A 144,179-nucleotide genomic window follows, 5' to 3' on the forward strand; every position below is an offset into this window, starting at 1 on the left:
CTTAACTAAAGAGTAAAACATGCACACCTTTGCATAGACTTTTTCTTTTTTAATATGATTTCAAAATAATTATAGTAAGAGATTTGTTGTTTGATTGATTTTTAAAATCAAACGTGGAACAATTAGTGAGTGAATTTTGATTGAGAAATAATAATGTGTAAATTTAGTATGAGAAAAATAACGCATACACTGACCGTGTATGAATTTTACACATTGTTATTATATTATTCATCAGTCATGTTTTATCATCATTGAGTTATTCAAAAAAAAATATTTAAATAAATAATGATTGATATACTAACTGTGTAAATCTTTACACTAGAGTACATATATTATACTTTTAATATATATATATATATATATATTATAGAATTAAACCTGTATTGAACACTATTAAGTATGAACACAAAATAAAATGAGAAATCACGTCCGTCTTATATGCGGCAAAATTTTCTCAAATATCTTAGTTTTGCGTCCCTAATCGAAACTCAAATATAAACAAGCAACAAGTTATGGGGACAATATTTTTTTCCATATGTCAAATCATTTCAAATTATTGAAGCTCTAAAGATTCACGAGAAACAAACTTTGTCATCCACTTAAAACGTTTGATCAGTCCTGAGTCATATATTGTCTACGACACCAAAAATATGTCGACAACTTCTAGATGCTAAATGTAGTTTATGCCTCAATACTTTTTTAATATTATCAAAGTATCAAATATTATCTATGCATTAATTATTATTATTATTAAATAGAAATATTATACACCAATGATACATGTTTACTGACGGTGAAAAATCCTACGCCAACAATATATAGGATTATTTAACATAAGTCCACCATATTTCATGAAGAATCATATTTGTAATGTATACCGTGATATTGTATCAAATATATTTTTACTCACTCAATTAAAAATAAGTATTCTCTCATATTGTTTTAGTAAACAATTTTTATTAAAATTAAAAATTAATAAAATCTTTATTCCTCACCTCAAACCCTTCAAACACATCTCATTCACCAAGTTTTCACCCTACATTAGACAAAGAAGTCATCCTCTACACACTCCAAAGACCGAGTCTAACCAAGATATGTATGTTGTCGCCGTAGTAGCCACTATCGACATGTTTTTCATCACTATCGCAATATAAAGTGTCAATGACTCTATAAAACTCTCAGACCGAGCCGCCACCACCTATAGAATGTTAACTGAGTCGACACTAACGGCTTCAAATACAACTGTCGTCACCTCTAAAAAACACTGTCGTTTATAAAACCTTTAGATCTGTTGGATGTAACATTTTTTTAATTCTCCATAACTCACATACTCACTTCAAAAACAACTCCAAGTTGTAGTCATTTTTGTCTTTCACCATCTAGTCGCCTTCAACTGGGAAATCATTTTTATTAGTGACTTTAAGAATTGAGTTGTTGAAAGTATATTTTAGTTGGTTATTTTGCTTCTTGTATCATATGTGTACCTCTGGTAATTTTTGTTAATGAAATTCCTATTTTAGATAAAATATCGCTTGTTAAAGAATGTTGGCGATGTTTGGTGATATATATACAGTAGTTATATTACCTGAAATTGACATGAAATCAGAAAAAATAAATATATGATTCATTAAGTGTACTCCATGAAATTGCAGAAACGAAAAACATGGACAAATTTTACAAAATGAAACTCAACAATACATAATTTTATGACTCTGTTTTAATATCATATTAAGTTGGAATGTGCCAACACATTATGTCAAAGATGGTTTTCAAACACAAAAAAATACATGACATTTCCTTCATTACTGCAACTAGAATTATAAAAAAAACTTTTTACACATATACAATGTAACACCAACATCTCAATTATGCCATATGACCTCCTAGGTCCATAAATGGGTGGCACGCTCAGTATATACAAACTCATATACTTATCTAATCATTTCACAAATTGAAGGAACATTCCAATTAGAAGTTCTATAGGTCAACCATCACTTTCTTTTAATGTCATGATATTCTAAAAATATAACTCAGAACCATAACAATAGCTACAACTTGGCGGTGATGGAGTATGAAGAATTGCCTCAAAAATCCGATTGAGAATGACATAACGTGGGTGTGAAGGAGTATGAAGATTGATAGGGTTTTAGAAAGGCTTCAAAAATGAGGGTTTTTTAAAGTGAGTATGTGAGTTATGGAGAATAAAATAATATGACAATATGAAGTAAGGTGACAACTTTGTGAATAGGATGTGTTTGAGGGTTTGGGGTAGGGGTGAGCATGGGCCGGGTTGAGATGGGTTAAGGTTTGTCCTTATCCGGTCCTAAATATTGGTCGGGTCATTTTGTTGAACTCGAACCCGACCTTAGACTCGAAGCTAACCCGACCCTAAATAGTGATCGGGTCAACCTTTAAACCCGACCCTAGCTCGATTAAATATAGCGCATACTCATCTTAGACAAAGACTTCTAAATATTATTTATCATTATGAATATGTAGTTTGATATATAAAATGATATACATATATATATATATATATTATTAATCATGTATATATTATGAAAAAATTAAAGAATAAATGATAGTTTCGACTAAAAAAGTATCATTACTCATATACATTTGATTAGAAATACATATAAACATGATGAGTGAGTGACCCTGGGACGAGCCGGGTCATGTCTGGTCCCTACTCGATCCTAAATATTGTATGGGTCTATTTTTTGAACCCGAACCCAGCCCTAGACCCGATCAGACTCAATCATGGTCGGACCGTGCCGAGTGAGCAGTTAGGGTCGAGTCCTGCTCACCCCTAGTCTGGGGTGAGAAGATAAGGATTTTGTGAATTTTTAATTTTAATAAAGATTATTTACTAAAATAACCTTGAGAAAGTACTTATTTTTAATTAAGTGAGTAAGGATATTTTTATCACAATATTAGAGTACACATTATTAACATGATCCTTCAAATAGGGTGAGCTCATGTTAACAAACCCTTTATATATATACAATTGAACTCATAATAATTTAAACTAAAATAGGTGGCTTTAATTTTGATAGGTGTGGAAAAGAAGCTCTAACTTCTCTTTTATACCACCATCTCCTAGTTTGCTGTTGTACACGAATAGTTCTTGTTTTGCAAACCATAGGCCCAATAACTCATGACAGCTATAGGTCCACTAATTAAATTTTCAGTAAATTAGCAGGCCAGTTAATATATTTGGGTCTAGGTAGGCCACAATACAAGCATTTAAACTACGCCTTTTTGGTAAAATAATCACCTAATTAGAATAGTTTAATATCTATAACATTAAAAATGTAACAGTTTTTAAACAAACAATATATCATCAAACACCAATATGTTAATTATCATTAATTCTTAAATAAAAATAATGTATGAATAATAAGTGTTTACTGTATAAAAACTCTTACACTTATATATTAAACTAAAATTATAAACTGCCCATCACTTCCCAACATAGCGGGTGGCCACCACCTCGATTTTTTATTTTAGAACCTTTTTCATTGAAAATTGGGTGAGAAAAGATACCTGTTCCCTTATAAGTGTTATGCCAAGTTTTTATACAAATATAAAAATCAATATTCAAATTTTATTTTTAATAAAATTGTTATTATTTTTCCTATTGTGCCATTATATACTCATCTCCCTACTTTATTCCTTTCCATATATATACTATATATAAAGCCAAAATATGATGCAACTTCTACGATGATGTAATTTTCATTTCCTATTTTATCCTTCACATTATTTAATTTTTTACAAAAAACCGTAGAATCATAATTAACCACCACCAACATATTAATTAACCACATTTCTCACCATAAACTAAATATTATCATAAACACATAAAAATTATAATATAAAATACACTGGATACAACAAAAATATTCTAATTATAAAAAATGAAATATATAAAAATTAAATATGTAATATCATACAATATTAATCGGCATACACGAAATATATGTACATAGGAATAAAGGTAAAAGTATAATTAATACAAAAGGAATTAATTCTCGATGAGACATAAGGAACATAGAGTATTTATTAGGAGTAAGGATTATTTTCAGTATTGCAAAGATGAGTTATTATTTTTACTTTTGTTTCCAATAATAAAAACTGTTATTTCATTATATATATATATATATATATATATATATATATATATATATTATTATACTCTTTTTTCCTTTATTTTTCTAGTATGTTCCCTCTTGGGAGATCTTTACTCCCAAATACATATTTGACAAGTTCTATAGATTACTAGTCCCAATGTTTATATTAATTCTCTTCTATTTTAGCAACTTTTTGTATGGACTTTAATTCCTATGTTACCCTTCTAAAGCTATTATTACAATGTTTTTATGCACAATAAAAAATATTAATAGGAGTTAAAGAAAGTTACATACATAAAAATATTATATTATCGATGTAGTTTTTTAAAAGAACCATAATTCATTTTCATATTTTTTTTATCACAAAAAATATAATATCATGTACATTGAATATAAAAAATATGATACAATTTTCTTAAATAAAATACATAAAAATTAAATATTTAATACTAGGAAATAAGAACGCAGATGGGTAAGTGGCTAGTATCAATAATGTCAATTGCTATAGCATATAACTATACACATAAATACGTACATAAATACCATATTTACAAATTACAACAGGTCATTTTTAGAAGATTTTTAAGTGCTTGGTACCACTGTATTTTTTGTGTGAAAAAACAGCGCCTTTTAACCTTGAGCTTTTTGACAATCAATTTTGGATTTAATATGTGTACACTAATAGTGTAAATGATTTTTACACTGTCAGCAAATTTCCACCATTCATTTGTTTGCTAGTATTGACTTTCAAACAAAAGTATTCAAATTAATGGAAGATGATGTACTGACAGTGTAATCAATTTTACATAAACTTTCATTTGGATGTAATCATATTTTACCCGATTGTTTTTCACTATTTTTTCTTCCCATTATACTCCCTTCAGACTAAATACCAATCAAATATTACTCATATAACTCATTTTCATGAATAAATTCAACTTATAAGCAAATAAGTATAATTATAATCTAATTTTCACCATTAGATGGCCGTAACATGTTCCCTTTTCTGTAGAATTTCCTTATGTTTGGGCAGGCTAGTAATGGTAGATACTAGGGAGACTTTCAGTGACTAAGGTTATTATCTAAGATGATCCATAAACCCAAAAAAGGCATTATTTGGAACGAAACAGGTGGTGTTGGCCTTTATTTCTCTAGTGGGTGCAAAATTAAACTTTCCCCAAAGAAGTGCAAAAGGTCAATTTTATGGCGGGGGGCAAGGAAATGTAGATTGTAGAGTACCCGAAACAAGGACAATATAAAAACCAATATATTAAGAAATCATGTCATCAGTACTTTATTCAGCACATCAAAATTTACTTAAAATATTTGAAATTCCAATAAAGTACCCCTAGTAAGGGCTGCAAACAACAAACAGCAAACAGCACAGGTTGGCTACTCATAAGATTATTAACACTCTTTTCAAATGTCGACAAGCAGAAGAAACGACTTGCTGAAGCTTCAGATATAACCGTCTTTTAGTAGTGTTCATTTATGTAATGACTGTTGGGGCAGATCGACCAGTGAATTCCTGCATCTTCGAAAGTTTCAATGCAACCTCCACCTGTAATTCAATAAATTTCCGCCAGTCAGAGATTGAAAGCTGGGCAATGAAATCTAATATTTGAATATATAAACATCTTACAAGAGGAGCAAGTGCATCTTGTGAAAGTCTCCCAATCTTTGCTGGATCCTTCTCATATTGCTCAATGTATAGTCTAATAGTTGCACCTTCTGATCCAGTTCCAGAAAGGCGGAAAATCTTGCGCAGGATTTTGAAGGTAAAGAAATCAAAATAATTAGCTTGAATGCGAAAATGGGATATATCGAGCCAAAAAAATAAAACTCAAAACTTAAAACTCCTGGAAAAGGGAATACATGAATTCAAATTAGTAATTCATTGATAGACAAAATGAATTTTCAAAGCTGCCTTTCATGATTAATTCTGAAAGTCCACCTCAACTTGCTCCTTTTCCCATTACACTAGTAACATATGTTTCCCAAGCAGTAAACTTACCAATCGTGATCCGTCTTCAAACAAATATCGGATGCCCTGATGTGATGAAATGGAACCGTCCACAGAATCTTTGTATTCAAACTCATCAGCGTGGGCGACATTTGAAACATCTGACCTTATTCCCTTGATAATCCTAAAAATATAGTCAATGAAATTCATTAGATTTATGCTTCAATTCACAAAATCGACTATTCGATAAATAATCTCTGGATATATATATACCCATGAAGTATACAGGTAACTGTTACAGACTCATCATTACAAGACCATTAACTACTTAATTTTAGACTTAATTCTCAAAAGTAACATACTGATTGACTTCTGAAAGCGTGGACTGCAGTTTGACCAAATATGCCATCAGTTCCTTTGCTGCACCAGCATCTACATTCTTTAAGAAACAAATGCGAACTGGTTAAGAGATCTTCGAAGGATATTATACAAAAGTAGAACAAAATGCAATAGAATCATACTTCATAGTCATATCGAGTATAATAGTGGCGCCCATAAGTAGCCCAATGCTGGCGAACTATGTCTTCAACTGTTACAAGCTTGTCTTCAGTCTTATCTTTATTTTTATATGCAAGTATAGATAGCCAGGCCAAAACCGCCCAGATTCCATCTTTCTCACGAATATGGTCAGAACCTATCCACAAACACAAGCAAAATAATTCACAAGATGAAGGTCTGGCAATTGTTAAAAGTGGTTGTTTGCTCTTCTTAATGCAATAGCAAACACATACCAGTTCCAAAACTTTCTTCACCACAGACTGAACATAATCCAGCATCCATTAAATTACCGAAGAACTTCCAACCTGTTGGGACCTGGTGTTGAATAATAAAGTAAACAATTATATGGGAACTGAGTGAGCATTTTTAAACTTCGGGATGTTAACAAATAATATACCTCAAAGAATTTCAAGTTCAGGCTTTTCGCTACAACATCCAGGGCAGCAGAGGTTGGCATGCTCCTACAATACATTTTACAGTTTAAAATTGGTATATTGGTAAAACTAGTTGTTAAAGATGAAGAGCATATCCTTTCTATAGCAGCAGTCCAACTGAAAACAAATTTATTTGATTCTTTTGGGGCAACTAGCAAGATAATTACAAAGCAGTTGATTATTGACAGACATACACAAGTAAAAAGTCTGCCATTACTGCATTGCATATTTGCACATGTGCCTTTTTGCATGCAACACAAGCACACTGATGAGAGAAAATAAAAGTCAGGGAAGCTTAAAAGTATAGTAAAACCTGGCAACTCCCTTTAAGCCAGCAGAAAAGTATGGTATAGCTTCAACAGCATTTGCAGCAATGATAGCCACAGAATCTGAAGGAGTGACGAAAAACCTAACACACGAGGTATACATATAAATTGTAAACTAAAAGTTAGACATGATTCAGATTTTACACAAATTAAGGGCTCCATTACCTTTTTCCGAGTATCATGTTACGATCTGCATCACCATCAGCAGCAGCACCAAACTCGGGGGGCTCACCTTGAGATTCTGATTTGCCCAAACCCATGCGAGCAACCAACTCTTTGGCATATGTCAAATTGGGATCTGGGTGTCCTCCTCCAAAGTCTTCCTGTATCCAAGAAAGCCGTCCACAAATCAAAAGCAAATCATCACTATATTATTCAGAATAACTTGAGTTGTTTCATGGCATTAGTCAGAAAGAGAATAAGACCTTTGGTGTACAGTTCAATAAAGAACTTTCTTGTGCCCCAAGCTCATCCACAAAAATACGCTTTGCATAAGCTCCACCAACTCCATGTAGTGCATCATAACTTCAACAAGATTACAGAGGCTTACCGAAATGTTTTGGGGTGAAGAAAAGAACAAAGAAGTATATTCTATATAAAGGTTTAAAACAACAGCATCCACAACATATACCAGAATGTAAATTTAGGAGATGACAGCAGTTTCCTGAGAGATTCAAAATCAAAAATTGACCTGCCAAAAAGTTTAAAAAAGGACTGAATCAGCAAAAGCACACTTTAAGACAAACATTTGATTAACTAAAGAAAATCAAAATTACAAATTGTATGTAGAGCTGGGTCACAAATGACTCCAATTAACTGGATATTCAAAAGCCAGAGAGAGCAAGAAAGCTATTAAAACCTAATTTTGCAGCATGTTTAAAAATATTTGAAATTCGTCATGCTGCAAAAACTGGAGAGCGAGAAAGTTATTAAAACTGGACATGACATGGCATAAGAAATCCATTTCCACAAAGCTCCTTTGTAAAAATGCAAAATACAAGAAAATACTAATCTTGTAAAAAACCTTACTTCATCAATTTTACATAATCACTTGCCGAATCAAAAACCTCAACATCAAACGGTCCTTCAGGGCCTGTAAAGTTTGTAACACCTGTTGTGGAAATATCCACCTGGGAAAACAAAATGATAAGTGGGAACAAGGTTTAGGTAGATGAAACACATTGCGGTCTTTATTAAAAAATAGTGGGGGTAAATAAACAAAGGGGAACATTTATAGATAGATTGAGTAGTACATCTGGCAGATCTTCAGAAATAAAGTATTCCTTAATTGTCGTTGTGTAGTCATATATCTTATTAGTAAGTCCTTCTGGTGCTGGTCCACCATTTTCCATGTTATATTTAATCCCAAAATCCTGCATTATGGAAACCAAATGACAATAACAATCATTCAAAGTTAATTTCATATGCAACAAGGCATCATCATAATCATATTACAATACAAGCAACTTGCATTTGAATCAACTAATTTCCCTACACCAACCCTGCTACTGAAAACTTCCCTCAGTTTTTTATGTTTTCCGACTTTTCTTGTTCTTTGGTTTTCAAGATTGTAATCCGAACCGAACATATCCTAAGCTAAACTATAATATGAGGCCCACTATCTATATAAACTATATAAAAAGTTCAAAGTCAATGCATAATTTAAGTTACCAGGTTACAGGATAAACGTAATAGCATTCTCAGCTCAGATAGCAGAAATAGAATGGGAGAGAGCTCTTTACACCATACCTTAAACATTTAAATCCTAACACCTTATATTGTCATACTCATTAACCAAATGCAATTGCTAAAAAATCACTGAAAGTAAAGATGCCAGTACTAACCTCATTAGGGCCGCCAGGATTGTGGCTTGCCGTCAGTATAAATCCACCAGTTGCCTTTGATCCCTGGTATGCACAACAGTTTTTATCCATTAGTTTGCTATAGCTTATGAGAAGCAATTGTTACCTTGCAACTCCATCATATAAAGCATGGACTATCTTGTTGAAACAAAGCACTTTCTGGACAAAGAGAGCAAAGTTATAGAGATGCAGATTACAGAAAACAATGACTTACATCAGGCCCTACTCTTTCACGTATAACACCAGATACAGCGGGAGTGGAAAGCAATCCATTTTGACCAATCCAAACACGTCTTACTCCATTTGCTGCTGACATTTTAGTTATGATCTGCAGATTAATTACAATCATTAATGATGTACCACATGATATTGTCATTCTGAGGACAGGCATAATAATATGCACAGCAAGAAACATATATCCTCTCTTATGAGAAAACCATAAGCGAAGACTAATCAATGAGGCAAAAGAAACAAGTATCAGTTCAGGAATATAAAACTCTGGTGCTGGTAAATAGTATTCTGGTTTCCATTTTCTTGTATTAATTAAAAGAACAAGACAGTTTCAAGACCCAAAAAATGAGTTATATCAAGAAGGCCACAAGTGGTGAGATCTGGTTGATGTAAATGCCCACTTGGGTTTGATGGAACTTGACAGTCCTAATCAAAATTAAACTATAGATGCTCAACTTCAGAGATTCAACATCAAAGAAATATATTAAGACATTGCAGCAATGTAAAATGGTTCTCCGAAGAAATGATATCAATTATTCAGCAGTTAATAACATGATTGATAAATCCAATACTCTAGACTCCATGAAGTCTACATTTAAAACAAAAATGTAGTAAGGAAAAAGTACCTGGATAGCTTCCTTTGAATAGTAACGACCATCACCAGATACAACTAGTGTTGCACCTACAAGTACAGAAAGAATCGTCATCATGATCCCACACACTGACACACAGCTTAAGTGAAGCATAAAAAGGAAACATGTGAAACGAAAGCAGTATCCAATAAAACATAAGCTCCAAAATCCATCTTTAAAATCAGGAAATGTTCAATGTGCGTCTTTTCTTTAAGGAGATGGAGCTTAACCACTATCAAGGTTTTAAATTGCTACACAACTGCAATTTTGGCCACAATATTGCAGTTTTAGTAGACTCTGCAATTGGATCACCTTGTGGCTGCATGGGCCACATTTTTTCACAGTTGAAGCAATTAAAATATACTAGGTACGGAAACTACAACTGCAATTTAAAATCAGGATCACAGGAAACAGTTTGCTTACCACTTTAGTAAGAGACAAAAATGCATATATTATTTAAACATTCTGTGCATTGATGTGATGCCGATATATGTTACTAAGATGGTCAGTGGTAGTTAAGTCCTTAACCAAAATAAGATGAAGCCACAATATTGTACTTTAAAAGTACTTGACAAATTAATTGATTGTAATCTTATACTTAAAAGAAACAAAATATGTAGCTGTCATTAGTTAGTAGAAATAAAACAAAATAAGACGCGAAAAGAACTAACTACCTCTAACTTTTTCTGCAGTTAGGGCATTGAATGAAGCCTGAACAAAATTTTCCAGGTAATTAGGTTGGATGAATACTTTCACCTGAAAAGATCAATCCAATCCAGTCCACCATTAGATATTACAAGAAACATACAAATAAAGGACATGCAACAATCCATGTGAAACAGATCTCGCAACACAAAATTTGATTCACGCTAAATTTCACTTCCAGATAACTAAACAAGTTGATTAATCATAAATTGATATGAAAAAATGAATACATATTTCGATGCAGACAAGTAAACACTTCAGCTAGTTCTGATCCAATAACAATTCATAACAAAGCACAAAGCAAGAACATAAGATGAATAAAAAAATAGATCAGAAGCAGATCCGAGTCAGAATCGGAAGATCTGGTTTCAAATTTCGAGAAACGATCAAGTGATTTAACTCTCATAAAAATTAAAATAAAAAACAGAGAAATGTAGAACAATCTAATTGAAATGAGAAATGGAAGGAACGAACCTTCTTGCGGAGACCAGAGGTTCCAGGTTTCTGGCCATCGAAGGGAGTGGTGTCTTTGCGAGAAACGTTGAAGAGAACCATGGCAATTACCTGATGAGAGAAAAAACGAAATCTAGAAATGAGAGAGAAAGTGTGTAAGAGAAAGAAGAAGAGAGAAAGGTAGCAGTGGCAATGGCATAAGTACGTATTTATAGGGGAATAGAGAGAGGAGAGGAAAAAACGAAGTACCTTACGAGTGTTGAGTTGATGAAATGAATGAATGGACGATGGAATGCTTTGCTTATTTGGAACGGAATAGATGGATCACGTTTGTGCGACGAGAATTTTAATGAATTTTATATATAATTCAAAATGAATCATAGAGTGAGTGTGTATAAATTTTACACTCATTATCTATGTGTTTGTCTTTCATTTATATTTTTTTTGGGAACAGTTTTTTCCCATTGTATTATTTATTTTTAATTATAAATAATATATTAATTATATATAAATCTTTATAATATTAATATATAAATATTACATTATATTCTTGGTTACATCACTCCTCCACACTTAAAGCTCTATATATATAATGTTTTATCTCTCAGCTGGTTAGGAATACAAGAGCTTATCTTTCTGAAGAGTACATTTAAAGTTGTAGGACAGATATATTTGACAACTCACTTCTATTATTTTACATTACATCACTCATCACAAATTGCCTCTTTTTATGATGATAAATGTTATAAAAACATTTATGTTATATATGCTAAATGCTTTTTTTTATATTTCTAAATGTGAATCATATAAATATAATAATGAAAAGTGGACAATGTTCCAACAATATATAAACACCAAGTTATTAGAATTTTTAATATTATTATTTTTTATTGATGAGAAACAACACATGTCCATATATCTTTCTCTGCATAGTATACCAAGTTATTGATTATTATTTATTAATGAGATGTATGTATTACAGCAATGTGATTTTTATGGCTGAAAGATTAGTTAGTTACCTTTTAATACAAATAATAACTTCCAGAAAGTAAAACATAACCCAACTTGTTAAGTGCAACCTAACACATATTTAATACAAACAGTACTTCTTTACTTCATAATATTGATCCTTGTATTTAATTGGCTATAGGGGTGAACTCAAATTTAAAAATTAAACTCAAATAATATTTAACAATATATTAGAGATAAATATTATTCGATTCAACTTATCTCTGGTTCATCTATGATTTCTAATTATACGTGCATGTTGAATTATGCACAGAGTAATATTATTTCTTCTACCTAAGTATATAACATTATAATGCATTTGATTGCATCCAACTTATATATTGATATAACATTTGTATTTTAAGTATGTTTTTTTAATTGTTTTGTTAGTTATCAATAACACTCTTGTGCAAATGATTTTATTATCACATGATATGTATATAAATATATTATTATTATTATTATATATATATATATAATTGATTATCTAATATTTTCATCACACATATATATATATAAATGGTTCAGAAAATATATGCATATATATATCATTCATATGCCAAATCACATATTATAAGTATATTTCATGATTCCAAAATCTCTTTATTCCCTTCAATTTTATATAATGTATATATGATTTGACATATGAATGATATATATACATATATTTTCTTAATCATTTACAAATATGTATTTCTAATGAAAATATTAGATAATTAATGATATATATATTGTGACAATAAAACTATTTGTACAAAAATGTCCATTATGCAAGATATCGTAATAAACAGCGGTCATTCAACAGTGCAATTTTGAATGACGTTGTTGAAAAATGAGGTGCAAGAAACATCAACAACATATAATAAAGCAGACGTTATCAATTTGTGTAACTTCAACAACACATTCTTAACAATGGGAAATGTAATTTCTTTTGTTTGGCTTGATGGCATACATCACGTATGTAGTCTTTATTGAATTCAACAAAATGAAACATTATTTAAACATTCTGTGCATTGATGTGATGCCGATATATGTTACTAAGATGGTCAGTGGTAGTTAAGTCCTTAACCAAAATAAGATGAAGCCACAATATTGTACTTTAAAAGTACTTGACAAATTAATTGATTGTAATCTTATACTTAAAAGAAACAAAATATGTAGCTGTCATTAGTTAGTAGAAATAAAACAAAATAAGACGCGAAAAGAACTAACTACCTCTAACTTTTTCTGCAGTTAGGGCATTGAATGAAGCCTGAACAAAATTTTCCAGGTAATTAGGTTGGATGAATACTTTCACCTGAAAAGATCAATCCAATCCAGTCCACCATTAGATATTACAAGAAACATACAAATAAAGGACATGCAACAATCCATGTGAAACAGATCTCGCAACACAAAATTTGATTCACGCTAAATTTCACTTCCAGATAACTAAACAAGTTGATTAATCATAAATTGATATGAAAAAATGAATACATATTTCGATGCAGACAAGTAAACACTTCAGCTAGTTCTGATCCAATAACAATTCATAACAAAGCACAAAGCAAGAACATAAGATGAATAAAAAAATAGATCAGAAGCAGATCCGAGTCAGAATCGGAAGATCTGGTTTCAAATTTCGAGAAACGATCAAGTGATTTAACTCTCATAAAAATTAAAATAAAAAACAGAGAAATGTAGAACAATCTAATTGAAATGAGAAATGGAAGGAACGAACCTTCTTGCGGAGACCAGAGGTTCCAGGTTTCTGGCCATCGAAGGGAGTGGTGTCTTTGCGAGAAACGTTGAAGAGAACCATGGCAATTACCTGATGAGAGAAAAAACGAAATCTAGAAATGAGAGAGAAAGTGTGTAAGAGAAAGAAGAAGAGAGAAAGGTAGCAGTGGCAATGGCATAAGTACGTATTTATAGGGGAATAGAGAGAGGAGAGGAAAAAACGAAGTACCTTACGAGTGTTGAGTTGATGAAATGAATGAATGGACGATGGAATGCTTTGCTTATTTGGAACGGAATAGATGGATCACGTTTGTGCGACGAGAATTTTAATGAATTTTATATATAATTCAAAATGAATCATAGAGTGAGTGTGTATAAATTTTACACTCATTATCTATGTGTTTGTCTTTCATTTATATTTTTTTTGGGAACAGTTTTTTCCCATTGTATTATTTATTTTTAATTATAAATAATATATTAATTATATATAAATCTTTATAATATTAATATATAAATATTACATTATATTCTTGGTTACATCACTCCTCCACACTTAAAGCTCTATATATATAATGTTTTATCTCTCAGCTGGTTAGGAATACAAGAGCTTATCTTTCTGAAGAGTACATTTAAAGTTGTAGGACAGATATATTTGACAACTCACTTCTATTATTTTACATTACATCACTCATCACAAATTGCCTCTTTTTATGATGATAAATGTTATAAAAACATTTATGTTATATATGCTAAATGCTTTTTTTTATATTTCTAAATGTGAATCATATAAATATAATAATGAAAAGTGGACAATGTTCCAACAATATATAAACACCAAGTTATTAGAATTTTTAATATTATTATTTTTTATTGATGAGAAACAACACATGTCCATATATCTTTCTCTGCATAGTATACCAAGTTATTGATTATTATTTATTAATGAGATGTATGTATTACAGCAATGTGATTTTTATGGCTGAAAGATTAGTTAGTTACCTTTTAATACAAATAATAACTTCCAGAAAGTAAAACATAACCCAACTTGTTAAGTGCAACCTAACACATATTTAATACAAACAGTACTTCTTTACTTCATAATATTGATCCTTGTATTTAATTGGCTATAGGGGTGAACTCAAATTTAAAAATTAAACTCAAATAATATTTAACAATATATTAGAGATAAATATTATTCGATTCAACTTATCTCTGGTTCATCTATGATTTCTAATTATACGTGCATGTTGAATTATGCACAGAGTAATATTATTTCTTCTACCTAAGTATATAACATTATAATGCATTTGATTGCATCCAACTTATATATTGATATAACATTTGTATTTTAAGTATGTTTTTTTAATTGTTTTGTTAGTTATCAATAACACTCTTGTGCAAATGATTTTATTATCACATGATATGTATATAAATATATTATTATTATTATTATATATATATATATAATTGATTATCTAATATTTTCATCACACATATATATATATAAATGGTTCAGAAAATATATGCATATATATATCATTCATATGCCAAATCACATATTATAAGTATATTTCATGATTCCAAAATCTCTTTATTCCCTTCAATTTTATATAATGTATATATGATTTGACATATGAATGATATATATACATATATTTTCTTAATCATTTACAAATATGTATTTCTAATGAAAATATTAGATAATTAATGATATATATATTGTGACAATAAAACTATTTGTACAAAAATGTCCATTATGCAAGATATCGTAATAAACAGCGGTCATTCAACAGTGCAATTTTGAATGACGTTGTTGAAAAATGAGGTGCAAGAAACATCAACAACATATAATAAAGCAGACGTTATCAATTTGTGTAACTTCAACAACACATTCTTAACAATGGGAAATGTAATTTCTTTTGTTTGGCTTGATGGCATACATCACGTATGTAGTCTTTATTGAATTCAACAAAATGAAACATATTCTTTACTTTATTCATACAATTGTGTGATGCATGTCCTAGTCTAAAGTGTCATACATTTGAATCAGATATAGAAGCAGGAAGATTTATGAGATGTGAGTGTTTAGGAACTTCCAAGACATACAGGCCATTGGTAGATTTAGTTGAACCAATCATCTTCTAAGACTTATTCTCCTGGATTTTACAATGGTTAGCATCAAAAGATAACATACATTTGCAGTTTGAGGCAAGTTTAGATATAGTTATCAAGTTATATGCAAAATTGGGTAGATATAAAACATTGTGAATGACTAATTCAGGGAGAAGTGAAATTGTCCTAGCAAAATTTGTTATTACCTCATTCCCATTAGGCAATCTTACCCTAATAGGCTTTATTTCTCTATATGTAGAGAAATTGTTCATGCTGGAACTTATGTGGTATGTGGCATCACTGTCCAGTATCCAATCGACAAAAGAATTAATGGTTTTAGAATTACCTGCTACTTGGTTATTGAGGCTAGTGGATGTGGTTGATAACACACTACTGGTGATATTATTTGAATCATTCTGATTTAGTTTGCCAAATTCTTCACTAGGCTGCTTAAACATGCTTATCAATCTTTGGTATTGTTCCTTGCTTAATCCATACACGGGTCCATTTTGATCTGTCTGCTGTCCTAGGGTGTGTGTCTGATCCTCCACTCTTGAACTTGCAACTGAGAATACTCGATCACTATTTCCAAAATTAGCTAGAAACTCATGCAACTTATAGCATGTTTCCACTGTGTGTCCACTCCTCTTACAATGAGTGCAATATTTGTTGTTGTTAGAGTTCTTGTTCCACGAGCCTCTTCCTGAACCACTTGAATTGCCTCTTCAGAACCAGTTGACACAAATGGTTTTCCTGAACCTTGGCCTCTTCCAGAATAGCTTCCCTTTCTCCAATTGTTTGACACAACCATGGCCTTAGATTCCAATTATTGTCCATACATTTGCCTTTCTTAGATAAGGGGTCCATGATCATGATTTGTGACCTGACCCCTGCATAGGAATCATTAAGCCCTCTAAGAAAAACTATCACTCTATCCTCCATTCTATGATTCCTCACATCATAAAAAACATCACCACAACATTGCACTTCACATCTACATTTTGGCATAGGCCTAAAGTTATCAAGTTCATCCCAGAGTGTCTTTAACTCTGTAAAATAGTTGGACACATCAAGATCTCCTTGTGTGAAGTTAGTGATGGTTCTTTGAAACTCTGTAATTTTGTAAAGATTTCCTTGAGAGAATCTTTCACTTAGCTCATCCCAAATCTCATAGGCCTTATCAATCCATATGACACTTTGTGCTATTGAAGGTGTTATTGACCTAGTTATCCATGATGTTACAATATTGTTAGTCCTCTCCCATGCTCTATAAATCGGGTCTATTTTTGCAGGCATTTTGATTGATCCATCAACGAAGGGGAGCTTCTGTTTGGATATGAGACTCATACTAATTGCCCTTTCCTATTGATGATAATTCTCACCATTCAGAAGAGGTGAGACAATGGCACTTGTAGAATTTTCTGAGGGGTGCACATGGTAAGGAGAGTCTGGATCTTGGGTAGGATTGGTGTGAGTGTCATTGGCATAAGATGATGTCTCGAAGGACATGATGAATGTAGCAGACCTCTTAATAGAGCTCTGTTACCATCAAAGAAAAGAATCAAGAAGGAACAGAGTTCTTCTTGTTGAAGAAGAATAATGCGAGAAATAAGATGAATATATGTGGCAAATAGAATAAGAAAAGAATAATACTTGATATTTTTATTAGAGATTGAATTAGCAAATTATACAAACTTGATTCTTCTTATTTATAGGAAGAAGAATCCTTTAACAACTCTCAGTAACAAACCAACTAACTTAATTAGCATATTTAGCACATGTTAAATATGATAAAACACATGAATAACACAATGACTTGGACTGCAAGCAACAAAAAGCCCATTGGTCTCATATCCAAAATTATGGTTAGATTGCTTGATTGATCCTTGGCCTTGCTTGATTAATGCTTGGCCTGGACTGTGACTGAATGGGTGGCCTGATGCAGGTGCCTAAGCTTGGCCCGAGAGGAAGTGCCTTGAATGGCCTAAGTCGTGCATGGGGCAACTCTAGCCTGGTGCAACTGATGCAGCTAGTGCATCTAATGTTGTCTTATGACTCTAGCCTGATGCATGTGAAGTTGTCTCAAGACCCTGGCCTGGCGCAGTTGATGCATGGCAATGTCTTAGTCTACCCAATTTGTTTTGATCAAGAACATGACATTGGCCAGATTTGGGACATCAACTATGTTGCTGATTTTGATCATGCCCAATCTGCACATATTGATTTCAGGCCTGGCTGCCATTGGCATAAGCATGGCTGATGTTGGCGTGAGCTTGAGGTTAGTCACAACACCATTAGTCTTGAGCATATTAGTTCTAGGCCAGGAACTTATAACATTATCAATAACAAGATTCAAGTTACCACTTTGATCATCTTTTAATTTTGATAGAGGGTTATGTTTTTCTTTACTTTGTAATATATGTTGATTTTCTCAATCAAGTTGGGTTTGATGATTCTAAAGTGATAGACAGTTTGGTAATGCATCATGATACATTGAAGGTGCAGATTAAGTTGCATTAGCTAAAATGTTTCAATCCGGTAAAGTATGGAACAAGATCCTCTATGGTACAGGAGAGAAAAATTCTTTTTTTTTTCTTTATATTTTCTTTGTTTTTTCACACAATTCTCATCTCCAATATTTCATTGGAGTCCTAGTCATAAGGTATTGTATTGATACCATTCTCTCACATATAGACTCATAAGAATATCCATAAATATATTTCTTTTGAGCAAATTTCCAATGCTATCTTCATAAGAAAACTTCGTTTGAGAATAATTATCTAGTAAGTGCTGAAATTTAAAAGCTGAGCATGGCTCTTAACCCAAACCAAAACGAAAATGTGAAAACATTATAACCCAAAAAGAAGATCAGCCACATTAGTCACGTCATCATCGTCTTGATGAATCAAGCTGTTTTATTGATCGCGGAAATTAGAGTAACATAGCAACACGGGCCCAGTAAAGGCATGTTTCATTTTTCAGGGCTCCCGGGCCTGATGCTCACTAAACCTAACCAGAGAAGAGAAAAAAGTGAACCCAAACTTAAGCCCAATAAGTAAGTTTATGGAATGGGCCAAACACCACACTAAGACTAATCGATTCTTCACGTGGTAACTTGTATATACAGCTTAAAGTCAAGGCTCTAGTGCACCTAATGGCTAATGCCACCTTGGGTTCCCATTAAATACAGAACCTGGGCCTGGGGTTATAGCATCCTCTGAGTGTGTCTCTGAGAAGTTGAAAGCCATGCCTAATTGATTCACCGATGGTGTTGTGGCAAATGTTGTATTCACTGGCCACTCATAGTTGTCAACCTCCATAGTTGATTTTTCACCAAAATAGTCGTTCTGATCATATGCTACTACTTGTGCTTGATGATTGTTTGGTAATTGCTCCACAGTTTCACCTATTGATTTAGAATCATTAGATTCTTGTGATTTATCATTCAAAACTAATGTCAAAGTGGTGAATGAAATTAATTTAATTATCAATCGACAGGATTTGTCATTGTAACAACTTTGCATAGACACATAAAGACACATAAAAAAACAATGATAATAATGGAACATACGTTGGTTTAATAAAGCAACATTATCATTCAAAACCCCATCAAGTTCCTCCAAGTTATTCCATGTAGCATATGCCTCTCTGACCAATTTCTGAATATAGCTCTGCAAGTGAAATTATTGTGATGAATTAAAAGATGAAAATCAAACATAGTAAAATCTAGAAATTGAAGACATAAAAGTGAGATTAAGCATGAGGGTACCTTATTAGTAATATTGTTCAGCTCTCTCCCAGGAAAGACTTGGCCATTGATTTCAGCTCTAATCATTTGGCATATGGGATTAAGAACAATTGTAAAATGAGGACCACGGAAGATGTAGTATTTGTTGCCCATGATGCAAGTCTTGGCATGCTTGACTGTCACTTCCCACATTTTCTCTGACATCCCAATGCCTAAAATCTGATTTCAAAACCATACAAGTCATTAATTACAAATGTATATTAAATAGATTTTCAACGTTTTTTCATTATTAATGAATCACGTATTGTTTTTCCTAATAATTCAGTGTCTTTGTTTACTTACCCATTTATAAACATAACGTAATATTTTTTTAAACATTATTTATCACTTTTAAATTTAATGCATTTTTTTGTTTTTTACTAAGATAATGGGAGGGAAGGAGTATCATTTAACAATTAGAAAAATGATTTGTCTTGAGTTTATTTCCATATTTTGATTTATTCCTTCTTTTGTGGCTCAATATAGGGAATGGGGTAAGTTGGAAATATACCTTTCTGAGCTTATTTGGGTCAACCACGCTTAACTTAAGAAAGTCTTGGACCGTGTTAATCCCATGTAAGGACAATTTTTTGTGGAAAGCACCATCTTTTCCAATCTTCTCTAGGCGCCACACTTCGTCTTTCAGCATTGGTGGGTGGTGTTTCTTGTACACTTCAAATGTAAGAAAAATAAAATAATTTAGCAAACAATATAGGTATTGTCACTATTGTGTATATACACATAATATGATAAATAGTAGACTCTTTTTAAAGCCACCAAATTTTAGATGCGAGGAGAAATACTATAAAGTTCGATGTTGATAACTTTAAGCCACATCATGCTAATGCTATGGTAAAGTTTATATTCTTCCAGTTTTTTTCATACAACTCTTCACTCGATATACTTAATTTCCTTTTTTCATTGACCTAGACTTTCCTTTCGGATCAATATACTCATCAACAAACCACAAATAAATTAAACAAAAGGACATTGACACACTAACTAATTTAAGTAGTTATCAACAACATCAATACATGAATAAATTGAATAAACAATTGAAAGCTTTAGCTATCAAACATATATTTGGTAGTTAAGTTAACTTCAACGTGATATGAGAAGAATGTATGTAACCCTTCACGAAGAAACCTTAGAAAATTACTTAGAACACGTGTCTCTATCTATTCTAAAGGAAGAGTGTAAGTCAAAAAAATATACACAAGAAAACAAGCGCAAGCTATAGTATATATACTAATTAAAATAATAACTTTTGTGATGTATTTTGAGATAGGTATACTATGCATATAGTATTAAATATGATGTTGAAATAACTTACATTCACCACGATGATCTTTGACAACAAATGCTTCAGTCATTCCTTCACGAATTCGAACACCTTGATTACTTTCTGAAGCAACTCTCACTGCAACTCTAAACTTTCGACTACGTATCCAGCTAGAATTATCTGTGAACTCTAAGTCTTCAATTGGTGCAATACCATCCCTCATGGTAAGATTCAATTCTCCTGTAAGCAATGGTCGTTTCCCTGTTCTCTCCTTCACTATGTGATTATTGAATTCTTCACTCATCCAAGACTCATTGTCACTATGAGGGAAATCTCCATCAAGAACCACAAGTTCTAGCTTGATTGCTTGGGGTAGACTTGTGGGAACCATTTGCTGATTACTAGTTTTATCGACGAGAACCACGTGGATGGGATTCCCGTCGATGTCTAGTATTCGGCTACCGGTGAATATTGGGAGCGAAAGCTTTTTGTTGAATATGAGTTGAAAGCTTGATGGGTGCTCTGATGCTTGGATTCTCAATGAAGGAGACCTAGTCATCGAGGGTAGATAACAACGCCTCATCGCTTGCTCCACCTCTTCATTTACCTAATAAATACAAACTTTTCTATAAGAAAAATAATTCAAATACAATACAAGTTAATGTTGATTTTCTTCTCACAATATTAAATCAAGGTCTACTTCATATATATGTATTTACGTAATAAAGTTTCATAGCTTACCACTCTTCTAAGCAAAGGTTCCAAGCCTGAGAAAAGGCCTTGCAAGTTTTTCACCATAACCACTTCTCCAATCACCCTGCCAAGAAAAAATTGGTATGATTCATGAGAAGTGAAACATGTTTGAAGCAAAGTGGAGTATATATGTTATATATAATATTGAAGCTTTATAGAATTGGATCAAATAAACTTTGTGAAGGATAGAGAAGATAATATCATGTAATTGAATGAATTTTGATAGATATAATAACACGAAGTATAAACATACGATGCAAAAGAAGGCCTAGTAGGTCTCATCCGTTTATCGTTTGGCTTATTAGGGTCTTGGTTAGAATCATCAAAAAACCGTTTAGCTGCCATTTTTGTGAAGAATTTGAGAGAAAGGATCAAGAGAGAGTGAAAGACGTTGGTGTAAGATTGCACTAATTAATGAACTATATATATATAATCTAAAATAACATAAAAAGCAAGAGAGAAGGTTCTTGGAATGTATGAGGAAATAGCGAAGGTATTAAACTCTTTGTTTTTGTATGGCCTAGAATGCGTATCATATGATGTAAAGACTTTGACGCAATATATATAAGAAAGATACAAGTAAAAAGGCATGTAGGAGTAGGACCCCACTTCCTTTATGGATTGAGCAAATATCTAGTATATTAAACCAACTCATTCATGTGATATTGCTATCAAAGTGTGAATAATGACTCTGATAGCAGGAGTACGAGTGGCTTAAGATTGGGCTCAATTTTGATATATCTCAATATTCAATCAATGACAATTTGTTGGAAAGGAAATTCATTACTTATAAAATAAGTGGATATTGTCGTATCATGAAGAAGAGAATCTCCCACTCATTATTAAGTAAGTCATGGAACTCCTTGTTTGAGATTATATTTCAACAAAAATCATTTTTTTATGAGCGAAAAAATATATGCACTATTATTGTAAGAATTTTATACAATGTTACTATCTAATCTATTATATATATTTAATTATTATTAACTCCTAAAAAATAATATAAAGAATGATGGATATTATATAGATCATAGAGTATAAATTTTTAACATTGCACCAATTTTATAATCCTTTTAATAAAAAGCATCTATAAGATGATGGGATATGTTTGATTGAAATATTTTCAATTAAAATCTCAGAATATTTGTTTCATTTCAATTATGAGGTGATATTACGTCTAATTTTAATATGAATATTTGACTTATTTCACGGGTATATTTTTTTCTTAAGTAAAACAAAAAAAGTAACCCGTTTTTTGCTTGGTGAAAACAAAGTAGATCATAGGACAGGACTGCAACCTTGAGATTTATCAGATCATTGTTTATTACATTCTATAATCTTGTAAGTTTCCTATAATTTGCTTTGTTGTTATGGTTTATCACTTATCAATTTGGTCAAATTCTACATGCATGTTTCTAGGAAGGATCGAATGCGTGTTGGGTGTTCTCAACTACTGACTAGTACGGTAATTCATTGTTGCACGAAAGGATACTTACATGATTTAGAGTGATAATCACATTTTTTTGTTAAAATATACATATTACATGTGCATTCACGTGATTAAAAACATTTGTATTGTTACAAACAAGCATGTGACCCGTATATTTTAATGGTTAAAATACATATATTACTCATACATTCACATCGCTAAGAATACACACATTACTCGCATATTCGTATAGTTAAAACACGTATGTTACCTGCATATTCACATTATTAAGAACACATGTGTTACCCGTATTACCAATGTAAGTCCAATTTTATAAAACGATTACATTTTTATTATTAAAATTACTCAACTCCAATGAACGATATTAATTATATTTCTTAGACAAAATAAAAAATAACATTTTGAAACAGACTCAAATAAGAAAAAAAGTATATAAGTCTAAATAACAGTGTCAACCTTCATTATGATATATTTTGGTGAAATTTTTCAATATATTATTTTGAATGAAATTGAACACAATTCATTATCAAAAAATATATATATGATGAGTCTTGTCTCAAATTTATATCCATAATGAGTATGACGTGAAATGATCGAAAATAAATATAAAATAAATCAATTTATTATCATAATCAAATCAAATATATTATTTTTAAGCCATAAATACACGTAGAAGAATAATATCATTGTGAAATAAAAATAACACTAGTAGGTGTATGCTGCTAATTTTATTCTTTTAGACAAATGTAACTCTTTTATTATCACAATAAAATTAATTCTCAAAGATGTTACTCATTTAGACAACTCCCTCTTTTCTTTGTGATTTGAACAAATTCATAAAAATATATATTAATATACATAGTTGCAATAATAATAAAAAATTATCATATAATGGATATAATATTATTATTTTTAGCTCTATTCAGTAACTTTATTTTTAAGTCAGACAGAATATCAACATACTTTTTTACGAATTATAACATCATAGCTCATTTATTAGTAATATGATTGAATTCTTACTATTTAAGTTTTAAAAATAATTAAATAATATTAATTGAGAACATTTTAAGATCTATTTAAATAATTATATATATTAAAAATGACTATTTTGAAATAAATTTATTATCTATCATTTTTCAAGCGATGTAGAATATCAACATAATTCATTATTAATTGTGATATCATAGCTCATTCTATTAATGATAACAATGAATTCATACTACTTAAGTTTTAAAAAATGATTAAATGATATTAATTCAGAACATTTTAAGATCAACTAATTAAATGCATTCTATTTAGCATTATAAAATTTAAAAAATGATAAACGATATTAATTAAGAATCATTTAATAAGATTAAATTCCTACTATTTAAGTTTTAAAAATAATTATATAATATTAATTGAGAAAACTTTAAGATCTATTTAAATATTTACTATTAAAAAAATTATTTTGAAATAAATTCGTTGTATATTATTTTTTAAGCGAAATAGAATATCAACAAATTTCTTTATTAATTGTAATATCATAGCTCATTCTATAATAATTACAATGGATTCTCACTATTTAAGTTTTAAAAATTATTAAATACTATTAATTGAGAAAGTTTTAATATCTACTATTTAAATGCGTAATTCCTACATACTTCATGTAGTATTTTAAAATTTTAAAATGATTAGATGATACTTAGTGAGAATGTTTTAAGAAGATTGAATTCCTACTAGTTAAGTTGTAAAAATAATTAAATAATATTAATTGAGAACATTTTAAGATTTATTTAAATAATTAGTATTAAAAATGAGCATTTTGAAATAAATTTATTGTCTAATATTTTTTAAGCGAGGTAGAATATCAACAGATTTCCTTATTAATTGTAATATTATAGCTCATTCTATTAATAGTAACATTGGATTCCTCCTATTTAAGTTTTAAAAAATGATAAAATGATATTAATTCATAATGTTTTAAGATCTACTATTTAAATGTGCAATTATTATATATCATATGTAGCGTTTTAAAATTTAAGAAATGATTAGATGATATTAATCGAGAATGTTTTAATAAGATTGAATTTCTACTATTTTAGTTTTAAAAATAATTAAATAATATTAATTGAAAACTTTTTAAGATATTTTTAAATAATTAATATTAAAAATGATTATTTTGAAGTAAATTCATTGTCTATTATTTTTTAAGTGAAATAGAATATCAACAAATTTCATTATTAATTATAATATCATAACTCATTTTATTGATAGTAACAATATATTCCTCATATTTAAGTTTTAAAAATGATTAAATAATATTAATTGAGAACGTTTTAAGATCTACTATTTAAATATGCAATTACTACATATCTTATTTAGCGTTTCAAAGTTTAAAAAATGATTAGATTATATTAACTAAGAATTTTTTAATAATATTGAATTCCTACTATTTTAGTTTTAAAAATAATTAAATAATATTAATTGAAAATGTTTTAAGATCTATTTAAATAATTAGTATTATAAATGATTATTTTGAACTAAATTCATTGTCTATTATTTTTTAAGCAAGATAGAATATCAACTACTATTTCTTTATTAATTGTAATATCATAACTCTTTATATTAATAGTAACAATTTATTCATCCTATTTAAGTATTAAAAATTATTAAATAATATTAATTGAGAATGTTTTAAGATCTACTATTTAAATGTGTAATTACTACATATCATATTTAGTGTTTTAAATTTTAAAAAATGATTACATGATAGTAAGTAAGAATGTTATAATAAGATTGAATTCCTACTATTTCAATTTTAAAATAATTAAATAATATTAATTGAAAATGTTTTAAGATGTTTTTTAATAATTAGTATTAAAAATGATTATTCTGAAATAAATTCATTGTTTATTATTTTTTAAGCAATGTAGAATATCAATAGATTTCCTTATTAATTGTAATATTATAACCCATTCTATGACTAATTAAAAAGAGGAAGACAATTTCGACCATATATTATTTGTAACATCATTATTAAGTTTTGCAAATAAACAAAATATTTATTGCTTCATTATTCACGTACCCTTCCGAGAAAAGAAAAGTAAAATTTAAAAGTAGAAACAAATCAACCATAAAAAATATCAAACCCAAGAAGTGAAGGATGCATTGCAGCCAAAGATCATAAATTGATAAAGTTCTTTCACACATTGAAAAGAAGATCACAACTTCAACCATATATTTGTAACATCATTATTAATCGTTACAAATAAACAAATTAGACAAAATTAATAACGAAATAAGAGCATTGAAGTTTTCCATTAGACAAAATCGAATATACATAATATGAAAATTAAACAATTTGAAACTTCCAAATAATATAGAAGAAAGTCATAACAAAAAATGACAAAATGGTTTATGAGGATACGTGGTAATGAAAATGGATTCAACACTGAAACCCTCATCTATTTGAAAAATACATGTTTTAGATCAGATCTAGAATTTTAGTATGTATGGATTAGGGGTGGCAATATGGGCTTGGCCCGACGGGCCAGCCCGTTCGGATGGCTATTTTTAGCGGGTCGGATTGAGGATTTTAGCCCAAAAACCCATATTCAGCCTGTTTTAGTACCCCGTTTTTTAGACGGGCCAGGTCGGGCTGGCCCGACGGGCCATTGTTAAAAAATAAAAAAACTAAAGTGTGTGACACTATGCTGTGCGAGGGGCGTGGCAACTGGTTTCTTCTTTAGAATTTACAAGTTTTAAGCTAATATGTTATGTTGTTAATGTAATATTGTAGACTTATGTTTGTGATTTTTGTTTTAAAAGACATCTATCAAGTTTGCTGATTATTTTTTGTCTAAAAGTTTTAATTATGTACATTTTGGAGGGGAAACGGGCCAGCCCGTCAGCCTGCCAGCCCTGCAAAATATGGGACGGGCTGGCATTTTGAGCCATTTTAACAATACGGGCTGGGTCGGGCCAGACCTTATTTTGGCGGGCCAATGGCGGGCTGGGCCGGCCCGGCCCACATTGCCACCCCTAGTATGGATAAACCCTGATGACAATTGTGAGAATTGAAATATGTTCAAAATTATATCAGTTTTTTTTCTTTGAAGGCTTTTATCTCTTTGATTGGTGAAAAATGAAATAAAATTATATCTACCGATGAACATCTCGTTGGATCGATTCATGAATGATGAAGTAATGAAAAATGAAATGACTATAAAATCATATCTCGTTTGATGATGAAAGAGATTAGATCTGTCTAATAAAAATGAAAAAATGTAGGAGAAGTAGTGAGTTTCAAAAGAAGAGAAGATTAAGAAGTAAATTGAAACAAGAATAGAGAAGAAAACTAAGAAGTAAATTTAAATGAAATAAGACTAGATAGATGAAATATTAATTTGATAAAAATAGACTATTCTTTGGACAATCTATTCTCACATGTATTTATATTAAGATAGTAGAAGAAGAATATAGTGTGTGCGAGTTCACTATTAGAATATATAGGTATTTTAGAGGGGGAAAAAGTTAAGGAGATGGTAACATGTGTCAATGATGACATGTCAATAAGATTTTTTTGTTATATAGATAATAGATGAAAATATACTATTCTTTGGACAATATATTCTCACCTATATTTATATTAAGATAGTAGAAAAAGAATATAGTATATGAAAGTTCACTATAAGAATATGTGGATGTTTTGGAGGGAAAAAGTTAAGGAAATGGTGACATGTGTCAATGATGACATGACAATGAGCTTAAACTAAGAAGATGGTGGCACTTGTCAATAATGACATGACAATGAGCTTTTTTTGTTCTACAGATAATGTATTTGATAAAGGATTTGAAATTTTTTAGTTGAATGTGACACCTTGTTTACGGACCTCTTAAATCATGACAAGTCTTTTATCTGCGTTAAATTTGTGAACTTGTTCATTAGTAGTAGAGATTTGTTAGTTGGTCCAAATTCTAATATATGGCGTTAAAAAATTTAAGAGTAAAATTTTCTTTATTTCAATTAAATAAATTTAAAGAGAAAAAATGTATATACTGACAGTGCATGAGTTTTATATATTATAATACATCATTTATGTTTAATCATCATTACATCTTCAAAAAAACAAAAAAAAAAAGGTAATACAAATGTAGGGGTAAGCAAGATCCGACTCGACCCGTAAACTCGTCTCAACTTGATGACTTAGGGACATGTCTGACTCATCCAAATAAATAAAAAAGGATAGAACCGGTTAAAAGGGACAAACACGTCGTCAAAAAAAGACGAGTTCATGTCTATGTTCGGGTCAACCGGCCCGTCCCTTATTGTCATATACCAAAAATAATTGAACAAGTATCTATCAATACCCATTATGTTCAGCTCACATAACTCAAATACCTACAAGCCCATACAACATATCCACGTCGCTCACTTATCATATAATCATTACTCCTTACTTTTTTCATGGTTAATTCTCCTGAATAGTGAAGGTATGTTGCAACGAGACTGAAGGACATTGTAGTGCTTAAGAGTTAGTTATTTTTTCTTCTTCATTATTTGTTTTTCTTCATTTCAGTTCTCATGTATTTTTTTATCATTTACAAGAACGTTTCAGCTTATGTTGACACTTACCAGTTTAAATTGTTCTGAAATTTTCATTATCTTTTATAATTTTCAATCACGTGATTGTGATAGTTTTAGTTTGAAAGACGTAATTTATGGTTTGTAGTTTATATACCAGTGTATGTGGGATGCAGTTTTTAATTGAGTTTGTATATAGACTGTGATAATTTTGATTGTGCATGCTTAAATATTTGAGGAAAAAAATGTATGTTTATCATTTTGTCTGTTTCCAACTCGGACTCATTCCTATCTTGACCTGTCTTATTTTAGACATGTCTCTCACGTATCTTAATTAGGAACAGGTTCGGGTTCAAAAGTTGACCCGATCAATATTTAGGGACGATTGAGGGACATGCTTAACCCATTCCAACTCGTCTCATGCTTGCCCCTATACAAATATATAATGAATGATGTAACGAGTGCGTATAAATCTTTTCACTGAAGTATATAGATATTACAATCAAAACAAAATATATAATTTTATTCTCATATCATCATTCCACTCCTTGAGGTTTTAGTACTAGAGAGTATCTCATCTCCAAAATATGGTATGTGAAGAAACATCTAATTTCATTTCTTTTAATGACATGAGTTCATTTTTTACTATAATATTAATGTATTGTTAGTATAAATATTTATATATAGATAATATATTATTCATCGTTTATTATTAATAGTTTTTAAAGAATAAAAAATAATTAAACTTAAATTGTTGATAATGTATATTAATACAACTACTCTATTTTTAAATAGGTATGCTAAACTTTTTAAGAGGTTTATCTAATGTTAACTATTAAGTCACATTGTTTTATATTTTTTATATTCACATTTTGGATATAATAATTTTGGTTATATCAAAATAATATAATTAATTTAGTCTTTTAAACTCAATACTCTTTAAAATTGTTTGAAATCTAAGTTGTGAAGCTAAAAAAAATTAAAAAGTCTTAGTGTGACTTAATTATTAAAAAGATTTGGTGTGACAAGGTAATACACCAATGATAAGCAATTTATATTATTTCTACCCCAAATTTATGAGTTACTTTCGATATTTAGAAAAATTCATATTCTTTCAAAATCAGATATTGAATAATATAAGTGACAATCAAGCATTAGATTATTGAAATTAGTTTTGTATAATATAGATCAATTTCCTAAGATTATGATTAACATACTAGTTAGGTACTAATCATATTTCATGATGAGCCTTATGGAAAAATTGGAAAATTTACTTGTCTAAAAAATGCAATTATTTCTCTCTATCTTGTATCCTCTTATGCTTTATTTAGTTGCACTAGAGAAAATAAGAAAATAGAAAGATAGAAAATAAAGTAGATTTTTTTAATTTTTGTTATAAGAGAAGAATAAGAGAAAATGAATAAAAATATGTATTTTCATGTCATGCTTTTTTGTTTATTGGATAAAAAAATGAAAAGAAAAATATGATGTTGTGGTTAAAATGACAAAAAATGTCCCTGAAATAAAGAAAAGAGATAGTGAAAATATAGTTTTATTATTAATTAAAATAAATATTATAATTTGAAAGTATATATTTTATTATAATTTTAATTGATATTTTTATATCTAAAAGATAATATTAGTATTATTTAAAATTAAAAGATAGATAAAATAAAATAAATTGAATGACATTTTTGACATTCATCACAAATTTTATCCTCTCCTCACTTTCTCACCAAAGTAGGAGAGGGAGATTTTATGGAGAGTCTCACATGTTTTTTACTTTCTCTTCATAAACAAAGAGGAGAATATCAGCAAACATGAACAACCCAAAGGAAACCCAAATAGAAGAGAAGAGAAGCCTATAAGATTCAGAAAACTCTTTAAAATTGACTTAGTCTTTTTAGCGGGAAAATCAGTTTTGTTTGTTAATGTCGTTTTGGCAGTTTGTTATGTTTTTAGTTCAGTTAAACCTCTGTATATATTTTCCCTTTCCTACTCTTAGTTAATCATGAATTCAGTTTCACAAGCTTTATCAATAAAAGTATACATAAGAAATATTAATTCTATCATCTCTTTTGTTCACTTCTCTTCACTATTGTTCATCATCTTCTCACTTTGGGCTGATTCATCATTTCGTTAAGCTTGATTTCGTTTCTGTGGCATTGGAGATTCTGAGTTTCCATAGAGAATTTTTTTTCTCTTCAATCACTCTCAATATTTTCTCTTCACTTTAACTATCATATACCAAAGAGAGGCTTATGCACTTCTTCATCTTTCACTCTCTCTCCCTATCCCTTCTGGTCGTACCACTAAGCAAAGAAATTGATTCCCTATTCACCATCGAATTTACACTTCACTTTTAGCTTCCTAGTTCATAATCATCATGCATGATCCTCCCTATCTCTCAAACTTTTGCTACAGTACAAGTCATCAACATCCCCTTCTACAACCACCATTCTCTACATGTCATCTTTCTTTTTTATCTCGTAAACTTGAGCCAATTTTGGATTGAGAGAAAAAAATCAAGGTTTCAGATTTGTTAAGTTGAGATTGGAAAGTGAGAAAATGTCATGTTTCAAATTGGAAATTTGTCCTCACACTTGTTATGCACAATATTTTTTAGGGAGAGATCTACTTACTATACATCTTAGCTATTTATTTTATGAAAATTTAGTGGTTGAAATTAGTGAGCCAATATGAATCATTAGATTTTCATAGAATGGATGAAATGTGAAGTGGCGTTTTTTCACTTACTCTTGGAATAAGTGGATCTCTTCCTTATTTTTTGTCCATTTTGTTTCTTTTTTATTATTTTTGCTTGCTTTTATTTTTTAACAAATACAAAAACTCTGGAATTCATCAATTCCTTTTTATGTCTTACTATGATGAAATTAAAGGATTTGTTTGAGAATATGATTTTAGAGAAAAATAAATGACTTTGGAAAGCTTCTCCTTGCTTCTGAGTTGAATGAAAGAGATGTGAAAATGACTTGAAGAGTTTCTATAGCCCTCTAAAATACTTCATATGCATATTTCATAGTTCTCCAAATTTGGGTTTACTAAAAGCAAAATATTAAAATACCTAAATAATTTTAGTAAAATTATACAATTACATTATTATCTATTTTTCATTGTTAATACATTTATAAAAATAAAAATAAAATCTTATTACATCCTCATCTCTGCCCCTTTGATCCCCTTTGATCTTTCTCTCATTTTCCTAATTTTAATATCTTCTATTCTTTAACCTACTCCAAAAACTACACAGTCCAACTCATTACACATCTCTATATACGTTACTATCCACTTATTCAAGTAGGCACATATTTTATCAGTCAATTGTTCGTACACATTTATTTTCCTAAATTCTCATAAATGTGTGGCCCAAATTATGGGAATAACAGCATCTAATGTTGCCATTGAGTTGAGAACGAAAAGTGAAAAGGCAAAATCATTTTCTTGGTCCGATTATGTGATGTGTGGCAGATATAGGAAGTTTGGTAGCTACTTCCTGTTTCCTGTCCCACACCTCAAATTTTGTTGAGTTTCAACATCTGAAGTTATATATTAGTTGCGGTTGGTTGAAACATATTTAATTGTTAAATTTTTAGCTTAAATATATTATTTAATTAATCAAATAAATGGAACATACATTTTTTTTGTATCACCTACGTGTTCCAGAAGTTTTGCCTAGAAGCAATTGTTCCCTCTGAAGTCCAAACAGAAACTAGAATGTAAGTGTATTAATTTATATTTTTGTATATGATACATCATTGATCATTGTCCAAACTCATGCCCTTTTTTGCCTTTTACAGCAGTCACGTTGTTGTTGATTATGACTCAAAAATCAAACCCAATTTCAAATTTTACAATTAATATTAAAGAGCAAATGTTAGGAGATGATAGACACGTTTTGTTTTATTTAACTTTAGGGTCAGATAAACACCTTTTAGGCACAGCAGAGAACAATTTCCCCGAAAAAGAGTAGAAGACATAAGCAATGGTGAGATAGTATTGTATTAATTTTGTTATATAAATGGAAGGTGGAGTGAAACTATCAAGAGGTTTCTATGTAACTTAGGACTTCCGAAATTCTAGATTTTCTTTTCCTGTGTTTAGTAATGATAATGTTGTGAAATTCGAACAGACGTTAACCCAGAAGAAGTCTTATATTAGGTTTAATCGGTTTAACTGTTTAAACTATTTAGTCTAATCGGGTGATTTTATACACAATTAATATTTTTTATCTATAGATATATAATTATATAAAAATGTAAATTTTATATAATTAATAATTATGTATAATTACATTAAAGTAACGTCTCTTTATATTTTTTGGACCGAAGTGAAACAAAAATTACATAAAAATGTTCCATTTTTTTAATTTTTATGTGAACCGCCCGGTTTACTTCCCGAGTTAATCTGGTTTAACCAGATTTAATACGATCGGACCGGAATTTCTACGGTTCAAAGCGGTCTAACCCTCACTCGATTAAGATGGTAAACCAAAATTATTTTCAAGTCCGATCAGCGGTCAAGTTAGTCGGACTATCCAGTACGTTCCGGTTTTCTAAACACACCGACTAATAGGACTAAATTGAATGTTATAGTACATGCTAGTTCCCTTCAAAAACTCCTTGGGAAAAGTTGACTAAGAATTAAACCAATTAATAGTATGGCTTAGATTCACATTATTAATATTGATATTAAAAAATAAAGCAATTATAATTATAAAGCAGTTACATGTACACTTCAGTTTACTTATCTACATTCCTTGTTTATTAGTCAGAAATTTTCAACAAAAAAAATCAAATCTGATTTATTGAAGTAGCAAACTTGTTCAAGCCAATTCCATCATCCATTAATGCACCAAACATATTGATATGATTGTGGTTAGACAAGAATTACGTTTAAATATTTCACTTGTAGTACTCCATCTAAACCCTGCTATGTAATTAATGTATAATACATAAATGAAATGATAATAAAAAAGAAAGTATGAGCAAACACAAATAAATATTGTACCAAAAAATACACAAATCAATTGAATTGCATTATCTGTGGAGCAAATCTCAGCAACCTATCTAAAGCATGAGGCATGAACTTTCTTGCAAACAAATGACAAATATTAGTGGTTTCTCCATTGTATTGACACATACTTCCATGCCTTAGCTTCTTCAAAAAACCAATAGTCACATTCATTCTCATATACCTTGATGGATGAGCTCCACCCTTTGACCAATCAACCCATGTCAAAGTTCTATTTGAATTCCTCTCCCAAAATTTGATACTAACCAATGTTGGCAAATAATGTTCATCACCATAACATCCATTTCTACAATACTTCTTGAACACTGGGTAGTATCTTTGATCAGAAACTATTTCAATGGCAAGGGCACGATCAATTTGGAACCATTGAGAACCTTTTCTCCATTGAGAAAGCTTAATATATGGTTTCATTCTTGGGTTGTATCTACCACGACCCACTTGGCCAGGAAAATCATAGGCTTCAATAAAAGTTTGGGTTGAGTTCATAAGATATTTGTAGATGGTTGAGAAATTGAACAAGGGAATGCATGCTTCTGAGAGTAGAACAAATCTTTGATTTGATGAATCAAGTAGTGCATTTGCTAGTAGACGTCTTTCTGCTCCTATCAGATTGAAGTCACCCCACCTTACCTCCTACATCATGTTAATGGAAAATTCATAGTTATAAACTTTCAATAGTAATATAGTTAGGACTTACAGGAATTAAATAATTTAAGCAAATCCCATTTAATTATGTAGTGTACAATTTTTTATTTAATATTCAATTTATTTATACATATTAATTTTTAATATATACTTTTAGTATTATTAAAAATATCTCTCATCTTATGGACAAAGAAGTAATTTCTTCGAAATGTGTGGTTGTCTCTTGTAGCTTGCAGTTTTTAATATATAATAGATATTGTTTATGTAATAATTTATTCTGAAAATAAAAGCTCTGATTGGGCTAATGGGTGCTTGTCCAAATCCAACAACCTATAAAAATCTGGCATTGCAGGCCCGTCTAAAGTTGGGTCACTTGGGAAGTTCGGATGCATGGTAGATCAATTAACTATCTTCTAATACTTAATAGGATTTGGAAAATTTAAATTGATTCATAAATGCTACTATGCTAGAGTAATATTGAGATTTGTACTTGTATGAAAATTAAAATAATAAAGCAAGAATACATTTTAATTTTTAAGTGTTGCTTGTCCAGATTAACTGTTGCACGTGAGAGACAAAGTATGAACTATGAAGAAAGGAATTGTGAAAAGTCTGATGTGGATGCATAGAAATAAAAGTTTGGAGATGAAGTATAGAATTTTCTGGAAGCTGCAAAATGAGTAGAATTAAAGAAAAGAATAGAACACTTCACTTTAATAGCTGAAGTCTGGAGGCAATCAAGAAAAGAATGTACCTAATCTATTCGTATATAGATTTTATACGATGTCATTGCATTATTCATCATTTATATTTAATTATCATTGACTTTTTTAAAAGAGTAATTCAAATAAATGGTAGAAATATGTGGATATGTCATATACATTTATTGAATATTGTTGATAAAATCTATTATTTTTTTAGGAGCAAATAAGAGTGTTAATGATATAAGGTCTCGTTAGATCACCAGAACGATCAAATGGTTAATAATTCAATTCTTGGAAATAAGAGGAACAACAAATTCACTAAGTATTTTTAGTTGTAAAAAAGTTAGAGGCTATTTCTTTTGCTGTTGTCCAAATGGCACTATCATCTGAAACTCAATCATGGTGAGGTAGTTTTACAAAGAATTGATGCCAGTAATAGTCACAATATATTTTGTTAAATATCTTATACAACTAATAAAATACTTCAAAACAGGTATGTTATTGAAGGGGGAAAATAGAATCATCCCCTCCTTAATTGAACTCTCGTTCTCATTTCACAATCAATTTTAATTTCAAAGTGTTGACCATGAATACGATACCCAAAATTAAGGTCGCTAAGGTGCCACGTTCTAGACAATTCACTATAATGTGTTTCGCTCTAATTGGATGAAACATTCCCATATACAAAAATGTATGTTCAGGTTCATGCAGACAGGCATTGCCTAAGTTTTCTTATTAAAGAATATTATAATAGGAATGAAAAAGATATAATAATTGAAGAACATGCTACGATTTTTTTTTAAATCTACCAAGTTGTTGTATATCAGTATCACCTAGATGATAAATAAAGAGAAGAATATGAAAATTCAAGTTGATAGGTATTAACGAATGTCAAAACTTATTATTGGGTCTTTAGATCATGAACAATCGAACATGAAAACATGTTTCTGAAAATAAACAAGTTTTAAAAAAATTGTACTCATGTAGTGGGGGTCCTGGAAGCACAGGCATAAACCTTGGCCATGGATATGACATATGTAGATACAACAACATTGTAAAAAATAATCAAGAATGTAAAGTCAAAATGTATGTAATACCTATTGTTATTTAATAATAGAGATTTTTATACAGCTAAAATTTAATTAACAAATTAAAAAAAATCAGGGATAATAAAAGCTTTTCCACACTAGTAATAATATATCCCTTACCCACAAAAAATTGTTATGATAATTTGTAAATCAATCATTAATAAAACAAAGTATCATTTTGTGATATATATCAATTTCATATAGGTATAAGGATTTCTATGATAATTTAGTAGAAGAATATATCATTTTAGCACTAAAATTCATTACTCATAAATATAAGAGTCAATTACACTGGCACTTCTTGAGTTTTAGTGATATTACATAAATCACTCCTCATTTTTCTACACCTACACAAACCTCCCATAGTTTTTATACTTTCATTACATTGATCACCCCCGCATGATAAATAAGTGTAATATTTTAAAAAAAATGTGATAAATGCAATTAACTTAAACAAAACATGGTATATTGTGAGGAAAATCCATATAATATACAAATAAATGTATCTTTATTAGTTTTGGTTATAAAATGCATCAACAATTCTAAAGAAATATTGTTTAAATTGATCTTATATTACATCATAACGAACCAAAAATAATAAAGATGTATCGACTCATATATTATTTGGACTTGTCTCTACATTATACCATGTTTTGTTTAACTTAATTGCATTTATCACATTTTTTGTTTAAAAAATTATACTTATTTTTCATGCAGAGATGGTCAATGTAATGAAAGTATAAAAATTAGGAAGGTCTGTATAGATGTAGAAAAGTGACGAGCAGTTTGTATAATTTCGCTAAAACTCAGGGGTGTCGGTATAATTTCCTCTAAATATAAAGTGAAACTGTGAGGATCAATGTCATGTGCCCTTAAACCTGGAGCAGCAAGCAAACAAACCTATGTAACAAGTTCTTAACAACTATTAACTTGATTTGTTGGGAAGATACAGAATTAGAATTATTTTCTTCTGGGTTTGCAAACCATTTTCAAAAAACAATACATGCTTTAAATAAAGGCATTCATTTGGTGAACCTCATGTTTGACTCGTAAATGATAATCAAAATCATTTTCAAACTTTCTATGCACGATTTCATAAAAGCCACCACCAATCTAAAAGGTGAACGGGTAGGAAAAATAATGGCACGTACTAATCCCATCAGAATCACTTGGTTTGGAGTCAAAGTCATTCATAATTTTTGACCTTTGTCTTTTTTGGGTACTATCAATCCTTACTATTCTTTGATAAGTAACTGCTATTTTTTGGGTATGGGGTTAATTCTAATAAGTGTTGTTTACCATAATCAAATTCTTGACCTTTTGTTTACTCTGAGATCTAATATAATCTTACGTTACTATATGTATGTTATGTAGATGAACTACTAGAGATTGATAAATTGAGTCAAATGAATACATAAATAAATAAATGCATGTCATTGCTAATTACAAGATATTTGATGGAGGACCTAGTAGTATATACTGACCTTACTTGGGATTCTGCGGCCATGAAACACAGAACTTTGAGGCACTGTTCCATTGAAATAAGGACTAGAATGGACATAGATAGAAAACAACCCTTCATTTCCTTTGAAGAATTTCTCCCAGAGAGGAGCCAAAAGCACAGGCCCTTTTGTCAAGAACATAAATGCAACCTTTGGTGTGTGATGTTTGGATGGGATTTCCTTAATCTTAGGAACCATAGAAGCTTTCCACAATAACTCTTCATCACTCATATTATGCATAGCCTTGTCTGGTTTCAAAAAACCTCTCAATCTATCTCTTGTTAAGGTAACAACTTTTGTGTCATTATTTGATGTTGTGATATTGGATGTTGAGATGGGAGAAGAGAGAGAGAAAGATGGAGTGAAAACTTGTTGGATTTGGAAGTTGAGAGAAAAGTTTTTGAGAAATAAAGTGAGAGTGATTCCAATGAGTAAACCAAAACCAAAGATTAGAACATGAGAGAACAAGTTAAATAGATGGTATTGTGGAGCAGTAAAGAACCTGAGATATGAGGGTGGTGATGATGAAGCTGGTGAAGGATCTTTCTGCTTATTATTCTTCATGTACATGGTCATGATGACCAACAAGAATATGTGTTTCAGAGAAAATTGGGAATTAGCAAGAGGAAAAGAACATTATGAATGTTGTTTGGTTGGTTAGCATCCATACAACACAAACTAAAGGAAAAAATAAAGTACTTTAAATAAGTAAACAACATTTGTTTACCAATATTTTTCTGTATTTGACTTAGCTGGTTAATTCAGTGAGTTATATTGCATGTGAAACTTAGTTTGGACAAAAACATATAAAATAAGTCTCTATATTTTGTATTATCAGTATAAAAATTTATACATAATAACTATATTATTCAACCTTACTTTTTTGAAGAGTTAATAATAATTAAAATAAATTGTAGCTGATGAATTGTAGTATATAAAACTCTTATATTGTTACTTATATATTTTTAACTTATAAAATTATCTTTATATTATATCTCATTTTATTTTATAAGCATATAAAGAACTGTTATAGAAATCAAAGGGTCACTTTGGTTGTACACATAACATATTTGTATATGATTTTGAGGCTATGGTATGTTCATTTTTTATTAATACTTATTTTATTTATTTAATATTATAATATTTATTAAGAGAATATATTAGTGGTATAACAAAACTCTTAATTAAAATAATATTTAAAAAGAATCTTCAAGCTATAATACATTCTATTCAACATTTCAACCTTGACCCAATAGCAAATACTTTGAATCCAATAACGTATTTGGGCTCTAATCATTGTTAACTCTCTCAAGCTATATGGGGAGATGTTGTTTGGTAAGCCTCCCACCAAATTTGAACTGTTATGGGCTGACTTCAATTTAAGGTGCCATAATGAGCCATGTGGGAAAATTGTTGAAAATGAATTTTGAATTGTTTGGTTTATTATAGATATAATATTATTAAATTTGAATGATAACAAATATTACCGAAGGGAAGATGGAAACTTTGCATTTAAATGAAGTTTTACTATTATGAAAAGCGTTAAAACTTAAACTTGCATTTTAAATGTTTTTTTCTTTTCTACAAATTAAACAATATTCTTAAAATTAAAAGTTTTTTCACATACACTTGAATTTTAAATGTTTTTTTTATTTTCTACAAATTAAACAATATTCTTAAAATTAAAAGTTTTTTCACATACAATTTTTCTCAAAATATAAAGATTTATATATAGTTAGTATATACCATATATCATTTAGTTGTATTTTTTTAAAGAATCAATAATAATTAAAATAAATGATATATAATAATCAGATAGTATATAAAATTATTTTAGTACATACATTTTTTTCACTTAAAGTTTACATCTTTTTTATAATCTTTACATTTGTTTAACAAAGCTAATTTATTTTTAGATGATGTTAGTAGTATTTCAGTATAGGTTCATGTTTCCACTGCCGGTACCTACATGCACCAAGTGTGCAACACAGAACTTACTAGCCCCAAATATTTTTTATCCATATAATTAATTTTAACATGCTATTATTTTTATTCTTTCGTGGCGTTGACAATTATTATTACACTATGTTTAGTTTTATTTAATAGTTTGAAGGTCGGTTATAATGATTATTATTTTATATTATTATATATTAATATAATAAGTGAGGTTCCACTTATTTAAAAAGTAACTTTTTTAAATTTATTCTCCGTCATAATCATTAATTCTATGAACATCTTATGATTTAGATATAGTCACTAATTCAAATCAATGAATTTCTCTAGAATTGAGGGGTAGGATGGGGAGTAAGTATAAAAAAGTTATTCTCGGAGTAAGTTGATCTCTCCCTAAATATAATTGAAATAAGAGTTTGACCTAGAGTGAGAAAAGTAAAAGATCATCACCTACTCATTAAAAAGATGACTCCAAGAAATTTAATAGATTCAAGTCCTCAATTAGTAATAATAATCAAGTCCAAAAAATGTATATTACATACTCACAATTTTTATGAGAAATCACTTATTTAAAATTTATTGTAAAAAATTTTGGTAATTAGATTCTTCTTTATATATAAATAGCTTGTTGGCAGTCAATGATGTGTTTGTCAACTCGTTTTTCTATTGTTTATAACATATAGTTTGTATGTTATAAATGACAAATATAGTATTTTGTAATTGAATTTATTCGATTGGTGTAATGTTCAATTTTTTAAATAAACTTTTAAAATAAGAAGATAATGAAGGTAGAATAAGAAGATAATGTTATATGATTTTTTTTGTAAAAAAAATAATATAAGCAAAATAGAGAATCACAAATTACACAATAATAACATGATTATTTTATATTTTCCATTTATTAAGTAGTATAAGCTCATTTTTATTCCATCCTTACAACTTTTTTCAAGTCAATTTTATATGATCTTTAAGATACTAATTTCTTAAATTAATGTGGCCCAATTTTGTTTCTCACATCACGTATAAAATATTAGGACCTAGATTACATACTTCTACCTTCATTTAATTTTGGGTTTAAAATCTATATACTGACAGTCAATACATCATCCACCATTGATTTGTATTATTTTTGTTTAAGAGTAAATAACAATTAACAAATCTATGATCTGTTGACAACATAAAAAACATTTATATTGTCAGTATATACATATTAAATCCTTTAATTTTATAATGTTTTCCAAATTTGTCCATTTTCGAATCGACTCGTTTTCCAAAATAGGATACATCACTTTTGTTAAGGCTTATTTCCTTGAGGTACGCTCAACCAGGAGGCATGACAAAATGGAGAGAGGCATGCAATGAGAAGATATTTTGAACAAAAAAACCATAATTCATCATTTGTTTGATTCCTTTGTGTCCGCATAAGTGATTTTCTAGTTGAACTTAGGGTTATTAGTATGTCCAGATTAACCATGATAGTAAGATAGTTCAATCAGTGATTATATTTAATTCAGTTCTCATATAAAAATTATAAAACTAATAAAATTTGGGTCTGACAATTGTCATAGATGATTATAATTAAAAGTTAGTTATTAATTATATGATTAATTAAAAAGTTATGTACATCTATATTTTAATCTTGATCGTTCAAACAAGACATGATGGTTCATATTAACTGTTATCATTTATAATAAATAGCACATTATTTTCACATGAATTATATATATATATACACGTGTGATCATCTATAAGATATTTTGATAGAAATTAAGTCAATTTCATAAAAAAAATATATAATTTTAAATGAAAATTGGTAAATATGTCTCATAGTGTTTAAAATACTTTAAATAAAAAACCAACTAGAATGACTAGTACAATTTAAATGAAAATTCATATGATATAACATATTTTGACAATTACAATTGAATAATAGAAAGGGGAGCACATCTGTTGTTCCACAAATTGTGTCACTATATGTGCCACTAGTATGTTATTGGTCGAAAAAATATATTTAAGTTAAAAAATTAATAGTTAATTATTTTTCTAACCAATCAGAGTTGATGCCACATGCAGTGACACAACTTATGGGACAACAGATGTGTACCATTTTTATAACCATGGGTTGAACATTTTAAATTTTGACCCTCAACTTTCATTACTCCCTCTTAAACTTTGTCTAGGGCCGACCTTAGACATGTGTTGCAAGTAGGGGTGTCAATATGGGCATTGCCTGCGGGCCAGTCTGCATTGCCCGCAAAAAAATGTGGGTAGGGCATGGTATTTTTGCCTGTCAGCCCATATTGCTCGGTCCGTTTACCCGCTTTATTAGCAGACAATTTAAACGGGCTTCGCGGGCTGTCCGCGGGCATTACATTATACACTTTAAAATTTTAGTTTTGGCCCAATAGGTAGTGGCCCAAACTCCTTTAATTATTGCATATTTGTTAGAGATAATTATTATCTAATATGGTTAAGAGACATGTTTTGAATTATTATTATAGAGACTTTTAATTATTATGTAATGTGGTTATGTAAAATCTATTGATTTACTGCCTACTGCATAGGAAATTTGAATTGACATTTGATAACTTAGCATTCACCATTGTTGTTTTTTAATGTAAACAGGAAATGCCCGCAGGCTGGCCGTTAGCCAGTTTTAAAACGGGCAGGGCATGACTTTTTGTCCGTTAACCAATTGCAGGCATGCCCGGCCCGCTTAAATTATGCGGGCATTTGCGGGCGCGGGCTAAACGGGGCCGGATGGACCGTTTTGACACCCCTAATTGCAAGTGCAACTACCTAGATTCCACGACAATAAGGGGTCCATTAAAAAAATGAAATATAAATATCTACTGATTCTGGATGGCCTAAATATATAGGTAAATGCAATTCACATAATTACCGTGAATCATTTATTTTGAGCCTTTCTTTACCATTAACTTTTCGACATTACGATTCATTAGAGGTTTCAAGCTGTTTTTGGCAAACACCCCCTTCACTTTTTTTTCTAAGCAAAAGAAATAAATTAAAAAGCACAAGCTACACACACTATGTCAGAATAGCACAACAACCTTGCTTAAAAATATCATTTAACAACACTTTTGTGACGTTTTCTATGTGAGCGTAGTAGTACATAAGGTTATATTCAACAACTTTTTTTGTAGTGCTGTAAAAAGTATTAACAGCGCACACTGAAGCAAACGATGTTAAATGTATACTTTCTAAATAAGACAATATATATCCCCGTCATTCTATCAAATACATGACAATCATATCCAACTCCACCACATTTACAATAGATTTATTAAATCACCAACGGCTTCAGTTACATTCAACCTTAACATATTCCAATATTATAAAATAACATATGAGTAATGAGATCTTACTAGAACAATATAGTTGTATAACTTCACAACAAATAAAGATCACACTATTAGTGAAGAGAGAAATAAATGAGCTAAAAATAAGATAACGATTTACCTTATGCCTGAAGAGAAAAACCAAAAATCGATAATTTCACAATAGCTGCATAACTTCACAACAAATAAAGATCACACTATTAGTGAAGAGAAAAATAAATGAATTAAAATAAAATAACGATTTACCTTATGCTTGAAATAGAGAACAACAAAAAATCGATAACTTGCTTGAAGAGAGAAAAAATGTAACTTATGAAGAAGAAGAAGAAAGGTAAGAGAAATATTAAACTGAGTGATATGTATTATTTGTGAAGTTTTGTGTTTGAATTTGAAAGATTCTCGCTCACTAAAACAAACGTTTATGAAGCTTATTGAAGAAGTGTTGTTAAATATATGAAGCTTTAACAACGTTTGCTTCAATGAGCGTGGTTAAAGATAACAACTTTTAACAACGCTGGTTGAAGAAGTGTTGTTAAATATATGAAGTATGACTTTTAATAACGTTTTCTTCAATAAGCATTGTTAAAGATAACAATTTTAACATTGTTTTCTTCTTCACTAAACACGGTTAAAGATAACATATTTAACTGCGCTTATTGAAGAAGTATTGTTAAATATATGAAGTATGGTTTTTAACATTTCTTCAATAAGCGTTGTTATAGATAACACTTTTAACAACGTTTACTTAAATAAGTGTTGTTAATTCTCTCCCATCTTATATTTAACAGCGTTCACATAAACGTTGTTGAAGGAGCATTGATAAATACCAATTTTGGCATAGTAATAACCAATACAAATAATGGAATAAAGCCACAAGAAAGAGAATCAATAAAGATTAACACAAAATATCCAAAGTCGTAGTAGTATGAGGAACCATTGTGGCATTAAACCATCCTCATAATTTGACTTGGGTAAAGTCCATTATATTAAAATGGGATTAATATTTATCTTGGATGATGAGTATCACAAATTTTCATTTGCACCACTTTGCTCTTTGCTAGTATCTTGTGAAATGAAATACGCGTCTGGCTCCCAATGTTAATGGATCTCAGATAATTATCAGTTTTAGTAAGTTTGTGCTTTTTCAAACGACCACCTTATATTATTACGGTTTATTAGTCTTGTTCTTTCCTAGAACACAAAGGTACGGAACAATAGTTGAGGATTGTTGAGGATGGAGAAGAGAGAGGACGTCGAGGTGGCAAGTTGAAGTAGAAGAGCTGGACCCGCCGGTGGATGTACCTGAAAAGGTTCTCCGACGATCAAGTCAATAAATGAACTTGGTAATAAGTGTATGAGAATATGAGGATATGAGGGAAGATAGTAATAGTGAGTAATGCTAGAGAATAGAGAGATTGAGATACTTCCTGTTGATAGAGACTCCTATTTATGGAGGGCAGAGCTGACTTTGGGCTTTTGGCAGGTAGTGCAGCACGTAGCCGACCAAGGGTATTGTCGGGGGTTGCTTTTTCCGTGTCAGCAGTCTGCCAGGACCGTACTCTGTGTTACTCTTGTCTTTTAGCCTGTGGCTGGTTTGGTAGCCGTTCTGCAATCTGTCTGTCGTGCTGGCAGGTGGGTTGGTGAGGTACAGATGGCATGCTAGGGGATGTCTCCAAGGTCAACTCTGATGGGCCAAGCACGCGAGACCTACCTCAGTGACCAAGCATGCGAGTCTTTGGCTCGCCGGTAGGAACAGTTGCCCCGAGTCTGCCAGGATGCTGGGCGAGCATGTTGGAAGACTCTACACGAGCCTCACACGACTTGGATTTCTTGTGGTGGAATAGTTCTGCAATCTGTCTGTCGTGCTGGCAGGTGGGTTGGTGAGGTACAGATGGCATGCCAGGGGATGTCTCCAAGATCAACTCTGGTGGGCCAAGCACGCGAGACCTACCTCGGCGACCAAGCATGCGGGCATATGGAGGACAAAATATTACATTTTAAAACACATAGAGCAAATTGACTTTAAAATAACCCAGGTAAGGTAAACTGTAATTTAGACGAACTCAATTATGTAGATTACTTCTTAAAATTAATCTGAGACATATTTAACTACTCTATCATATGTTACGGGTTTCTCGAGGAAAAGAGCCATTTCTTTGTGGAATAAATATGAGTTGTCTCCAACAGTGTCTCATTTCGTGTTTCATTTCATATCTCGGATTAATCACATATTCTTACATAAATAAAAGAAAAATTAAAAAAAGTAACATTTTAATTAGACAAGACATCATTTAAAACATATTATCTATGTAAAAACCATGATTCCAAGGTCTACGTGAAGTAAAATCTTCAAGCTGATAATAATATCTAATGGGCTTCTAATCATTTTTCCATCCAACTTTCAATGCACACCACCGAATAGAGTAGCTTTGTTTTCTTGTTTTTTCCCCCCCTTTATTATGTAAAGTGAAATAGTGAAATAACATATTCAAGACTCTGATTTGACCACAATTACTTGATAGATATGATTGCTTGTTTTTTCTCACTTTGTAACCTTTTTCACCATCAAAGATGTGTCGATGCCAAAATAAAATCCATGATTGCATATTAAAGCACCTTTCGAAGGGTGGTTCTGACAGACATTTTAGTCCTATCTAAGTCAATTTCACTTAATTTACTTACGGAAGCATAAAGGTTACTTCACCTCTTTCAAATAAGTGCGTAAATCATTTGGGTGAGAGTTGTTTTAGCATGTATTTGATAGCAAGAGTTTTACCGTACATAATGGTTCATACATGGGTTTAAGAAAGAAGAAAAAAATTAGAGTTCTACTTCTTTTTAACGAAGATTCTTTAGGTGCAAGATACAAAACTATTTTTTTATTGCATGCTTAAATAATTAGTTATAAAGTTATTATTAGGTGCTTTAATTAGTACAATACTGATAAATAAATACGAAAAAACCAAATTGCCTAATGCCTGACAAACAAACTTTGCAAATTGCTTAATGGATAATAAACAAACTGATTTATCACTATCAACTTCAAGAAAATTCACAGGGAAACCAAAACTCTTATAACCACGAAACCCACCACTACCTATCTCCATAACAGTTATACAATGATAATAATATCCATACACTACGAGTACAAAGATTTATACACAATATATTATTTATTATTCATTTGTATTAAGGAGTTAATAATAATTAAAAATAAATTGTAGATGATATAATAATATTGTATCAAACTCATACACTTTCATATGTTTATATTTTTTTCCTCTTATATAATATGTTTTAAAATTCTTAATAAGTGCTATTCCACTTCTAAACAACATAACTTCTAATAAGTTTTGGATATCTCCATTATCATATATAGTTTATGAAAAGAACAATTCTAATTGATCTTCCCTACATATCCATTCAAATTTAACTCCCCATCATTTAAAATATCTATGCGCAAAGATTTATACACAATTAATTCATCATCCCCATTCATTTGTATTATTTTATCTAAGAGTCAATAATGATCATAAATAAATTATAGATGATACAATTGTAAAAAACTCCTACACTATGCATACATATTTTTCTCTTAAAACTTTTCTTTCTTGCTATATTTAGTGAAGCTTCTTCTCTCTAATTTTCCACAAAGGTTTGTCACTCATTTTGAATACATGAAATGCAATGTTGGATTTTTGAGTGGAATGACCATTTAAACTTAGTTATTGCTACATGTAATAAGTGGGGGTCTAATTAACTCCAAAGTTATATTTGATATCAACAAAGAAAAGAAGATAGTGAGATAGTGGGGGAAAGTAAGGAATTAAAATGACCTAAACAATATATGTATCATAGTAAAGTTACACTTGGGTTTTATTATTGAAGGAATGGATAAGGAATCTCCAACTAAAGTTGGATTAAAACGAGAAAAGGGTGGAGATGTAACCTTAGTGGATTCATTAGAAAAAGGACGTGTCGATATTTTAATGGAAAATGTGTGCCATAGCTGTGTCTGACACACGCGCAATAGAGGAAAATGATAAAGATGATGGTTACATACCCTTCCTTGATTTATTTTTTATTTGATACATATTCTTAAGCTTTTTGGGCCTTGGCACATTCAACGTCCATAACCCTGTATAATTCATTAGAAGTAAAATAAATGTAATCTTTTGGTGGAATTGAATCCAATTTCTAATTCTCTATCTATAAGTCATCCAGAAATTGGATACTATAACTATATCAACTAATTCGAATCAGAGCTATTTAATAAAAAGGAGTTTTGCTATTTTTAAGCTATCAATTATTAAATAAGGTATGTTATTTTAAACTATGTCCAAATTTTGTCTTATACTAATAATAATAAAGTAAAAAATATAAATATTTAATTTTTTAATTGATATAACATGTTTTATTGTGTGAAATAATATTTCAGACAACATTTGAAACAATAAATTTTTGTTTTCTTATACTTTTAGTTTGAATTGGAGGATATGTAGTACAAGTATGGAATACATTAATTTTATTTTACCTTTCCAACTTTATCCTATCTCTTGATTTCTTCATAAAATAAAAGAAAAAAGAAAATCAACATGTTGATATTAATTTATTGAAATGTAATTAAATCATCTGCCCCTTTATAATTGTCGTTTTTTTATTAATGCTCTTATGTTTATGGAAATCAATAATCATGTGTCACTTTTTAAGAGTTAGATTAATGAGGTTCAACCCTTGGGAAGTTGAGAGGGCAATCTCTTATGCTGCTTTTGATTGGATAGAATAAACTCATGAAAGTAAGAATAAAAACAATAAATGACAATAGTTTTACTCCCTTAATTTTTGTGTGTTTGATGACTTTTTATTGTGATAGCTGAAAATTAAATTATTTTGAGGTATAGAGAATATTAAAGTGACTTTTATCTCTACTAACAAAGTTTTTTATATACACACGGTAATGATCTAATCTTAATATCATACTTAGACATATCTTCCTAACACAACTAAAGTTAATGGATCTAATACAACTTTATTATAAATATCAATGTTCACCAAACTAAAATCCTTGTGAAAGGTCTAAAACATGGTTTATAATTAAGAAATGAAAGTTATATCGCCATTCGGAGTTTTATAAATTTCATTAAATAAAAAAAATATAAAATCGAAGTGCATGCATTGGTGTGTTAACAAATAGTAGTTTAACGTTGGTAATGTTCATGTATACACAGACGCTAACAGGTTTTCATCACTTTTTCTTGTGTGAATTTGAATAGAAATATAATATTTATGCATTATTAGTGTAAAGATTTATACACAATTAATATATTATCTATTGTTTATTTATATTACATTTTTTGAATAGTCAATAATGATTAAAAATAAATGGTAAATGATGCAGTAATAATGTATCATTTTTCACTCTATTTGAATAATAAGTATATCTTCTATCACAATCATATTCTAAAATAATATGGAAAGCCAAACCACTCACTTGTGGAATTAATCACTTGTGGAATTAAGTCTTGTTGTTGTATTATGAATAATAATTTTATTATTTAATGCACTTATATTCTCTACCACTGGACTGAACTACACATGCAATATTAACTATACTAAATTATAGTTTACGAACTCCAAGTATAGATTTTTTTCTTCCAATATTGAATATAGTTTTTTTGAAAATGTCACCTTTAAAAAACTAACCTTCTCTATTGGAAAATAGTGGTGTTTAATATTTTAAGAAGTGGCAGACTGATTTTTAAGAATGATTTAGTTTATATTTCTTAAATAGTGTCACTAAAGCATCTCAATTAATGAATATTAGTTTCATTATTCTTTAGGTTTCATATATGATCTTAAAATTTATTACATTTTTTTAGGGCCGGAAATAAGTCGAACCAGAGTTCCACTCAGTTCCGCTTGATAAGGATTTATTTAGCTCAAAACTCGACTCGAGTTCGATATGATTTATTTTTAGCTCGAGTTCGACTCAATTAAAGTTCGTGAATTGTTCGGTTCAGTTCAAATTGGTTCATTTAAGCAACTCCAATAAATAATTCATTTTTAAAATACTACAAAATGTTATTTATATATAAGTATAACTTTGTTTATATATAATAACAATAAACATAAAAAAATAATGCATAAATCATGATATAATAGCAATAGACATAAAAAAAATTAGTTTATATTTTATATGTATATATAAATTTTGAGCCAACTCATGAACATAACGAGTCGAACTATATCCAGCTCAAGTTCGGCTCGTTTATTTAACGAGTTTAAATTACAACTCAAGTTAGACTCATTTGGTTCATGAACTAAGTTTACCGTGCTAAATAACGAGTCAAGTTTTGAACGAATATCGAGTTGATTCGATTCATTATCAGTCTGCGTCTTTCCATAAAATAAAATTAACATATATTTTTCTTAAATGATAAATATTATTATATTTTTATTTTGTTTCCACAATCTATATATCCTACAACACACACTATACAATTTTTCTTTTATATTTTTTTTCCTTTGAGATATACATTTTCTAATAAAAGTAACTGTGAAAATATTGTTGTGAAGGTGGTATTCTTAATAAATAATAATTTTACGACAACAAACTGAGGGAAAATATTATCATTTGAATAAGAATAAGTTAAAATGTACCATTAGTTAGAAATGCTCTTACCACACTTGTTAATCAAACTCGTTATTTTTCTACCATTTTTCAACCTTACACGTAGTCTATCAAGAACAAAAGTGTCAATATCCATGGGAAAGGAAGGATTAGTCAAACACAGTTTAGTTCCTATTTAGATATGTATTTCCTATAATTAGAAGAACATTCACATAAAGGAGGAGCTTAACTTTTTCCACCCTGAGTCCCCACTCCAAGGTGATATTGATCATGAGTATGTTGGATGTCAATTAATGGAGTCTCGCGGGAAAATGACTAAAGCAATTAGTGACCGGACATTATTACCTTTTGGGTTAACCATTCTCCTAACTAATTGGGTCGGCTGTTTTCAATTTTTTGTGCTGATCATTCTGATGACAACCTCTAGGGGACTGCCTTTTAATTAAGGATCGTTTTAGCTTGAACTTAGGTTTGAGAATGTGTGAATTCGGTTTGGTATTAAATTTGGGATTTTGGGTAGGTCTTAGGTTAGGTTAGAGGTTTAAGTAGGCTAGGGTTTGTGTATGGATTATGGGATTTATGGTTTCGGTTTAGGAAAGGTGTTCAGGGTTGATTTGTTGTAGAGTTTGTGGATGTTTGGCTTAGGTATGTGTATGAGGTTGATGATTTCGGTTAGGTATGAGTTCAATGATGGTGATCTCGGTTTTTAAGTGTTGGGAAGTATTTTGGGCAGATTTGTTGCTGCATTTGAGTTTGGCCGAAATTATGTGGAGATTTGAGAAGATAATGTGTAGATTAGGTTGTTGTGGCTGATTTGAAAAGATTATATTTGTTGGCAGCAACAAATCTATCTTTTCTCAAATTCAAATTCAAATCTAGCTTCTTTCAAATTCCAATTCAAATCTATCTTCTTTCAAATTCAAATTCAAATTTCTAAAACAAACCTCTCTTTTTTTAAATTCGTTTTCCCTCCATGCTTTATCTCCTTACGTGCCTCCTTCCTTGAAATGATCATGCCTTGACTTCCATTTGCCCTAGCCACATGAAAGGCTTACCCTTGAACCTAAGTAAACTACTTGGTCATGAATATGGACCAATGTTACAAATAATTCCCAACCCATATTACATGAATTAAATACTAAAAATACTTGAATGAAAATAAACCTAAGACTATATGAGAATGCAATCTCATTTATTTGAATCAATGAAAATAAAATAAACTAAATAGAAAGTGACCTAAGGACATAAATGTCCTCCTCACATACCCTCTCCTAGGTCAATTGTATCCTTTGAGACTTTAAGGACCCTTGGCTTTGGCCCTAGTTGTAGGACCATCATGACTTCTCTTGCCCTTGGGATCAAAGGCTACCCTAGGAGGGTTTACATCAATATGTTACTAGCATAACACATAATATAAAGCATAATGTGTAGATTCTTAATAACCTAATTCATTAATTTTGGATTCTTCTCAACTTTTTACACCTGAGTTCTCACTCCAAGGTGATATTGATCTCTTGAATGTAAGATTGATCAATTTGTAGAATTTAATATTTAGGTATGATTTATTTTTTTATTGGACAATTAAGTTCGGTCAATTGAATGTAAGCTTAGTCAACACTGGTTAAAGAATTCAAATACTTAAAAGACTCCAACTAGAAAGTTAAATGTGATTTTACACTGTCTTAAATTTTGATAAGTGTCAATGAAAAAACATGTTTCTTGATGAATCAAAAAGTATATGAAAAAAACTTAAAAAAGCTTAAAGAAAGAAGAATAGAAAACAAAGAGTGTCAAAACTGAATAACACTTCTCATTATAAAATTAATTTATTATTACAGAATTGAAATGAATTGAATTTCAATGAATAAAGAAATTACCATTTATATACAATATTGCCTAACTAACAACTAATATGTTAGTCGATTAACTACATTATTAATTGATGAACGAATACAATATTACAACTAATAAATTGAAAATAACTAACAGTACTTAATCGATTAACTACATTGTTAATTGATTAACTCTACACAGTGAATCAATTAACTCTACACAGCAGTGTTGTTAAAACCGTACCGGTTATCAAACCGGTCAGGATACTGGTATAGTGGTACAGTGGTTCTACAAGTGGTTCAGTAATTAAACCGCATGCCGGTTAAACCAGACATACCTACTTTTATATATATATATATAAATATATATATATATATATAAACCTATAACCAAAAAAATCCAAATAGGTAGATACTCAAATTTATAATCCATATTTATAATCTACTCAAAATTCACATAAATAAACAACTTTAAGTCTTTAACAAATTCAAAGTCTAAATTAAAAAACATATATCAATCCAAAAGTATCACTTAACAACTGCAAAATATAAATAAATGACATAAGTTCACAACTCACTATACAAAACAAATAAATTTAGAGTTTTAACATTTAACACGAAGGAGTCAAAGTTGTCTCATATGAATATTATACTTTTCTACCAAATTCTATCTTAAGACAGTACTCCAAGATTACACAAATGTCACTGAGATTACATACGAATGTTAGAGAACCAAAAGGTGTAATCTAAGTATGTCTTGGAAGTATGTGCCTTGAAGATGGTTGAAGTGGAAAGATGGGTCACCTTGTAATGGATTTTTAAGTTGTTAAGTTTTTTTTTTAAAAAAAAATATGTGTATAAACCGACCGGTTTAGTAAAATACCGGCCGGTTCACCAATTTTGACCGAGTTTTGACCATTTTTGACCGGTTTTTGACCGGTTTTGATACTTGGCCGGTTCAACACTTGTACTGTACCGGTTAGGGGCCTGGTTCACCGGTTTTCCGGTTGAACCGGCCGGTACGATTTTTATAACTATGCTACACAGTTAATCAATTAACTCTTACACAATTAATCAATTAACTCCCTTACATAGTCATAACAACTTTAACACATTGAGAATTAGGAATGACAAAAAACTCCGACCCGTGGGTACCCGCAATGAGTACTCGCAATAATAGCTTATGGGCGGAAGCGAGTTTTGTGATATCCGTCCCGCGAATACTTGCAAATTTATATATTTAGTTTTTAATTAAATTTATATATATATTTATTGTTATTTTAAGATTATATATCATATAATTTATTATTATTTCATTATAAATTACACAATTTTGACCATAACCATAAATTTATTATATAAATATCATATTATTCATGTAACAATCATCTTTATATATTGATTATTACAAATTATATAAATATATAATTAAAATTAAAAATTCATTGGGTATCCACAAATACCCCTATCCGTATAAATATCATATTATTCACCTGCATTGTTGATAAAAACCTCACTATATAAAAACCTCCTATACCGAGTCTCTTTTAAAAAAAATACTAAAATGAGTCTAGTGGAACAAGCTTGAGGAAACTTCTAGGAAATATCACATATTATTTTTATAAATATATTTTCAGAAGTCACTCTCATAAGTCAATATTATTTTATTCTAGAGCATATGTATAGTTATCCCAACAAGCAAATTGTTATCTACAATTCTCAAATGTAAAACTTTAATTTGCTTAACAAAAATCAAATATATATTACTTGAAATAACCATTGTTTTCTCAAGAATTCTTTTTCACCAAACAAGTTTATTATTAACTGTTCCAAATCCCTTATAAATCTTTTAAAAGTGATATTAACTCACTAAAATAACTTTAGAACAACTTTTTGCAATATGGATATAGAAAATATTATAGATATATATATTTTTTTAACGAATTTTTATTTGATTGAATTTTATATAAAATCATGGAATCATATGAGTTATATCAACAACTTATGAGTTCAGGTGGTAGTGCATATATACTTATCTTAAGTAAACGATATGAAATCGAATTTAGTATGTATAACTTTTTATTGGGAAGCAAATATTCCACCGTCTCTTGCAAATGATACAAAATGCTAGATCTAAAAATCACGATTTCATTTTCTATTTGGGATGTCACATCTAAATTTACTCCATGATAAAATAATTAAAACGTGATGTGTTAAACGGGATATGTTACTAGCATATTCTTCTCCTTACATAATATATTTAAGTTTGAAATTGATATCTATATAGAGACGTGAATTAGTATTATTAAACGTGAACCAGTCAATAATTCAGGGTATTGGATTAATGAATCATTGGTTCGACCAGTGAGTCATTGACTGGATCAGTTAACTCGGTTTGCATTAAATTTTTTAAAAAATTCATAATATTATATAACAATATTTAATAATCGTATACTCAAAATTTAAAAACATTATCATGCCTAATCAAACAACAAAAAAGAAGATTTTACTAATATAAAATGACACAAGTAAGTTGATATCATCATCAAATAACATATGAACTATATTTTAACTACAACAAAAACGTACAATAAGTTTAAAATTTAATTAAACAACAAAGATTTTGTTATAATGTAAACTAACAAATGACAAACATAACTACAAATAAGTTAAAAGTACTTGTTTTCACTGAAAAACGACAACGATTTGGTAGTTTTTTTTAAAAAGATATTTTTTAGTTGACTCGGCCGGTCTGACCACCTGAGTCACTAATTTTATGCTTAAACTAAGTGAGTCATCCTGATTTGATGCAAACCCGGTTAGATGAGATGCTCAAACCAGTTACATGTCCGATTCACGATTGAACTGGTCGGACCGACCAGTTCGAGCCGAATTTTAATTCACGATTGAACTGGTCGGACCAACCGGTTCGAGTCGAATTTTATAACACTGACGTGAATAAATATATAATATGACTACTAATTTAAATGTTGAAATCATGTAACTTCCAAAACAAAAAATAAATAAAAGTAACTCTAAGAGGAATGTGTTATCAAAGGAAGACATGGATAAGTTTAGAGTAGCATGCCTATTTCAATTGCCAACTAACCCAAACCACACTCTTCTCTCGTGCCCCCTTGTGCCTTTCTCATCATATTATTAATTATAAAGTAAAGTATTTATGCACACAGTTTTTCACATTTCATTTTCCACCTTTCATCTCAAATCTAAATCTAGCTACACACCTTGATTGTGACTTCCCACCTATAAAGAAATAGGGGACATTAATATATGTTTATGGCAACTATTTCTTTTCATTTTTTTCTTAGTTATTTTGGTAGTTAATATTGCCTAAAGTAATATTTTCCACTTTAAAAAAAGTAGAGCCAAATGCTGGGTGTGGTGATTAGGTTTTATTTAAAAGTCTTAGTATTATACCAAATCAACTAAAGTTGCACATAGTTTAATTGAACAAAAACACAAAATATACATATACACATATATATATATATATATATATATATATATATATATATATATATATATATATATATATATATATATATATATATATATATATATATATATATATATATATATATATATATATATATATATATATATATATATATATATATATATATATATTATATTTCAATTATAAAATGTAATGACACATGTGGTCAAATTAAATTCCACAATGAATGTCAAGAAGATCATCTCAAAATTCAAATCAAACGGGATTAATAAAAAAAATTATAAAATAATTCCATTAACTTGATTTCTAAACTACTCTAACTTACATTTCATCAATTTCAATTATTTCAATAGATCTCTAAGATGACTAAAATATCAATAGTTTAATTCTTATAAGCAACACTTATTGAAAATAAGTTACAAATTTCAAAATGTATTAATTCATTATCTAAGAGAATAAGAAATGTTCTAGTGGTACAAAAAATGATAGAATTATCATGAAAATGGGTTCAGCTAATTTAATGTATGTAGATCAATTTTGACCATTAGTTCATGAGTTTTTTTAGAGGATACTTGAAAGAGATTAATTCATTTTTATATAAGCAAATTACAAAGATGTGTGAATTGATGACCTGGCTTTAGTGGATGATTATCTAATTTTTTTTTACACTAACATTAAATATATATTAAACTTTATATTTTTAATGTTATGAATTTATGTGTAGGTTGCACCCTTAACTTAAATGAGATAAAAAAATGTATATACTTCACTATATCATTAACCATTTATATTTAATAATCATTAACTTTTACAAAAAAAAATTAAATAAATGGTAAGTAATGGCGATCTATATCTATTTGAATATAAATTCATATCAATTTCCTTTTTTCTTTCTTTTTCTGTTCTCCTATCTCCCTTGTCAACATCTTACGTAAGCCTTTCATGAAAAAGTGATTAATTTTAAATTTTTATATTTAAATGATGGATTGTATGGCCAAGTTACGTAATGGTACTCTCTCTGGTATATTCGTTGTCTTCTGTCTTCCAACTTCATGTTTTCGACAATGACGCAAACAGATTTTGACATATCTTAACCCTTCTATTTTGTAATTAACACCATTCATCTCATCAAAATCCATTTTTTATACGACCAAATTCCAATCTTTCAAACCTATCGATAAACAAATTAACAAAGACCATACAAATCATTTTCTTGTATATTTTTTCTCTAAAAGGTTACGTGATCAGCATTAGCTTGACCCCTACTAATGTATGGTCACTAATTTATACAATTGTCACGGATATATTTTTTATTTCTTACAAAATGACTCTAAAAAGGAAGGACAATATATAGAAGAATATAATGTGTAGACGACATATTTCAAATGGACTAATTCATTATCCATACAAATGAACGACAATAGATCGACGAATGAGTAAGGAATAATCTCTCACTTCCATCCTTACATCAAATTTTACTCATCATCTTGTCTTATTTTCGAGCAGGGAGAAATTCATCTCCATCTCGCCAGGGCCCACATGTTTTAAAAAAGAAAAATAAATATAGTTTAAAACTAAAAAATATAAATAATATTGTAAAAATAAATGATTTTTTTATGAAGCTCAAACGTTCTTCAATAAGCTCAACTTTATCAAGATGAAAACAAAACAATTGATTTTATTTCATTTGATTTTGTCAATATAAAATTTAAAAATAGATAAAATAAATTGTAAAAAGTAATATAAGAGTTTTATATTATTATAATATCATCGAGAATTTATATACTATTATCAATGTGTCTATTAAATAAACGTAATATACATAGGTAATGAACGATTATCATCATGCAATAAATTTTACAATAACAATACACATATATTAGAATCTTAAAAATAAACTTACCTATGTAGTTTAGATGTATGTATAAATATAAAGTTTTTATATATTATTTTTAGGAACACGAACCCTACGAATTCTGGGTATGACCAAAAGTGTAAATATATTACTTTATCTATCAAGGATTTGGTACATGACATATGACAAGATAAATTATACATTTTTAATAAACATATTAAATTCAGGACAAACTTATTAGCTTATTTAAAAACTCACTACTCTATTTAAATATCTTATATTATATTAGATTTCCTCTTAGGCTAGAGGTCAATTCATACTTTTAAATAGGTGGAAACTAAGTCTAAAAAAATCATAAATATTCAATAAGACAATTTTAGAATATAATACGTTAAAGAGACTAATTTGAGTTAGACCTGACTCCATCCTTATCCTGAATTATTTTCTAGAAGGTTTTCTTTCGTTCTCATCCCAATCAGAGAAATCTCCACCCACAATTCTAAATAGAGCGATCATTGATACAAATAGTTGTCCTGATGGTGTATCTTTGCTTAAAATTGACATTAAAGTATTGATATATTTCCTCTTATGTTTTATAAACAAAATTGACACATATTGTGACATTTAGTTAAACGATAATTAGTTATTTTAATTTAAAAAATTATAAAAATAATTATAATTATTATCCAAAACATATGATATATGAGAAAATGTTTCAATTAAAAATGTTTGGAAAATTGGAAATAATTAAATTTGCTTATATCTTAAACAAAAAAATATAATGTTTTTATAATCAAGATAATATAGTACATTAGTAGCGAGTGCATTTATTTTAGCCCCCACAAAATCACAAGGATGTCATTATTGTCCTCTTCTTCACATTACAAGAATCCAAATCATTTTTTAAACTAAAAAATATATTATTTCATCTTGTTTCCTTTTTTATTTAAAGAATGGTTTAATTTTTATTTATTCAAAAACAACTATTAGCTATGAGATTAAAACCTATTATTTTGCCAGGCGAAAGGTCATGTTACTACTTGAATTATTGAACAGATATATAAATGAGTATTTTGCTCTTCTCCTAATCCTCATTTAAATATATGTTGAATTACTTGTATGATTGTCAAATAATTTTTTCTCTGATTCTAATAGACCAAAATATATTCTTTAAACATTGGTCAAATGTAATAATTTGTGTGATTCAACAAATATATATGGAAGAGACATGTTAAGAAGTAAGCTCTACGTAGATGATAATGAGTCAATTGGATGTGAGGAATGTTTTCTTGTGTCTATACCTTACTATTGTATCTGTATGTGTAGTAGGTATGATCAGGGTACCCAACAAGCTTTTAAGTTTATGTATATGTTTATATATTTTAGAATAACATAATAAAAAATAATTATTACATTGTAGTAAAATTTGTGTACATGTTAAAATTTTCATTTATTTCATTCACTAAAATTGATTATAAAATATATAATATATAATTAAAATAATACAAAAATATAATATATGTATATATATTATTTAATTACAAAATTATTTATAAATAACAGTAACTCACGGGGCGAGTATCATGATACATGCTCACATTTATAATTTATTATAAATGCATATTAAATTACTTCCTTCATTGTCAATTTATCTTGAGATAAAACTTAAACATTAACATCACTCCTTTTTACATCTTATTTCAAACAAAAGAAAATCAAAAACCAAAATTGAAAATGAGAATGTTAATTTGTCTCTTTTTATTGTTTACGATTCTTATTAAGGTATTAAAAATACTAGTTTTATATTGGATAATGCTGAATGTAATATATTGAAAAGTACTAAACTTAGATTTTCAATGAAATGCCCCTTTATTATTTGGAGATAAGGAGTATATGGGAAATGCAAAAAGAAATGTCGTAAGAGCATTAATTAGCAAGACCACAAAATAAAGTAAGTTTGAAACTGAAAATATCATCAGAAAAACAATATTTAAAAAATTATATATAATTCATAATGTATCAAGTGAGTTAAAGCAGACGAGCACATATATTAATTAATAAAAGAAGCTTATTCAAATTAATAAACAAATTATCTTGAATAAATGATAATAGAGACACATTAAATAAAACCTCAGCCACTCAATTGAAAGGGCTTGATTTGTATGGTCTCACATAACTTTAGTTTAGATTAGTCATAGTCAACATAGTTGTAGTATAAAGGATAACTAATGATAAAATAAGATATAAGGTGAGTTGAGTCAAAATAAAAAAATAAATCTCTTACTTTATAGGACATTCAACTTTAGGTAAAAGATAATGCGCATATCCTTGTTTGTAATAAAAGAGAGTAGAAAAGAATATCAATAACGAAATGATTACATCGTCATCCAGCGTGGCAAATACAACCACGTGGCATGGACCCCAGTTATATAAACCTTGGTCCTCCCAGTCTCTCTTATCGGTGTATCCAAAATTCACCTTCTTCCTTCATCTCCGCTTCACACAAAAAATTTAAATAAAAAATTTAAAATAAAAAATCTAGATAGAGAAACTCTCTTTCTCTCTCTAATAACCGTTTTTCTCTGTGCTGAGAAAGAAACACAAATCTCACTTCTTCGTAGAGAAGATAGCGAAGTGCGTAGAAAGAGAAAGTGTAAGAAAATCGAGGAAGGAGAAGCCGCATGGCGACGCCGTTCACCGGACACTTGGACGGAGGAGGAGGACTGGCGGTGCTATCGAACGCCGTCAATAAGGTTGATTCTTCATCCTCCGTGCTCAATGGCGGCGCCGACTTGAAGAAGTGCGCTCAATTAGATTCGCCGATTTTGATTTTCTTGTTCTTCCACAAAGCGGTTCGGAATGAGCTCGACGCGCTTCACCGATTGGCTATGGCTTTTGCCACCGGTAACCGCTCTGACATTGATGCGCTCCGTGAGCGGTACCATTTCCTCAGCTCGATTTATAGGCATCACTCCAATGCGGAAGATGAGGTGTTGAATTTTGCTCAGAATTTGTGTTTTGTGTTATCGAATTTCCGTTGGTACTCTACAGGAAGAGGGATCCCAAGAAAAACCATAGGCAAAATGATTATGAAAGATCTAAATATCATGTTTTATCAATGAACATTATAACTTAGATCCTCACCTAGTGGGATTATGGCTTGGTTGTTGTTCTTGAATTTTGTTGGTGATTGAAATTGAAGATTCATAGCTGCTTGAGTTTCATTGAAATGAGACTATTGTGTTTGTGTGTTTTAGGCCATTGAAACTCTTTAAGGATCATTTTAGGTTAAATTATGATATGCTCTAACTTTTGAAACCGTTGGAGGATTAGACTATCTTTTTTATAAAAAAATTTATTCGGTTTACAGCTATGTTTCTTTTCTATAATTTTCTGTTACTATTCCTAGAAAGTGTGTTATTTAACTTACTTAAGTTTAGGTTCAAAATTTGAAATATTGGAGATGATTTGATAAAACACACTGATTTTGCAGTCCTAGTAGATAACTTTTGGTTATTCTCATTACCTTTTCACAGCTTGCCTTTAGCGAGATGAATTGGATATAAATCCAGATATGTTTCATTTCTCATTACTTTTGTATTTTTTAGTAAGGCTATATCCTTTGTCTGTAATCCTTCATACTTTCCCAGAAGCATTATTTTATTAACTTGGCTTTACCACTCTTCTTTTTCTGCTGTGAGAACATTATAATAGAAATATGTTATGCATTGCAGGTGATTTTTCCAGCTCTAGATATACGTGTGAAGAATGTAGCACAGACATATTCTCTTGAACACAAGGGTGAAAGCAATCTTTTTGATCATCTATTTGAGCTGTTAAATTCTTCCACCGATATTGGTGATAGTTTCCCGAGAGAGTTAGCATCATGCACGGGAGCTTTGCAGACGTCAGTTAGTCAACACATGGCGAAGGAAGAGGAGCAGGTATAATTTTATTTAATAGCCTTTTAGCCTCTTACATTTGGTTAAATACAAAGGCAATAGTAAGATGGGCTTTCTTTTTTTGGTAATATTTTTTAGTTTGCCTCACTAAAAAGAATTGCTATGATTTACTATTGAAACTTGGTAGGGTGCTAAATTGACCTGTGGTATAACAAGAGAAATTATGTTTTTTTGTATGCTATTTGATTTATGCTTTGCTTACTTGATGGGTGAAATGTTATTGTATTGACTAATGCTTTCAATGCAACTGTATGTACTTCATATAGTGATTCAACAACAGTAAGTAATAGCAAAACCTGCAACAAGCTATTAAGTTGGTTCAAATTTTATGTTAGAAACAATCAGTTTAACTAAATTGTAAATTGTTGTATTAAGTACCCCAAAGATATTTTTGTATGTCTATGTGATGAATACCTGCCACAAAGAACTTTTGAATCGCATGCTTCTTGCTTTCTCCCCTCTAGTTATTTCTCCCAGAAAGAAAAAACTACAACCTCGAACGTTATGAATATTGGAGATACTATCTAAAATGAAAGAAGGCATCTTGAAAATCCGACGTTTGGAATCATAAGATTGCACCAGTTGTTGAGGATTTAATGAATGAATAGTTAGGTGTTTACTAAAAGTTGTTAATATTTTGATTGAACTATAAGGGTAAACCCTCGTTTTTATTTCTAATCTACCAAAGAAGAGAGTTATTAGGAAATAAGATGGAAGAGTGTAGGTATAGAACCGTGATATGACATTCCTAGAACCAGTGCTTCAATACGTACTTTTTTGTGGATGATATAGTTGATGAGTCAAGAGATAGAATAAATTATAAACATGATTTATGGAGAGAGGCTAATTGTAGAGTTTTTCTAGGTAATGTAGGAGTGGGACAGAGTATATTGTACGTATGTTCAATAACACAGGAGTTAGCAATTCAATGGAGTTTGTAATTGAAATTAGGACCTCATCATACAAGAAATACACAATTTAGGTATCTCTGGTCCTTCCTACACATATATCAATCCAAAAGTATCACTTAACAACCGCAAAATATAAATAAATGACATAAGTTCACAACTCACTATACAAAACAAATAAATTTAGAGTTTTAACATTTAACACGAAGGAGTCAAAGTTGTCTCATATGAATATTATACTTTTCTACCAAATTCTATCTTAAGACAGTACTCCAAGATTACACAAATGTCACTGAGATTACATACGAATGTTAGAGAACCAAAAGGTGTAATCTAAGTATGTCTTGGAAGTATGTGCCTTGAAGATGGTTGAAGTGGAAAGATGGGTCACCTTGTAATGGATTTTTAAGTTGTTAAGTTTTTTTTTTAAAAAAAAATATGTGTATAAACCGACCGGTTTAGTAAAATACCGGCCGGTTCACCAATTTTGACCGAGTTTTGACCATTTTTGACCGGTTTTTGACCGGTTTTGATACTTGGCCGGTTCAACACTTGTACTGTACCGGTTAGGGGCCTGGTTCACCGGTTTTCCGGTTGAACCGGCCGGTACGATTTTTATAACTATGCTACACAGTTAATCAATTAACTCTTACACAATTAATCAATTAACTCCCTTACATAGTCATAACAACTTTAACACATTGAGAATTAGGAATGACAAAAAACTCCGACCCGTGGGTACCCGCAATGAGTACTCGCAATAATAGCTTATGGGCGGAAGCGAGTTTTGTGATATCCGTCCCGCGAATACTTGCAAATTTATATATTTAGTTTTTAATTAAATTTATATATATATTTATTGTTATTTTAAGATTATATATCATATAATTTATTATTATTTCATTATAAATTACACAATTTTGACCATAACCATAAATTTATTATATAAATATCATATTATTCATGTAACAATCATCTTTATATATTGATTATTACAAATTATATAAATATATAATTAAAATTAAAAATTCATTGGGTATCCACAAATACCCCTATCCGTATAAATATCATATTATTCACCTGCATTGTTGATAAAAACCTCACTATATAAAAACCTCCTATACCGAGTCTCTTTTAAAAAAAATACTAAAATGAGTCTAGTGGAACAAGCTTGAGGAAACTTCTAGGAAATATCACATATTATTTTTATAAATATATTTTCAGAAGTCACTCTCATAAGTCAATATTATTTTATTCTAGAGCATATGTATAGTTATCCCAACAAGCAAATTGTTATCTACAATTCTCAAATGTAAAACTTTAATTTGCTTAACAAAAATCAAATATATATTACTTGAAATAACCATTGTTTTCTCAAGAATTCTTTTTCACCAAACAAGTTTATTATTAACTGTTCCAAATCCCTTATAAATCTTTTAAAAGTGATATTAACTCACTAAAATAACTTTAGAACAACTTTTTGCAATATGGATATAGAAAATATTATAGATATATATATTTTTTTAACGAATTTTTATTTGATTGAATTTTATATAAAATCATGGAATCATATGAGTTATATCAACAACTTATGAGTTCAGGTGGTAGTGCATATATACTTATCTTAAGTAAACGATATGAAATCGAATTTAGTATGTATAACTTTTTATTGGGAAGCAAATATTCCACCGTCTCTTGCAAATGATACAAAATGCTAGATCTAAAAATCACGATTTCATTTTCTATTTGGGATGTCACATCTAAATTTACTCCATGATAAAATAATTAAAACGTGATGTGTTAAACGGGATATGTTACTAGCATATTCTTCTCCTTACATAATATATTTAAGTTTGAAATTGATATCTATATAGAGACGTGAATTAGTATTATTAAACGTGAACCAGTCAATAATTCAGGGTATTGGATTAATGAATCATTGGTTCGACCAGTGAGTCATTGACTGGATCAGTTAACTCGGTTTGCATTAAATTTTTTAAAAAATTCATAATATTATATAACAATATTTAATAATCGTATACTCAAAATTTAAAAACATTATCATGCCTAATCAAACAACAAAAAAGAAGATTTTACTAATATAAAATGACACAAGTAAGTTGATATCATCATCAAATAACATATGAACTATATTTTAACTACAACAAAAACGTACAATAAGTTTAAAATTTAATTAAACAACAAAGATTTTGTTATAATGTAAACTAACAAATGACAAACATAACTACAAATAAGTTAAAAGTACTTGTTTTCACTGAAAAACGACAACGATTTGGTAGTTTTTTTTAAAAAGATATTTTTTAGTTGACTCGGCCGGTCTGACCACCTGAGTCACTAATTTTATGCTTAAACTAAGTGAGTCATCCTGATTTGATGCAAACCCGGTTAGATGAGATGCTCAAACCAGTTACATGTCCGATTCACGATTGAACTGGTCGGACCGACCAGTTCGAGCCGAATTTTAATTCACGATTGAACTGGTCGGACCAACCGGTTCGAGTCGAATTTTATAACACTGACGTGAATAAATATATAATATGACTACTAATTTAAATGTTGAAATCATGTAACTTCCAAAACAAAAAATAAATAAAAGTAACTCTAAGAGGAATGTGTTATCAAAGGAAGACATGGATAAGTTTAGAGTAGCATGCCTATTTCAATTGCCAACTAACCCAAACCACACTCTTCTCTCGTGCCCCCTTGTGCCTTTCTCATCATATTATTAATTATAAAGTAAAGTATTTATGCACACAGTTTTTCACATTTCATTTTCCACCTTTCATCTCAAATCTAAATCTAGCTACACACCTTGATTGTGACTTCCCACCTATAAAGAAATAGGGGACATTAATATATGTTTATGGCAACTATTTCTTTTCATTTTTTTCTTAGTTATTTTGGTAGTTAATATTGCCTAAAGTAATATTTTCCACTTTAAAAAAAGTAGAGCCAAATGCTGGGTGTGGTGATTAGGTTTTATTTAAAAGTCTTAGTATTATACCAAATCAACTAAAGTTGCACATAGTTTAATTGAACAAAAACACAAAATATACATATACACATATATATATATATATATATATATATATATATTATATTTCAATTATAAAATGTAATGACACATGTGGTCAAATTAAATTCCACAATGAATGTCAAGAAGATCATCTCAAAATTCAAATCAAACGGGATTAATAAAAAAAATTATAAAATAATTCCATTAACTTGATTTCTAAACTACTCTAACTTACATTTCATCAATTTCAATTATTTCAATAGATCTCTAAGATGACTAAAATATCAATAGTTTAATTCTTATAAGCAACACTTATTGAAAATAAGTTACAAATTTCAAAATGTATTAATTCATTATCTAAGAGAATAAGAAATGTTCTAGTGGTACAAAAAATGATAGAATTATCATGAAAATGGGTTCAGCTAATTTAATGTATGTAGATCAATTTTGACCATTAGTTCATGAGTTTTTTTAGAGGATACTTGAAAGAGATTAATTCATTTTTATATAAGCAAATTACAAAGATGTGTGAATTGATGACCTGGCTTTAGTGGATGATTATCTAATTTTTTTTTACACTAACATTAAATATATATTAAACTTTATATTTTTAATGTTATGAATTTATGTGTAGGTTGCACCCTTAACTTAAATGAGATAAAAAAATGTATATACTTCACTATATCATTAACCATTTATATTTAATAATCATTAACTTTTACAAAAAAAAATTAAATAAATGGTAAGTAATGGCGATCTATATCTATTTGAATATAAATTCATATCAATTTCCTTTTTTCTTTCTTTTTCTGTTCTCCTATCTCCCTTGTCAACATCTTACGTAAGCCTTTCATGAAAAAGTGATTAATTTTAAATTTTTATATTTAAATGATGGATTGTATGGCCAAGTTACGTAATGGTACTCTCTCTGGTATATTCGTTGTCTTCTGTCTTCCAACTTCATGTTTTCGACAATGACGCAAACAGATTTTGACATATCTTAACCCTTCTATTTTGTAATTAACACCATTCATCTCATCAAAATCCATTTTTTATACGACCAAATTCCAATCTTTCAAACCTATCGATAAACAAATTAACAAAGACCATACAAATCATTTTCTTGTATATTTTTTCTCTAAAAGGTTACGTGATCAGCATTAGCTTGACCCCTACTAATGTATGGTCACTAATTTATACAATTGTCACGGATATATTTTTTATTTCTTACAAAATGACTCTAAAAAGGAAGGACAATATATAGAAGAATATAATGTGTAGACGACATATTTCAAATGGACTAATTCATTATCCATACAAATGAACGACAATAGATCGACGAATGAGTAAGGAATAATCTCTCACTTCCATCCTTACATCAAATTTTACTCATCATCTTGTCTTATTTTCGAGCAGGGAGAAATTCATCTCCATCTCGCCAGGGCCCACATGTTTTAAAAAAGAAAAATAAATATAGTTTAAAACTAAAAAATATAAATAATATTGTAAAAATAAATGATTTTTTTATGAAGCTCAAACGTTCTTCAATAAGCTCAACTTTATCAAGATGAAAACAAAACAATTGATTTTATTTCATTTGATTTTGTCAATATAAAATTTAAAAATAGATAAAATAAATTGTAAAAAGTAATATAAGAGTTTTATATTATTATAATATCATCGAGAATTTATATACTATTATCAATGTGTCTATTAAATAAACGTAATATACATAGGTAATGAACGATTATCATCATGCAATAAATTTTACAATAACAATACACATATATTAGAATCTTAAAAATAAACTTACCTATGTAGTTTAGATGTATGTATAAATATAAAGTTTTTATATATTATTTTTAGGAACACGAACCCTACGAATTCTGGGTATGACCAAAAGTGTAAATATATTACTTTATCTATCAAGGATTTGGTACATGACATATGACAAGATAAATTATACATTTTTAATAAACATATTAAATTCAGGACAAACTTATTAGCTTATTTAAAAACTCACTACTCTATTTAAATATCTTATATTATATTAGATTTCCTCTTAGGCTAGAGGTCAATTCATACTTTTAAATAGGTGGAAACTAAGTCTAAAAAAATCATAAATATTCAATAAGACAATTTTAGAATATAATACGTTAAAGAGACTAATTTGAGTTAGACCTGACTCCATCCTTATCCTGAATTATTTTCTAGAAGGTTTTCTTTCGTTCTCATCCCAATCAGAGAAATCTCCACCCACAATTCTAAATAGAGCGATCATTGATACAAATAGTTGTCCTGATGGTGTATCTTTGCTTAAAATTGACATTAAAGTATTGATATATTTCCTCTTATGTTTTATAAACAAAATTGACACATATTGTGACATTTAGTTAAACGATAATTAGTTATTTTAATTTAAAAAATTATAAAAATAATTATAATTATTATCCAAAACATATGATATATGAGAAAATGTTTCAATTAAAAATGTTTGGAAAATTGGAAATAATTAAATTTGCTTATATCTTAAACAAAAAAATATAATGTTTTTATAATCAAGATAATATAGTACATTAGTAGCGAGTGCATTTATTTTAGCCCCCACAAAATCACAAGGATGTCATTATTGTCCTCTTCTTCACATTACAAGAATCCAAATCATTTTTTAAACTAAAAAATATATTATTTCATCTTGTTTCCTTTTTTATTTAAAGAATGGTTTAATTTTTATTTATTCAAAAACAACTATTAGCTATGAGATTAAAACCTATTATTTTGCCAGGCGAAAGGTCATGTTACTACTTGAATTATTGAACAGATATATAAATGAGTATTTTGCTCTTCTCCTAATCCTCATTTAAATATATGTTGAATTACTTGTATGATTGTCAAATAATTTTTTCTCTGATTCTAATAGACCAAAATATATTCTTTAAACATTGGTCAAATGTAATAATTTGTGTGATTCAACAAATATATATGGAAGAGACATGTTAAGAAGTAAGCTCTACGTAGATGATAATGAGTCAATTGGATGTGAGGAATGTTTTCTTGTGTCTATACCTTACTATTGTATCTGTATGTGTAGTAGGTATGATCAGGGTACCCAACAAGCTTTTAAGTTTATGTATATGTTTATATATTTTAGAATAACATAATAAAAAATAATTATTACATTGTAGTAAAATTTGTGTACATGTTAAAATTTTCATTTATTTCATTCACTAAAATTGATTATAAAATATATAATATATAATTAAAATAATACAAAAATATAATATATGTATATATATTATTTAATTACAAAATTATTTATAAATAACAGTAACTCACGGGGCGAGTATCATGATACATGCTCACATTTATAATTTATTATAAATGCATATTAAATTACTTCCTTCATTGTCAATTTATCTTGAGATAAAACTTAAACATTAACATCACTCCTTTTTACATCTTATTTCAAACAAAAGAAAATCAAAAACCAAAATTGAAAATGAGAATGTTAATTTGTCTCTTTTTATTGTTTACGATTCTTATTAAGGTATTAAAAATACTAGTTTTATATTGGATAATGCTGAATGTAATATATTGAAAAGTACTAAACTTAGATTTTCAATGAAATGCCCCTTTATTATTTGGAGATAAGGAGTATATGGGAAATGCAAAAAGAAATGTCGTAAGAGCATTAATTAGCAAGACCACAAAATAAAGTAAGTTTGAAACTGAAAATATCATCAGAAAAACAATATTTAAAAAATTATATATAATTCATAATGTATCAAGTGAGTTAAAGCAGACGAGCACATATATTAATTAATAAAAGAAGCTTATTCAAATTAATAAACAAATTATCTTGAATAAATGATAATAGAGACACATTAAATAAAACCTCAGCCACTCAATTGAAAGGGCTTGATTTGTATGGTCTCACATAACTTTAGTTTAGATTAGTCATAGTCAACATAGTTGTAGTATAAAGGATAACTAATGATAAAATAAGATATAAGGTGAGTTGAGTCAAAATAAAAAAATAAATCTCTTACTTTATAGGACATTCAACTTTAGGTAAAAGATAATGCGCATATCCTTGTTTGTAATAAAAGAGAGTAGAAAAGAATATCAATAACGAAATGATTACATCGTCATCCAGCGTGGCAAATACAACCACGTGGCATGGACCCCAGTTATATAAACCTTGGTCCTCCCAGTCTCTCTTATCGGTGTATCCAAAATTCACCTTCTTCCTTCATCTCCGCTTCACACAAAAAATTTAAATAAAAAATTTAAAATAAAAAATCTAGATAGAGAAACTCTCTTTCTCTCTCTAATAACCGTTTTTCTCTGTGCTGAGAAAGAAACACAAATCTCACTTCTTCGTAGAGAAGATAGCGAAGTGCGTAGAAAGAGAAAGTGTAAGAAAATCGAGGAAGGAGAAGCCGCATGGCGACGCCGTTCACCGGACACTTGGACGGAGGAGGAGGACTGGCGGTGCTATCGAACGCCGTCAATAAGGTTGATTCTTCATCCTCCGTGCTCAATGGCGGCGCCGACTTGAAGAAGTGCGCTCAATTAGATTCGCCGATTTTGATTTTCTTGTTCTTCCACAAAGCGGTTCGGAATGAGCTCGACGCGCTTCACCGATTGGCTATGGCTTTTGCCACCGGTAACCGCTCTGACATTGATGCGCTCCGTGAGCGGTACCATTTCCTCAGCTCGATTTATAGGCATCACTCCAATGCGGAAGATGAGGTGTTGAATTTTGCTCAGAATTTGTGTTTTGTGTTATCGAATTTCCGTTGGTACTCTACAGGAAGAGGGATCCCAAGAAAAACCATAGGCAAAATGATTATGAAAGATCTAAATATCATGTTTTATCAATGAACATTATAACTTAGATCCTCACCTAGTGGGATTATGGCTTGGTTGTTGTTCTTGAATTTTGTTGGTGATTGAAATTGAAGATTCATAGCTGCTTGAGTTTCATTGAAATGAGACTATTGTGTTTGTGTGTTTTAGGCCATTGAAACTCTTTAAGGATCATTTTAGGTTAAATTATGATATGCTCTAACTTTTGAAACCGTTGGAGGATTAGACTATCTTTTTTATAAAAAAATTTATTCGGTTTACAGCTATGTTTCTTTTCTATAATTTTCTGTTACTATTCCTAGAAAGTGTGTTATTTAACTTACTTAAGTTTAGGTTCAAAATTTGAAATATTGGAGATGATTTGATAAAACACACTGATTTTGCAGTCCTAGTAGATAACTTTTGGTTATTCTCATTACCTTTTCACAGCTTGCCTTTAGCGAGATGAATTGGATATAAATCCAGATATGTTTCATTTCTCATTACTTTTGTATTTTTTAGTAAGGCTATATCCTTTGTCTGTAATCCTTCATACTTTCCCAGAAGCATTATTTTATTAACTTGGCTTTACCACTCTTCTTTTTCTGCTGTGAGAACATTATAATAGAAATATGTTATGCATTGCAGGTGATTTTTCCAGCTCTAGATATACGTGTGAAGAATGTAGCACAGACATATTCTCTTGAACACAAGGGTGAAAGCAATCTTTTTGATCATCTATTTGAGCTGTTAAATTCTTCCACCGATATTGGTGATAGTTTCCCGAGAGAGTTAGCATCATGCACGGGAGCTTTGCAGACGTCAGTTAGTCAACACATGGCGAAGGAAGAGGAGCAGGTATAATTTTATTTAATAGCCTTTTAGCCTCTTACATTTGGTTAAATACAAAGGCAATAGTAAGATGGGCTTTCTTTTTTTGGTAATATTTTTTAGTTTGCCTCACTAAAAAGAATTGCTATGATTTACTATTGAAACTTGGTAGGGTGCTAAATTGACCTGTGGTATAACAAGAGAAATTATGTTTTTTTGTATGCTATTTGATTTATGCTTTGCTTACTTGATGGGTGAAATGTTATTGTATTGACTAATGCTTTCAATGCAACTGTATGTACTTCATATAGTGATTCAACAACAGTAAGTAATAGCAAAACCTGCAACAAGCTATTAAGTTGGTTCAAATTTTATGTTAGAAACAATCAGTTTAACTAAATTGTAAATTGTTGTATTAAGTACCCCAAAGATATTTTTGTATGTCTATGTGATGAATACCTGCCACAAAGAACTTTTGAATCGCATGCTTCTTGCTTTCTCCCCTCTAGTTATTTCTCCCAGAAAGAAAAAACTACAACCTCGAACGTTATGAATATTGGAGATACTATCTAAAATGAAAGAAGGCATCTTGAAAATCCGACGTTTGGAATCATAAGATTGCACCAGTTGTTGAGGATTTAATGAATGAATAGTTAGGTGTTTACTAAAAGTTGTTAATATTTTGATTGAACTATAAGGGTAAACCCTCGTTTTTATTTCTAATCTACCAAAGAAGAGAGTTATTAGGAAATAAGATGGAAGAGTGTAGGTATAGAACCGTGATATGACATTCCTAGAACCAGTGCTTCAATACGTACTTTTTTGTGGATGATATAGTTGATGAGTCAAGAGATAGAATAAATTATAAACATGATTTATGGAGAGAGGCTAATTGTAGAGTTTTTCTAGGTAATGTAGGAGTGGGACAGAGTATATTGTACGTATGTTCAATAACACAGGAGTTAGCAATTCAATGGAGTTTGTAATTGAAATTAGGACCTCATCATACAAGAAATACACAATTTAGGTATCTCTGGTCCTTCCTACTAAGAGATGGGGATATTCTTAGGAATTATTGTTTGGTAAATCTTAGTGAATCTTCTATACATTGATTTCAAGTAAAGTTAAAGAGAGAATAGTGGAGACAGAAATATATATATATATATATATATATATATGAAATTTTGACTAAAATAACAACTGTTTACTTTGAAATCCAAATTTGACTACATTGATTTTGAACTAAGCAGCCCTTTTTACATAGTTATCCGTTTTTTGGAGGTTGGCAAACACACCATTAATAGAAATAGGAAAGCACATTAATATGATGATTTCTATGTTACTGGATTCTATCATTGTGTCATGGTTCAAAAATTTACACCAAATTTAGCTTCACCAGCTGAAGAAATTGATCTTACCTTAGTTTGGATTGATTTCCAAGTCTTAACTTAATTTTTATGATGAAAGTTTCTTATTGGGCCTTGCATTAGTGGCGGGGGTCCACTATGAGTGTATATGAATATTGTGAACATTTCAAAATGAAAAAGTGTTGGGACTGAGTTAACGACTTATTGGGCCTTGCATTAGTGGTGGGGGTTCCACTGAGGGTGTATATGAATATTGTGAACATTTCAAAAAGAAAGTTTACTAGGGTTTGTGTTGAGAATGAGTTATCGAATGAAGCCGGTGGTATGGAAAGTTTGACTGAAAGATCACTTGTATAAGGTGGAATATGAGGAGTTGCATTGAAGGTTTTTGTTAGGAAGGAACTCTCACATTGTCTGCCTCATTCTCTTAGGATGATTTAAATACATTTTGGGCTACTCCTCTCATTGCCAATTGATTTTGAGATGTAACCTTATCATGGTATCATAGTTACTTATCTTCGGTTATCATGTGCCAAAAGATGCCCCTTAGTCATGGGTGAAAGACAACCCTTTGTCTGGTCCGGTAGACTCACGTGGAAGGGGCATGTTGGGAAGTAAGTCCCACATTGCCTGCCTCATTCTCTTATGCATGGTTTAAATATCTGTTGGATTACTCCTCCTATTTACAATTGGTTTTGAGATGAAACCTTGACAATTTCTATGGATACCTAGGTCGCGATTACCCAATGCCTAATCAAATTAATATGGTTTTTTGCACTGTTAGTCAATTTTGCTTCACCCAAGGCGAGTGAGGTGGAGGTTCGAAGTTTGAATTTGGATAAGGAAGTTATGAAGGCAGATATTGCGTGGAGCAATTGCCTGGGGACTAGACGATTGTTACGAGTGAGTAACTTAACAGAAAAGAGAAAATAAATGAGAAAGGGAATGTCATTGATAGAAAAAGATTTTCCTAATACAACTACAAACCAAATCCCATTTTTTGCGAAATAGTTTGCATGGAAAAGGTTTATTCTATCACATGGGCCCCAAATTGCATGCAACACAAACTACAAGTAGCGAAAACCATGTGATAAGATTGAGCAAAAGAAGAAACATACAAGAGGAGAATTTTCTTTGTTGCACAATGATGAGCCACTGTCCATCACCTGGCACTGAGTTCATGACTCTTTGCTTGTCAGCAAGAGTCAACTTGGGTTTCCCTTGCCACAAAAGAATTACATACAAGAGGTGATTTCAACATGTTACATGGAAAGGATGCATTGAAGCAAAAGTTTATGGCATTCTTCATGCAAGTTTATGGCGTGAAATATTTTATAAATGGAAGCCCAATGCACCAGGCTTCCACTTAGTGGGATCTGGGGCGGGTAGATGTATGCAACCTTACCATCGTATTCACAAGCGAATTACGAACCCACTATGACCCTTTTACAAAATATTGTACCTATGATCTGGATCATTGACCTAATTATGATCCTTGTAAAAAGAGTAAGATCGTAATGGTCAAGTGAATTTTGGGTTTGAGCCCTTGATGTAGCCACGTCTACTTTAAATAGATGGTCTGCTCTGTTCTGCATGTTGACACAGCCTGTCAAAACTATGAACCTTTCTCTTCTCATGTTCGTTGGATTTTATATGTAACACAAGCATATGGATCTTATCATGATTCATGAGATATTTAATAATTTCTAGGACATTTATGCTCATGTTAATTATTTATTTTCTCACTACTTTTTTTTAACCTTTTCCATATGGTTTGTATTCAAAATTATTTAATACATTCAACTATTTCTATGCCCGGCCAAAGAAAAATTAACTACCTTGTTTGGAATTGCTTTTGGTTGTGGCCCCTGGAGTTTGGATTGTTGTATACTTGTATTAAGTAGCTTGCGAAATGGTTGATGGTTGCTGCATTTAGTTTGAGGCTCTGGACACTGTGGCCCCACTGACATCAACACATTCATATTATTAAACCATTAATAAGATATAGTAAAAGCCGACCCCACCCAATGAGATAAAGAATTTGTTATTGTTGTAATGTGATATTAGTAAATATGTTATTTGTGCTATATTTACTTATCGATTTTGTTGTTTACTTTCAAAATCAAGTATTTCAAAGATTAAGTACTCAGTCTAACATTGCTTCTCGAAAATGCGTTATTATTGTTAACTTCTAAACGATGTAAGTGGTTGCTAGATGAGAATCTTCCATTTTTCAATACAATAACTCTCCGGTCTGATAGATGAGTATATTGCGTCAAGATTACTGCTTAAATTGAACTCAATAAAGCATTAAAATAGAGTTTGACATAGGTTTCATTGCAAGTTAAATTGGTGACATAAAAATTATTGTGATTGATGAAGGGGTTAATATCTATTGAAAAGCTTTTTTATGTTGTTATCTACTGTGATTAATTAAAGGGTTAATATGTACTTTGGAGCTATTTTTTATTAATGGGTTGAAATTTTAGCTGGGTAACACATGGTCAAGTCTTACGCCTAGTCTTCCTTAAGTTTGCACAATACAGATATCTGTGTACAAAGCTGATTTTCTTAAAGATTCATTGCAGTGGCATTTTGACATGGGATTTAAGTTTAAATGGATGAAACAATGTTATTTGTTTGGGGATGTCTGATTTCTTCGGTTGTTGGGTGATATCAGGTATTTCCTCTGCTTATTGAGAAGTTCTCTGTTGAGGAGCAGGCATCTTTAGTTTGGCAGTTTCTTTGTAGCATTCCTGTGAATATGATGGCAGAATTTCTTCCATGGCTTTCAACATCTATCCCCCCTGATGAAAGTCAGGATCTGCGAAATTGCTTAATCAAGATAGTGCCAGAGGAAAAGCTTCTTCAAAAGGTATGATATTTCAATGTTGTTTTAGAGCGTTGTTGTTTCCTTTTATTTGTTAATGTTACTTTGTGGGTTGCAGCTGATGATGCAATTATATACATCTGATATGTGCTGATAATATATCACATTGTTGCTTATTGAAGGTTATTTTCAGCTGGATGGAAGGGAGAGGTAGTGTCAACTCGGTTGAAAATCATGTAGACCATTCTCAAGTTCGAAGTAATTCTAACTCGTTAACCCATCAGGTTGAAAAAGTAATCTGTTCATGTGAGTCTACCACAACAGGGAAAAGGAAATATTGTGGATCTAGGCTAGATGTTTCTGATACTGCAGGAACACATCCTATAGATGAAATATTGCTCTGGCACAATGCAATAAAAAAAGAGTTAAGTGAGATAGCAGTGGAGACCAGAAAGATACAACATTCTGGAGATTTTACTAATCTATCAGCTTTTAATGAAAGATTGCAATTCATTGCTGAAGTTTGCATATTTCACAGGTATTACCTTAATTTGGTCTTTACCAATATCTAACTGCCTTCTGAAAGCATCCTACTCTTATGTCTCTTAAAATGAATGCTTCTGTACTTCAATTTCTTTTATTATTCATGTACTTTAATCTTTATGCAATGTTATAACGTATAAGCATGCAACATGAAATAGTAAAGAAATTATGTTATTTTAACAGTAACAACCAACCTTTCTTATCTGAAAAATCAATTATTTATTTCTTTGAATGCAGTATTGCTGAGGACAAGGTTATTTTTCCAGCAATAGATGGAGAATTTTCTTTCTTTCAGGAGCATGCTGAAGAAGAAAGCCAATTTAATGACTTTCGGTCTTTGATTGAAGGTATTCAAAGCGAAGGAGCAACATCTAATTCAGAAGTTGAATTTTATTCCAAGTTATGTTCAATTGCTGATCATATAATGGAAACCATACAGAGGCATTTCCATAGTGAAGAAGTTCAGGTGAACCATCATTGCTCATGTGATAATCTTTCTGAGTGGCTAGTGTAAGATTTAGTGTGTTTATCTAATGCAACAATAATATGCTGTAAATTAATAGGTTGGTGGGATTTGAATGTCAAATATTCAGAAGTAGGTAAATGTGTGTAATTAATTGTTTGAGCTTTTCTTGACTTATTAGCTTTTATTGGAAGAGAAGTATGGCATGGGAAGTCGTTTATTTTGCAATGCATTTGGAATGTTTATTCAGGGACTTCAACGAGAAATTTACAACACTTAGTAAGCTAGCTTTTAATCTATTTTAACTGTTCCTATCCCTCTCATCTTTAGGTTCTTCCACTTGCAAGAAAGCACTTTAGCTTTAGAAGGCAACGTGAACTTCTGTATCAAAGCTTATGCATGATGCCTCTCAAATTGATTGAGCGTGTCCTGCCATGGTTGATAGGATCATTAACTGAAGATGAGGCAAAGATGTTTCTGAGGAACATGCAATTAGCAGGTTGTCTGTCTATTTTTAATTTCCCGTGTGCTAAAAGAAATGTATCTCTGAGAAATTTTTATTGTGTAATTTGTATCTGACAACTTCTCAATCCTTTCAGCTCCAGCTACGGATTCTGCTCTAGTCACACTCTTTTGTGGTTGGGCTTGCAAGGCTCGTAATGAAGGTCTGTGTTTGTCTTCAAGTGCATCAGGTTGCTGTCCTGCTCAAAGACTTCCTGATATTGAAGAAAATATTGTTCAACCATCATGTTCTTGTGCTGCATCACCTGGCAGAGATTGCTCAGAATCATCTGAATCAGATGGGAACAAAAGATCCGTGAAGAGAAATATATTAAAATTGGACAAGAGTGGAGATTTACCTGAAACTTCGGAGACTGAAACTATCCAGAAACAATGCTGTAGTGCTCGCCCTTGTTGTGTGCCAGGTTTAGGAGTAAGCAGTAACAATTTTGGGCTGAGTTCTCTTTCTACAGCTAAGTCGTTGCGCTCCTTGTCTTTCAGCTCTTCTGCCCTATCTCTTAATTCCAGTCTTTTTGCATGGGAAACAGAGAGCATCTCATTTGATGCTGGCTCTGCACAAAGACCAATCGATACCATATTTAAATTCCATAAAGCTATACGCAAGGACTTGGAGTATCTAGATGTTGAGTCTGGAAAGCTTAGTGATGGTGATGATACAACCCTTAGGCAATTTAGTGGAAGATTTCGCCTTTTGTGGGGTTTATATAGAGCTCATAGTAATGCTGAAGATGATATAGTATTCCCTGCATTGGAGTCTAAAGAGGCACTCCACAATGTGAGTCATTCATACATGCTGGACCATAAGCAGGAAGAACAATTGTTTGAAGATATTTCCCGTGTTCTTTCTGAGCTTTCTGCCCTTCATGAAGCCTTGCATACCCATATGTCAGAGGGTTTAGGTGAAGGTAGTCTTGGAACTTCTGATACCAATGGTAGTGATATTATCAAAAATTATAATGAGCTTGCAACTAAGCTTCAAGGGATGTGCAAATCCATAAGAGTGTCCCTAGACCAGCATATTTTCAGGGAAGAGAGTGAACTCTGGCCACTGTTCGGTAGACATTTCACTGTGGAAGAACAAGACAAGATAGTAGGCCGGATAATTGGAACAACGGGTGCTGAAGTTCTCCAATCAATGTTACCATGGGTAACTTCTGCACTTACTCAAGATGAACAGAACAAAATGATGGACACATGGAAGCAGGCAGCTAAGAATACAATGTTCAATGAATGGCTTAGTGAATGCTGGAAAGAGAGTCCAGTGCCTACATCACAGACAGAAACATCAGATCATGGCACTACTCAAAGAGGTTTCTAACATGCTTTAAGTTTCTTTCTTTCTTTTGTGGGAATTGTAGGATAGAGAAATATTGTGTTATTGTTCTTTTATAGGTGCTGAACATCAAGAAAGCTTGGATCCCAATGATCAGATGTTCAAGCCCGGTTGGAAAGACATATTCCGGATGAATCAGAACGAACTTGAGTCAGAGATCCGAAAGGTTTATCGGGACTCAACTCTTGATCCAAGGAGAAAGGCATATCTTGTGCAGAATCTAATGACAAGGTTGGTTCCCGTGACCATGTCCCTTGTTTTTGGTTAGCTTCAACGTGATTAACTGCATATTTGTTTGATAGCCTTTTACAAAATTGAGATGAACTCCAAATGTTGATTAGCTCTTTGTGTATTTTAGTCGTTGGATAGCTGCCCAGCAGAAATTACCTAGAAACCTGTCAGAAGAGTCATCTAAGGGTGAAAAAATAGAAGGACACTCACCATCATTTCGGGACCCAGGGAAACATGTATTTGGGTGTGAGCACTATAAGAGAAATTGCAAGCTTCTAGCTGCATGTTGTGGGAAATTATTTACTTGCAGATTTTGTCATGACAACGTGAGCGATCATTCTATGGATAGGTAATTTTTTTTATGGGATTTCTTAGATTTTATATGAGTATATATATCTAAATCTAATTATGTGCTTGGTTATTACAGAAAAGCAACATCGGATATGATGTGTATGCGCTGCCTGAATATACAGCCAGTAGGGCCTATATGCATGACTCCCTCGTGTAATGGACTTTCAATGGCAAAGTACTATTGCAATATATGCAAATTTTTTGATGATGAAAGGTACCTTTTAGTTATTACTTCAGAACACAGATTTTTGGTATTAAAATTGCTACTGGCTTCCTTCCTTTTTTGGGGGAATAGGGATCAATGCCATTGGGCCAAGTACTTTGAGCTTCACATTTCATTGCCATTTGCAATGATATTGACAACTTATGGGCAAATGTATAGGCACATCCACCATATTTAATGCAGAAAGTTATTCTGTAAACCATTTCAACTTATGGACGTTTCAAAGAAAAGACATATATTGAGTGAATATTAATGGTAGTGAAAATTGCAATGCTATCCATGCTCTCTGGGGCAAATTCATATATGTTGAAAATAAATGAATAACATCTCAATGTTTTTAAAATAAAAAACTTTAGTTAAAATTGTTTAGTCTGTTTAATGCTATGAGAATGACTTCACAAGAAATATCATATGATAGAACATTATGACATTGTTCGATCCATGTAGCCAACCTCATCTAGTGTGATTAAGGCTTGATTGTTGCCGTAACCTTTTTCCTGATTATAACCTGCATCATTATTTCCAGGAATGTATATCACTGTCCATTTTGCAATTTATGTCGTGTTGGGCAAGGGCTTGGGATAGATTATTTTCATTGCATGAAATGCAACTGTTGCTTGGGGATAAAATCAGCAACCCACAAATGCCTCGAGAAAGGTTTAGAAATGAACTGCCCGATTTGCTGTGACGATTTATTCACATCAAGTGCTACAGTCAGAGCTCTACCCTGTGGCCATTATATGCATTCTGCTTGCTTTCAGGTCTATTTCACACCCATTTTTTTGTTTCAATTGCCTCTCAACAAGAAAAATAAAATCAGATATTAGTTTTCTCAATGGCTGTGGATTCAAACTTATACGTTGTTATATAATGTGTTAGGCATACACTTGTAGTCACTACACATGTCCAATCTGCAGCAAGTCATTGGGAGATATGGCGGTAAGAAGATTTCCTTCCATTAAATTTCTGTTTTCCATTCAGTAAAGCCTATATTCTCCATGGAAAAGATGTTAGTATTTACATTTTAGCACTCCTATCTTGCTAAAATGTAAATACCCGAGTTGCATTTATATGTTAGCTCTCTTAAAGGTCATAATTCAATAATGCATTCCTATCTTGCTACAAAATACCTGAGTTTTCAAGTTGAGGCAAAACCAGAAATGTTTGCATTTACATTTTATTTTAGCTTTTAAATTTTCATATAATTTTGCTAAACTCTTGTTTTTGGTTTAGCTTTAGGAATTTGAGATGATTAATGAGTATAAGAGGAAGTAGTCTCCCCTTGATTAAAATAAGATTCAAGGAAAAGATTAGTAGTATTAGTAGAATACTGGTGTTGAATCTCAATACCTGATATTGTATTGCATATGAATAGCCAGAGATAACTAAGTAAGTCGACTTTTGTTCAACCAGAGTAGGATTGAGTGGAGGAGTTTCTTTGTTAACCATTTGGTTGGGGGATCAGTTGTACTCTTTGTAGGGTATTGGGGTATCGATATCACTATTAAATAAAAGCCACAGCTAATTGAACTTTTCTGGCACATGACACCATAGTGACCATACCTAGTTGTTTCTCTACCTGCGCAGGTTTACTTTGGTATGCTTGATGCCTTATTGGCCGCAGAGGAGCTTCCTGAAGAGTATAGGGACCACAATCAGGTGAATACTTCTATGACTCCACTCTTCGCTTTATTCCTTTCAAAAGCTAATGTGGATTCTATGAAAGAGGACATTCCTGGCATATTAGGCCATTAAAGAATTCGTACTTTGTCTGTAAGTCAGTTCTGTATGTCAATGCAGGACATACTCTGCCATGATTGTGACCGGAAGGGCATTTCATGCTTCCATTGGTTATATCACAAATGTGGATTTTGCGGCTCGTACAATACCCGAGTGATCAAGTCTGAGACATCAAATTCCAGCTGCACTTAGTGTTCTTGCAACAGGGAGGTAGACAATTTGTAAATACTTGTATAGCCAATCCAAATTTTCTCCCAATCAGGAGCCTAGATCGTTTCATCGTTTATTAATGCAAGTTAGTGACTTCCGTACAGACCCCTTATCCTTTATGAATTAGCTTTTTAAGCCTGGGATAGAAGCACCTAATCAGTCTACTGTATAGTAATTATGTACAGATCAACTACCATCCGAATGTTTCTTTATACAATGGATATTTTTGCAGGTTGCAGCCCCTCTTCGATTCTCCTTATTTTTAAGTTTATTTAATCTGCGGTGATTCTCTCCTAATTGAGTGTCATGTGAAAACATATTTATGTGCTGCAAGACACTATTAATTCCTTTCTAATCCACTTAGAACCAGCTTTAACTATTTTTACCTCATATCCTTTTCATGATCAGGGTTGGTAAGTTTTGTTGTGGTACATGTGTTAGCCTTATTTGACCCTTAATCATCGAGCCTAAAAGATCCTCCTCATCCTGATCTAGTCTCCAACTATGCTTAGACATATACTCAAGTTGCATGTCATAGTTTAATTTTTCTAATTCCAAAACTTCATTTATTACTCCTTGTTTTGACCTTTTCCCACCCTCACAATTGAAGGTTTTTGAGGTGAGCAGTTTCATCCCTTGCAGTAATAAGCTGGTATAATTGAGGAAATGAATTTGATGCATGAATCCTTTACCTTTTAACTTCTAAGAATAGCAAGTTGGATTTCCATCCACCTAGCCTAGCTTTTGAGGGACATTTTCAATCATGAACTAGTAATCAGCTTTAGCTGATGTAGTGATTCCTAAAGGGTGCCCACTACCCAGGATACTTTTCTAAAGGGGAGGTGAAGTTGATGCTAAGAATGTGGGGAACCCTTTAGTATAATGAGTTGAAAGCTGGGAGAGAATCTCATCTTTAATACGTAATGATCCACTAAACATAAGTCCTGAGAACAGTTAGAGAATGGAATTGTAATAGATGCTTCAACAAATACTATCAGCAAATATCGGATGTGAAATCAAATGAACACCCCTCTGGCTAGTAAAATGATTCTCTTGTATTCTTGTTCAAGATTTTTTCATGCAGAGAATGAAAACGCAATGAATGAAATCTGGTTCCCCAGCCTATGCTGTGTTTGGTCATTCAGCTTTACTGGTATATATATTGCAGTTAATACAACTATAGTTGGAGCATAAAAGCATCACCAAATCCATGGATGGTAGAATCAATCAACTATTGCTCTTGATGCAGAATATCCATACCTTTGGAACTACCTAATGTGGCTACCATTCTTCTTTTCCTTTGGTATAATTTCCCAAAGGTGCGACAATAGACAGCAAGGAATCACATGGGAACAAATAATCTTGGCTTTCTATTTAAAGGAAGGTGTAAAATCAGTTATCGATGCTGTCCCTAGAGAGTCCCACGCAATAATATAATTTTCACTGGGCAAACGAGTTAGGCCCTCCTTTTTGATTTACTACTACAGCTACTACCTTGCACTTAACCATATAAATCAGTTATTGGCAGAAATTGTTAATAGCAATTTGTTGTCTATTGCTCCTAGTAACATCCCTTGTCTCGCACCAAAGTACATCTCGAAGGATTATGTGTTCTTCTTACAAGTCAGCATTCTATTAAATATTTAAGTATCCTAGGAATTTCATCTTCAAACTCAGTTTATGATTGATTGAAATTGGCCATCATCATTTATCTATCCAGTGCGTTTATTTTTCTGTAATACGAATATATTCAGGGGGTTAAATTAGGATATGAGAAGATCCTTATGCCACAATCAATTATTCAATTCATTTTTAACTAACCCTTGCTCTAGCCTCTATAAGCAGCAGAGTAATATAGTAGGACATTACTATTGGTAATATTAAAAAATCCATATATTCTTTTTATTCTTTTGGTCCCCTTGAATAATTTAAACTTGAAACTTTCATAATCATTACGTCACACAGTACTTTATAACTACTCTTGAGTTTGTCTACTATATCTTGTGAAAATAAAGTTGCATTATTATAAAGAGAGTGTTGAACAGATAAGGAAATAATAATATAATGATACTAGAGGAATCGTTGCCTTGCCTTAGAGTCGGTAATTTCCAAAAATCAAAGCGCATGCGAAGCGGCCACTTCCACGTTGCAACATCTAGTTGCACGCTTGCACCTTGCAAAATCCAGTTGTCTGCATTCCCTTGTACGAACAAAAATGTTCCAAGATTTAGGATATTGTTTGAGTTTTGAGACAATCTATGTTCCCTCTGTGTCACAAAGTTTAAATTATTAGAATATAAAAATACTTATAAAGTCATGTCTCTATCTGAAAAACGTATTTCTCGTCTCATCTTGTATGATATTTTGAGGTGAAGCACTGGACAAACATCCGATTTTATAATATTTTATGGAGTTATATAATATAACTCTAAACATGAAAAATAAAAATAAAAAATATTTTATGTTGACTAAATCACGACATAACTGAATCTGATAAGTTTGTTTTTATATTACCTAAATTACTTTTTAATTCGACATTTTACAATAAAAACTCTTTCCAAACTTGAGGACTCTTGGTTTCTTCAATATGCCATATTAATAATTTGATTTCTCAAAAGAATTGTTATGGCGGTAGAGGTTGATTTCATTTGTTTAAATATTGGTTCTTTTACGTGGACGGATTGTTATTCAAATGAATGTGAATTAATGTGATTGAGTATTTGTCTTTCTGCAATTGGAACAACAATACGTTTTGACGAGAATTCAAGTGATACCAAATCATTTATGACTAATATGTGCTGGAGTTTTTAGAAACCAATTCAGTTTGGTTTCTATACTTGCTTCTAGCCAAGCGTGAATCAGAAAAGAAGAAGAAGTTAATTGAAGATGAAAACGTGTTCTTAGAAAGGGAAGAAGAAAAAACTAGAAAGAAGAGTGTTTCATATTAACTACACATCAAATTTACATCATTCTATTTATAGTAGTTCATAACAACTTAGTTTGTTATGACTTTCTATTTGTAGTAAGTTGCCAACTAACTAAACTAACTATTACACAAAGCAATGAATTACACTCTTTAATACAAAAATCAACACTCCTCCTTAATTCATGCTTTCTATACTAACTATACCCAAGAGTGTTCTTTGTCTCTCAAAGTCTATCTTCTTTAAAGGCTTAGTTAGCAAATCTGCCAATTGTTCCTTGGATTGACAGAATTCTAGCTTCAATGTGTTCTTCTCTACTTGGTCTCTCAAGAAGTGAAACTTGGTCTCTATGTGCTTGCTTCTACCATGAGCCACTGGATTCTTTGCTAGATTTATTGCTGATTTGTTATCAACAAACAACCACATAGGTTCATCATCCTTCTGCATTCCCAATTCAATGAGCAATGCCTTCAACCACACTGCTTGTTGACCACCAAAACAGGCAGCAACATACTCTGCCTCGCACGAAGAAAAGGCCACTATTTTCTGCTTTTTTGAACACCAACTTATTGATGCTTCACCAAGCTTGAATAGGTAACCACTTGTGCTCTTCCTATCATCTTTATCACCACACCAATCTGCATTAGTGTAGCCATGGATGATACTCCTTCCACTGCTCTGTCCTGTGTCTCTTGATGCAGGGAACAGAATGCCCAGATTCATACTCCCTTTAAGATACCTTAGTATCCTTTTCACTGCTACTAGGTGAGTATGTCTTGGATTTTCCATGTACCTGCTTACTAGACCCACTGCATAGGCAAGATCAGGTCTTGTATTACACACATATCGAAGAGATCCTATCATTTGCCTGAAGAAGGTTGAGTCTACTGCATTATCTTCTGAGTTCTCAGTGCTAGAATTGCATAGTGAGTGTCCAGTTTCAATTGGAGTTGAAGCTGAGTTGCATTCTAGCATTTTGAACCTACCAAGTATATCAGAAATATACTTCCTTTGATGCATTAGGATACCAGCTGCAGTTCTAAGAAATTCAATCCCAAGGAAGTATGAAAGGCTTCCCAAATCAGTCATCTCAAACTCATGTTTCAGCTTTTCTTTAAACCATTCAATCTCTTCAATGTTGTTGCCTGTTATTGGCAAGTCATCCACATAAAGGCATGTGATGGTAGAGGCTTTTGTAGTGACTTCTCTTGTATAAATGTCATGCTCATTAATGCATCTCTGGAATCCTAGTTTCAGTAAGAACCCATCTATTCTTTTGTTCCAAGCCCTGAGTGCTTGTTTCAATCCATACAAAACCTTGTGCAATTTGTAGACTTTGTGTTCTTGATCTGGAATTACAAAGCCAGGGGGTTGTACTATGTAGACTTCCTTGTCTATTGGACCATTTAGGAAGATAGATTTCACATCCATTTGACAAATTTCTTGAGCTTGCTATTACTATAACAAGTCTTATGGTTTCTAGTCTGGCCACTGGTGCAAAGACTTCTTCAAAATTCAAGCCTTGTTTCTGTAGGAACCCTTTAGCAACAAGTCTAGCCTTGTGCTTAGAAATTGATCCATTAGGTTTCAGCTTCACCTTATACACCCATTTGACTAAGATAGCTTTCTTGTTTCTTGGCAAATCTGTTAGTTCTCATGTAGCATTCTTTTCTATTGAGTTGATCTCCTCCTTCATTGCTTCTATCCAGCACTGCTATTTCATTGCTTGATCAAAAGACATAGGCTCCATTTCAGCTAGTAGGGCCATATGCACAAAATCTCCTTCTTGAGTGATTGCTGAGTCCTCAAGAAGTTCATAATCCCTGAGTCTTGATGGCAATTGTCTTGTTCTCTGTGGTCTTTCATTCAAAACAGCTTGATCCTCATTACTTATCTGAGTTTCTTATTCTGTTTGTGTGTTATCCAACATCATTCTTACTAAATTGTTGGGTGTTTCAGTTGTTTCATTCCAATTCCAAGCTTCTCCTTCAATGAATTTTAAGTCTCTGTTGTATGAGGTTGTGTTGGTGTTTGGATTGTATACCTTGTAGGCCCCTATAGAATGATAGCCTACAAAAATCAGCCTTTCTCCTCTATCATCAAGCTTTCTTCTACTGTTTTCTGGTATGTGTTTGAAGCATATGGATCCAAACACTTTGAGATGTTTTACATTAGGCTTGTGTCCAGTCCAAGCTTCTTCAGGAGTTTTGTTCACCAACCTCTTTGTAGGACATCTGTTTAGAAGATATGTTGCTGTTGATATTGCTTCTGCCCAAAACTTCTTTGGAAGTGCCTTGGTTCTTAGCATGCTTCTTGCCATGTTCAACACAGTTCTATTTACCCTTTCTACTGCTCCATTGTGTTGAGGAGTATATGATGCAGTGATCTCATGAGTTATGCCTTCTTTCTCACAGAAATTTTTGAACTCATGAGAAACATACTCCCCTCCACCATCACTTCTAATCAACTTCAGGTTCTTGCCACTTTGTTTTTCTGCTTCTGCTTTGAAACTTCCGAATTTGCCAAACACATCAGATTTCTTCTCTATTGCATAAGTCCATAGTTTTCTTGTGAAGTCATCCTTGAAGGTCACAAAGTACTTGTTTCCTCCAATAGAATTTTCTTCTAATGGACCACACACATCAGTGTATACAACTTCAAGTGGTTGAGTGGTCTTGGTTGGAATTTGTGAGCAGAATGTATTTCTAGTTTGCTTGCTTGCAAGGCAGTCATCACACACATCATTTGAAGCTTTGAGATTTGGTAACCCATGCACAACTTCATTATGACTTAAGTGTTTAAGGCTCTTGAAGTTGAGATGCCCAAATCTTTGATGCCAAATCCATTTCTCATAACTGACTCTAAGCATTTCTAATTTCCAAGCTGAATACCAATCTTGAAGGTCCTGTTTTGTGCTAGAGGGGCCTTCAAGACTAACACTCCCTTCTTGTTGAATACTTTGAGCATCTTCTCTTCTAACCTCATCTTGTATCATTTCTCAAGCAATTGTCCAAGACTTAAAAGGTTGCTCTTCATTCTTGGCACATATATGACACTTGATATGTATGAGGTTGAGCCATCATTCTTCTTGATCATCACTTTGCCAATTCCTTATGCTTTGATTATGCTATCATCAGCAAACTTTATTCTGGTTTCCACTGATTTGTCTAATGTCACAAACCGATCCTTGTTCCCTGTCATGTGGTTGGAGCAACCTGAATCAAGATACCAACTTCTTGAACTCTGATTTGTCACCATTAGCAGGGCATCATTAGATTTATTTGCTTCTTGAAAAGAGTCAATTCTCCTAGCCATCAGTAACCCCTCCTCTTCTGATTCCTCATCTTTTGCTAGTCTTGCTTCTTCTTCTTTGGTTTGAGTGACCCTTTTCTCTTTGCATTCTGAAGCATAATGTCCCCAATTTCTACAGTTGAAGCACTGAATCTTGCTTTTGTCTTTCTTGTTCATTCTACACAACTGATTGTTCCATTTCTTGGCTCTACTGACTTCACAATTGTTGCTCTGATTCTTCTGTTGTGAATTCGATCCAGGCTTGACATAGTCAGTCTCAATTCTCCTACCACCTTGCCATCTTGCCTTGTCTCTTCTGAATTTATCAGTCTGTCCAGGGCCACCATTCTTCTTGAACTGAGCACTCAAGGCATGATCTGATTGTCTATAATTCTGCCTCTCCATAAATCTCTGCTCATGCACCTCCAAGGATCCTTGCAATTCATCAACTGATAGATTGTCAAGATCATTTGCTTCTTCTATTACTGCCACCACATGATCAAACCTTGGATGGAGAGTTCTGAGGATCTTCTCCACTACATGTTGTTCAATTTGTGTTTCTCCACACCCCTTCATTTGGTTTATCAGGCTCCTTAATCTGTTGAGGTACTCAGCTATGGATTCTTGCTCATCCATTTGCATCAACTCATATTGTCTTTTGAGTGTCAGCAATATCACCTTCTTGATCTTCTTTCGACCAGAATAGTTCTTCTCCAATATCTCCCATGCTTCCTTTGAACTAGATGCTGCAGAAATCTTTTCAAAGTTAGCCCTATCCACACATCGGTGAATCAAGAAGATTGCCTTGCAATCTCTCTTGTTTGCTTCCCTATACTCCACTGAATTTTCATCTACAATTGGCATTCCACCTTTCACCACATCAAGACACTCTTGAAATCCGAAGATGGCCTTCATTTGAATGCTCCAATGTTCATAATTCTTCCCATCTAGGATTGGAAGATTCATTGCAAAACCATTCGAATTTGCCATTCTTCTATACCTCTGATTTTCCCTTCTGTTTTGCAGCTTTGATTCTCGATCCGTGAGCTTCACTTCTTGAAGCCTCTTGCACCCAATCTTAGCACTACCACAAATCCCGATCCTATAGCTCTTGATACCACTGTTGGAGTTTTTAGAAACCAATTCAGTTTGGTTTCTATACTTGCTTCTAGCCAAGCGTGAATCAGAAAAGAAGAAGAAGAAGTTAATTGAAGATGAAAACGTGTTCTTAGAAAGGGAAGAAAAAAAATTAGAAAGAAGAGTGTTTCATATTAACTACACATCAAATTTACATCATTCTATTTATAGTAGTTCATAACAACTTAGTTTGTTATGACTTTCTATTTGTAGTAAGTTGTCAACTAACTAAACTAACTATTACACAAAGCAATGAATTACACTCTTTAATACAAAAAACAACATTATATCCATATACATTATTGATCAAACAATTGAGTAACAAACTTGAAAGTTTGAACCATTAAAAGTATATTTTTGATTTCCTATTTATTTGAGAAATTGCTTTAAATTCTTGTTGTATTCATTTTGAACTTGGGATATAAACAATATGATGTTATTGAAAATTAATTTTAGCTGAAGTTAAAGTTATTTAGAGAATTCTTTTATAAGGAAAAGATGATTGTTTTTTATTTTGAAGTTTTTAAAATAAATATACTGTTTTCTAATGCAATAATCACATATTGTTAATTATTCATGTATTATTGCACATGTGACATGTAGAAAGATGTTTCTTTAATACTTGTGTTATACCCTGTTCTTGAAGAGACTGGGTGGATTAACATTGATAGCATTTAAGAATAATATCTTCAAAAATTAAATATCAGAATTTGGTGGATTGTGCTTCAAAAAAGTCAGAAAGATAATACTTTTCAAATAAAAGAAGTACGACATAAATTCTAATTGATGTAATGAAAATAAAACATTTTAAAATTTCAAATAATTTTGATACTAATATAATAAGAACAATCTAACTATATAAGTATATAGAATCTCAATTTTTAATTTTGATAAATTTACCTCCTTTTAAAAAATTTAAAGAAACTAATTATTTATCTGTTTGTGGTGGTTCAAGTATTTTTGTCTGTCATCATATATAATGCAAAGGTGTTTGCTGATGTTCCAATTAGGTAAAGTGAAAATAAGTTGGGACCAAATTCAATGCGACGTTGGTCTTGTAATATAAAATCTTATTTGATTTTTAAGATTGAGAATTTAATTATCAAGAATGATATTTGTTAGAAGAAATATATATAAGCCTTGCTGCTACAAAAAGAAAAGTCTGGACCAAATTGTTTGAAGAAAACTTAAGCTATCAAATAACCTAACTCAAAAGTCTCCAACCGATCGGTAAGACCACTTTTGTTCTGCACCTTGTTGCCCACCATTTTCTAGACAGAAAGGGAACACCGATCACTATGTCTTTTATCCTCCCTGTGTTTTTTATTTAGAACGTGATATATTCTCTTATAAATCTTTCTTCCATAAAAAAAGTGAATAAGAAGATACAGTAGTAGAATCTTTTCCTCAATATTTTTCAATACCCTTGCAAATTTAAATTCACCAATAAGTCCCTCACACACAGATATACAACAATATTATTTTCAGCAAGACAAAATCACACCTTATTAAAAAAACAACAAATAAAATCATCAGAGCTCAGTGTCTCCCAGTGTACGAGGAATAACATAAACTCATCATCATCATCATGGCTATGTTGTCAAAAAGATCGAACCCACTTCACAATTTCTCCATGCCACGTTTGAAATGGGGCAATCAAAGAGTTCTCAACTGCATCAATATCTCAACTCATCAACCTTCATCGCTGCATCACCGTTCGAAGAACCAAACCGAAAATCCATTTAACAATTCGAAAAAGCGTAAACCTTTATTATCCAACGACATCGACGACAACCTTAACAACATCAATGCCGTTCGCGAGAAACTCATGATCGATCTCCGGGTTGCCGCTAACAATCTCAAAGTTTCCATCTTTGATGAAAGCGTCACCGCCGATGACTCCGCCGCCGTGAATCCCATGCCGTGGAATTTGAGGACCAGAAGAGCTGCGTGTAAGGCATCGAACCGTGAAGAACAGAGGAATCTTAATTTTCCGGTGAATGTAATTGAAGCCGTGGTGTCAAAGGAGAAGAAGAATAAGAAGAATGTAGAGAGGGTGGAAAAGAATCAGAAGATGGTGATCAATGGAAGAAGGGAGTTTTGTGTTTCAATAACAAAGGAGGAGATTGAACAAGATTACTGGGCTTTGGTTGGGACCAAACCTCCCAGAAGGCCCAAGAAGAGGCCCAAAGTTGTGCAGAGGCAATTGGATGTAAGTTCATAACATCATCAAATCAAATCCAATGTCTTCTTTTGTTTATGTTCATTTTGTAGTTCTATGTGACTTGCACATGATTGATGATAAGCTTAGGAAAGGAAATGCCAAAGACATGGTTATAAGTTAAGGAGGAGAATCCAAAAGACTAGTCAATTAGGGGGAGAGTTTATTACTTAAGTACCACTATGTTATTAAATCTGAGAATTTTAATATTATCGCTCCTTTTAAGATTGATATTTACAATGACTTTCACTCCATTAATATTGCATGATGGGAACTCTTACTTTTATGATGGTTTCACTTAACTGTTGATATTCAATAATATACATTATTCTTTATACTTTAATACATTATATAAGTAGTCTTTTAGATACGGCAATTCTCAATAAAAAAAATACTAATTATTGGGATTTAAAATGCTATTTTTTAAAAGAGAAGTATTAGCCTATTAGGTGTAATCCCTAAAGATTCTGGAAGGTGAAGGTAATTTTCCTTGCGATTCTTTTAAATTTTATTTTTGCTTTAAACTTTGTGCTTCTTTTCAGCGATGCTACTAAGTGCTCTTTTTAATGCTATTCCACTCGCTACTATTAGTGAACTTGAGGCACGACTTGCTAAATAGAGAGTGGACTCCTCCTATATAAATTTACTTAGTAACATTGAGAAAAGTGTGTTGTGTTCATGACATTTTTGTTGACTTTGTAAAAAAAATGATTTCTTTTTTATTTTAACTTCAAAGTTCAAACTATATGTTTCTGGCTTGGCTTAATTTTTTTGCAGACACTTTTCCCTGGATTGTGGCTCACTGAAGTCAATGCTGACTCTTACAAAGTCTCTGATGACCCTAAATGAGGTTAGTTTAATCATTTTTATGAGTGACTAAATTTATGTGTTGCAATTTGCATGCATCTCTGAATTTTAGTTGAATTAGTGACTAAATTTTGAGACTGGTGCTGCTGCAGGGTCTGGAAATGATGGCAATGTTGCAAACTTCTTATATTTCAAACTGTGACATAAATAATGGTAATTACTAAATCATCCATGTAAATCAAAGGTTCAATTGAGTAAGGTAATGACATCATGGAATTCTGCATTCGGTTATCTGAAATGTTAGTTCCATAGATTTTATAGTATTATTATTTTCTTTTTTGAATGTTCTGTGAACATTGTCAGAACTTTGCTGTACTGGATGTAGCTGTTTTTAGCTTCACATAAATGGGCTTTTAGTAGATTTTGTTGTTCCATAAATTTGGAGGCATCAAAATCTGTCAAAGAACATAGTTTTTACTCTCTATGGCAAGAACCGTGATTAATATGTCAGCAATCAACTTGAGTTTATTCTTGGTACGCTATCTCATGAAGCTAAGAAAGTATTCTTTTTTTAACATAGGAAAGTATCTCTCCAATTATGCTAAAATGGGGTAAGAGTCTTAGAAAAGAAAGCTTCTTGATAAATCAAGAAGTGTACAAAAGAAAGCTTAAAAAAAGAGAATGAGAAACAAATATTGATAATATTCTCATTGAATGATTGAATTCTCATTACAAAATTGAATTAATTGAATTGATTGAATAAGAAGTGAGTCAATATGGCTTATTTATACAAGAGAAAAGAATAAAAGAAAGCTTATAAAGCAAGTAACTAACATAAACCTAACTTGCTAATTTTTAACTTTCTAACCAACTATCATTTTCTAAAATAACTTATCATATATCTTTAATATCCCTTTCAGCTGGTGAGTGAAAATTTTCACTCTTCAGCTAGGAATTGATTTGAAGTAATAACAACGCTTAACCACAATAGCAGAAGCTATATCATCAAACACTTAACCATCTATATCAGAAGCTATATATTTGCTTAAACACTACGGATAGAAGCTACCCATCCAATGCTTAATCATCCATGACAGAAGTTATATCTGAGCTTAACCATCATGGACAGAAGCGAACTAACCATTGATGATGAAAAAGAACGAATCAGAATCTTGATCCTAATGATATGCTTATATGATAAATAAGAAAGATGGGTAAATGATGAAGAATAAGAAAATGATATAATCTTATATAGGATAAATTGGTCATGATACTCCATTTTGAAGAATTTGAAGATATCAAAAAGCTAGCTTCTGTACTTGAAAAGAATTCTTGACCAAAAACAATATCCTTTGATCTGAATTTTGAAGGTCGATGAAGAAGGTGATAATGAAGAATTTAGGGTCATATGTGGAAAAAAACATTGGATGCTGAAGAACAACGTTGGAGCAATCAAAGAAATCAAGATAATCTTGCCACATGCAACATTGTAACCTATTGGAAACAAGATAACACTAATGAAGGTCATTGAGATGAAAAAGAAAGCACCAACATGTTCTTGATTGTTGAAGTTTTCCATGAAATCCTTTATGGAACCATAAGCGGAAATTATCAAAAGATAATTATGCTCTGATACCATGTTAAAATGGTAGGAGTCATGCTTGAAATCTTTTTGATGAAACAAGAAAGATGAAAAAAGATAATGTTGTTCATTGAATATTGAATAGATGGTAAAACAAAATTACATTGAATCGCTTATATAAAGGATAGAAAAACTAACTATCATAACCAAACTAACTAACCAACTAACAAAAGTTTAACTATTTTATCAATCATTCAATGAGAATATTATCAATCTTTGTTTCTCATTCTTCTTTCTTTATGTTTCTTTAAGCTTTCTTTTATACATTTCTTGATTCATCAAGAAGCTTTTTTTTCTATGACTCTTACCACATTTTAACATGGTATCAAAGCGTAATTAATTATCAATCTTTTGTTAGCTTCTGTGTTTATGCTTCTATGAAGAACTTTCATCTGAGCTTACTATAAGGAGCAAGAATGGAGAGTGTCTACCAGAGTTACAACAGTCTCATCACCATTTTCTTTGATCATCTAGAGTCCCTGGTTGAGGCACCTGATGATTGTGCCATTAAGCGTTCTTCCATTTCAAGATTCCCAAGAAAATTCATGCCAACAACTTTGTATGGACATTTGTGTTGTTTACTAATCAAAGAGGCATGTTCATTTCATTTCTTACAAAGTAATAAGAGATCAGTGCATATCTTCTTCTCAAAAGTTTCTACTATCTTCTTGTTTTCAATTCTGGAACAAGTAACAACACTCAGAAGCAAAGAAAAGTGAGAAAAATTTCATTCAATTATGTTTACCGGTAATATTGGTATATGCATATTATCAAACAATATGCAAGTTCCCATTTGAGATCTTTGAGAGTTCTTGAGATTCTCGGACGTTTCACATCTTTTTCTTATTATTCTTCATCAACTACCCCCAATTATTTCTTGTTTATAGTACTCTATTTTCTTTACCCTCTCTCATTAAACACACAACATGTTTAAAATGTGTACTTTTTCTTCTTTGAAGCAGCATATTGGGATCAAGACTAAGGTCCATTTTATTTTCTCTCTTTCATCCATTATGATTAGTTTGGTTGGTTAAGCTTCTGTCAAAATATATTGTTATGTTTTGGATGCAGTTGCTTCTGCCTATGGTGGTCAAGCGTCAGTGTTGCTTCACATTCAGAGTTCAAGACAGAGAGATGAAGATTCACTCACCAACAATATGAGATATTATAATATATCATTGTGTTCAACACAATTATTTCAAGCTTGGAATGCTTAATACATTCCAGCTTGCGGGGAATGTTAAAATAGATAAATTTTTGTTAGTTGGTTAATTAGTTTGGTTAGGATAGTTAATTTTTCTATCTTTTATGTAAGCGGTTCAATGTAATTTTATTTTACCATCTATTAAATATTCAATGGACAATATTATTTTTCATCTTTCTTGTTTCATCAAAATGATTTCAAACATTACTCATACTATTTTAACAAATATAAAGAAATGGGCATATCTAGATTTTCATTGCATAGACCAGTGACTTAATGTTGACAACTATACACATCAGACATTTATAAAAAACAGAAAGATTGAAAGGGTACCTATATTTGAGAGAAAGTAACTATATTTGGGAGAAAATACAAGGCTACAACTCAATTGGGTATACCACCTTTTTTACACAAGTACCTATGTTTTTCAAGAGGAGCCCATCATGTAATTCAAACATCTGATCTTAGTGACACATAAATATCTGTCTCCATCATGTAATTGGGTATGCCCTCCTAGTAGGTTTTAAAGTATATTATGCAATAACACATTTGAACATATCAATATCTCATCTAATATTAACAATTATCTTTTATATATATATATATATAGTATTATTAATATTGTACTAGTTATCATAATGATCAGAATACTTGTAGTAATACAATAGTTTAATCAGTAGATTACTAATTAAAATACATAATTTATTAAATTATATATAATAATAATATAATATTTGCAATACATAACTAAATTATTGAAATGATTTCATGTGGTACAAATAAGGATTGAGTTCAAGTTTAAATCCTTATTATGTCATTTTGAAAATTTTACTTTTTTCATTCATAAATTTTGTTTTGACTAATTTTGATTGGTATTTTTTAGTATGTTGATTTAAGTATATATCTAATATGATTATAATACTATATTAATATAGTGACTGATTTACTGGTTGAACCGGATAAACACATTATTGTTGTAATAACTATCAATATATTATAATATAAAAATATAATATAATTAAATAGATGACTTATTAAACTTGATATGCTTTTCAATGTCATTATTCATAATGATATTAAATAGTAAAAGATCACTCAAACATGAAAATAATCTAAACCCTATGTTAGGTTTTATAGGGCGTAAGCATCTGAGGAACCATTCATAAAACCATACTATCATTAATTATTACACAATAATAAACCATTCACACTGATACACAAATTTTCAACATATTATAATAGGTGTAGTAAAATTATCTATAATCTATAATTCATCCAATTTAAGAAAACTAATTTTATTTACTAAAGTTAATAAAATTAAATGAGTATAATTTAATGAATAATTTTAACAATAAATAAATTCAAATACGTTAACTATATCCAACTTATATCTATGGATAACTCATTTTGTTATATATGTAATAATACATCTAAAAACAAATATTCACAAAAGTTGCCATTTAATTTTATTTACTCTCAATTATGACTTTCTTATATGTGATTATCATTCTCACTTTCAATTTGATTTTTATTAAATTAACTTTTTTCTTGGACAATCTCCTCATTCTCAAATTCTTTTTATTAAATTCTCATTTTGATTGAATTATATTCTCTAATAGTATAATGTCACATGCTGGTAAAATGGTGTAGAAAAAGTGAATTTTTAAAAAGTTAAAAAAATCATTTTTAAAAAAGTTCAAAAAAACCAATTATTTAGAAAACTGGTTTTACAAAATAATTAAAAAGTTCCTATTTAAAAAATGACATTTTAAAAGTTTTTTAAAGAAATCCTTTATTGCAATATTGATTCTTTTTCTTCAAAATTGTCCACTTCAGAAAAATAATAAATGAATTTCATCCAATCCATTCGATTGAAATGAACTAAAATTTATTTATTAATTTATACATGAATTGAATAAGAGAAAAAAATACATAAACATTAACACAAATGAATTATTATTGCATAATTTATCTTTCATATTTATTGACTCTTCAATTAAAATAATATAAATAAATTATTTTATAGTTATTAAATAAATATTTACATTGATAAAATATAAATATATATATATTACGCTCATTGAATAATTTAAAAAATTATATATATACATATATGATTGAATGACACCATCACGTGTTTGATGACACCATTTATAAGATCATATTAATGTGAACACAAATATAATAAATAGATAGAAAAATATACATATTAATAGTGAAAGAATATTTTATATTGTCATTACATTTTCATGATCCATTTTTTATTACACTCATAATAATAGATATATATAAAGAAGTGCGTAAAGGCTACGCTAGCAGCAACCTAATATGGGCCTAGACTTGTGTATGAATTGAACCCCACATTGAATATAATATAAATAACACTTCACCCTTCACTCTCTTAACAAAAGTCAAAAACCCTCTTCCTTCACACTGCCACCTCACCCCTTCGTCATCACCGGTAACGTCTTTCAAATTTTGCTTCTTCTTTTTCTTTCTTCTTTTTCTCCTTTTCGAATTCAGACAAAGAAAATAAAAATAAAAATAAAAACAAAAACTAACAACATTCTTGCGTTTCTTGTTTCAGTTATGGACCTTAATAGTTCTGAATTTGCAGTTATGGATGATACAAAGGAAAATTTGTCACCCTTTCCCTCAAAACCTTTATCAATTGATGCTGAACTTTGGGAAACTGCTGAAGAAAGGGTACAAGAAATATTGAATGTAATTCAACCAAATGTAGTTTCCGAATCGATTCGAAAAGAGATTATTGATTATGTTCAATGGCTGATCAGAAGTTATATTGGAGCAGAGGTTCTTCCATTTGGGTCAGTCCCTTTAAAAACCTATCTCCCTGATGGAGACATTGATTTTACAGTTCTTAGTCATGAGAATTCAGATCAGGATTTGGCACAATCAGTGTGCAATATACTTCAATCTGAAAAAGTTAAAGATATAAAACATATACATGCACAGGTTCAGATTGTGAAATGTACTGTTAAGAATATAGCTGTTGATATCTCTTTTAATCAAATGTCTGGGCTCTATGCTCTGCGATTTTTCGAGCAGGTTGATGAAATGGTAGGGAGAGATCATCTATTGAAACGTAGTATTATCTTGATTAAAGCTTGGCTTTATTATGAGGGTCGAATGCTCGGATCGCATAATGGACTCTTATCAACATATGCAGTTGAAATTTTGGTATTGTATATTATTAATCGATTTCATAAGTCTTTGTTTGGTCCTCTAGAGGTGCTGTATTTGTTTTTGGATTATTACAGTAAATTTGAGTGGGAGACTAATTATGTTAGTGTTGATGGTCCTAAACCCTTGTCTAGTCTTCCAGAGATTGTTGAGAGGGCTGAATGTGATTGTGATGAGTTGTTGCTCAGTAAAGAATTTCTGAGCAGTTATAGGGATATTGCTTCTAAGACTACGACCCGTGGTTTTCCCCCGAAGTACTTGAACATCATGGATCCGCTAAGGAGTGACAACAATCTAGGACGCAGTGTCAACATAGGCAGTTTGCGTCGAATAAAACTTGCGCTTGGCTATGGTGCGCGAAAGCTTAAGGATATCTTTGAACTTCCGGGAGAAAGAATGGGTGCTGCAATTGAGGTGTTTTTCAAGTCCACTTTGGATAGGAATGGGAAGGGAGAAAGGCCAGATGTTGCAGTTCCGGTTCCTGCATTTGGTATTGGAAAATCTCTAGAGTCTGACCTCAATGGTGATTGTGACAGTTACTTTGGTGACCTACAAAATGTTCAGGCATATCATGTTTATGCCATGCCACTCACTGCACATACCAGTAGTTCTCCATCCTCTCCTTCTCAGGTTGATGTGAAGGCACTGTCGTCGACACAGCAAAATTGGAATATGTTTTATCCAATGAGTACAAATGTATATGTCCCAGGACAGACACCCTATTATCCAAATGTGTTATCAAGAGGAACTGGTACCTACATACCAGACATGAGTCATAATTCCTACCGCGATACGCATTCAAAGGTTACGATTAGACCAAGGAAATCTCCCCCCGCGAATCATAATGTATTGCCAAAATCACCTCGGAAAAAGCAACAAGTGGAGGTTCATTCTGAGACAGAAACAGAAGGTAAGCCAAGATCACCATTTGAGCTTGTAAATGAAGAATTCCCTCTTCTTCCAACCATTCGCAAGACCAGCTCTTCAGAACCCCAAGAGTCTGTTCACTTTACTAAGGAGGCCAATATCGAGCCACCTGAGAAAGAATTCCCCCTTCTTAGAAGAATTCACAAGATCAGCACTCCACAAGGCGAAGAGTCGGTTAATTTAACTGAGCAAGCTAGGAATTCGTCTCCATCCCTACTGAATATTGAATTTGGAACTTTCTGTATGGCACAATCGCTGACAAAACTAAGCTTGACAACAAAGGACAAGTTCGAAGATTCCGGTGTTTCATCATCTGGTGGCACTATGCTAGCTGTCCCAAGGGTGGCAATGGACAGAAAGGAACAGTCGAGTGAGAGTGATAAGGAAGGATGGATTGACAGTATATAACATGCAGATATATCATAGGATTGATGTCCAGGGTAACATTAGATTGAGTTCTGTTGTGTCTGCTTTTCATACATGTAAGTTCAGGAGAAACTATAATTTCTTTATAACATATGTACATTTAGAAGAAACTAGAATTGCTTGCTAGTGATGGTTATAAACTTGTTAGGTGTAAGCCATTGATGTGGATGTTGAACAATTTTGTTCAGCCTTTTGGCTTTCTAGATTTGAAACTGTTTCCTTTTTTACATCAAAGCTTGGCAAAGGAAAAATTGTGAAACTCTCATTTCTTTTCCCCAAAGTAAAGCAAGAGTTATTGTACAAATATTTATTGCTCGGAAACTTTTTTGACAAATTGTATCCCACTTGTTAAAGTTATTATTGTTGTTCACATACGTTCGTGGCTGGATCCTCATATAAAGGTTCAATTTAGAGGTATGAGTCTGTGACACTTATTGAGAGTGACAACTATGTATCCTAAAAGGGATTAGTCTGATGAGTGTATATTATTTGTTATACAAAAAAAAACTGAAAAACTATAGAGAATAAAATATTTCATCATATCAAGACTTAAACTCATTGATTGTTTTACATGTGTCTTGTTTCACTTTTCTCAAGAAGTTTTCATTTTAAAATATATTATAAAAAAAAAAAAAGATATGTGTCAAACAATTAATGAATTTATAGAGATAAGTTATCTCTAGGAGAATATATTTTATTCTCAAAAAACAAATGCCATTTTTCTGTCCGGGCTTCATTGTTATTTTCATATCAACCATGCCAGTACTTTTGCACTTGTCCCATTCAGCCACAATCCATTGTAGCTTCAAATTTACATTTAAAACGATCGATGCGGTTGGAATTAGGGAGGAACTGAAAGAAAAGGGCAAAAAAAAATACAAAATAAAACCTGCTTAAATTAGAACACTTTAGTGTCAGATGATTTCTAAGTCAGGTGAAGAATTTTTAGACCATTTTGGAAGGCATTATCAACTACACTAAGTAATTCTTTCTTAGGTACAAGGCACCATGAATACTTAAATCATTACTTCACATGTTTAAGGTTGTTAGGATCATAACAAAATTGAACCTATCCTTAAATGTCTTTTCATATATATCAAATAATGATTTGTGTATTAAACAGATACCATGATTCTTTGACTAAAAAATTGTGTACTTTATTTGATTCAAGTAGAACTCAATCATTACTTAAGCCTGTACAGAGTTAACTCAGACAACAATTTTTATTTATTTATACATGAAACTGCTACCTTATCATATTTATTTACAAATAGATCCAAAATGTTAGTTGAACAAATGGAGCATTTCTCATGAATAATAAACAAGGGCTAATATTAACAGGCACCACCAATTTAAAGAGGAATCACAAAGAAAACAAAATGAGACAAAGCACTAAAGATGGATTCCCTTTTTTCTGTCCCCTATGATCTTGACCCTTTTATCTGCATGACCATTACATTATTAATCTCTCCTTCTAATCATTCTCTTGGCATAACATAATCAACTGCATTGACTACCATGCTAGTTAACTTTTATTACTTCTCACTTTCTTATCAAATCAGAACAAAAAATGGTAATTAATTCTGATAAGCTAAGATTGATTAATCATTTATTCATGACATGATTGATATAGCATATGAACAAATCAGATCTTGCTCTTCTTAACCTTCCCAACACGTAAAAATGAACCCAACATAAAGAGACTTGCTCCTCCCTTAGAAATGCAAGGAGTTGGTACATTCAATACAGGACTAATCCGAAGACCATTAGTATAACTCTTACCTGAAGAAGATTTTTGCAGAGGGTACAAATTTATGATAGAAGATTGTGACGATGATGCTGATATATGCCTGTTTGAACTCATTCTCTTTGGATTTAGCGCAGAACCGATGGACTTGCTTCGTGCCAAAGGTATAGAGGTAACTAAGTTTTTATTTGTATCGCAATTAAGACTTCTGCTTCTGCTGAATCCCCAGAAAGACTTGGACTGAATTTTCTTCTCATCTATGACTTCCCTAGTGCTCTCTTTTTTCTTCATTTTGTCTACTCTAGGCACACATGGACGCGGTGGAAGTTTCGCATAAGGAGACTCTCCATAACGGGTGTGTTTCGATGTATTTGTACTCTCTTGTTGTACCTGAATTGGAAGGATCACTCCATTATAGAAAAGTTCATCTGCAGAAGATGATTCAAACCCAAGGCTTATGCTAGTGCTGAACTCAAACTCAGGATTTGAGTCCATAAAGAATGTGTCTTTTCGAGGAACGTTGTGTTTCGTTACTTGTTCAGAGAGATCATAGGAGAAAGAGGGACAAAGGGGAGTGGTTTCGGAACACATAACTACAAGCTCCCTTCAAAGAATAAGAGGAAACAAAAATAGAACTAAGGTGGATTTTCAAAGTTCAAAGAGCTTCTGATGTAAGGTAAAGAGAAAAGAAGCAAGGAAGTAATTCAAATGAAAAAAGCAAAGAAAAGAGCTTGAAGGATTGAAAATATAGAGTTGGTTTTGATTTACAAGTCAAAAAGATAAAGCAGAAATCATCAAGATGCATATGAGTATATGACTAAAAGATGAAGTATTCATATATATCCAAGTTTCAAGGGCTAGAGAGATTCTTGAAAATTGCAAAAGTAAAAGAGATTGAATATTCTTCTCTGAAAATGAGGCATAAGGGATTTTACTTTTATTTTTTGTCTAGTATTGTAATGATGAAAACAGAGAATATGACTTATTTTATCTGTGACAATTTGGAAATTGTAGAAAAGAATGTAACCTGCAAAGTCAGTAAAAGTGTTACTTGATTAGAGGTATGTGTCTGCAACCACAATCTAATTCTGCTGAATTCAAGGAATAATAATTGCAGAATTTGTCTATAAAATGGACAGCATAAAGACTTTTTCTATCAAATATGACTATTATATTCTACTACTAAATCCTACTGCCCAAAAGAAAGTGACACATGTAACTTATAAATCTATCAATAAAGTATCACTTTATAACATATATCACTTTCATGTAAATATAAGTATTAGTAGGATGATATATTATTTTCTATAAAATATAGACTTTATGGATTCTCATTCCAATCACTGATGAAGCTTTTTGTTCTTTGCCCCTATCATATATTTATGTCATATTTTTAAGGTAGAGGATGATTGTCTCATCTCTAACACAAACAATGACAATTTATTATATGATAAAAAACTATTTAGATGGTGAATCACTGTCAAAAAGAATATTTATTGGTTAGGTTATGACTACATATGTGCAATGATTTTTCAGCATTTTTTGTTCCCTATATTTTTATGGTTGATTTCTTAAGAACATGTACAACTGAACTAATAATTAATTGAAAAATCGTATATCACGTGAATGGACCAAACTGCAATCCTTTTTTTATTAGTCATCCTGTGACTAGTACTAGATATATTGCATTATAATAATACAGAACGATTAATGAGAATCTTTCTTTTTTTTTTGTTATAAAGTTTACCACTCAACATTCTAAAGACATGTAAAATATTATAATTTGCGAAATTTTAATTAATTTTTTTTTACCAATCACAGGTTTTGGAACAGAGAATAAAATACTTTATGGGACATGTGAGATATAAATAGCAAGATGAAAAGCAATTTACACACTATATAATCCTGGTTCTTATCGTTAAAGATAGTTGGATACTATAATAAATAAATATAACATTATTTAGAGAGAAAGATAATATATGCATTGTCTATTGAATCAAAAGTGAAGCTAAAGTTACTAGAGAAAGATAAATATAAGAAATGTTCAATTACTTGAGTGTCATTGGAAGGTAGATCTTAGATAATTGCCTTATTTAAAAAGAAGCTTATGAAGGAAACAACAATCTACCTACCATTCAAATTTAACACATTCAACAAACACTTGAATATAAACCTAATAAGCGATATGATATTGAGACAGAATATAAACCTGGTAAATTCTTTTCCTATAATTATTTGGTATAGGTCATATAACTTACCAGTTAATGATATAATAGTATATAAATTATATACAAATGACAAACTTATATTTATGTTTAAATTATATGTACCTTATAATGTCTAATTTTGGCTTAATGATATTATTAGATGCACATTTAGTGTGTTATTGCTGCTTATAAATCCTTGAAGGTAATGAAGTTAGCAAGGACCAAATCTGCAATGAGAAAAATGTTTAAGGGTTGCTCCAATAATTGGTGGAGGCCTTAAGCTATTTCATTATATACATCCTTCTATTTTCAAAAGATAAAGACTATTAAAAATGTTTATAAGATCATAAGGGTAGGTCCTCACTCTTCTCTCCTTAAGGCACGTTGTAAAAATAGTTAAACATTATATTATTTCCAAAAAATTCCTTGATCAAAATATTTATTTCATTAGTGGACATTTATAATGAGAGTATTTCTCCTTTAAGATTTAGGAGTACCAAGAAAAATAAATCTCAACAATATAATCATATCTAATAGACTAAATTAAAAGTTATAAGTGCTCACATACAATTTAAAAGAGTTGCGTGCATCTAATTTTTTTACTTATAGATCATTCTAATAATATTCAATTGATAAAATTTATTGTTCTCATTTTTTTCACAATGACTAAGTATTCTCGCATAAGACATTCCATATTTATATATGTGTGTGTGGGGAAATTGCTGTGATATCCATTGAACTTATAGTTTAATTACCCTCTAAAACATATTTGCTTCAGAAGTTACACTTTCTTGTTTTAGGGAAAGTTTGTGTAATTGTGATAACCACCGGTTGAAGAGAGTTAAATATATTGATTATAAGTCTTAAAAAGATAAGTTTATTTTTTAAAGAAAAGAAATGTCTAAGTATAATCAAGTCAAATCTATAAAAAATCATGATATAATTCCCCTTATTTTTATATGTTGGGCACTCCATTAATGTTGTATTGGGGAAAATTATTTTCAATACTAGAGAGACAAATTTTTATTTTTCCTTTTATACTTAAGGATAAAAATATCGTATTATGTTATTCTTTCTTTTTGTTTTTTTTATGCATTTTAAGGCGTTTTATATAGCCTAACATTAGGTAGAAAGATGAGTCAAGAAGTTGAGAAGAAATACACAATAGATTGGTGCCATGATGAGCAAACTCTAGCAATGGAGGCAGGGGTCACTTTTGAGGATTGGCCCCTACGTATAACTATTAGTGTTTCTTCTTTTCACCAAGTGAGAAAACACAATTTAGACAACTTGCCATGTGGGTAATCTCTCTACGTGGAATAATGAACAAACTCTATGCCTTGATGACAAAATTGTCCTTGCTTCCCATGCTCAATACATGCCAAGGCTTGGAGCCCCACTCACCCACTATTCAAAAGACCCCACAAAGCATCCATCAACTAATATCGACATGACTGTAACAGATCTAATCGACTTGATTTTGAACACAAATCAATATTTTAACCGAACAAAAATATATAATTCGATTCAATTTGAATTTATGACTTTCAACGAATAATCCTAATTGAACTGTTTTTTCCCATTAGGATTTACCAAATTTGTGATTTAGACTAATTTCTTTTAGGCATTGTCATGCATTTTAAATGAGAGCTGTCTTCATTTTATGATAAATGTAGAGGGTTTGAGATCATTGCATTATTTGAGGACCCAAACAAAAAATTTGTAATAGCAACATATAGATCACTCGTATAGTATGATTCAATTATATAGGTGGTGGTGCCCTTTTAAGATGTCTTGTTGATTTTGAAGAAATTGCTTTATGATGGGGGAAAGCTACTCTTGAGGTGGAGTATTCTTACAATTTGATGGTAACTTCAATAAAATTCTTTAAAACTCATTTTTGCAGGTGAAATTCAACATACTTGCATTTGTATTTTACTCAAAGAAGTTTATCACTAAAAAATCAGAGACAAATCGAAGAGTTTGCTCTGCTTCAGAGCATTAATCAAAGAGAAAATCAATGACAATGAGATTCAAAGACTTTTCTCTACTTCAAAGCATTAATCAAAAGATTTATGGTTCGCATTACTTCAACTAGAACTACTTTTATCATTGCCCAACAGCTTTTTTTTGTATGTTTTTGGGCACTATCCAACAGCTTTAATGAAAAATGATAATATAAATTATCTCGATTTATGATTGGTTAATTAATTATAATGTATTATTATTTTAATAATTTTTTATTTATTTGTCAATCTCAAGTATACATAAGGTGGTGAATTATATTTTTTTTCATTATTGTTGACTTTACCATTATACATAAAGTGACACTACCATTATAATTACCACCGTTTTATTGATTTATATAAATATCTCTCTATCACAAATGGTGCAATGAAGCACCCAGTTTTGAAGAATCAAATTTGTAAATTGACAAATTCAAGCATTAGTACATGCTATTTTTCAGGTTATCCAAGTTGACACAAAAATATGGAGCTAGTACTTAAAAATGAAACTACCTTAACCTACTTCCACCAATTGTGTTGCTACCGTCACTACAAAGTCATTGTAGTTTTCAAACCTTATTATCCACTACGCTAATTTTTCTTTATAGGCATGGAACATCATGCTATTTATTTTAAGATCATGACTTTTTCAAACATGAACCGTTAAAACTGTCAAAAAGTCCAACATGGTTTATTCAACAAATTTTTTTCTAAGCAAATCTAATCATTTAGGACTTGGTTTATTGTATTGGCACTTTAACAAAATTTAGTCAATCAAATTTTTATAAGGACTAGTCATCCACATCTTGAACAAAATTTAGCCAATTATGAAGGACTAGTCATCATCCTCTCCATTTATATGAGGAAAAAACTTAAATCAATCCTGAAAAAAAAATATGCAGATATATTTTATCATTGAAGATAACAAATCTCTATTTCATCCTAAAAATATCAAATATTGACAAATTGATCATTATTCTATACTCAGTGAATTATGACAGTCTATTGTATTAATCATTGATAAACCTTCTGTCAAAAGTATTTAATGAAATAAACAAAATATTATATTCTCTTAATTAACAAAGTCTACTTAGAAATACTCCTAACCAAAAAAATTCCTTCTGTTTAAGAATAAATTTTCTGCTAATTTTTTAGGAAGATATAACCTTAAATAACCATGAAAACAAAATCTTCGCACAACTAAAATGTACATCAAAATGGTTTTTTTTATTATACTCATTTTGGATTTAATTGAAGTGTTCCAAAAAATTTACGGATGAAAAATCATATGCAATAAATATATATACATATAATTAAAATGATCTAATTATAAAAGTAAAACAGCTCTTGGAATCTAGAGCTCTACATCATTGACTCAACCTGCTATTCTTTAAATTTCTATTCTTTAGTGGCAAGTAACCTCAGTTTATAGGTTGATTCAATATAAGACCCAATTTTATTTCAAGGACATTTTATTGTAGCCAAGTTGAGTGCAAATGTGTGATAAATTACATTATTAATTATGATAATAGTCTATTAATGAATTAATAATTAGTAATATGAATATTAGCCTATATTGCACTTAAGTGGACTAAATTTATGCAAGTAATTCTCTACCAGTATTAATACTACTAGCATTAAAGTAATAAAATGTGCACAGAAAATTAAGGATTTTCCTTTATCCAATCACTTGAATGCAATACAGAACAAATGGCCATGCAGAGGCCATTGGTGAATAATAGTTACAAAATAAGTAGAGTTATAAAGGCAACTTCTTTTCACAAATACAGCCACAAATAATATTATGATGTCCAATGCTGGCTTAATAATGCTAAAATCTTTGAATCTTTGAAAAAAGTACTGTCATATGAACAATTTGATGATTAGATTTTGACAAGTCTAGAAACAACAAACTCTTATCATCTAAGATCAATGACATCAAATTTTAAATCTGGGTTCATGTAAACATCTGTACATGTATCATAAATAGGACCACCATCTGGAGGTTGATCATGTGGATGAAAGCCGCGTTGCTCGCATTTCCTAATTACCGACATGCCACCAGGGGTTGTCAGCCGAAAAATGCCATGTTTTCTGTACATGGAAATTACACAAGTTATTTCAAAACAGATAATCTTTTCATTATCTTGGTCAATATTTGAAAGAATTTATTCCTGATCAAGGATTATTTGACTCAAACATCAATTTGGTACATGAAATTAGCATCATCCGTCAATTGAATCCATGGCATTACTAAAAGGCAAATTTGGTCCATAACTAATTAACTATGATAACTGTCAGTTAACTTAGTCTCTGACATTAATGTGTGTCAGTTAACTCTAAGGGAGTGTCTCACATGACACATAAAGTGCCAGCTTGGCACCTATGTGGCTAACCTTAGAAAAATTAAATCCAAACATTGCATTTTCAAGGACCAAATTATTTACTAAGTAAACCAAATTTCAGGTAACAAATTGACAATTTACTAATCTCAAAGGACTAAATTTGTTTTTTCTAATTCGGGGTCAAAATGCCCAATGATGTCGATTTTAGTGACCAAGTTAATGCTTTACTTCATTAGAGTACTAAAAGCATTTCAATATGGGTTACAACTATCCTATAAAGCGTTTTTTACTTGTTCGCCAAGGCTTACTATGTCTACTATTTTGTTTCCTAAATTAATAATGGGTCAACTTCCTAGTATTGATGTTCCTTTACTCTGACTATATAAGGCAGTCTTGTGATTCTTGTTTATCAAAATTAATCTCAATAACAGCTATATTAATGTTACGGAAATGCGTCCTTTGCTAACTTCCCTACATCAAGATATATTTGTGGTGACGTTACCTTGAACTGTCGGTTGGTGCCATGACTATTGCAACAGATTCTGGCAGCATAATCTAAAGAGACAAGCATTTCAATAAGATATGAGAAAAATATATAGTAATTACAGGAACAACAAAATGTACTTAGCTCGATTCTGTAGTAAATGAAAGCCCATGGCACAAACAAAATTAAATGCCAAGTATCAATTGTACTATAAATAGCCCCATCTTTGACAGACATGGTAGAAATAAATTTTAGCAAAATCACCAAATTTGAGAGAGATTGATCACAAAGCAAGAGAAATAAAAGAGAAGAAATTTTCAAATCTAATTTAACTTGTATGTTTATATGAAATTTTGAACCATATGTTCAATAACTAAAAAAGTTTGATCTACCGAGTAACATAAAAAACAAACATTTCCATCAGTAGCAGAGATTCCCTCTTACCAAACAGCACAAATACATCTATTAATAATGATCTCAACTAAAATTTAAGAAAACTGGTGAACTCACCTGATATGAGTAATGGGTGTGTACATCAATTGATGACATGAAGCAGGATTGTGTTGGATGTGTCTGGCAATTCAAAATTATACATATATTTCAGTGTTAGAACATGGGAAAACTAGGAAAGTAAAAAAAAGAAGGAATTTGGATGAGACAAACGAAACTAAAGTACCACAAGAAAATTCATTCTCCATGACCTTTTTTGGAAGTTAGGAAATAGAGACAAAAAAAATCACAACACTAATTTGTTCTATACAAACAGTCAAAAACCAAAGAAGTTCAGGTTACTCAGTTTTAAGTAAACAATTTTACGCAACCAAGGTTCACAAGATACAAACATCTAAATTTAGAATGGGGATGAGGGGATGGGGAGGCAACAAAAAGGAATCAGAAGTCCTAAAACTGACCTTAACAAATCTATTTAAAAAACCTGCAACAAAAAGACGGTATAACCTACTTAATCTGAAATTCTCCTGTTGATACTCTCAAACAAAATGCTCCACTCAAGATAACCAGGAATGACCCTCTATTTCACTATCACTTGAACTGGCATGCCACATCCATTTAAGGCAGGTCTGCACAAAAACCAAGTGGCTAACTTTTGTCCTTTCCTTTTACTCCGAGTCACTGGACTCTGCTTTCTTTTCAAATTACATTTTCTTTATCTTTTATTGGGTGTGGGAGGGGAAAAAAGCTTATATACTGATTATAAAACATTCTAAGCCCAGCATACCTCTAGTGTTATCTCAACCAACTTTTAAACACATTGCTGCCTCTAAAAGTTTCTGGGAATTGCTCCAGGTGCATTTTCCATTTAAATAATTCTATAAGAACCTGTTTTTATGTTTCAGTAATATTTAACATAGAAGACGGTAGTAAAGCTGTGGTACAGGGTCTTTGCATGGTTGAAATTATAATATTTTAATGGCTTCCAATGCACTCTTCTAGAATTACTTATTCATCTCTATGCTCACATGGGTACGGGTGTGTATATCTCATCCTCCCTGGATCCCAAAATGGTGGAAGTCTTTTGCATAGGCAAACCTTTTATCTCATTAAAATCTCAACATATTTGAATTACTTTCTAGTTACACTGCAAGATACCAGAAACGTGTGCCTAATGCACTTGCAGTAAACAAGTACCAGCATCTGCTAAAACGTTTAAGGTCATTCTGCATAACATTTTCATTAAGAAAGTTTAATGCATTCAAATGCATTGTAGTTATAAACAAGACCTAAAGATTATATACCAACAATTATTTGTTTTTTTTTTTTGCAACATTACAACAACCCAACCTTGATCCCACTGAGTCGGATCGGCTACATGGATTGAATGACACTACAATGATCTACCATAAATCATGTCCATTGACAAAGCATCTCTAAATCTTTCCTACTATTTCACCTATGGTTTTTCTTGGGCTTCTTCTGCCTCTAGAAATTAGACTGACCATTATTTGATATACTCTCCTTACTAGGGCTTCTAACGATCTCTCCTATACATGCCCAAACCACCTAAGGCGCGATACCACCGTCTTTTCTACAATAGGAGCTATCCCAACTTTCTCCCTAGGAGTTACCCCAACTTTCTCACCAAAACCTGCCTATATGTATTAGTTGCTATACATAATCGGTCCTAAGCCTGGATAAAAGGTCAAGATTGTGTTAGGCAGTTGACAACTAACGTAAAACTTTGTCCGATCTCTATGATATGTAGCAACGATGTTCTGCTGCAACATTAACAGTAAAAATACATACAGAAGGTAAGCGATAGATACTATTATGGAACCAAAGTTGGGTAGAGAAAGTAAGGAAAAGGAGGAGGTACAATTAATGCAGTATTATTATAGTTATCAGAGTCAGGACTCCTTATGTACTTTCTTTGAAATCCTAAAGACATAACCGAGGCTCAACTGTAATCAAGGCTCAACTCAAAAATAGAATTATGTATATGGCCTATATATATGGTATAATAGGTGATTTATCATAACAAACTGACAAAAAATCAAGAACATGACCAGTTTTCATATAACGGAAAACTAAAAACTCACATGGATCCATCCAAGGGGGAAAAGAGATCGCTTATCCTGTACTTCAAATATTTCCTCTTCATTTGTAGCTTGACACTGCATAAGTGCAATAAATGTAACACTTCACAATAAATTTTAATAATATGTACTAACCAAAAGCTTTAAGATAACTGAGTTCTTACAGAACTTGATGTTGCCTCCTGCTTTGGGATTATAAGAGCTGTGATGTAAAACTTTCTGTTTTTCTGCGTATCAGGTGTATTTGCAAAATAACAATCAATATCTTCTGATTATTGTAAAGTATAATCTAGAAAAAGATACATGCAGGGATAAAATCAACCACAATGGTAAGAATTTGGCAATCTAAAAAATGGTGGGTCAGTGCATCAGGCTCCCACCTAGTGAGATCTAGGGAGGATAGATTACACAGTCTTCCCCTCACAAGTGAAGAGATTGTTTCCAGATTTTGAACTCATGACCTTCAGGTCATAAGGCAAGGTACCTTACAATTTAGCAATCTAATGTGTATAAATAACATGCATATATACATTCACATACAGACAGGCATAATCAAGAGAGGAAGTCCAAGATTATGTAGCTACAGAGGTAATAAAAAGCTATAGTATATGAAACATACTTTCTTCAAAAATCCTTTTTGGTCGCTTGGATTCCAGCAATGGTTTTCTTTTCAAAGATAGTCAATGTACACTTTTTAAATATAAAAAAGAAAATGTCATAGTTGATGATTAATTTAATCTTTGGGACACAAGCTCGTCTTGGATTTATCTTGGTAGTTGCTTTAAGAAAGAAAAATGAAAATGTGAGCATCACTTACAAGCACACCCGCAAGGATACCACAAGTCTCCAAATCTTTTTGGGTATTTGACTTGGCAAGCTTCATAAAATTCTCCATCATAGTAGTTGACTGCAAATAGGAACAATTATCAGGGAAGTGGGAATAATGCCTTGCTTTTGACAACAGTTTATATTTCAGAAATTGTAAGCATATATACAAAGAAACTAAATAACCAAAAACAACTGGGCTATTACTCCCTAGGAATATCAATGTAAAAAAATAATGCATCAAAGATTGATAATAAAATGTTATTGACTCTCACAATGTGTAGTTGCAGAGGAGTCTCGGCACGAACAAAACTATCTGATGACGGAGTCTCTGTCTTGCATCCGACCTCATGAACATGAGGTGACACTGCAGGAACCAAATCTTGTACTTCAGCAAGTACAGGTGGAGGAGAAGGCTGTCTGATAAGTTCTGGCGTAGGAGGGATTTCTGTTTCTTCAAAAGAGATAAGAGAAGGAGGTTCATCAGCATGCTTGGCCTGGCAGTCCTCACTCTGGGTAAGAATTGATTCTAAATCTGATCTATTGTGTTCTGAAACGCTATTATCTTGTTTATTCAGAGATACATCTTCATAGGATTTTTGCATGCTGTTTGTTCAGAGAGAGAATCCAACAGGACGGATGTAGTTAATTAACATATAAAAGAAAATGGATAAACCAGCTCAGAGGTACATCATGGAACCTTAATACTTATTAACAATAAATCAAACAGACTCATTTTTAAAACAAATTATTTAAATAAACTAATAAAGAACAGTTTTTTTACAAAGGCTGAGATGAAATGAACATGACTTTTACTTAACATAAATGGAAAGCCGACAACAGAAAAAGCACCACAGAAACTTTAAAAAGGGCAAAACCTTGGAATTTCAACGGGAGACAGATCTGTGATGGTTGGATACCTGACCTACATCCAGAGAGAACAGTCAGGAGATGATTGAACAAAACTGAAAATTAAAGTTAAATACTAGCATACCCCTTTATCACTTATAGGCGGACGCCACTGCCCATTAAGCCCACTAGGACCCAGAATAGAATGTTTAGAGAGGGTTTCCTCCCTTGGACGTGGTAGAGTTAGAGATCTACAGAAAGCAAGCATAATTGCAAGGGTTATCAAGAATGAAGTCCATCCAACTATCACAAACCACTTTCATACGCAGACGTTTCATATGACAACCAAAAAATAACCAAACAGATTAGCAAAGCCTTCATATAATTTCATGTGTGTGAGAAAGCAAGCGTGATAATTTATTCAATACCAATTATGAAGGGAGAGTCCATTACTTACAGTCTTCTCATATTCTCATCCACAGGTCTTATATACGAAAGCTGTTGGCTCCTTGATCCTTGGTTGGCGAAATCTCCAGCAGTTGGTCTGACTGCCTGATCACATATAAAATAGTGAATTGATACAAAACTACTTTTCAAGGAGAACGTAGAGCACGGAAATAGAAAAGATGCATTGAACAACAAAAAACAGATATAATTGTAAGGAAAGATTGTTAAACACAGCTACAACCTTCGATGCAAATTTTACCTTTGTTTGATCATAACTAGTCAAAGTTTTCTTTTTCACTGGAGAGAAATCCATGAAATTATTTGAATGATTATTTTCCCTCCTATTGGGTTGGTACATCTGCCTGCTGTTAAACTCATTGATCTTCAGTTGTACCACTGGTTTCAACTTCTCCAGTTCAATCACAGAACTTAACAATCTCTATAGAACAAGAACTTAGAAATCAGAATACATCCAACAATGTGTAACAATTAACAACATTTTCATTTAAGGAAGAAAGATGAAGGCTAAGTAGTTGACCTTTCTTAATAATTCTTTCTGCCTTTGTGAAGATGTTCTATAATCTCGGTGACGGGGAATTGTATCAGAAACCAAACTATCACCAAACAAAAGAAAAGACCCTCAGTGTAGTTTAATTACCAAAATAACAATGCAATGAGGTCCACCTTTTATAGACCATTCAACTTAAGACAATAAACACTATTATGGGTCAAATAATGATACAGGCCATCTTCCTTTACCTAGAATATCTCAGGAGCATGACATATAGATCAACAATATTTTTCTCTGCACGAAAGATATCAGCCTGCAAAAACAAAATCAATAATATTTGAAGCTCAGAGCAGAGAAGGTAACTAGAAATTTTATTTTTATCCAGATTCATGTGACAAGATTTACACAGAAACTAAAGCATGGCAATTAATTTTAAGATCAGAAATTAAAATATCAGTACAAGGAACTAGCAGTACAAGAACGAAATTTTAAGGAAAAGAATGAATTATCACTTACATTATGCTTCACGATATAACATTACTGTGAGGAAAAACAAAACATGATTGCACGAAAATATGAAAATTAGATAACAAAATCCATGCATGCCAGCCATTTTTCATACACACCACCATCACACATTTAAGCACCTAACCTACTATCTGTTGGTTTTATACTCAACCATATAAAAGGTAAATATTAATATTTTCTTCAAGTGAAGTGAAGTTTGACGAATATAACCAAATATGCTTAGAAACTCTAATGTAACGGTTGATTCAACGATAGTTTGTTTTGTATAAGAGACTACCAACAAGAATGAATTCCTAAAGGTTGCCAAATCAAACTACCAAGATATATGAGAAATTACAGATCCCAAAATAAGCAAGTAATCATTAACTAAAATGGAAAAATTACAACAATGACTTAAATTCTAACATAGCCTTCGGCACAACTGAATTGAACGATGTCTTGTTATGTTCTTTTTTGGTGCCACTATAAACCAAATTGTCTCACTTTTTCACCTCCATGTTCTGTTCAATTCATAAAATAAGCCAAGTATAGAACATAACATATCCACCAAACACTACCTAAGCTCCACACTTGGAAGCTATCCGAGACCAACAGAAACTGATCAAATAAATGTCATCACAGAATTTACCCCAATTTGTGACAACCCCATGAATAAATAAATAAATTAGAACTCATAACGAATAAAGGGTATCTAAATATTCCCCTGTAGAGCAATAAAAGAAGTTAAAGCATCGATTTTTATGCACTAAGTCGAGATCAAGCATCAAAACAACAAGTACCCAAAATTAGATGATTGGTAATAAAGGGTTAAAACCTGTCTGAGGATATTATCAGCGATCCTATAGTAAAAGCGAAGGGCAATTCGATTATCGACATCGAGTTTCTGAGTACTGGCAGCGATGTTAATTGTCTCCGATGAAGACCTCATTTTTGTTGTTGTTGTTGTTATGTGTTTCCCTTTTCCCCTCTCTTCTGCTTCTCCTCAATGGGGTTGTGGAACACGGATCAGAGGATGTTATGTCATTTTGGTTTCTCATGAGGGTAATTATGGTAATGCATCTTTTTTATCTTCTCATTATCATTAGTAAAAAATAATAATATGATATTAGGATAATTATCTTTTGTAAAAAATAATAATATGATATTAGAAGTTGACCATTTGATAATAATCTCTCAAAGTTGAACATTTCTATAATTCTCTATTGAAGAAGAAAAATATGACAAATTACTTTTGATATTATTGATTGATTGGATATAGGTAATACGAAAACCTATTTTCTCTATAATTTTGCACAATATCTCTCAACATCATACCATATGCATTCTTAATATATATATATATATATTTATTGTTCTTTTTTATCAATCCACCAAATATCGTACCAAGTATATTATCTTATCAAGATAAAATCATATTAATTTATATTGATACATGTTTTTATCACAACATTGCTTAATTGTAATTTCTTATAGTTTTAGGGCATGAGTCATGAGGTTAATTTTCTTATAATGTGTACAATTTTCTATATCTAAAATTTTCTTATAAACACATAGACCTCCTCTTCTTATATGTGTGTCCCACTGTCCAATTTAAAATTATTTTTCATTGGTTGCATTGTGACATCTTGTTGACATATCTTAACACTTAATCGACACCTATCAAAAAAAATTATTTTTATGAAAACTTTAAAATTGTGAAAGGTTTGGATAAACATAAAAATAAAATGAGGGAATGATATAAGATGAGATGGATTTAATTTTGAACTTGTTAGCGTGATGAATTTAGTTAGTTATTAAAAGGTCGTAGATAGATTAAAATTGAAATATAATTAATCTACTATTTTGTGAAAAGGTAAAATGTTTATATTAAAAAGTAAAATGCTTATATTAATCTACTATTTTTGCATAAAACATAAAAAACAATGAAATTTAATTGAACTCGATATATTTCATTAATCGTCCAGAATTTTACTATGTTAATAATTGGTTGAAATTTCATTATGTATAATGGGGAAAAAATATTGTGTCCAAGTTGAAAACTTTAAAAGAAAGTAAGTTCTCTCTATGTAGAAACTTTGAGAAATTTATAAGTACAAGTAAATAAATTTATAGAAACTTTATTTATACACTTATAGAAACTTTGAGAAACAAGAATGTGATTGATAGGCACCAAGTACCAGTCGATACACTAGGATGGATCATAATATATATATATATATATATATATATATATATATATATATATATATATATATATATATATATATATATATATATATTATATATATATATATTAAGAATAAATAATATAGATAGTAATAAAAATAAAATAGGAAATTTTGTCTATGTGATATTATTGATGTTGAAATTGTTGGTTTATATATTGTAATTGAAATGATTTTCCGGTAACCTCAAAATTATACATCATAAATTGAATTTAAAGCATTAAAGGGGTGGATTGGATGATTCACCTCACATATCTATAATAAAAAAAACTCACATTGTTAGAGTATTTTTTTTATGAATAAATTGATTTAGATCTTAATAAATAAAAAGTCATTTATTAATTTATATAAATTATTTAAATCAAATTTTAAATTATCCAAACTTAATACATAGATTTATTGATGGATTGGATACGTGGATATTCAATCCTTCAACTTTTTTTAATTAGAACTAGAAGTATTTTTGAAAAAGTCTTCCTTTTAAAAATTATTATTTCAATAAAACACTTTAAAAATCATTTTTTGCAAAGAAAATAAATTTATTTAAAAATCATTTTTTGCAAAAATTACTATTTCTAAAAAACACATTTTTAAAAATACATTTTTAATTTTTGTTAACCAACACTTTTAAAAATGTTATTTTTGAACTTTTTAAAAATCATTTTTTCTTCAGCATTTTACAAGAACAACACATTTCCAATATATATATATATATTATATTATATTATATTATATTGAATAACAAAATTTTAATATTAAACACCATCAAATGTCTTTCCATTGATCTAACTGTCATATGAGTAAGTGCTGCTAAAAATATATATTAGTACGAGGATTTAATTTAATAAAAATTGAGAGTGAGAATATAAGAAAGTGTAAGTTGATATAATGAAGGAAATTGAAAAGTTAAATATAACTTTTGTGAATGAATATTTTTTGGATGAATGAAATATTTATCTGATAATATGAATAATCAAGATTAAAATACAATCTTATTATCCATATATTACATTGTTAATTGATAGACTATGCCTAATAGGCTAATACACGAATTTTATGTAGTACGTTTACATTACATACACTAGTGTTTATAAGCATGTTGTGGTGTTTATTAACTCACATTTTTTCTTCAAGAAATTAATATTTTATAAATAAAAGTTAAATAAGACAATATTTGAAAAAAAATAAGAAAAGTTAATTTAGAGGGATAATGAGATATAAGTTGGAATTATAATTAAATTAAAGATAATTGGCAGAGATAATTGATACATTCCAGTAAGTAGTTATATTAATACCTGAGTAATTTGCTTATTTGATATAATTTATCTTTTAAAAAATAAGCATGTGAGCTGTGATAGGCTAATGGACGTTTTATTTATGCACGATCTTAGTTACCACGATTTAAATTGACAAATCCTATATTTAATCACTTGTCAAAGAATCAATGTTTCACTTTTTAATTGACATGTCCACTTTCATGTGTCTTTGCTAAAGGTTGCTATATAATGAGCTAGTGTGAAAGAAAGGATGCAATATCTTTTTTTAAAAACACAATACATTTCAGAAAGTTATATATGTTTATCAAATGGGTTGTTTTGAATCTAATAGTCTGAATAAATTCTTAAGGACAATATCTCTAACACGCCTCACATCATATATTTCAGGTGTATTTTCCTAATATTTTCTAATTCTTCCTCCATCAAATTAACATTTTAAACAAAATACATTTTATAAACATACTCTTACTTTCTTATACTTTAAATTTTAATAACAAACTTATACATTTTATCTAAGTCCAACATAAATGATAATAAATGTTGGTTTGGTTACCAACAAGATGTTGATTAGTGATATAAGACCTAATTTGAGACCCAGAATGACTATGATATTAAATTTTAATTCATATGAACAACATTTATCGGAAGAAACAACCACACACTTCAAAATAGATTAACTCTTTATTCATATAGTGAATATACATTTGGTAGTACCACAAAAATGTTGGAATAGTTGTTAAGGAATTGATTTATATAGGTCATAAGTTTTGAATTTAAATGGAACATTGTTGATATGTAAAAACATTTCTTGATTTTTACTAGCTTTCCCTCCGACACCAAGTAACCTAAAAACTAATGAAACTTCAATATGAAGGCAAATTTTGGTCTAAAATAATCAAAACTTGTAAGGCACTATTAAATCTGTCACACCACCACACCTTGCTACAGAACTAAAATATTTTTCTAATATTTGTCCATTAGCGATGGCAATGGTTGAGTAATAAGAATCTTTGGAAGTCATTATGCTTAAAATAAAACTCTACACACAAAATTCATGTTTAGTTCTAGGAAGCTGAAAAGTAGATGCACCACTAGGAACATACATGGTTTAGGTGATCTAAGAGTGTTGGGTTGGAAATAAAGCTTTTTTTAACGAGTATTTCAACAATTTGAATGATTTTAAATCAATGTAGTTTTTTTTTTTTTTTACTAAACAAGTAAAGTCTAATAATATTGTTCCATAAAATATAATCCAAATTTGTTCAGGGGTATACTCTCATTTAATACGTAAGAGATTAGTTTTTCTAATTAGATAGTGAAGTAGTGACCTCTCATGACATTTTTTTTCTCTTCAACTAAATTAATACAAGGATCAAATTTATGACATTCTACTTAAGATATTCAAACTTCTTTTGTTTGTACTAACACGCGTTGATTATTTTCTTACTAACTATGCACACGCCAACTAATGAGAGTGATTTCAAACGTTAATAACATCATTTTGTTTAATATATTGTGACATCTTAAGTCAAGTTAACCTATTACATATATATATATATATATATATATATATATATATATATATTAGCCTACTATATTATATTTTTAATTTTTTACTAATTGCATTATTTGGCAGATAAAATCACACAAACCGTGTTATTTATCTCTACTTATGCTAAAGACACTATAATTACTTTTCTCGACAAATGCTTTGTTCATAGTTACTCAGTTAGAATCTATGAAATTACATAAGTCTTTTAATAGTTGAACTCAATTTTGGTTTTTCTGACCATTACTGCTTGAATTACCTCTAAACAAATTTAGTGATATTATTAAACTTCTTCAACCTCATTAATTTGTTGTTCCGTGTTGTAAGAGAGATATTGGAATCTGGTCTGTATGTTAAAGCGGAAGCTTATGGGCTTTGGAATGTTTTGGGGATACCTAATAGAACTCTCATGCTCAAATCAATATTAATAAATGTAACATGCTAATTCTCATATACAACCTCTCAGATTCATGAATATATTGAGGTGTTGCTTATTAAGTTTAAATATTTCTACAATATTTTATTCTTCTCAAATGGGAGCTTTCTACAACTTGAACATGTGACCTTATAACTAAATAATCATTATACAACCGAGTTGCTACCATTAAGCTATAAATTTAAGAGTCCATATTTTTTTGTTATTTTTGAATTAAATAAATTAAAATTTTATGCATTTATCTCTTCACTCACACTCCGGTATTAATTGGAGAGTCTAATACTAAAGATAATCTCATTTTCTCCATTTTAACCTACCAGTCTAATAATGTAGTGCAGTTGAATTACCTCTATATGTGGACAACCTTGTAAACCTATGAAATGTTGGTGGCATGACATTTACTTTAGTGTGAAAGAAGATTTTTCACTCTTATAAATGATGATTCAACCTTGTTTTGTCATTATTGCCATTTCCCAAAATTGGGATGGAGTTTGAGTGATCAACAATTTTTATATGATCGGATATTGAGTTTGGATAGATCTTCAATCCAATTCTAGTTGTCGGAAAGTAATGACCATCATGATAATGAGATGGAGAATTCTTGTGTGAATGGAATTAATTGCCAAGTGTCAATTTGCAAAGTTAACACCTTTTTAAAGGAAGTGAAAAATATGAAAAGGTGGTTCAAAGACATCAAAAAAAATAATTAACTTTTTTAGTTTTATGAGCCAACTTAATAACAAACACTAAAATACATGCATAATCAACTTGTTACTCAAAGAGTGACTAGATTAAATACATCCATGAAAGTGAAGTACTATTACACAATTGCATTCGAGAACATTTACAATTTTTCATTTTTATTTTGGTCTCATATATTATTTTATAATTTATTATAACTCCACATAAAATAAAAATAATATATATATTTTTCTTATAATGACAAACAACATTTTTATTTTTATTTTTATTTATGTCTTATAATATTTACATCTTTTTTATAACATCTCCCTCTTCACTTTTCATTGACCAAGAACAACCAAAATTTATTCTTATTTAAGAACACAAATAAAAAACACAAAATATAGAAAATAATTTCTTATTTGGTTGTTAAGAAAAATTACTCCCATTAGTATTGGGCATGGATAATCTGTTTCAAGATATTTCTGTCATCATGTATCTAACCAATAAAATTACATAGAATAATGTGAAAATATTAATTTATATTATTATAATATATTTTTTATTTAAATTAAATTTTTTAATCGGACAAAAACACCGAATGGATAACTTTTGGACATCATATTCACTTTAATAGATTGACGTGGATAACTTTTTATCCCTCCTAAGGGTGATCATCGTGTAATTGACTTAGAATATATAGTAACAAAACAAAAAAATGAAAAGACAAGGAAAACAAAAAAGTCTTTGGTTGTTGAGACTGTCGTTTTCTTCTGTCATATCTCACTGTTTCATATTTAAAACTAATGCAGTTACAAATTACTTCCATTTCCATCAGAATCAGTTAACAAAGACAAACCAATCATCACTGTTTTGCATTGTCATCATTTTACAGATCCTACACAAAGAATCACATTTCAATTCGTTTAAGCTAAATGAAACCAAACTGGGAACTCAGAAACTGCTGCAACCATGAGCAGGTTGTTTTTCTGGTCACTGTTGCTGTCTGCACTGTTGTTATACTTGCGGTATGTCTCTCTCTGCTATTTATCATTCCATATTTTTTTTCAATGTTATTTATTTTTTGCATTGGATCCATCAACCATGAAATAACCCCAGTTCTTTATAAGAGCCAAGATGGAAACTTTACCTCATCCGAGTGAGATTTTTCATGACAATATGATTTGTAGATGAAGTACTGCAATGGGCTTTATGTAACTGGGTAAATTGGTGTTGTTAAGAAAGAGGCTCCAAATGCTGCAGATCCATTCTTATTGTTTTTGGATATTGAAATAATGTTGATGCATAGTTGATTTGTTAACTAAGTCGTTCTCTTTGAGATATTGATGACACCACAAGGAGATTCTAATGTATTATGATATTCCACTGACCCTCAATATATATGTATCAGGAAATATTCTTAGCTGTTTTATTTCTCTCTATCTCATTCTTATTCTTTGTAACTACTTAAGCTTGGGATGCCAATGAAAATAAATGAGCAAGGGGTGGAAACAAAGGCTAAGAATCAAGTGAGCTTTACACTACTAGAGTTACACATTGATCTTAAATTTGTGTGTTAATGTCCACTGCTCTATAGAAATGAGTAACCTAACCCAAAATACTAGTTAGGTGAGAAACCTCATGTCTTAAATACCAAATTAAGATTCTTTAGTTCTTTATTCATTGAATGTGAGGCTCATAACACAACTTTTGATTAGTATTATCATATATGTGGACTCTGCTATGATACACATGATTTCCTTGTGGATCTTTTCAGTAATTCCTTCATTCTATGTTGCAGCTATGGAGAACAGTGCTACTAAGACCATTTAAGCTTGTTACCGTTTTTATTCACGAGGCAAGCCATGCCATTGCTTGTAAACTTACATGCGGTCATGTAAGAAACTGCTCTCTTCCTTTCTTATCCTTTTATCTCTCTGATAGATTAATGTTATTTTTTTGACTAAAAGTCTCTTTTTGGCAAGTCACTTTGTTAACTTTTAAGTATCTAGCACGAGTTCAAATCCTGGTAATAACTTTTTTGCTTGTGAGGTACGGTTGCGTATACCTATCCTTCCTAGGTCCCACTAGGTGGGAGCCTTGTGTTCTAACCGCCCATTTTTAACTTTTAAGCATTTAGCAATACTTAGTGTTTTCCTTATCTGATGTTTAACAAGAATGCGCCTTCCATTATTTTGTAAGTACTTTATATAGACTCACAACTGAGCAATTCCTTCTCCTTAATGATATTTTGAGAATAGAAATGCAAAACATTTTTTTGTCTGAGAAAGATATACTGGTAGAACCATTGTAGTTAATTTACTTATGGATCTCATGCGCATGTATATTCACAGAAACATGTTTTTTTTAAAAGTCAATCTAAGACGCCTTATATCAGTGTACTCGATGTATTCTTTGGTTAGTTCCTCAGCTAAGTCAGTCTCATATACTGAACCTAAGTTAGTTAGTGGCTTAGTGCATTGAGTTTGAGAGTGAGTGAGGATAGAGCAATCAGTTTGTTTGGTTGTTCAATAAGATTGAAACAATTTGTACTTTTAGTTATTAGATGGGGCTGGCTTGAAGGCTCGAAGCTGATATAATAAGTTTTGTACTTAATTTAGCTATGATTCTCATACATGTTTAATTACAGGTAGAAGGAATCCAGGTTCATGCCGATGAAGGTGGAACGACTCAAACACGCGGAGGCATATACTGGTTAATCTTGCCAGCTGGATGTATTGTCTACTATTCTTGATTTGAAATTTTACTTTTCTTGTCATGTTAAATGCATCTGTAGCTAATATGAACAAATGGACATGCCATAGCTTTCAAAACTGTTAAATGTATTGTGAAATGATATGATGTTCTGTTTCTGTTAATGCCAGTCATCTAATATAAAGCACTGAATTCATATTTACGGCTTACAACCTTCATCGAATACTACCATCGGCGATATTATTTCCTGTAATTTTTTTGATGTAGGCGATATTATTTCCTGTAATTTTTTTGATGTATTGATCTTATTTGTTCTATTCATCTGATGACAATCCAGATCTTGGCTCAGCTTTCTGGGGCATGGTCTTGATACTTGCATCAACAAAGCTACTTACTGCTAGAATAGCTGCCGGTTGTTTTATCGCCGCTCTACTCACTGTCCTGTTCGTAGCGAAAAATGTAAGTGGTAAACACTGCAATTTATTTTACCAGAAAGACTTGACTTTTAAAATTATGCTACTGATTCTATTGACTCAATAGAACATTAAGGTTCAAGCATGTGTTACCATGAAGATTCAAACATGTTGATAACTTGTATGCTACCCATCTTGTATCAGTGTGTCTGGAACTGCTTTCACATTTTCTGAGATTATATTAATCCAATATGTCATGTCTCAATTACATTATGAGATACTGAATCTTTATCATTGATCTTCATGCAGTGGACTCTTCGAGGACTTTGTATTGGTATGTGTTTTCTTACTTAAATTGTTTCGTAGAAGTTTGGCATAAACGTAATGCACCATGTTTCAGTTTCTCAACATTTTATATATTTGAATGTTGAGGTTTCAGGATTTATCATTTTCCTTGGTATAATATGGGTTCTGCAAGAAACAACCAAAGTTCGAATACTGCGGTACATTATATTGTTCATAGGTAAATACTTAATGCAGCTTTCATTGAACATTCTCTGGTTAAAATACTCACTCCATCGCCCTTGATATTAATATATTATAGCCTAGTTGGTGCAAAGAGCTGAACTTTACAATTTTCATATATAAAATATATCATTGACTTGTTTTAATCCATATGCAGGTGTAATGAACAGCTTGTTTTCAGTATATGGTATGCCCTTGGAAATATGGAATCATATTGATTTGGTATTGCATTCTATCTTATATGAAATGATGAATTAATGAAATTTTGTTTAACATGGCAATACAGATATTTATGATGATTTGATCTCCCGTAGAGTAAATTCCAGTGATGCAGAAAAATTTGCAGAAGTGTGTCCCTGTCCTTGTACTGGTGCTGGATGGGGTGTTATTTGGTGTGTTATTACTATTTACGATAAGTTCAATTTCGAGTTAAGTTTTGGAGATGAGGGAAAGGAAATTGAAGGCTTATGAGTCATGAAATACAATTCTGAGATAACTCTAAAGTCTTCCCTTTTTATTATTTTCCCTCCAAATCTCAACTCACAAATGCCCCATTAGTTGTTTCTGCTAAAGGACTACGTCTCTTCACATTGTATTGTTTTTTTGTTGTCTAATTCCTAGTTCTACTTGCAGGGGTTTAATATCATTTGTGTTTCTTTGTGGAGCTGTATATCTAGGTGCTGTTATTTTGTCATAAGGTAAGTTATGGTTCTTCAGATTTTTTTTACCTATGCTTGTTTTGGTAACCAATGGTGTTTGCTTCATCTTAATCTGTTTGAGGTAAATGTGCAGGAAAGGAGCTTCTACTTCTAGTTCAGTAGTTCTATAACCAGTGAGATTGTGAGAAAACAATGTGAATCAATCCATAAGACATTGCCGCTAAGGAAGACTGATACTGAAGACTGTCACTTCATGTTTTAAGGAGACATGGTATTCTTCAAATTATTCAGGTTGTCTATTGCCTATAATCAAATTAATACAAATGAGAAGGGGGAAAACAATTTGAGGTAGATACTTATAGATAGTGTTTCTGTGGTAATATTAACTATATTCTTTAAATAATTTTTAAGTTGACATTCATCACATATCAAAATGGCTTTGCTTTGGGTTCCTTAGTTGATCTGTGTGACTTAACACTTTCTTTGTCCCGGAGGCAAAGAAACTCTAGGACCATACTGTGGGATCTAATTTCTAACTCTCAGCTTAGAAACATAACATCTGTTGGAACAGAAAAAACAGAGGAAAAAATGTATGCTCTAATAATGTTTACTGTGAGTGCATCATCTATCATTCATGTTTAATTTTTATTAACTTAAAAAAAATTAATACAAATAAATGATGAATAATATATTAATTGTATATAAATATTTACATTAATAATACACTCAAAAAACAATACTATCCAATTCATTTATTGATCATAAAGGTCCTATGAGGTTTTCTAAAAAGATGTAAGAAATAAGAATTTCATAAAAAGGATCAGAAATTTTAAAATCCATTTTATAGAAAGCATGGTTTAAATTTGAATATGCTACCCAACAAAAGAGTTCACATTCCAGTAAATTCTACACGGCCAAAAAAATTTCACCTGGATTCAGTTAGAACTTGTGAAGGATTTTTCTTAATAATATGCTCTAATTATAACGGAGAAATGCCTGTCTATAATGAGATGTACTTATCTATAACGAGATTATGTTCACCAAAATGAAAAAATGTTTACTTGAGCATTTAGTGTGTTAAAATCTATCTAAACTTCAATACCCTTCTAAAGATTTTCCTTGACAATTTTGCTCTGTATATTTTTCTCAAGCTACAATCTGCATTTACTAACACAGCAGCACTTAGTAATGCAAACAGAAATTTAGGAATTTAAGAACTTTTTAGATAGCTCACGGATTCGATTGTCGAATAGATTGCTTAGATTGATAGAATCAATAATGTTATAAATGGTTACATATTTTTTCATTCCATTTTTAATTTGCCCTAAATTTGCTACAGAACCAAGAAAGGATTAAAAACTGAAGATAAATAAAGCTTAAATATTATAAGTAAAAATCAAATCCTACATAGACAACCAGAGCATAGTAGTTTCAAAAATCAGAAAATGAAGTACAGCATGGAAGGCAATTAGTCAAACAAAATTGCAACCAGCATACAACATATCCATAAGCAATTGTTCAGCAAATTCAAACCGACAAATGAAATGAACCTAAGCCTCTGTGATTGGATACTCAAACACAACGTCTTTGCCCGACAGCTTCCTGTACACTGCGGAAAAAGTCTCCAACTTGTACTCAGTGTTGTTCCTCTCCTTTGGGTCCAGGAAAACCTATCCAGAGGACAAAGACACAATTGAGCGAATGAAATCTTACTACACCATGAGAAAATTATGTTGCAAAATTGCATAGGTAATCAAATTCCAGATGCATTTTTCAATATGAATTCATTTTCCAATGTATATTACATTGATACAGTACAAGTACCAGTGGCACTGTGCCAGTACAGGCATCGGAATGGGACATGAGAGTTTCTAGAAACTGGGTGCAAGTACAATAGAATTAAAAGTTGGTGTTTTACATAATTTGATGACTTGTATTTGAGTGGTATTGAGTACCAACTCATCAGATAGTATTTTCCATATTGGTATGTACCGAATAAATACAGGTATTACTCAGTTGGGTATAGCAACCCAGCATCATAAGTACATGCATGATGCATGTCCACAAACATGTCTAATGACATTTTATTGGGAAGTAAAGACAAATGGTAATTTCAAAAGTTAACTGCAACAATAGCTATACCTTCGTGATCTTGGATCCGTCAACTCTATACCTCACACGCTTCCCAACAATCTCGGCAGGCAACACAACGTCCTCCAAAATTGCCTCATGAACAGCAGTGAGTGTACGACTGCGGGGACGCTGAACGGAAGAACCCTTCTTTGGTGGCCTCACAATCCTCCGGGTGGCAATCACAATTACATCCTACAAGTTTAAGATTAAAACTCCTCAACATAGAATAAAACTATGCAAAATAGTGTTCAACAAGCAATCTGAAACAGGAGCAAATAGTTCACAGGGGCTACCCAAAAAAGTGACACAAAAAACTCTCAGGGCACAGGACTACTTAACACTATGATGCTAACACTTCATAAATAAATGGCATTCCCAACTCTCCAGGAGGATGAATCAATCTCATATGCCCAAAACTTAGTGTTATATTAAATTAACAAAATATTACACCAAAAAACTTTAGTACACGTAATATTAAAATTCTCAAGCTATAGATATCAGCCTTCAAGGAAATAATTAAATCAGAATAGCCAAGGCAAGGCCCATCAACAAAGTATAAAGTGTCAGTGATAGATGACATGAGAGAATAGTAATACTGGATGTCAAAGATACTAAAAATAATTGCCATCTAAGTATCACAGAGATATACTAGACTTGGCTTACCTTTCCGCTAAATTTCTTCTCAAGCTCCCTGACAAGCCTGACATGAATCTTTCGGAAACCTTTCCTTAATCTGTAAGGAACGTGGATAACCACAGCCTTGCGGTTCCCGGAAACATCAACTTGTCTGCACATCAGGAAAAACAAGTCATTAGACAGACAGAAGACTAATGAAGGTTCCCACACAAAAGCATGTAACAGTGTAATACACATCCTTACACAGCTGAATTAATGTATAGATCCTTCAGTTCACTCTTAAGTTCAGAGTTAGTGTTTTCCAGATCAAACAATGCCTGAAACAACAAAAGTTCAGCAACAATGTTTAGATAATGGAATCAAAACTCATTAGCAGCAAAAATTGAAACAATATTTCAATAGTGGAAAATAAACCTGCCCAACTGACTCTTCAAACTCAGTTGGCTCAGCATCCTTATCTTTGTGGATTTTCTTCCTTGAAGTGTACATCTTCACAACTATAGAAAGAGCAAAATTTATAAGACCAAAAATTTGTGAGTGTTGGCTTTAAAAAATCAAACATTCAGTCTGAATAAAATTATAATTGAGGACTCTTCAATTCAACATAAAGCTAAAACATAACAAGGTAAACCTCGTATAGCATTGCAAAGCAAAAACCTTCAAAATACTAATTATTCTGAAACTTATGCGCACAAATTATAGGTTACCAATAAAAACTAACAAATTTAAAAATGAGAACTTTTCTATCATTTTACATCGATTCCGAAAATTGAATTGAAGAACAGAGTCTAAAGCTATAAGGGTCTCAAATGCATACCTCAATTTTCTTTTTTGTGATGCAAGCACCGGAGGTATCTGCTGCCAAGAGTAAGAGTACTTGCACGGAAAACCCTAGGGTTCGTAATAGAACCTCTCTTATAATGATTGAATGAACGGCCCAGATTGGTTGTATTTGGGCCCCCTCAATCCCAATTAGGTTGAGGCTAATGGTGTGGCTCGGACCTATGCGATGAAGGAATGGGGGAAAATCCGCCAAAAGTGGACCAAAAGTTTTTGGCAAACTTTTGTTATAGAATATTTAAATGAGTACTCTAAGTTTTAGTGAAATTAAACAAACTATTTTGAGTTTTAGTAAAATTAAACAAACTATCCCTCACTTTTTAATACATGTACAAACCTCTCCTAATTTTTATACTTTCATTACACTAATCACCTCTGTATAAGAAATAAATGTAATATTTTAAACAAAAAATATGATAAATGCAATTAAGTTAAACAAAACATATATATTATGGAGACAAGTCCAAGTAATATATGAGTCAATATTTCTTTATTATTTTTGGTTCGTTACACTATATTATAAGAGCGATTTAAACAATATTTTTTTAGAATTGTTGATGCATTTTGTAACCAAAAATAATAAAGATACATTGATTTGTATATTATTTAGACTTGTCTACGCAGTATATCATATTTTGTTTAACTTAATTGCATTTATCACATTTTTTGTTTAAAAGATTACACTTATTTCTTATGCAGGGTGATCAGTGTCATGAAAGTATAAAAAACTAGAGGAGGTTTGTGTATGTGTAGAAAAATGAGGGATGGTTTGTATAATTTCACTAAAACTCAGGGGTGTCAGTACATTTTTATGATCTTAGGGATGGCAATAGGTTGGTCTAAATATATATATATTTATGATCCTAGGGATGAGAATAAAAACTGAGTTTATGGGTACCCACTCGAACTAACTTGAATTTAGCGAGAAAAATTCGATGTGATTGAGTTTAGGTTCAAGTTTTACTTGAGTTAAACTTTTGGGTTTGGTATAATTGATACACGAACACGTTCCGAACTTGATTAATATATATAATAAATTTGACATATATATATAAATGCATGTTTCATGTGAGTTCCACCGGGTTCAGATTACCTTTTCAACCTCGCTTAATTCGGGTTCGGGGTTGGTAAGCATAAACTCGACCACGACCTACCTCATTGTTATTTATATGTCATACTAATAAATCACCCGAAAACTACTATAATCATACAAAGTTGAGACGTGTTACTTGGGATGACATATGTATTATTCAATATGTCATTTTATATGCTACCACTTGTAATTGATTGAAATTTTTTATTTAAATAAAAGTTTAATAATTAACTATTTTTCAACGAATTACGATATATTGAATAACATACTTTATGAGAAATAAAACATATTCAAGTCTCACTTGAATTAACACATGTTAACTTAGCCTTCCTTTGGAATAGGAGAAAGATATGAGAAGGAGAATGAGAGAAGAGAAATTGAAGAGAAAGATTTTCTTTCTCTCATTTGGTTGAGGAGAGAGTTTGAGAAGAGAGAGTAAAAAATCAAATGGGGTTCACTAAATTTTTTCTTCACACATGTGAAGAGAACGTGAGGGAAGAAGAGTAGGGGAATTTGGACAAGGATAACCTGTTCCAAAAAAAAAATTATTTCATGTTCTAAGTTAATCACATTACAACAAGTAATATGAAATAATTATTTTCTATTTTAATGATTTTTATTTTTACTTAGGTGTTACTTTTTAACTAGATTGATACACAAATAAGACACTAAAGTGAGACATGTGATCTCTATTCGGGGGGTTTAATCACTCATTTATCTTCTTTTTATATACACTCAAACAATACAAAATTATACTTTCTTTCTCACATTTTTCTCTTCTTATTCTCTCTTTTCACTCTTTTTCTCACCTATTTCTCTCTTCTTACTTTTTTTTCCTCAACCAAATAGAGCATTAATGTGAGTGTGTTATTTTTCTCAATATCTCGTGCTTAAGAAGATCTTTACACCGATTTGTCACCAAAATATAACATTACTTATAAAAAGGTTGGTTTTGTTTTGCTATTCTCTAAAGAAAGGAGGGTTTGTGTGCTGTCCATTGCAAATTGTTTTATGTTGATTTTGTGCCCAATATTAACTTCCCTACATTTAGTTTTGACATGTTGAATGAAATGTCATCTCACTTGAATATGAATCCTCTCCATTAATGTAAAGACAAATATTTCAATTTATTTGTATTTTGAACGATAAAGATGTTATTTTATTACAATTAAAATGATAGATATGTCATTGTTAAAATGATAGTAGACATTGATAAGAGAGATTATTGATGAACAATAATGAATGAGAAAAATGTTATTGAATTAAATTAAATTCCAAAGTTACATTGAATCATTTATATAAAGGGAAGAAAACACTAACTTCCTTAACCAAATTAACTAACCGACTAACAAAAGCTCAACTATTTTAACATTCCCCCGCAACCTGGAATGTATCAAGCATTCCAAGCTTGCAATAATTGTGTTGAATACGATGATATACTCTAATACCTCCTCTTGCTGGTGAGCGAATCTTCGTCTCTCAGTCTTGAAATCTAAACGTAAAGCAATAATGATGCTTAACCACCATTTGGCAGAAGCAATTTTATCCCATATTTAACCATCTATTTGACAGAAGCAATTTCATCCCATGTTTAACCATCTATTTGACAGAAGCAAACCAATCATAACAGATGAAAGAGAGAAAAAAGATGTACCTTAATCTTGATCCTTATATGTTGCTTCAATGAGAAAAAATTACACACTATAATGTTGTGTGTTTAATGAGAGAGAGAGGGGTAAAGAAACTATAGCAATAAAGAAATGAGAAATAATTGGGGATAACAGATGAAAGAATGTAATATAGCTTCCTTAATTTGATGATCAGCCACTGTGCATGGTTGGGCACACACTGTTGCACGGTATTCTTGTTTCTTGATGTTGTTCTTGGTCTTCCCTATCTTTTTCAAGTTGTTGGACTTCCCATTCTTGACAAATATAACAAGTTCTTGCAGTAACATCATATTGTTTTGATCATATTAAAACAACATAACTATTGTTCCGAGTCATAGAACCAAAGAACATTAGAGAAGATATCTTGGCCAGAGAGAGATATATTGTATCATTATCTTTAGTGTCATCCATTCAGAAACAAATTACAATTGCAAAGAATCGATCTTTCCAGAAGCACAATCAATCTACATTGTAGCATTGCCAATGGATGCAAATGGTGGAACATTCTTTGGACTTTCATTTGGAAGTAGGCCATTATTTCCGCTCGAAGAGACTGGAGATGAAAAAAAGCAACTGGAAGAACTTAAGGAAAAGTTTGAAGGTTTGTGCAAGGTGATAAAGGATGTATTGGGTGATAAGGCTGAATCTTGGAATTGAAGAATGATAAGCGGAAGCAATCAATCAAAGAGAAATAATTAGTTGTGATACCATGTTAAAATGGTAGCAGACATTGATAAGAGAGATTCGTGATGAACAAGAAAGAATGAGAAAAATGTTATTGAATTGAATTAAATTCCAAAGTTACATTGAATCATCTATATAAAGAGAAGAAAACACTAACTTCCCTAACCAAATTAACTAACTGACTAACAAAAACTCAACTATTTTAACAGTCATTACATCTTAAATTTTCTTTGGTTTTTTAAGGACTTATCTCTATGGATAATCCATTATCCATGTCACTTATGTCATATCAACTATTAGTGAATGTATCTAGTGTGCTACAATTAAAATTCCTCACTAGAGGTGAAAATCAGAATTATCTAATTAAGAAAAAATTATCAAATTTTCACCCAAAACTCACTTGAGAAAAGCAATCTCTAATGAATAAGTTAGATTACATATGATCCACTTGTTAATTTTTTCCAGCTTTTCTAGTATTGAATAACACTACAAAAACAAGAAATCTTTTGTTTACTTTGACCTGAGAAAACACAGATTTAAATACCAAGGGAATCAATGTTGAGCTGTGTGCCAAATTTACGAAAAAATATTCACACCATTCAGCATTTTATTTTCCTTATGGAACACAAAACTTGACTAAACATGCATATGCATATGATTTTATTTTCCTTATGGAAGAGAATATAGTTTAGTTAATGAAAAATATCCCTAAAAAGGCAAAGGATCTTTTACCTTCATTTAGAGCTATAGTTCTAGAAGTCTGACTATTACGTTGTAAGAATTAAGAAAAAATCACTCAAGTTGTTCGTTTAGCTTCTTAGTCATATATATACATATACGAATTAAGATACTCTGTTCCCAGATTGTCTTCTCAATGGTGTCTCGCACCAATTACAACGTGTCTTTCAATTAAATAAGAAAAAAACAAAATTATATTAGTTGGTGTAATTTAATTTGATAGAGACAAGATTTCTTGGGATAGGTAATTCTTGTTCATGAATATACACGGCATAAATTATGCCACCCACTTTTTTACGGAATCATGGAACTTTCAGGTTCTTTCCAATGTTGAAAAATCAAACACTATTAGAAAGTTATTAATTCAAAGATTAGTTAGAGTTACTATAGTTAGAAAGCTATTATAGTTAGTTAGTCTAAATATAGTAATGTGTATAAATAACTCAATACACACAAAAACAACTTCACTTCTCTTAATTCTCATCTATCTCTCAATCACTCATACATATCACTTTTCTCTAACTTTCTTCATTCTGTTTTTCTTCTCTGCATTTCATAGTTTCAACAAACACAACCACGCCAGATTCTTTCCACACCAAAACCTATTATTTCTACTTTTATTTTTCAATACACAATCTAAAAATTATTAATGTTACTAGATAACGAGTTGTTGATAACCAAAATAATATGGAGGATTTTATTTGCATTTTTCATATGTAGTCCTCTTGTACGTTGATATTCTTATATGGCTATTCTCAATTTTTATTGCTCAATCATAATGTAATAAAATATAGAAAACAAAAAGTATGATAACTTGATCGAGAATGTGCAAAGCAAAAATCACATAAACAAGCTTATAATGCTAAACGCATCACATTTGATATGTGTAATAATAAAGAACCAAGTCATTAATTTTCCAAAATCAAATACCTTCTGTTTGATCAGTGATATCGAATTTAGATCTTCTATATTATTCTCTTATACTCAACCTAATATTACCAATAAGAATTTGGCAAATATATATTAAATAAAAATTAAGTTAATTTTTAAATTTAACATTAATACATCTTGCACTACTTAATTAGTTTGAGATAGAAAGACAAAGTTAATTTATTACAATTGATTTCTGTTTAGTCTGATCCATATTGTATACAATCCTAATTAAGATGATATAATCTCAAATTTTTGGAAGAAGTAAGAATTATCAAAGTCATTTATATAGAAATGAAAAGGCTAGTATCCCAAAGAGGAGGATATTATCATAAAAGATAGTTTTTGGGTTATTCCAAAAACAAACCCTGAAATCTTATTCTTGTAAATGACTATGTTGCCATAATTCATCCATACTCCATGTCTGGTCAAACATTCTACATGCAAAATCTTTGTTTACCCAATTGCTATCTAGCATTTGGCAATCACTATTTGTACTTGCCATGTTGAAGGTGTCCATCTCATAGGCACAGTTATTTACATCATACCCATCATAAGTGAGAGGCCCAAAGTCATTAGCACCTAAACCATGAAATTGATTGATTGTGTATCCCAAAAGATTAGGCACTTTTGAGATATTTGCTGATTCAGAAAATGAGATGCATGAACCATTGTTGTGCTCAGAATCAGAGTTCTGCTCATGTTGTTCCAAATGATTAGGACCTGATAGTTCATTGATACAAGGTCCTTGACAAGGGATTTGTGTTGGTATGGTTGAATATTGAGAATCATTATCAAGAGGCATAGGAATTGTTTGGTTTTGGATTGATATGGATGAAGAAAATGATTCTTTTGCTTTCTGAAGCAATTTTGGTATCCATAAATGTCTAATAAGGTCTTGAAATTCTATGCTATTTATGTCAATTTTCAAATATTTTGCTTGTTTCTGAATTTTAGTCCTCCAAAAGTTCTTGATTTCATTATCTGTCCTACCAGGCAAATGTTGTGCAATTTTTGACCACCTACAATCATGAAATAGAACTTCAATGTAAGAATAATATTTTTGAATTGGCTAGCATAGATTCTAAATCAAGGTTGTGATCACGATTACAGTTACGTTGCATAGAACATAATTACAGACAATTGTGAAAAACCGGGAACATATTAAATATAAAACCTTAAGATTTCCATCTTTTAGTATATCAACAAGAATTGAAGTAATAAGAGAAGCACCTGTTTCCCCACCTTGAGTGGAGTTCAAGAATAAGAAGCTGCTCTTCAATGGTTAAATTTCCTCGCTTTACATCTGGCTTTAGATAATTTAGCCACCTTAATCTACAACTTTTTCCCGTTCTCTTTAAACCTGGCTCGGAAAAGTGATAGGAAACTAATCAGAATCAGCATAAAAAATTGATTAAAAAATTACACAATCATATATCACCAACCAAATGGTATAATCTTGGCTTGTTCTTAGTTACCTGAACGTTTAGCCAGCAAATTCCATCGCCCTTCATCATGATCAGCAATGTATTGAACAAGCAGATTATCCTCTTCATGAGTCCAAGGTCCTCTTCTAAGTTCATTATCATCTTCACTAGAAATGCTAAGGCTCTTTAATGTGGACATGTTAATATTCAGTGACTCAAACTAATAACACTATGTGTATATATTATATATGCAGGAAAAATAAGAGTGAAGAAAGAAACTACAGATATAGAAGCAAATTGGCATACACAAGATGCATGATATATAGTGTATATGGTATCCTAATCTGGAAGGCAAGTTAAAGTCAAATTGAATAGTACAACGCTTTATTACTTTTCTAACAGATAAAGTTGGGAGAAGTATTATATAAACAACTTAAATTTTACAACTTTTCTTACAATAAATCAAACTACTTTTATCTTTGCTAACAACATGTCAGTCTAATAGTGTAAGGTTCGTTAGATCTCAGGATAAACAAAAAGTCAACGATTTAATTATTGATAATGGCTTGTTAGAAAATGTAAGAAAATAGTATAAAAAAACTATTTTATCCTTTACTTACTTTTCATCATTTATCTTTACATGCACTTCCAAAAACGAGTCAAGAACAACTAAAAAGTTGTCACATAAATAACATCTTGTTACAGGCTAAAAAATTTATATGACAGCTTCCATTCACCTTCTATAGTCATTTCCAAGGGAAATATTGAATGATATTTTTACCATTGTTTATTGAGAAAATGACAGATTTGAATTTGTAGTCATATAAGTCAGTCATACACTAGGGGCACTAGAGTAGGAAATAAACATACAATTAGTGATGCCTAGAGGTTGATTAGATTAGTCTAAGTCAAAAAACAGACTCAAATGAATTGTATTCCATATTGAACACACAGTATCCTATATTCCTATTCAAGCATCCAGAAAGGTAGATAGAAAATTGAAGAGTTGTTATCTTGTTTCTGCCATGTAATTGACAAAATTGGTTTGTATTCTTGATTCCTTTTTTGTCAGTGATTTATGGACTTTTCAGTTTCAAGTATGAATGAAAGGAATTTAACTTGCTACTATTGAATTTCACAATGAGATGATAGTATTTGAGAATAAAGTTTTTTTCGCCCGAAAAGGTCAGTGTATACCTCAGATTACAACATATGACAAAAATAATGTTTCAATTAGGGGTGACAATTGGATAGAGATAGATATGAATTGGATCATAATAGATATACGGAAAGTCATCCACCAATGCATATAAATTCATAAATTACATTTCTACATTATACAATTCATCTATATCCATTCATTTCATCCATATATCCATTTTAATGGATTGGATGGATATCCAATCCATTTTTTTTAATTTGAACTAAAACCTTTGCAAAAAAAAAAAACATTTTAAAAATCATTATTTAATAAAACATTTTTAAAAATCAATTTAAAAATCATTTTTAAAATGTCTTCTTTTAGAAACACTTTTAAAAAAATCTCAGTATTTAAATATACATGTGAAAACTCTTAAATACAATAGTGTAAGTAAGGTTAGAGATAGTATATTGTGCAATTATGTACTTTTCTTGTGCTCAATCATGACATAAAATGTTATATCAATCCTTTATGAAATTTTTTGAAAAAATACTTTGATAAAAGAAATATTGTTAAAGGAATCATTTTGTTAAGAAAATAGTAGTTTATATCACTGGTATCAAAACCGATTTGTGTCGGCCAGTTCAACCGGTAAACCAGTGATTATGCTAGTAAATATTGCTACATACAACATTTTATATCGGTCATGTAATTATGCTAGTAAATATCGGTCATACCGACTGATTTTCAATTAAACCGTACCGGTCATACTAGTTGGTTTCATTTAAAACTATTTTTTTAATGAAAATGATTTATTTTGATCAAAATATTTGTATGATTGATCAAACACACAAGTACTACATTTTTTATGCATCTAAAATATGGTCTATAATATACATTTTTAACAAGCGGTATAAATAAAAATAGTTATTGTATTTTTTATTGATTTTTCAACATTAATATTATCATAAAATATATGAATATCTAACTTTACCGGTATGTGGTTTAATCTCGAACCATTGGTTGAACCACCATACCACTATATCAGTACTTTGACTAGTACAATATTAATAATATTGATTTATATTTTGCAGGTTGGGTTTGCATAGCAAAGTTGAGTCTCCATGTTTGTTTATGAGAAAAAATATTTTGGTTTTTATTTTTTGGATGGATTAAGTATCATGCAAATGGATATACCCATGAATATCCATTGGATATAATGGATGAATTTGAATTCATCCATTAACATTATTCATTGGATTATATCCATTTAAATCTATTAGTTCTAATGGGTGGATTTGGATGAATTATGAATAATTTTGTCACCTCTAATTTCAATGATCCAGGTTTTTTTCTTTTCAAATTAAATATTTTAAAAAAATAATCTATTACCAGAGAGTTTAATACAGGTTGAGAAACATAGGGAAAGTAAGAGGAAAATGAGAGAGAAAACATAACTAAGTAATAAAAATAACTATGACTAATCTTTCTTTATTCACTAGAACAATAAGAACAAGAGAACAGTAACTAACTAATAACCATTCCATAGCTATGGTAACAATGATTCTGACTAATCTTTTATTTATTCTACACATGGTTATGGACCTTCTGGTTCAGTAATAAAAAATTATCATTGAGAATCAAAAAAGATATATTGAGTGACTAAGTTGATCTAATAGCTTAGTTGTGAACTAAATTCATGTTCAATTAAACTATAATGAGAGCCCAAACGTGATTAACATTACAACTTCTAAAGTTAGTTTTTAGTGGGTTGATAGATCTCTTTATACTATACGAAATCAATGATAATATAATTTTACTTTCTAACTTTAGGTACAAGGTCAAGATAAACATAAAAAATTAACATATATGTTACTACAAACAAAATATTTGGGAATACATGTTTATTCAAATATCTTCTCTCTTAGTTCATAAAAAAATAACATGTCTATTTTTGTGTACTAATTAAGGGTGTGTTTCTAAAGATATTAAAAAACCTAAAGAAAAACATGCTAAGGATATTTAAATAAAGAGTATATTACATTCGTACTCCCTGAGTTTTAATGAAACTTGTTAAAATATACAAACCACCATTCACTTTTTTACACCTACACAAATCCCTCTAATTTGTATACTTTCATTACCCTGATCACTAATGTATGAGAAATAAGTGTAATATTTTAAACAAAAAATATGATAAATGCAATTAAGTTAAACAAAACATGATATATTATGGAGAAGAATCCAAATAATATAGAAATCAACATATCTTTATTATTTTTGGTTATAGAATGCACCAACAATTCTAAAGATATATTGTTTAAATCGCTTTCATACTATATCACAACGAACCAAAAATAATAAAGATGCATTGATTTCTATATTATTTGGACTTGTCTCCATAATATACAATGTTTTGTTTAACTTAGTTACATTTATCACATTTTTTGTTTAAAAGATTATACTTATTTCTCATGCGGGTGTGATTAGTGTAATAAAAGTATAAAAATTAGGAGTTTGTGTAGATGTAAACAAATGATAGATAATTTATATAATTTCACTAAAACTTAGGGATATCGGTATAACTCACTCTTAAAAAATAATCAATTTTACACTCAGTATACCCTTTCGATTAAGAAATAAAAAGGGTAAGCTTTAATCAAAACAACAAAAATACTTTGTTTTCTAGTTTATCAAATATAACATGTTGCAGTAAATCCAAAACTACAAATAATTGTTATGGCATAATTTTTCACATTTCAAAATAACTTTTTTATAACTCCTCGATAATAATCATCATAAACTCCAAAAATTAATTTTATTCCTTTTTACAATATATCATCATTTTTTTCATATATTTTCTTCTATTTATCTTTTATGTAATATTTCTTATATTAAATTATTTTTCTTTTAAAAGTGTAACACAAAAATAATACATATTTAAAAAAATAAGAATATTGGTCGATAGATACAAAATACCAATCAATAAGTTAGTAGTTGTTCTTTATCAGAACACAAGAGTACGGACAATGATGAGTCAGATGTTGATGAAGAGGTAGGAAGCGATCGCGACTGAGGGCAGCAAAGAGTTGGACCCGTCGGTGGAGGTACCTGAAAAGGTTCTCCGACGATCAAGTCAGTATATGAAGTAGAGAGTGAGTGACAAGAAGAATAATATTAGAGAGTCTAGGAGTTGAGGTTAAGATACTTCCTGTTGGAGGGTACTCCTATTTAAAGGAGTGAGAGTTGACCTTGGGCTCTTGGCTGGTGGTGCGACGCGTGGCCGACCGAAGGTGCTGTCTGGAGATGCTTTTCCCGTGTCAGGCGGCCTGTTGGGTCGTACACTGTGCCCTTCTTGTCTCTTAGCCTGCTCTGCAACCCGTCTGTTGCGCTGGCAGGTAGGTTGGTGGAGTACGGAAGGCATGTTGTCTCCTGGGCCAACTTCGGTGGTCCCAACAAGTGGGGCCACCTCGGCGTCTACATATGACCTTTGGTTCGCCGGATAGGAACAGTAGTAATAATTTTCAAATAGAAAAGTGCATAACTTATAACATAATATATTAATTGGGAGCACATATGTTGTACCACAAAGTGTGTCACTTCACTTACTATAAAGTGTGTCACTCCATGTACCATTATTTGTAATTGGTTGAAAAAATATATTTAAATTAAAATAATAATTAATTATTTTTATGACCAATTACAAATAGTGATACACTGTTTTGGGAGAGCAGATGTCCACCCATATTAATGAAGTTACTTAACACGTACACTTATTGGTACAGGGCTAATGCATGTTGGAATAATGTGGGGCGGCATGGAAAACTTGATAGGAATCTTAGAACAAAACCGCCCCTATATTATGAGTATTACTATAGTTCGATTCTTGACAATAATATTTATAGAGAAACATAATTATACATTCAAATGAGGTGTGAAAAAATATATTTGATATTACCAAAAAATTAATATTACTATTAAAATAAAAACTTAATCAACTTTTCTCTCATCGTCCAAAAGGTATTATTTCAGAGAGAAACTTAAGCATGTCAACTTTAACCTAAGATAACTTTTAACATAAGATAAGAATTGCATCTGGGTCGTGGTTCCCTTCTGGACAAAAGACCAAAAATAGCATATTTGAAAAGTCATCAGCTTCTATTTTTCACTGCTGCTATATTTGACTTATGCACATTCTTAATTTCATTGAACATAGACAACCATATGGAACAGTATATAATGGGTGGGGTGATTGCATATTCGAAATCAGGAGGCTAATTATAATTAAACTATGAGAGCTTAGGAGAGATTATATAGGAAACTTGGTCACAGAAACTGTGGGAAGTGAATGTTTTTATTGTCGGGAATAATTCAAGACCAATGAATCTTGATAGATGAACCATTGAATATTCAATGATGGTTATTCCAAGGTCTTGGAATTACTCATTGCGTCTTCCTCCCCTTCACTATATATAGGGGACTGGTAAGGAAGATACATAACAAGCAAGTGAGAAAAACTATATTGAGAAAAGTGAGATAGTTTACATCCACATAGTGTGAGATTTGTATTCCTAGTGAGATACTAGATAGTTTGTATTTCCATCCTTTTTGGGTGAGATTGATGTTATCCTCTTCGTAAGAGATAGTCAAATATTGTAATCTTATTTTCTATAGTGAAGATATTTTATGGACTAGGTCCCGTGGTTGTTTCCTTTTTACATTGAAGAGATTTTTCCACGTTAAAATTCATGGTGCTATTCTTCCACTCTTCTCTATTTTCTTTATCAACTTGCTACTTCTGCAAGTGCCCATTTTATATACACAATGGATGGAAATTGGTTCTAAATTTCCCAACATTTAACAACGATGGGTTTCTTTAATGTTTGGGAAATCACTAGCTATTAATCCAATAGAATCATATTTGCCCCTACTTAGTCGTTACTATTATATAACCTAATTTTAATTAGGATTTAAAATGTATATATTAATGGTGTATATGATTTTTACATTTTAGTAAATCATTCATTGTTTATATATTAGTCATTATTGACTCTCAAACAAAAATAATATAAATCAACGAGAAATGATATACTGATAGTACAAAAAACTTTATACTAATGATACATAAATTTTAAACTCTTTTAATTGATGCATAAATTTTAAACTCTTTTAATTGATGCAATTGTTATTTAAAATAGATAGGATTGGATTTGGATGTGAGTTCCATATGATTAGGACAAAAAAAACTAGGGTTCAAATGACAACTAATGAATGAAGTTTAGGAAAAATAAAAGACAAATAAGAAAGAACAAATCTGCAACATTTTTATTTTGACAAGTTCAATAAAACTTATGATGTTTGTGAAGGAAACATCAGATATGACAGGTAGAGTGGAAAACTTGTACAAGTAGTTGCAAGAAATGCAACAAAAAAGGATGATGATGTCGGAGATGGGCTTAGATTTTAAGCCACCGTCCCTAGAATTAAAATAAAAATAATTTTTAACTTATTTGATCAAAGAGTGCAGTATATACTGATATCATATAAATTTATAAATAGTTACTGTACCAATGATAATAGTTATGAATGGTGAATAATACAATAACTAGCACCTTTTATTTGTATTACTTTTATTCAGAATCAATGATAATAGTTATGAATGGTGAATAATACAATAACATTATAAAAATATCGGTATATAAATTTTTTCTCTTTCATGTGCTAGTTAAGTTTGTTTTTATCAACTTTATTAGTTGGATATCAAAATTTTACATTTGTATTGTTATCTGACGTAATTTATATCCTTTATTTTTGTATAAAATTGTGAGAGTACACTATGATCTGTTACAAAAAAGTGATACCTCTTTACAATGGGAACTTTTGTATTTGGCATAGAATAAGCCTCATCAAATGACAACAATGATTATACATGTTGTATGCAAAAGTCAGCAATATGAGTTGAAAATTTGTGCTCAAGTTTCTAATTCACACAATGACACAATATTAAAGAGAAAAGTGATGAAGACATATTTATATAGAGAATCAATAAAATCTCACAAACATATATATATAAAAGTTAATTCTAATTTAAATTTAATCATAACTAATAATATCAAAAAGTAAAATTAATTGTTTTATGACATATTAGATATATTGATCTTGCAACTAAAATCAATTAAGTTTGATTAGATATAAGTAATTCAAACAACAAAGTTCCAGTTGTGCTCCCTTCAAAGATAGTAAAATCACGTTCAAACTAGTAAACATATTAGCCAATGAACATATTGGTCAAGGCTAAGCAGCTAAGACAACATCAGGCCAGGACCAAGTATCAGGCCAAGCAGCCAAGGCAGCATCAAGTCATGACCAAGTATCAGGCCAAACAACCATAACATGCGCATCTGGCCAAGACAAATTGCCTAAAGCAAGGCAGACAGGTCAAGCAGCCAAGTTAGCCAAGGCATGTGCTCTTGGCCAGGTAGGCCACGACAGATTGACTGAAGCAGGCCAAGCCTCAGTCTGGCTCAGCATTGCTCACTACTGTTCAGCAGTATGAGCCAAAAAGCCTTGGTTAACTTATTGACCAAGCAATTCATCTTCCTTTATTTTAACATGTGTTTTTAGTGTGTAATTTCAGTTTGTTAGTAGTTAGTTAGTTAGGTTGGTTAATTGTTGTACTACCTTATAAAAGTAATCATTTAGTTCATATTTTGTACACAATTCATATCATAATCAATAAAGTTCATATTTATCTTTTTCATTTCATCTTTTGTGTTTGAAGTCCATAAACTTCATTACTCTTTAGAGAGCTTTCAAATTCTCATAAAACAAAAAATAAAATAAAAAATCACGTTCAAAGCATGTTGGACTATTTCTAGATGTTATAAGAGAATAAAGTATTTATTGGTATCAGAAGATAATTTATCTCCTAGAATATCTAAAATTTTGACATGTGACATGTTTAATCATTTTCTATAAAAATATTTCTGAAACTAAATAAAACAGTATACATGTCAAATAAAGTATCTCATGATATAAGGAGATAAATTATCTCCTACAGCCTCTAAAATCTTGACATGTGGCATGTTTAATAACTTTCTATAAAATATTTGTAAAACAAAATAGTACATGTGTCATATTTTTACTGGTTGGAGGAGATAAATTATCTCATAATATCAGAATATACTTTATTCTCATATCCTAACTAATGAGGATTAATATTATACCGTTTTCTGGTTACTGTTTCAAATTAGATCAAATGGATACTCAGATTCATATTGGCCCAAATAAAGTTGATCTGGATAATTATTGACATTCAAGCCCAATTCTTTGTAACTGGTTCAGGTAAAAACGGTGCAAATACTACAATCTACATAGTCCTGGTTCATAATCGATTTGTATGGTCGAAGTTTCATCTTGACCATTGATTTTAAATTAATGATTAAATTTAGAAAATCATTTTAAATCATGATAAATTACGTTGTGAATAATGCATCCATTGTTGCTCATGGGCATGTAAAAAATTCACTGGGACTCGGAAGTGTAAGGAATTTTAGCACTTGGTGTAAACCAAAATTTAAAATAACTCAACTTTTAATTTTACCAACAAAATGTTGGCATAGTCTAAGATTACATTAAATATGAGATTGGTCAAGATGTCAAATGTTAGATTTTTAATAGCTACATTTGTTAGAAAAATAATCACACACCAAAAACATTAATTCTTTCCTCATAAATTTAAAATACTATTGGTTATACAAATTTTTATATACAGATAATGAGTACTACATGTTATACAAACTTTTAATTTTATTATCGATTATTATTTCGGTGGTGTGTATGTATAATGAAACTAATAATAATTTGTTGTCCCAAAGTATATCTTAAACCATGTATCAAACCAATAATAATGAAGAAAAAAAAAACAGATTTAAGACATCAAATCATTGTCAGATACGAGAACAGATATACTAAAGCCTGAGCTGCCACGTGCCCACCTCAGACTGATCCAATTCATTAATGTAGGTACAATCCTACATTATAAATATCATGTCAGCTACATTATCCAGATACCAATTAAACCTTTCAAAAACAATTCTCTTCTTAAATTCACATGGCTGAATTCAAAGCAGATTTGCAAAGTTTCAGACCCATATTTCCTTTGTTAAACATTGATAGCATGGAATTTATCAATCAATTAGAAACAGTGAACCCACATGTCTTGGATAACTCAAATTTCAACTACATGATGCCTTTCTCTAGTGACACCATTTTTGGTGGTTCTACACAACCTGAACTTCCAACAAACTTGGAAGAAAACTTTTCAGGCCTTGTCTATTATGTCAATTACAATGCTGTTCCAGCTTCACTTTCCATTTCTTCATCAAAAAATGATACCCATGAAGATAAAAAGAGGAAAGCAACAATGGATAATATGACAAAAACCAGTTCTTTAAACTCAACTCATGCAGTTTCTAAAAATGTGAGTTATCTTCTACTACTTTCCTTAGGAAGAAGATACACAATCTTTTGAATTGTTTTTTGAATTTGCTTATTTGTTCATCATGTTTTCAGGATTGTGGAGGAGTGAAGAAGGTGAAAAGGGTTGTAACCGAAAACAAGGAATCAAAGGAAGTAGTTCATGTTAGAGCCAGAAGAGGCCAAGCTACTGATAATCACAGTTTAGCAGAAAGGGTATAATTCATAAATCCACTTTTTCAAACCAATAAATCAATAAAAAATGTTTATATTTATTGTTATATATTCAGGTTAGAAGAGGGAAAATCAATGATAAACTTAGGTGCTTACAGAACATTGTCCCAGGATGTCACAAGGTAAAGAAAATTTCCTTTACTAAATTAAACCTACCTAGGGATGTGTGTAACTTTCTAACATTATTATCATTATTACTTATATACTAATGGACTTTCAGACCATGGGGATGGCAATAATGTTTGATGAGATCATAAACTATGTGCAGTCCTTGCAGCATCAAGTGGAGGTAACTGATCAAAAGGGAAAGACAAAAAAAAAACATTATTTATTGCTAGCAAAAGATAAACATAATAATATAAATATGAATTCATGTTTGATTTCTTACTTTGCAGTTCCTCTCTATGAAGCTTAGTGCAGCAAGTACCTTTTATGACTTCAATTCAGACACAGATGCTTTAGAAATAATACAGGTACCTAATTTATTAGAATCATTCTATCCATGATGCATACATGTAGAAATAGTTTTGATAAGATAAAGTGATAAATATCAAAATATTTTTTTGTATTATCCCTTTACTTCTCTTTCTGTGTAAGAAATTAATCACTTTCAACATACGTTTCTCTCCCTACTAATAAATGTCACTCAGAAAATGAACCCTTTATATTTTAGTCTTTATAGAGATTTAGTTGTGTGTTAAACTATTAGGCTAATGACTTGTTGGTTGGTGGTAAGTATCAAAATATGGTAGACAAATTTATGAATAGCTGATAATATCACATTGTTAGAATTATTTATTTATGTATTTGATTTGTTGCAGAGAGAAAGAGCATCCGAGGCAGAAGATTATGTGAGAGAAGGATAAGGTGGAGTTTCCAACTTTCTACCAACTTGGCCTTAGATCTCTTTGACTGAGTGTTTTTACCTCAGCAACC

The 144,179-nt window shown here is 30.9% G+C and overlaps 14 protein-coding genes across 21 annotated transcripts in view; 6 read left to right on the forward strand and 8 right to left on the reverse strand.

The window, feature by feature from the left end:
• Positions 5,376-14,375, reverse strand: LOC109349751 (phosphoglucomutase, cytoplasmic). 4 transcript variants are annotated; one of them, XM_019590695.1, is made up of 19 exons: positions 14,254-14,375; positions 14,026-14,115; positions 13,521-13,602; positions 10,134-10,189; positions 9,491-9,604; positions 9,259-9,321; positions 8,668-8,787; positions 8,444-8,544; positions 8,046-8,105; positions 7,840-7,939; positions 7,580-7,737; positions 7,402-7,497; positions 7,052-7,115; positions 6,888-6,969; positions 6,618-6,790; positions 6,459-6,535; positions 6,148-6,280; positions 5,776-5,892; positions 5,376-5,694 (listed from the first exon to the last, which is right to left on the reverse strand). In XM_019590695.1, the coding sequence occupies exons 2-19, from the start codon at positions 14,104-14,106 to the stop codon at positions 5,623-5,625; spliced, it is 1,749 nt and encodes a 582-aa protein (XP_019446240.1). In that variant the 5' UTR covers positions 14,107-14,115; positions 14,254-14,375; the 3' UTR covers positions 5,376-5,622. The 4 variants fall into 4 exon arrangements, with proteins under 4 accessions (XP_019446240.1, XP_019446239.1, XP_019446238.1 ...); XM_019590694.1 differs by having other exon boundaries at positions 14,026-14,137; positions 14,254-14,368; XM_019590693.1 differs by lacking the exons at positions 13,521-13,602; positions 14,026-14,115; positions 14,254-14,375 and adding exons at positions 10,814-10,895; positions 11,319-11,408; positions 11,547-11,669.
• On the reverse strand, positions 18,967-22,372 carry LOC109349752 (protein SAR DEFICIENT 1-like). Its single transcript, XM_019590696.1, has 7 exons — positions 22,212-22,372; positions 21,947-22,022; positions 21,257-21,812; positions 20,435-20,595; positions 19,906-20,103; positions 19,708-19,807; positions 18,967-19,542 (listed from the first exon to the last, which is right to left on the reverse strand). The coding sequence occupies exons 1-7, from the start codon at positions 22,301-22,303 to the stop codon at positions 19,295-19,297; spliced, it is 1,431 nt and encodes a 476-aa protein (XP_019446241.1). The 5' UTR covers positions 22,304-22,372; the 3' UTR covers positions 18,967-19,294.
• LOC109349754 lies at positions 34,010-38,632 on the reverse strand. The gene is made up of 2 exons (XM_019590697.1): positions 37,948-38,632; positions 34,010-34,659 (listed from the first exon to the last, which is right to left on the reverse strand). The coding sequence occupies exons 1-2, from the start codon at positions 38,539-38,541 to the stop codon at positions 34,018-34,020; spliced, it is 1,236 nt and encodes a 411-aa protein (XP_019446242.1). The 5' UTR covers positions 38,542-38,632; the 3' UTR covers positions 34,010-34,017.
• On the forward strand, positions 59,513-71,816 carry LOC109349757 (zinc finger protein BRUTUS-like). The gene is made up of 3 exons (XM_019590702.1): positions 59,513-60,063; positions 60,808-62,017; positions 71,690-71,816. The coding sequence occupies exons 1-2, from the start codon at positions 59,755-59,757 to the stop codon at positions 61,021-61,023; spliced, it is 525 nt and encodes a 174-aa protein (XP_019446247.1). The 5' UTR covers positions 59,513-59,754; the 3' UTR covers positions 61,024-62,017; positions 71,690-71,816.
• On the forward strand, positions 69,196-80,706 carry LOC109349756 (zinc finger protein BRUTUS-like). The gene is made up of 14 exons (XM_019590701.1): positions 69,196-69,735; positions 70,480-70,689; positions 74,710-74,904; positions 75,042-75,397; positions 75,640-75,868; positions 76,196-76,364; positions 76,465-77,697; positions 77,780-77,951; positions 78,079-78,300; positions 78,379-78,516; positions 79,052-79,286; positions 79,405-79,464; positions 80,113-80,184; positions 80,326-80,706. Exons 1-14 carry the CDS (start codon positions 69,427-69,429, stop codon positions 80,455-80,457), a joined length of 3,732 nt encoding a protein of 1,243 aa, XP_019446246.1. The 5' UTR covers positions 69,196-69,426; the 3' UTR covers positions 80,458-80,706.
• On the reverse strand, positions 86,511-87,680 carry LOC109350438. The gene has a single exon (XM_019591675.1). The coding sequence runs from the start codon at positions 87,678-87,680 to the stop codon at positions 86,511-86,513; it is 1,170 nt and encodes a 389-aa protein (XP_019447220.1).
• On the forward strand, positions 89,288-91,383 carry LOC109350902. 2 transcript variants are annotated; one of them, XM_019592213.1, is made up of 3 exons: positions 89,288-90,039; positions 90,826-90,898; positions 91,008-91,383. In XM_019592213.1, exons 1-2 carry the CDS (start codon positions 89,416-89,418, stop codon positions 90,895-90,897), a joined length of 696 nt encoding a protein of 231 aa, XP_019447758.1. In that variant the 5' UTR covers positions 89,288-89,415; the 3' UTR covers position 90,898; positions 91,008-91,383. The 2 variants fall into 2 exon arrangements, with proteins under 2 accessions (XP_019447758.1, XP_019447759.1); XM_019592214.1 differs by having other exon boundaries at positions 89,289-90,039; positions 90,992-91,383.
• LOC109349758 (protein HESO1-like) lies at positions 96,104-98,618 on the forward strand. Its single transcript, XM_019590703.1, has 2 exons — positions 96,104-96,162; positions 96,289-98,618. Exon 2 carries the CDS (start codon positions 96,291-96,293, stop codon positions 98,238-98,240), a length of 1,950 nt encoding a protein of 649 aa, XP_019446248.1. The 5' UTR covers positions 96,104-96,162; positions 96,289-96,290; the 3' UTR covers positions 98,241-98,618.
• Positions 99,843-100,967, reverse strand: LOC109349759. The gene has a single exon (XM_019590704.1). It carries the CDS (start codon positions 100,594-100,596, stop codon positions 99,904-99,906), a length of 693 nt encoding a protein of 230 aa, XP_019446249.1. The 5' UTR covers positions 100,597-100,967; the 3' UTR covers positions 99,843-99,903.
• On the reverse strand, positions 105,886-113,798 carry LOC109349760 (AMSH-like ubiquitin thioesterase 1). 2 transcript variants are annotated; one of them, XM_019590705.1, is made up of 14 exons: positions 113,574-113,798; positions 112,480-112,544; positions 112,259-112,334; positions 111,962-112,159; positions 111,731-111,825; positions 111,419-111,524; positions 111,303-111,349; positions 110,700-111,030; positions 110,417-110,506; positions 109,764-109,826; positions 109,603-109,677; positions 107,558-107,620; positions 107,066-107,118; positions 105,886-106,312 (listed from the first exon to the last, which is right to left on the reverse strand). In XM_019590705.1, the coding sequence occupies exons 1-14, from the start codon at positions 113,685-113,687 to the stop codon at positions 106,138-106,140; spliced, it is 1,551 nt and encodes a 516-aa protein (XP_019446250.1). In that variant the 5' UTR covers positions 113,688-113,798; the 3' UTR covers positions 105,886-106,137. The 2 variants fall into 2 exon arrangements, with proteins under 2 accessions (XP_019446250.1, XP_019446251.1); XM_019590706.1 differs by having other exon boundaries at positions 111,980-112,159; positions 113,574-113,797.
• LOC109350856 lies at positions 119,683-123,569 on the forward strand. Its single transcript, XM_019592166.1, has 10 exons — positions 119,683-119,955; positions 120,729-120,824; positions 121,578-121,662; positions 121,980-122,101; positions 122,365-122,389; positions 122,495-122,578; positions 122,738-122,767; positions 122,867-122,972; positions 123,214-123,278; positions 123,373-123,569. The coding sequence occupies exons 1-9, from the start codon at positions 119,863-119,865 to the stop codon at positions 123,275-123,277; spliced, it is 705 nt and encodes a 234-aa protein (XP_019447711.1). The 5' UTR covers positions 119,683-119,862; the 3' UTR covers position 123,278; positions 123,373-123,569.
• Positions 124,600-126,955, reverse strand: LOC109349761 (40S ribosomal protein S7-like). Of its 2 annotated transcripts, XM_019590707.1 has the most exons (6): positions 126,826-126,955; positions 126,423-126,505; positions 126,252-126,325; positions 126,036-126,159; positions 125,382-125,564; positions 124,600-124,909 (listed from the first exon to the last, which is right to left on the reverse strand). In XM_019590707.1, exons 2-6 carry the CDS (start codon positions 126,495-126,497, stop codon positions 124,790-124,792), a joined length of 576 nt encoding a protein of 191 aa, XP_019446252.1. In that variant the 5' UTR covers positions 126,498-126,505; positions 126,826-126,955; the 3' UTR covers positions 124,600-124,789. The 2 variants fall into 2 exon arrangements, with proteins under 2 accessions (XP_019446252.1, XP_019446254.1); XM_019590709.1 differs by lacking the exon at positions 126,826-126,955 and having other exon boundaries at positions 126,423-126,525.
• On the reverse strand, positions 132,169-133,726 carry LOC109349763 (transcription factor MYB24-like). 2 transcript variants are annotated; one of them, XM_019590711.1, is made up of 3 exons: positions 133,442-133,726; positions 133,209-133,326; positions 132,169-132,985 (listed from the first exon to the last, which is right to left on the reverse strand). In XM_019590711.1, the coding sequence occupies exons 1-3, from the start codon at positions 133,587-133,589 to the stop codon at positions 132,340-132,342; spliced, it is 912 nt and encodes a 303-aa protein (XP_019446256.1). In that variant the 5' UTR covers positions 133,590-133,726; the 3' UTR covers positions 132,169-132,339. The 2 variants fall into 2 exon arrangements, with proteins under 2 accessions (XP_019446256.1, XP_019446255.1); XM_019590710.1 differs by having other exon boundaries at positions 132,173-132,985; positions 133,197-133,326.
• Positions 142,624-144,179, forward strand: part of LOC109350763 (transcription factor BEE 1-like) — a 1,661-nt gene continuing 105 nt past the window's right edge. Inside the window, exons 1-6 of the mRNA XM_019592061.1 lie at positions 142,624-143,013; positions 143,106-143,225; positions 143,300-143,365; positions 143,464-143,532; positions 143,639-143,716; positions 144,065-144,179. The exon at positions 144,065-144,179 is cut by the window's right edge and continues 105 nt beyond it. Coding sequence (XP_019447606.1) covers positions 142,645-143,013; positions 143,106-143,225; positions 143,300-143,365; positions 143,464-143,532; positions 143,639-143,716; positions 144,065-144,109 — 747 coding nt within the window. The 5' untranslated portion in view covers positions 142,624-142,644 and the 3' untranslated portion in view covers positions 144,110-144,179. The remainder of the gene's footprint in view (positions 143,014-143,105; positions 143,226-143,299; positions 143,366-143,463; positions 143,533-143,638; positions 143,717-144,064) is intronic.

The sequence above is a fragment of the Lupinus angustifolius genome, chromosome LG06, assembly GCF_001865875.1.
Source record: "Lupinus angustifolius cultivar Tanjil chromosome LG06, LupAngTanjil_v1.0, whole genome shotgun sequence".
NCBI classification, from domain to species: Eukaryota; Viridiplantae; Streptophyta; class Magnoliopsida; order Fabales; family Fabaceae; genus Lupinus; species Lupinus angustifolius.

Bases quoted from the DNA above. Each gene is read 5' to 3' on its own strand.
- LOC109350902 (XM_019592213.1), top strand. From the start codon at position 89,416: ATGGCTATGTTGTCAAAAAGATCGAACCCACTTCACAATTTCTCCATG. The intron at 90,040-90,825 runs GTAAGTTCATAA...ATTTTTTTGCAG, and splicing joins TTGTGCAGAGGCAATTGGAT to ACACTTTTCCCTGGATTGTG.
- LOC109349757 (XM_019590702.1), top strand. From the start codon at position 59,755: ATGGCGACGCCGTTCACCGGACACTTGGACGGAGGAGGAGGACTGGCG. The intron at 60,064-60,807 runs GTGTTGAATTTT...TATGCATTGCAG, and splicing joins ACTCCAATGCGGAAGATGAG to GTGATTTTTCCAGCTCTAGA.
- LOC109349759 (XM_019590704.1), bottom strand. From the start codon at position 100,596: ATGTGTTCCGAAACCACTCCCCTTTGTCCCTCTTTCTCCTATGATCTC.
- LOC109349761 (XM_019590707.1), bottom strand. From the start codon at position 126,497: ATGTACACTTCAAGGAAGAAAATCCACAAAGATAAGGATGCTGAGCCA. The intron at 126,326-126,422 runs GTTTATTTTCCA...TTGTTGTTTCAG, and splicing joins TTGAAGAGTCAGTTGGGCAG to GCATTGTTTGATCTGGAAAA. The intron at 126,160-126,251 runs GTAAGGATGTGT...CCTGATGTGCAG, and splicing joins CTATACATTAATTCAGCTGT to ACAAGTTGATGTTTCCGGGA.
- LOC109349763 (XM_019590710.1), bottom strand. From the start codon at position 133,589: ATGTCCACATTAAAGAGCCTTAGCATTTCTAGTGAAGATGATAATGAA. The intron at 133,327-133,441 runs GTAACTAAGAAC...TTTCCGAGCCAG, and splicing joins TTTGCTGGCTAAACGTTCAG to GTTTAAAGAGAACGGGAAAA. The intron at 132,986-133,196 runs GTGCTTCTCTTA...TCATGATTGTAG, and splicing joins CACTCAAGGTGGGGAAACAG to GTGGTCAAAAATTGCACAAC.
- LOC109349760 (XM_019590705.1), bottom strand. From the start codon at position 113,687: ATGAGGTCTTCATCGGAGACAATTAACATCGCTGCCAGTACTCAGAAA. The intron at 107,621-109,602 runs GTGAGTTTTTAG...TTGAATTGCCAG, and splicing joins TCCCCCTTGGATGGATCCAT to ACACATCCAACACAATCCTG. The intron at 106,313-107,065 runs GTAACGTCACCA...TTCCATGTACAG, and splicing joins GCACCAACCGACAGTTCAAG to AAAACATGGCATTTTTCGGC.
- LOC109349758 (XM_019590703.1), top strand. From the start codon at position 96,291: ATGGACCTTAATAGTTCTGAATTTGCAGTTATGGATGATACAAAGGAA.
- LOC109349756 (XM_019590701.1), top strand. From the start codon at position 69,427: ATGGCGACGCCGTTCACCGGACACTTGGACGGAGGAGGAGGACTGGCG. The intron at 78,517-79,051 runs GTACCTTTTAGT...CATTATTTCCAG, and splicing joins AAATTTTTTGATGATGAAAG to GAATGTATATCACTGTCCAT. The intron at 79,465-80,112 runs GTAAGAAGATTT...CTACCTGCGCAG, and splicing joins AGTCATTGGGAGATATGGCG to GTTTACTTTGGTATGCTTGA.
- LOC109350438 (XM_019591675.1), bottom strand. From the start codon at position 87,680: ATGGCAAATTCGAATGGTTTTGCAATGAATCTTCCAATCCTAGATGGG.
- LOC109349751 (XM_019590695.1), bottom strand. From the start codon at position 14,106: ATGGTTCTCTTCAACGTTTCTCGCAAAGACACCACTCCCTTCGATGGC. The intron at 7,738-7,839 runs GTCTTATTCTCT...TCTTGGATACAG, and splicing joins TATTGAACTGTACACCAAAG to GAAGACTTTGGAGGAGGACA. The intron at 6,281-6,458 runs GTATGTTACTTT...CTATATTTTTAG, and splicing joins ACGCTTTCAGAAGTCAATCA to GATTATCAAGGGAATAAGGT.
- LOC109350856 (XM_019592166.1), top strand. From the start codon at position 119,863: ATGAAACCAAACTGGGAACTCAGAAACTGCTGCAACCATGAGCAGGTT. The intron at 120,825-121,577 runs GTAAGAAACTGC...GTTTAATTACAG, and splicing joins GTAAACTTACATGCGGTCAT to GTAGAAGGAATCCAGGTTCA. The intron at 121,663-121,979 runs GTATTGTCTACT...ATGACAATCCAG, and splicing joins GTTAATCTTGCCAGCTGGAT to ATCTTGGCTCAGCTTTCTGG.
- LOC109349754 (XM_019590697.1), bottom strand. From the start codon at position 38,541: ATGACCATGTACATGAAGAATAATAAGCAGAAAGATCCTTCACCAGCT. The intron at 34,660-37,947 runs GTCAGTATATAC...AACATGATGTAG, and splicing joins GCCGCAGAATCCCAAGTAAG to GAGGTAAGGTGGGGTGACTT.
- LOC109349752 (XM_019590696.1), bottom strand. From the start codon at position 22,303: ATGGCAGCTAAACGGTTTTTTGATGATTCTAACCAAGACCCTAATAAG. The intron at 22,023-22,211 runs GTATGTTTATAC...TTTTCTTGGCAG, and splicing joins ACTAGGCCTTCTTTTGCATC to GGTGATTGGAGAAGTGGTTA. The intron at 19,543-19,707 runs GTATGTTCCATT...CTAAATCAATAG, and splicing joins TGTTGCTTTATTAAACCAAC to GTGAAACTGTGGAGCAATTA.